The 144,179-nt window shown below is 37.2% G+C and overlaps 1 protein-coding gene across 1 annotated transcript; it reads left to right on the top strand.

Annotated features, from left to right (window-relative positions):
* Window positions 1-89,101: 89,101 nt before the first annotated feature.
* LOC149287415 (hedgehog-interacting protein-like) lies at window positions 89,102-143,912 on the top strand. The gene is made up of 13 exons (XM_089492940.1): window positions 89,102-89,371; window positions 97,971-98,166; window positions 103,732-103,888; window positions 105,018-105,219; window positions 129,290-129,441; window positions 130,293-130,466; window positions 131,349-131,492; window positions 132,043-132,164; window positions 133,917-134,040; window positions 134,377-134,507; window positions 135,211-135,292; window positions 142,409-142,557; window positions 143,719-143,912. Exons 1-13 carry the CDS (start codon window positions 89,102-89,104, stop codon window positions 143,910-143,912), a joined length of 2,097 nt encoding a protein of 698 aa, XP_089349066.1.
* The last annotated feature ends 267 nt before the right edge of the window (window positions 143,913-144,179 follow it).

Raw genomic sequence — 144,179 nt, 5'->3', positions numbered from 1 at the left:
GTGGTGTGCCACCTCCAGCACCTGTCAGATACTTCCTGTGTGAACCTGTGTATGTCCAAAAGGGACCATGTACCCCCTTGGCGATAATTTATAAGACGTTTCCTGATATTGAGCATTTCCGTATTGAGGATGTTCAACTTAATAACGCTTACCCTCCCCAGCCAAGTAAATATCTCCACCTATGCAAATTTGTTTTAATTTACTCAGGAGTTGTGTAAAATGTTAATCTTGCAAATTCTTTAACTCTGCAGTACGGTTTATATTCAAAATGTCTGATTTGCACATGTTAATCTTAAAATATGACACGCTACTGTAGGTCTCCAGCTCCCCCATAATGGCCAGTATAGGCTTCAATTGGTTTGTTACGATTAGCATAAAGTTGTCAGCATACGCTGCCAGCTTAAATTGCTGCGTATCAAGAGATCCTCAGATACTGTATTTTGCCCTAGGGTAGTAGCCAGAGGTTCCAAAGTCAGAATAAATAACAAGGGAGACAAGGAACAGCCTTGCAATTTTGTAAATAGTTTAAAATCTGTGTTCACCGGTGACACTGAGTGGCAGCTAGCACTATGTCAGATTTAAAGTGTTTTAAGTCAGCTCATGGGTCTTTGGGGGATGTTTAAGCCTCTGGCATTAACAGTGGTACATTTAAAAATGTCTACAGACATGGTAAAACACAAAGGCAGTGACCATGCAAAGCTATTCTGGTCTCAAGGAGATATGGGAAAAAAAATATTTTTGTTTATTGATTTATTTATCCCCCCCTTCCATCCCCTTTCATCCAACGCTGGTGATCGAACACCTATTGCTCAGCCAGGTTCCAAACTCCCTTGTTTTGAAGCGTTCCAGAAACCAGGACTTCCTGAACACTTGATATCAACCTATTTCTAGGCACTTATAAGAATAAAACCAAACTAATTTGTAAAAATATTTTTAAATCAGTTTGAAACAGTAATTTTATGTTGTTAGGATAAAGATGCCAGTCAGTCCGCTAGAAGCCTTCTGTGACCTACGATGGATTAATCTTGTAGATGCCGGATTAGCACTCACTCCTGCACAAACTCTCGTTCCTCTCCCAGAGATATTATGATAGATAATGTGTCCCCATTCCTTTAGTATAGCAACACACACTGTAGTGTCACGAAGAGGGTAAGTGCACTGTAATTATCAGCAAAAATCAGATAAAAGAAAAAGAAAAAAAAGAAAACGGTCTTCATCCAACATCAGGAGCAAAAAAAATAGTGTGACAAAAGTGTAATGCAAGTTGCAATCAAGCAGCCTTTATGCAGCTCCAGTGTTTCTGGGATTTTGTATCTCGGACTGTATCGTCAGTGGCGCCTGTCTTTTACAGCTTGGGTTCCCATGAGGTGCTAGTTGTGAGTCTGCTGTAGGGTAACATGGAATTCTTCACCATCCAATCCAGGGACAGGTAGGAAGTCAGGTAGGTCTGCACGGTGTCTCAGTACATTAATTTTGTTGGGCTTCTTTGCTGACAAGCTAATGGGAAAGCCCCATCTGTATGTCAGCCCTGCTAATTGCAGAACCTGTGCAAGTGGTTTCAGAGCCCTTGGAATTTTTATTATTTTATGGTTCAGTATGTTGAGTGGTTCCATATGTGCAGATGATTTCCTCCCCTTCTTAAGTTATTTAGACAACAAATTATATCCTGAGGTGGTGCCTTTGATGTTAATATTTGTGTCCCTCTGGAGAATCCTTTGAAAAGGTGTTGTAATGTTAGAAGTCACTTATCTTGTCCAATTTCCTCTGGGACACCGCAAATCCTCAGGTTACACCTTTGCTCCCTGTTTTGCTTGGTGTTGTATGTGATTCTGCTGGGTAGAGACCTGTATTTCCGTGGCTTCAGCCTCTTCCTCAAATTCAACCACTCTTTCTCCAACATGTCTAATGTGCCTTCTGATATCCTGGAACTCTATTCGTAGGCTTTCACTTGCGACCCCACAGTTGTAGAGATTTCATCTTTAGTCAGTAGTAGGTGTAGGGTATATCCTCCAGCTGGGCAAGGCTGTCTGTTTCCTCGGCTGGTGTGCTCCTTGAGGACTCAGATTCCACCTGAGTGCCTCCATAATGGCGGCAGACCTCGAAGAATATATCTGACCTGACCAGGTCCCAGTATTTTGGGAGTCTGTACTGGTTTGTTTTGTTTGCCCATCTCGTTGAGTTATTATTATTATTTATTGTTTTATGTAGCACCATCATATTCTGCAGCGCTGTAAAATGGGCAAACAGAACATAACTAGTACTATATAACATAACAATTTGACTTACGGAAACAACAGGTAGGAAGGGCCCTGCTGAAACACTTGATTCTGTAGGTGTAAATGAGACCTTGCCAGAGAGCCTTTGTCACTACTTTTGTCACTGCAGTAGAGACTCAGGAGGGCATTCCAGACATTGCTGGGATCAATGATGATTCCCCCTTCTCTCGCTGAAAAAGTACATAGTCATATAGGTATACAAAATAATGCAGTTTTGGTACACATAAGAAACGGTTAAATGCATAATTGTGCTAAATAAAAATATATAGGTAATAAAATACCTTAAAAAAATACAACACTTATTTTATACCCCTGCTGCACCTGCTTTTGTGGGCTACAATTCCAATTGCTCCTTCAGTATTCTGGCTGAGCATTATGAAATTGTATAAATTTGTCTTGCCGTATCTTGTTTTGCTGATTTGTGAATTTTATGTCACTTTTAGAGCAGAGGACTCCCCTCAGACTTCTACAAGATAACTGGCCATCTAAGCCAACTCTGCCAGCTTTGTACCTCCTACATAGCAACTGTAGTTGCCACTGTAGGGATTAAAGTGCCAGGGCCACTTTTCTGTGCCAGTCCTGTCCTGCTTGAAGTATGTTGCTGAGCATAAACTGAAAAGCTTTCTAAATCTACTACTGATCTTGCTATAAATCCCAGGAATACACAATTATTTTTCCATTAAAAGAGCAGAGTAGTGACACAGCACTAACCGTGCAGCAACTACAGAACAGTAAGAGATCTTCTGACCTCCTTATTGCATTTCTTGTATAAAAGGATAACTGAGGTCACATCTGCATCTCAGCCACATGGAAATTGTAAAATAAATCTGTGTTGAGTTTTAAATGAATCACGGAATCTTTATTGTAAACATTTCAAAATTCATATGTAATTTGAAGCAAATGTGCAGATGAGGCAGGTGCAGCGGAACGGAAAGAATTAATTGTGTATCTTGGTGATTTATAGTTGGAAAGATAGTTTGTATATTAATAGGCGGTATATACATTTTGTACACGTTTTAAGGTGGTCTTCTTGGTCAGCACTTTGTGTCTTCTAGAAGGTCAAAAACAAATGTTCAGGGTTGATTTCTTTAAAAAAATACACAGTTTCTTCAAATTTAGACAACTTGGTCAGTTGTCTCAATCAGAAACAGCTTATGTCTTGTAGTTCAAACTACAATTTAGTCTGTCAGTTTATTGGTCTTTTTAGGACACGTTTCATTTTACACCATTCTGTATATACTGAAATGCATATTACAGCATTTTTACAATATGAGCCTACAGGCCACATAAAAATCAAGAAATGCAATGCATTTGCTAAGAAAAAAAAAGTTTAGTGATTCTTCAAATCTGAGAACACCCATGCTTAGTGTTAGACATACAGTATTTATTATGGCACTCAGTGGTGGTCTTAGAATCAAAACGTGTCCTGTAAAAATGGGGATGTTGACATCATAATGTGTGCAGATGTTTGCCCTGCACAGCACATTCAATAATTAGCCTCAAAACAAAAAACCTCTATTCAGAAGAAAAAAACATTCACTATCTTAAACATTTAAGAAAACCTGTACAAGGTCACAGACACCAGCCACCTGGCAGTCTTACAGTAAACACCTAATTAGATAAAATGCAGACCGGCGGGTAGAAGTTATTTTTGAAAAGTTCTGAGGGGTATTACACAAAGTTGAGAAATTACAAATCAAAATAAAATGAATCATATGTCCTCTATTTTTAATCCCAATCGTAGTGAGATTACTTTTTAAGGTTGTTCTCACTTTTTGATTACGTGATTGAGACTCTCCTTGTGTTAATGAATGCAATTGGTTGATTTGCTGTTTTTTATGTGTGTAGGAATTCCAAGGCCTTATTTGCCACTCTGGCACACATATGTGAACACACTTACACAAATTACACACGCTTACTCATACTCGCTAACACACACGTACACATTCATTCTAACACACGCTCCATCTCACACATCCATGCTCACACACACACACCTACACATCCATGCTTACACACACAATTACACATCCTTGCTCACACACAATTACACATCTATGCTTACACACACAATTACACATCTATGCTTACACACACACAATTACATATCCATGCTTACACACACAATTGCAAATCCATGCTTACACACACAATTACACATTCATGCTCACACACAAACAATTACACGTCAATCATCACATACATACATGCATATACAACATATATACATACATCCAAAACCCCCCGCCCGCCCCTGCTTATCTCTCACCACTCATGCAGCTTTCTTTCCGTCTGCTTGCACAAGCAGCCTCAGTTTCACCAGGTTGGAAGGGCCCTTTCTAACAAATTTTGAACCGGTACGAGGAGACAGGAGGGGCCGCAGGGGTTGCACTGGGCTCCCTAGAGGCACGCTGCAACCCCTGTACTTGTGCCAGTGTTCATGGATAGTTGGTGGAATTTAAAGCCATAAGTGCTAAATGGGTCCAAAAATATTAAATAAAAAAATCAAATAATAATTCTAAATAATCTAAATAGTTTTCCTGGCTAACCATGGCAGTATTAGCTCACTATCAAGGAGTAAGGACAGAAAAAAAATCAGTTAATTAGTCTATATAAGTGTTGTTCCTGTACTTTGTACCTGTACAGATCTGTACCTGTACAGATCTTTATTCTTATGACTAGCACTGGTGGATAGAAGGGTAGCCCAAAGTGGATCCTAGACATGCCCCTCCCATACACAGTCTGAGAAGCAAAGGCCATCACAGGGAAAAATCTCTTTCTCTATTGTCTCAAAACAGCCTCTGTAATGCCATCTCTGATTTCTGAAGCATCCAGAACAGGAAGGTGATTTCCCCAAGACCCAGGAGCAAAGACTGGGCATCTGCAGAGGATTTCCAGATGCTCAGACCTCAGGAGGCAAAATGTATTCCTCAGGTAATTAAGGTAGTTACACGTGAATGGTTGGATCACAGATGTATTGAGCATTCAAATCTCCTCATGGTATTTCACAGGAAATTCCATATGTTAAAGCCTCAGGCAGTTTGAGGACCTGCAAAAAGGGAAAATGACCTTCCCTTCAAACAAGGATACTATGGAGACAAAGAGGTTCACACCTAAAAAAGGCCAGAGGAGACCCCTGCAGGCGACCAATAGAATTGCTTGCACGGCCCTTTAACTCCTGACAGGGAACTTGGCCTGTCTCCCCGCTCCAAGAGTTTAAGGTCTTTAACTCCTGGCGGCGAACCTACGGATTTCTGCTCCCGTTATCTACGCAGCATCTCAGGGGTTAACGGAAGCTGAAATCCGTAGGTTCGCCGTCAGGAGTTAAAGGGCCATAAGAACTGGTTGATGCCAGAGAAGGCCCCGCTGGAGACCAATAGAATTGCTTGCACGGCCCTTAAACTCTTGACGGTGAACCTACGGATTTCTGCTCCCGTTAATAGATATGGTAGGCTAGACGGGGAAGGGACCAGAAAGATTCTTCGTATACGTTTTGTCGCCGCCATGTTCGTATGTTCGGTATTCGGGCTGAACAACGAAAAACGCACCCTTTGTGTTCGTTTTCATGTTCGCCTGAATACGGATGCACAAGTCTAGTAATTACAGTACTAGTGAACCAACTTTTGATAGTTTCACAGTTAGGGAAACAAATTAATATATTCTGGGGTAATTTTTCTATAAATTATTAGATGCAAAATTGTGAAATTTGTGTTTTTTGAGGATTTCTTCCATTTCCATGTATTACTTCGAATAAGTTATAGGTTACATACTGTATAAACATCTAATACCAAAAGGTAACCCTACTTTGTCATGAAAAAACAATATATAGTGGCAAGAAAAAGTACCCTTTGGAATTACTAGCATTAATGTATAAATGTGGCACTGTGAATGTCTATTGTGTGTGTGTTCAGTAAAAAAAAGGATTATCATTGTTTGTGTGTTAATAGTATAAGCACACTGTGTTTGTCTATACTTGTGATCACATTTTATGAACAATTAATGCATTCAACTAGGTAATCTGAAAGAGTTCACTTACTTTTTCTTGCCACTGTATGATATGTTTGTAATATACCGTATTTGCTCGATTATAAGACGACCCTGATTATAAGACGACCCCCCAAATCTGAATATTAATTTAGGAAAAAAAGAAAAAGCCTGAATATAAGACGACCCTATAGGAAAAAAGTTTTACCAGTAAATGTTAATTCATCTAAACTATTTTTTTTAAATAAAAGCTATGATTGAGAAAAATATTTTGGTTTTATTTCCTTCTATTTTCCAACCTGCCCCCCAGTTATGCACATCTGCCCCAGAAACGCCTTATACCCCCTATATGCCACTGTGCCCCATGATATGCCTTTTAACCCTCTAAATGCCACTGTGCCCCATGATATGCCTTTTAACCCTATATGCCACTGTGCCCCATGATATGCCTTTTGACCCCCTATGTGCCACTCTGCCTCCAGAAATGCCTTATACCCCTATATGCCACTCTGGCATTTAGAGGGTTAAAAGGCATATTATGGGGAAGAGTTGCATATAGGGAGGTTTAAGGCATTCAGGAGGCAGAGTGGCGTATAGAGGGATAAAAAGGCATTTCTGGAGGCAGAGTGGCATTAAGGGGGTTAAAAGGCATTTCACAGAGCACTCTGCCTCCAGAAATGCCTTATGCCCCCCATTTAACACTCCCCCGCCCCCACCAAACTTACCGGTGCTTCTGACTTCCCTGGGGCAGCGTGTAGATCCCACGCACTTACGCTGCTGCCAGAAGGAGGCGTGGCTAGCAGCGGGGGTTGTCTGCGTCCATCGCGCAGACCTTACCAGACAGTCAGAGATCAGAGTTCCCCGCACCGGTGCAGGACCAGCACAGGCACCGGTGCGGGGAACTCTGATCTCTGACAGCCGGCGAAGGTCTGAGCGATGGACGCAGACAACCCCCGCTGCTAGCCACACCTCCTTCCTGCTGCAGCGGAAGTTGTCTACACGAAGCAGTCTACACGCTGCCCCAGCTACACACTGGGGACTCAGAAGTACCGGTAAGTGGGGCGGGGGGAGACAGGAGGATCCAGGTCCCCTGCAGCTGCGGGGGATCTGGATCTTAGTCGTCTCATAGTCAGACCTATTTGAGGTCTGATTATAGGACGACCCCGATTATAAGACGAGGGATATTTTTCAGAGCATTTGCTCTGAAAAAAGCCTCGTCTTATAATCGAGCAAATACGGTAATACATACCATGCTTTGTACTCTGTCCATGATAAAAAAGGGTTTAAAAGCCTCCAACACTATATTAAAACCTATGTTTTACTGATCAGCAGGGCCGGCCCGACAATGGAGCCGAGTGGGGCGGCACTTTTGAAGGCCTTTTTTTTTTTTCTTTCTTTCTAAAGTGAAAGAGAGAGAAAGGGGCGCCGGGTGGTTTTCGCTTACCAAGCTGTCAGTACCTGCTCGGCGCCCCTCTCTCTCCTCTGCGGCGAGTCTTCCTGTTCAGTCTCGGTGCCGGCTTGTAATGCTGAGTGCCGGAAGATTTAGGCCTGCTGAAAGGTAAGTACAAGGGGGGGGGTAGATAATATGGGGGGGGGTATATAATGGGGGGGGCGGCAGGGACGGAGGGAGAGGAAGGGTAAAAAAGGGGGAGGCGGCATTTTAAAATTCGCCCCCGGCGGCATTTTGCCTTGGGCCGGCCCTGCTGATGAGGTCTGTGAATAATTGAAGAAAGTCTCCGGAGTACTTACATCCAGGATGATCGGGTGCTGGTCTGCACTTTTGCAGCTAAGGGTTGGCCATATTAGGCAATACAATATTAGTTCACATTTTAACATAAAACAATTACAGATATTTCTGTCAGTGCAATCTGGGTAAATGCCTGTGGACTTTCAGGTATTTAGACACCTACATTTATTTTGAAAATAAGTTCAAATATTTGGTATGTAAATAAGATAAGAACTGGCAATAGTTGAGTGATTGCTGAATTAAAATGTTCCTATTTTTATCCAAGAAATCTCTAGAATCTCAGTTTAGTATACAACACATTTTTGTCTATTCTTCTTCTGACATATTTAATTTTTTACCCATTTGCTACATTTTCCTAAACAACAAAAAATCCCCTAACATATTTTCTTCTTGTGTATTTTGATTACACTATTACATAACTATTACATGATTAAATTAATTAGCTTGAGCTCCATATATCACCTTTATGTGATTCTTAGATCTCTCTATCAATTCCACATATCACAGATAGAAGTCAAGTTTCAGGTTTCTAATACCCAAACCCAAAATATTATATTGTGCCTTGTACTTTTTTTAACATTGCTCTTATAAATATATGTAATCCATTAAGTAAAAAATTTATGTAAAGGTACATTGATAATTTGTAGGAAATCAGTCAGTTTGCCATGAACATATTGTGTAATATCTGCCTTGGTAACACCTGAGTCCATAATTGTTGAAGTCAGGGACATGTCTACCAAATGTGAACATATGTGCCTTTATGTCCATAGTCTCTCCGGCACAAATAACAGGGGGATAAAATCAGGCAATATTTCAAACCTAGTATTGTGTACCACACTAGCTTCTTGTTAGTATTTAGCCTGTTCTTTATATTCTCCCTCAAATATCTCCCCAGTTCAGTAGACTTGTGCTCTACAGAGCACCTACAGACCCAACTCCTATTTTTTATATGTAGTTTGAAGCTGTTGATACAGTAGATCTCAGACCTATGGGACTTGTTTAAATGAAATCAAATTTTTCTTAATCTGTGAGACATGAAGGTGGCTCTTTCTTTCAGCATTAAAGTCACATTGCATCATATCATTTTTCATTTTTGTATTTGTTTCCACATTATTCTGTATAGCTGTTCAATAGACTTGTGCTTTTGGATTTGTACAAATCTCCAATCGGGTGAGAGGACGTCACTGAAAGCACCACCATTTTGACGCAAGTACGTGTCAAGTTATGTCTGATTCTCCAACCATATGAGAGGACGTCACCGGAAGCGCCACAATTTTTCCCTAGGGTGAACTTCTGCCAAAATCGCTGCACTTTTGATGACGTCCTCCTACCCGATTGGAGGATCGAGTGAGAAGACACCACAAGCAAAAATGCAATGTATTGTATGTATATAACAGGACAAGCAAATAAGGGTAATACAGTCTGTAAGCAACAAACCAGACGTATGGCAAAAGGCAGAGAGCCCGCTTGGAAGGGCACAAAAGGCAGAAAGCCCGCTTAGAAGGGCAGGAAAGGCACAGAGCCCATTTGGAAGGGCACGAAAGGCACAGAGCCCGCTTGGAAGGGCATGAAAGGCAGGGAATCCACTTGATCAGGAAACAAAACAGGTAACTAGGAACGGTACAGGTGCAGAGCCACAGCAGAAAGGTCCACAGACTGCAATACAAAGGCCCTGACTGAAGGGCAGGTTCATAAAGGCAGGGTAATCCAGGTAACAAGGCCCAGCTGGATGTATTGACTAGGGCTCAACCCAGGTAACAAGGCACACCTGATCCTAGTAATTGAGTTCCGAGTGCTGCAGAGGGCGGATGGTGGCCACTAGTGGTAGCAGACTGATATACCACATGTATGAAAAAGCCATGGTTCAGACAGCGAAAAAGTGGTTCCTGACACTATAGAATCAAGCTCACCAATTGTTGAAGAGCCATGCCTTGAGGGGAAGGCCCTAATATGATGAAACGACATTAGACTGTCTAATAGATGCACTTTTATCTCAAATATTAAGTAACATTGCTGGATGCTGTAGCTTGACAATGGTTTTGTCATACCTGAGTAACCAAATGCTGAATTGTGGTATATTTTGCCCAGTCAATTCTGACTAAAAGTTCACCCATGCCTATAAACAATAACCAAGCTTGAATTCAAGCAAGTTGAGAAGTGTAGTATAGCAGAATGTTAATGAAACCCAGGCCACCTGCCATTCTGAAATATGACGTCTTTCTACTAGACCTGGGCGCCGGCGAAGTCTTCATGTTCGTCTTCGTTTTATCTTCGTTTTCTGCCGGTTGCCATGGACATATCATGAAATGGTGATGAAATCAATAAATAAGCACGCAGAAGAAGTTGAATAGGGAATGTGAGACCAATTTTACATACTTGCCTAACATTTGCAACTTACCTATAGTATCATACTTACCTACCACCCAAATTTGACGGGACAGGACTAAAAAAAACAGGACTGTCCCAGGAAATTTGGAACTGTTAGCAGGCATGCAGATGGAAGAAAGTGGGTCAAAAACACAAAATAAGCTTAGACTTAGAGTTATAGGGTAAATATAAGGTTAAGGATAGTAGTAGTGCACAGGTTTTGTTAAATATCTATCATTAATTTATTGTCTAATTTTAAATTTAATCAATGTCCCTCGTCCTCTTTCAAGAAATGGCGTGAAAACAAAGACGGACACGAAGAAACAAAGATTTGTGTACGTTTATCCATCGCTATATTTGTTTATTCGCACATACAGTACTCCACTTTCACACTACCAGCTTCCATCTGATGATGTTGAACACCAATGTCACCTCACAATGGTCACATTAATGTTTTTATTTTATTTTCCTTCTTTATCTTCCTCGACATTTTTCTTTTTTACCTCTTGCCCCTCTTCTAATCCATCTAATTTTATAAAAATGTGTTATATCTGCCTTGGCAAATATTTAAGTTAATTAAACCTGAGACAATTTAAAAAAATTACGCACACAACTTGAATGACTAAGATACTGTAATTAATTATATTTTCATACATTTAAAGATTGACTAAAAGATTAATTAGCAAAATGTACTTTATTATGAAACTCCATATATTTTTTTGGGAAAAATAAATCCAATAAGCAAAAACCTTTTTCCCAGCCTGACATATTAGAACGAGTGTGATCTGCGATGTAGAGATTAGATTTATTTATTTTTCATGGTTTTAGTTAGAACGATGCCAACAGGTATAAATTCAAAAGGTCGCAAGGGGTTATATATCTGTATATTATTACAGGTCAGCGAGCTAATTGTGCTAATTTAATTCTTCCTAAGCAACTCAATGTTTTTATGATAGAAAGCAGAAACACTATTTGTTTGCAATTAACATTTGCTTCAACAATGTGTTTGTTTTGTTTTATATACGAGGTGTTTGTGATTGCTCCTCTCACGTTAGATGCATAATTAGCTTCGCTAAGACAATCAGACATTCATTCCTTTAAATATTTCTCCTTCATGGCAGACTCATTCTAGCTATTCATCCTACATTAATATGTACCCTCTTTATTCTAGGAAAGCAAGTTTTATTAGATATGTTTCAGAACGAACTGTAGGTTTTTGCAACTGTTTTAACAAGCCAAGGCCAGATTACTGGAAAGTAAAATAACCTACATTTTGTTAATTTATGGAAGTATTTACTTACCTTAACATGAAAAATACAATTTTTCATGTTACAATTTGTTATATTCTTTGCAAGATATGAAAAGCTTTATTGGATCCTGTAATCCATGTTGTTCCAAATTGGAGCATGAAGACAATTTGTGCCACAATTATGATCATATGAGTGAAGGAACAAAATGGTACTGTAATTATGCCATGTAATTATGCCATCATTACCAAATACTATGATCCATCCTGGCTTGATAACATCATTCAAATTGTGGGGGATGTTAGGCTCAAATTTTAGCTATTGTTTTCTTTTAATCATAAATAATACATCACTGATAGTTATTAATAGCTTTAAGTAAAGAGTCTAAGGTCTACAGTTATACATTGTCTTTTTTAATAACAATATTTTATGCTATTGGTAATATTCTGACCTTTGATCTAATTGGTCTATAGGAAGATCAACAGAATTAGCTAAGTATTTAATGTTAGATGTTAGACAATCCATTGTTATCAGGATTCACCACTGTACATGAGCTTAGAAAAATCTTCCTACTTTCTACATTCTTATGTTCAACCATTAGTTCTGAAAGCAGTCATTTATACTGTAAATATACATATTTGTAGCTTGTTCATTATATTAATACAACTCTGCCCAGATATTTCAATTTATAGCAATAGTTTGGTTATTTAAATGACATAAAACAGAATATGTACCACTAGGGGGTACCAAACATAACATCCTTTCTGTTTTCATTCCCGACCAAGTCTACAGAACTAGGTCTAGTGTTATCAAGAGGAACAGTCATATCAACACAGAATACATTTTATGATAAAAAATATTCTTGAAAAATACTGTTGGATATTCGTGACCTTACATGAATGTCTCTGCATGTATATATATTCATATGGGGGTTTTTTTCTAATCATGCATCACTGATTTCCAGGTTTTCAGGTCTCTTTCTCTGGGCAGGGAAACAGTGTTTGGCCCCACTCACTCCTTGCCAACCTCCATGCCTACTTTAGTCTGTCTGTGGCTAGCCCTGCCCCTGTGAATAGCTAGCCTTAGCCCGTGAATGAATAGCCCCACCTTTAAACTTGGCTAGCCCTGCTCCCTCACAAAGCCACTACTTAAGAAGAAGAATTCTTGGTAGTCTACCCTGGGAAGTTCCCGTTTATGCCAAGAATGTATTCAAAGAATCAACCAGTGCTACACTCAACAGTATGACGGGTGCCTATTTCCTGACAGACATCACTGCTGGGTGCATAAGGCACTGGGGACACACTCTTCAAATGCATTTTCCCTGGCACCATGGTTCAGGATTCAACCCTGTTTTCACACAATGGCACACATACCAGCTAAACAGGTCAACAGTCCAAAAACATGGAATGGGTTAGCAATAAAGCTTTACAGAGTGTTCCCCACTCACTGTGAAGAAATAAAAATGTAAAAAAAAAAATGAAATTATTGCTCCCTTACGAACTACATTTAAAATAAAGGACCTATAACATTTGGCTGTGTATATATATATATATATATATATATATATATATACAGTTTATATGTATCAGAATGTGAAAAGGCAAAATAACACAATTATTTAGCACAAAAGTAAGTGCCTGAGCTTTAAAGCACAGGATTCATATGGTGCTATGGGGTGCAGGGACTGATGGGGAGGGCTGGGCGGTAAGTGGCAATGAGTTTGGCAGATGGGGGCACGTGAAAGCCAAATGGTTCTTGAATGCTTCATGGTTTCAGTTGAACAGACTAGGTCAGGAAGATGTGGTCATTTCTGACTGGCAGAGTATAACTGGAAAAGATACCCAGGGGATCCCTGTTGTCTGTTTGGCAGGGCCCCAGATTTGCAGGGGAGATGGTAATGCAGGTCACTTTGCTGCATGTTTTGGGCGATATGTCAGTAGTAGTCTCCTTCTAGGGTAGTGGTAACCAGGTATAGCTTTATTTAAAAAAATGCCATGCTTCCATTTAGAAAAGAAGTTGTGGCGTGGGGTCCTAAGACACAAAGAAAAGCTAATGTATGCACATGTTGTGCAAAGCTGTGCATACAAAACTTAACATTCAAAATGGAAAAATAATATAAAAATTACTTCATAGATTTGATTTAATTTCTTTGATGGTCCAGCATTTTGTCTACTTAAAGCCTTTAGTACATTAGTCCCTCCTCTCTGTTTATTCTACAATTTTATTTAAAATGTTGCAGTCATAAAATTTTAGCAAGAGATTTTGGACACCACGAATTCTGGATTTCTATACACCTCTAAACAACTAAGAATATTTATATGTGCAACTGAACTGTGTCTAGTGTCTCAAGGAACCCACCATATTTCACCAGCTGCATAGATATATTGTATATTTGGAAAAATAGCTCCTCTTTAGTCTTTGTCCAGAACCAGCTTAAGCAAGGAAGCCATGAGATATCCCAAAAGAGAAGGGAGAGATAGCAAATGACATAAAAGGACCTCCTTAGAACATTTGAATAAGATATTTCTTCTAGTTGTAGACCTTTTGATGCCTACTCTGGAACATATTAAATAACCTTAAAAGCATGTTTTAACTGTATGTTGCACAGAACTATTTTTCTGACTTTGTATCAGGAATTCCTTTAGCACAGCTAACATCATGGGTGGCCCTACACATTAGAGAACACTTGTTAGGTGCACTGTTTGTGGATTTCACAAACGCAACAGCTGTGTTGTGTCTGGAGGCTCCATGAGTTGTCCACCTGGTCCCCACCGGCAAAGAAACAGGTTGATTATAAGAATTCATATACACTTCAGCACAAGTATCCTTGTATCCTCTTAACCCTGTTTAGCATCTGGTTAAAAACATTGAAAAATCTTATTAAATGAATAATTTTTTGTAAACAAAGAAATGGGATAAATAATCAATAACAGACTTTGTTAATACATATTTATAAATCAACTATTAATAAGATAAACTGAAGTCATTACGTACCAAACAAAGAAAATGAACCAGTTTCTTGGAATAATAAAACAGTTCTCTACTTAAACTAGCGGTATGTGTAAGATACAGCAAAATATATATAAAACCCAAATGTGCAGCATCTGTTATATATAAAATAATAAAACTTCAATTTCAAGAACTATTGGTGTAACTTTATGTGGAGCTTCCGCAATAAAAGTACTAGTACAATATATGTATAGATTAGAGAAAAAGAAGCAATAAGTTCATCTAAGATGCACAAGCACAATCAGTCTATATTGAGTAAGCCATTCATGAAAATTAAATCAGGGTTGCATAATAGTGCTTAAGGATGTTTTCCAGTTGAAATTGTTATACTACGCTCTAATTTTTCATGATGGCATTTTGATTATGATTTATTAATAGATGTTTATTTAAAATGTTTACACGTTACATTGTGTACAAACAGGGTTATTATGTTAGGAATGGGCAAAGAATGTGTCATATTGAGCAATGAAGCCGCTTTCAGTTAATAAGCAACAATGGTATTTCCAGTGATCCTAATGATGGGGGTATAGTAAAGAGGCCATATAAAAAGCCATATCATCCTCAGATGAACACATATGCAAGTGGGAAAATCACTGGCACAGTATTAAATGCACGGACAGATTTGGGGGTGAAGATTTGGGAGGTTATTTAAGGACAGGTGTCATTAGGTTAGGGGCCATTTTGTGTCTCTCCCTACCTCGTGTAGTTTGTCCCACCCCCCCTTACTGTTATTTGCGATGTTGGTTGGGCGGTTAATTTTGTCACAGTCTGGGGCAGAAGCTTACCTGGCATCTAGGGGGTGAACGCTCCGGAGGAGAGCATTTGGTGGTATTACGGTGGGAGGCGGTGTTTTTTTCCCCTCTAATTCTATTCCTCTTCTCTTTCTCTTTTTGAACTCCCAGCTTTTTTTATACTGTCTCTTTTAACTCCTTTAGGACTAATGATAGTATATATAGTTACTGCAGCATTCTGGACCTTAAAATAATATTCTGACACCAGTCATAACAATAGATTTACTAAGGCTTTGGTAATTAACCCACTCTTCTTTGAACCTTTTCTTCCTTCTGTCTCCTTTTTTTCTTTTTAAAGTGCTGTCCCAGGAATTGAAGGGGTTAAAACTGTCTTCCATGAGTCATTGTCAATAGTGGGATTCCTCTCTCCAGCTCTCTCTGTCTCAGAGGGTCTTTCCTCTAGCAGTCCCAGAAACAGCCTACCTGTCACATCACAGTAATAGAAGACTAAAAGTGTGCCTAGCTGGCACAGCCTCCATTGCATGCTCTTTCCAGGGGGAGCACATCCTAAATAGGAAGAGAACTGGGATATGACATCATATCTCGACGGTCAGCAGTAAGGACAGCAGCCACAGAGGGGGGTGGTTGGGGGAGCTACCCTGGGTTAGGCCTACAGAGGCACCAAAGATAAATCTGTATGTGTATAAGTATTAATTGAGTGCCAATATGATTACCCTTGACATAGATGTAGGGAGTTGAAACACCTGAGTATAGAGTGACCAGAATTTTTATACAAGTATTAGGGGAAACACAAACGTAACCTTAAAGACCACAACAGTCAATAAGTCAGAGTCCAAGAAGATCTCAGGAGAGAGGAAATTCAAAATTATGATCCAAAGTGTGGTTAAGGCACACATCAATCAAAACAGAAGTCATGGAAAGAGTTAGTTAAATAACTTTACACAAAAAACGATGTGTATTTTAAAATTATACTTGTGTGTGGATGCAAATGCCGTGTCTTGAAAGAGTAATATATGGGGGGAATCTTGTGTGCACTTTCAGTTGTAACTTTGAACGTATCCACAAAACTAGTATGAGATGCATGGTCTGTGGTAATAAATGAGCTATGAAACACACAATCGGGATTGTTAAAAGCAAATAATACAAATATATTCGAATAGTAATATATATATTGTTAATAACATTAAACAAGATTGATTTGTCTCAACATCTATATTTTTCGGATCAATTAACAAACACTGGTATAGGATATATAGGACATGATGTCCTATGATTATAATGACGTTTATGTTTTACTGGGTCTATATATGTAACTTTGTAGAATGAAACTGTTGTGAATTTATACAAACTTATTGTTATTACAAAACGTTCATGTTACACACATTTTTTTAAAATGTATTAGACTGTATTTGAAATGGACTGTATATAAAACAGTGAGTTTAAAGTTATGATGGAGATATCAATACATATTTGATCTGTTTAGGAAAAGCACAGTAAACGCTGAAATATCTCTGTATAGCCAGGCCACCCACTCTCTCTGCTAATTTCTTTGTGAACATACCAAGCAAGTGTTTTGGCACACTAGCTAACCTGACAGATTGTTTTCTAGCGAGACCTCCATCCTAAAATGATTTAAAACAAAACCATCATCCACGAACAGTGAGTTATTAAAGAAATATTTATTCATGCACTTGTGCGAGGATTACACAAAGGCCTAGGTCCTTGTTCAGTAATGTTGAGAAAGTAACCAATAGAGAATATACGTGCTTTAGGTACAATTTTACTTTAGGTTAAAATATATAATAATTTTGATTTTAATATAATTGTAATAAAATGTCCTTTCTTAGACATTAATAAAATTACACACATAAATATTTTTAAAAAATATTTAAACAACAAACATGTATTCTGTAGTTAATGTGGAAATGTAGGTTATAAGAACATTTAAAGAATTACTTGACATAGGTATCCTTTCTATTATTACTTATATATATATAGCTCAGACAGCAATAAATATATTAGAGGTGTCTAATACTACGGCAGACATTTGCCATTTTTAAGCTTCAGCCTGTTACTTTAATTCTAATTAACTAATTTATGATTTACTTTTTTAATGTTAGACATTTCCAAATGTACACCCCATTGTCTTCAATGTAGTCAGTCTAGTTAATATATGTTTTAATGTAAAGACAGCAAAGTTTTGTTAAGTTTATAACTTCACTTATCTGTGCATCTTCCAATGAAAGGGGGTAGTAGAAGCATTATTGAACTCTCATCTATAGACACTAGACAAGCCAGAAGGCTTGTTTTTTCCCTCAGAAATATCATGGTGCTGCAACATCCACAAGGGATTCTGGGTAGGTGCATGCAAATAAGGTAAACAATGATCACCCTTTGCCTGTATATCCACTTTATACATGGAACTCTTGAAAGTAATTGCCGGCTTTACAAGACAGCCTTTAGACCAGGGGTGTCCAAGTTTTTTCTGCAGTGGGCCACTTAATCAGAATTGTATGCGTGCGCGGGCCACACTCATTTTTCACTGTGAGAAAATATGGCCTTTAATAACATATGCAGATTAAAATAAAGTAAATGACACAAAACCTTTACTTTTCCTCTCAATGATTTCTGGGCCTAGAAAGTTTTGTGACTGCAAATTCAGGATTCAGGATAATTAAAAATGAAATAGTTCTATGAAATTATTCTAGGGATGCACCAAAATTAAAATTCTGGACCAAAACCAAAAATTCAGGGTTCACTTAGCCGAAACCGAAAATGACCCCCCACCTTTTAAAATAATTTAAAAAAACCCCACACTTTTAATAAAAGTAACACACCACAATTGGACAAAAAATTCAACAATATGACTTGGCATTATAGGAGTGTGATTGCTAACAGCAATCACACTCCTATCATACCCAGGCAACCAGTAAATGCTGGAACCTAGGCAAGATGGGACTGTGATTGCTGTTAGTAATCACACTCCTATCATGCCAAGTCAGCCAGTACATGCTGGTACAGGGTGGCTGTAAGTGATGTGCAGATCCCATACTGCTGGCAGCATCAATACACAAGGGGGGCAGCTAGCCAGGTTTCAGCATGTACTGGCTGACTTGGCATGATAGGAGTGTGATTGCTAACAGCAATCACAGTCCCATCATGCCTAGGTTCCAGCACTTACACATCCATGCTATCACACACACAATTATTCATTCATATACTCATTCATTCACATATTCATTCCCTCAATTACGCATACTCATTCAAACAACCTCCCCCACCCCCTTACTTGCACTGCAGCTCTCTCGATGCCGCCCACAGACTTCAGCAGGGGCGTGGCACCCTCTGCGTTCTCTGGTACTGCACAGAGGAAGCAGGACTGGAGCAGAGTCATGTGATGTCACGTACTTTCACGTGACTCTGCTGGGTTCCGCGTCCTCTGTGAAATACAAAAGACCTTCCCACAGGTAAGCAGCAGGGCTCTCACGCGGGCCGCACCTCGAGGCCGCATCTAAAGCCCCTGCTTTAGACACAACTTGGGTAAGAGGTGAAGTAACCAGATCACCATTCATGGACAGCTGTTTCATCCTTAATTTTAAGTGGAAGGGTTTTCCATCACCTTTACCCACCATAAAGTTTTGTTATTGGTATTCTTCCAAAGAAAGTAATAAAGGTCAAGCAGTAGAAAAGGCACCATAATTTTTCTCCTATTTTCTCTCTCTATTAAGTCAGTCCAATGTCCTCCCTCCACCCTCATCCACCATATTATAAAACCTTTAGGGCAATGCAATGGGCTTCTTCCATACCTCTAAATACTTGGGATATGGGCTTCCAGGATTAACCGATTGTTGAACTAGCTAGGCTGGTAAGAGAGTAAGACATCTGCACCTAAGTCCTTCTTCTCGGCCATACATGTGTTGTAGGAAGAGTGATTTATGCCAGAACCACGGATCTCTCAGCTCCCTACGAGACAACCATGTAAATGAATCACATGCAACCCCTATTGTTATTCAAGTGTCGCCATTTTTCTCCTACCTAACCTTTATCCCATCCATACTAAATAAATGCTCCCCTTCCCTCCTAAATCAATTTTTGTCTGCCTCCAAATCATTTTTTTGCATGTACATGCTGCACTTCTAACATATGTATGCCCTTTTTAACATGATTTGGGGGGGAGAGCACATATGCCTGTAGGGGAACTGGTGATCTAAAACACAATCAAAGACATGTCACTGTGCGAATCTCCAATGATTAAATTTTTCCTATAACAATCCTGTTGCCGAAGCTCAGTCATCAAGATAATTAAGGCAACATTCAACCACAGTGTTCTATTATATGTGAAGGTAAATTAGATGTAGGTGGCCATCTATAATGCAGCAGACCACATTATGTACTCTTTTGGGTGCAATGGGATGTTAACAAGTTGTATTTCTGGAAACACATTTGGAGTATATTTACATTGTGCTATACTTATCATAATTGTGGAGCCTGCAGACCACATGATGATAGCAGCAGTTTCTGTAAGGATTTTCCAGATTCACTGATTCTTGTTTACAGAAAATGTTATATTGTTATAGGTTACATTTTAACCTTTCACCAAAGTTATGAAAACTACAAAATACTAATTAGAGATGGTTTGAATTCAATGCATTTATTAACTGCTCCATTTTTAGGTTGCTCTCTTCACTGATGTAAGAAAAAAGAGAATTTTTGGGGCATGTAAGGATAAATTTTGTATTCAAAATCAATGTGCATAAAATACTTATTTATAAATATCCCTAATTAATTTTATGCATTCCTTGCAGCTCCCAGGTGCTCTTATGAAGCTCTTTCCTCTTACACTATATACAAGATTACATGAACATTAACCTATCTACAATTGTAAACGTTCATATTATAAACTGTCAATGTCACAACTGAGGGTACTGGGTCAGTCGAGAGTCTTTGTGCAAGGTTAACTGCAGTTACCACACAGGCAACCTTACCAAGCCTCTGCTTCTTTATGATGGAATACGTTGAAACTTGCTAGACACTACTAATAAATCTTAATAAACCTAATATGTGACATTATAAAAAGCTGAATATGGAAGTATATAATGCACACCATTTGAAGTTACAGGGGACAGTCACCCACTGGAAAATCTAATCATCTACCATGTACCCACAGTGGTCAGCCAGATGAAAGACACTTCATACTTATTCTCCTTCACAAATGTCAGATGTCCAGTAGTGCCATCAGCTCAGCATTACCAAAAAAACAGTGGAACCCCAGTACACCCATCTACTGTCTGGATAAGTCTGGTCAGAAGTCTTCATGGAAAGCTTGCGGTTGGAAACAAAGCCAAGCCACTCAACTATTCACAAAACACAGGAACTGGGGTGTAGAGAAATGGCAGCAGGTGCTCTGGACTGATGAGTCAAAATTTGAAATATTTGGCTGTAGCAGAAGGCAGATTGCTCACTGAAGGGCTGGAGAGCGGTACAAGTGATGGAATGATCCCCACAGAGCCCTGATCTCAATCACTGAGTCTGCCTAAATCAATACAAAATAACTGTGTGCAGGTGTACCTAGAAGAAGCAATGCTGTTTTGAAGGCAAAGGGTGGTCACACTAAATATTGATTTGATTTACATTTTTCTTCTGTTCACTCCCTTTGCATTCTGTTAAATGGTAAAAATAAACTATTAAAATGTCTATTTGTGTAAACAGTCTTGCTTTACAACATTTCTATATACCTGCCTAAAACTTTTTTAACTAATGGTTCAGCCTGAGAGTGTGAACCATACTGTCAAGAGAAGGCCCTAGGCCAAATGACTCTCCATATCTTTGTAGACCACCCATTTTAGATAGCATTACATTTTTATCTCTGAAGGAAGAACTTCAGTAGATGAAAGAGGAGCAAAGGGATTAAAGTCTCAATAGGATGATCTGCCCCTGGTAAAGTAGCCTAGGGCTGCCACCACTTCAGACCTGTCTACCTAGGAAGAATATGACACTGCCAGCCATCCCCGTGATTCAGTCACCCCGGCATCTGCCTGGGATCCCTGGTGCTAAGATTAGCCGTTAGTCAAGTAGTTTATCACCAATGCAATGTGAGTATTGTCTTGGAATCCAAGTGGGCCTTGCACTGCAAAAACTGAGGTTAGTCACTCCTGTGATATGTTTTATAGTACTCTATGTTAATGTGGCTTAAACAAGATCCCTAAATTTTTAAATATCTCAATAACATAGAACTAAAAAAAATCCACAAAATATTACATACTTTGTTATCCTTTTTTCTCATGTATAAAATCTAAAGTGAGATACAGTAAAAAAAAAAAAAATGGGTATAAAAGAAATTGGTTAATCCGTCACTCATAAACCAGTAATCGTAATGTAAACAAGTACAAAGAACTGCAGGGCAAGCCATTTAATGGATATTTCACAGAGGGTACAATAAATTGCTTTGCTCTTATATTCTGTGCTACTTCCATGCTATTCTTTGAAATTGGGTAGAAACCATTGGCATAGCCCCAGGAGAAAATCTTTAGTAAAGAGTGTACACTTAATGCCTAAGTTTCCTTTTAGCACTAGTCAAGCAGTGACTTCAGCCACACATCTTAGTCATTGCAGTCATTTTTTGTGGTAAGACTATTAAATCCACATGCAGCTCTCTCTTTCTGTGGCCGCTGGGGGTCATGCTCCTTCCTCATTACCCGAATAAATCATAACGTCTGCACAGACCACACAAGTAGCAAGTTTTGCAAGCCACAGGCAGTGCCTAGACTATGTTATTCACTTTTCAGTATAAAACAGAAAAAAAAAGAAAAACACAGCAAAACACAGAGAAAAAAAGGACACCAAACAGCAAGTTGTAGGAAATGTTTAGACATTTTTATTTGATCTCTTGAGGTAATGTGGAGACAACTTTTTTTTTTCTGAAGCCAGGAAATGTAATTAAAATATTTTGAAAATAAATAAATAACTAAATGCTTGTGTAGCGCCTCCATAATGATGTTTTCAGTGGAAAAGTTTTCCTCAAACCTTTGTGATGCTTTTGGCCCTCTGTGTGTGGCAGCATGTTGCTCACCTTAGAAGCGAGACAGTTCCAGAGTGCAAAGAAATATTACAGTCATTCCTATGCCCTTTTTGTCAGATATTTTAGGTTTCCCTTTGCTTCATTTTTTGGTGCAGTATTGTTTATGGATTTTGTTTTACAGAAGCTTTATTACAGAAATATATTTTCCGGGCTGTTTTTGTAGTATACATATATAAAAATCTAGTTCATAAATTAACATTTAGTTTTAATCAAATTTGGGGATTCTTCTTTCCTGCACATCCCACTTGAATTTACCTGTTGGTGGTTTTCTCAGCACAGCTGTTTGTTTTTGCTCTCCTTTCGTCTGTTATGACATCATATCCTAGTACCATTTTCTCAGCACATGGAACAGCAAGAGGCAGAAAAAAGCATCTGTGTTGGCAGAGACATATATCTCCTGTGCTGGATTAAGCGATTTGTGGGTCTGGACAGGAAGATTTTTCTGAGGTGAGTGGATCCACCATATACTTAACAGCCATTTGTGGGGGTGTCACCTAACATACCATTTCCATTCCAATGGCCCCTTCGTTCTTTCAGCAGCCTACTACTTGAAAAAAACATTTGTGTGATTTTTGTAAGTCCAATACATCTTTTAAAGAGAAACATGCCAGGAGCCTCAGTTCTATCACCCCCTATATTAATCCACTAAATAAACTATGTATTATAGTACAAAATTAACTAATAGCTTATCAGGCAAATGCTTCTTATTTTTATGACTGATCATTAAACAGCAATGTCCTAATGACTTGAAAGTGTATGCAGTAAGTTTTTTAGGACATGGAAAGTGTCTTATTTAGAAACATTACTCAGCAGTAGAGCTGTAAAGTGTCTTTCGTGGTGTCTCATAGTTGTGCATGCTAGTGGAATTCATGTAATATCTTTTCCATGAATCTGAACAGAAACCTAGAAAAATATTTCTTCCCAGTCATAGGAACGTTCCCTGAATAGTAACTATTAGTCTGCCTGGCATTACACCTATGCCGCACATATAAATGAATGCCTTCGATCATGGGAAAATATGGGTTTATAAGACATAAAATATTTTTACACAGAGTTTTCTTTTGCAAACATTGAATAAAATTATATATTTTTGAACCAAGATTTAGCAAAATACTTCTTCATCAGATATTTGATGGTCCCTCTTTGGGACCTGAACCCATCTGAGGATTATCCACAAAAGGTGGGATTTGCAGGTGAGTATGCAGTTTCCTCCAAAGAGCGTATAATGCATAGTTAAATCATTGAGAATGCTTGGAAGCCACCTCAACAAATGACCTATGAATGTTGTAGGATCATTTCTGACCCATTAATATCATTATCACACCTGGGAATTCCCAGGGTTGGCTGCCCAATGTTCCCTCTCTTCTGTTGTCACAGTGAAATTTAAGCATGGAGTATGCTGTAGTAGCTGACAAATAGAAGTGGGCAGAACCAGGGCAGGAAGTAGGCAGAAGAAACTGACCCAAAGTCCCTAGGAAGCAGTTCTTCACCTGGAGATGCCAAGTCAAATACAGCAAGTTTCCAGGTATGATTATTATTCTTTTAAATGTCTTACTAAATTCAAAGTCATAAAGTCACAAAAAAAGGATTAGTTGAGCCATGCTTTTAACTACACCTACTAAAAAAGTGTTTCTCTTTGGCAATTCAAAACGTCATAAGGTACTGTATATAGGTATGAATAAGGGCCTCTAGTTGGTATAGCAAATGAGTTAGTATCTTAACTAATTACATCTAAGTAAATTAAGTTGCTTAAATCCCAAAATATACAAGGAAATACAGAGAATCATCAAAAGTGCAATGTGTCTTAGTAACAAAGTAATTTATGTTAAAAAAAGACCTAAGTCCATCAAGTGCAACCCTTCTACCCATTCATCCTGCTTTTGATCCAAAAAAAGGCAAAAAAAACCCTAATTAAGCTATTTTTCAAACGTCCCCACTTTGCCAGACATCCATTGTATTTGATAGCACCACCTCTCTTGGCAGTGAATTCTATACATGTATTGCTCTTACTGTAAAGAAACTCTTCCTTTGTTGTCTACACACTTCCAGTCTCAGTGGATGACCTATTCTTCTTTGTACATTCTTTGTACATTTCTTTAGATTGGCCCTGCACATATTTATACAAGGTTGTAATAAGCCAAAAACATTAACACACATTAAAACATACTAATATAGAAGCAGAAGAGGGCTTGGCCCTTCCAATCTATTGGTAATAAACTTTAAGCAAGCTGTGGCCCATTCTCTTCCAAACACATGTTTAGTAGGTGTTATTGTTTTTTTACCGCTACCACATAGTGGAATGTTCGGGCCTTGGCTAACTATGTCTAGACCTATGGTGGCAGGTCCAGAGGGAGAGCAACACCTCTGCCACAAAACCTAGGGTAGATCAGCCTACTGGGTGATCAGGTTTACCAGCATGCCACTGTTGAATTGGGTGGCTACAAAGGAGATGTCTATACTTCATAGAGTCAAAATAAAGAAGCAGAGGCTCAGCACTCAAATGATAAGGTGAGTTTATTTCACGCAGGCAACGTTTCGACACACAGGTCTTTCTCAAGAAGGCTGTGTCGAAACGTTGCCTGCGTGAAATGAACTCACCTTATCATTTGAGTGCTGAGCCTCTGCTTCTTTATTTTGGATTTATTGAAGGACTTGGTGGTACCCTGGCTCGTGCACCATCTCATTACTGAGTGCTGCATTCCAACCTTTCTTTCTGTGTATACTTCATAGAGGGCTGCTGATTCTGCACAGCCTCCATAGTGTGCTGTACCTGGTGTCACACATCATTTTTTGACTTTTCTTACATTTTGTTGGAGCTGGATGGTTCCCCTGACGGTGACATCACAGAATAATTATTTTTTATTTTTAATAAGAAATATATTCATTCTTCTTTTTTTTCTTTTTTATACATTTTACTAATCACATTATGATAAGTAACCTGGGCTCCATTGACTTGCATGTTTAATGCAGTACCTATATTCAACCTGCAGGGGAAGCTTAGCGTTCTCAGGAGGATCTGGACTTGTTTATTTTTAGTTGGTGCCACCATCTTTTGAGAGGCAACACTCCAGAGCGACTACAGTGCATCCTGGGGTGGGTTTTCAGTGTCGATGAATGGCTTAATCATTGATCATCTCCCAAGCTCTTTTAGAGCAGACAGCCGCCTCTATATTGTATATGGCACATGTTGGCCACACAGGGTCTCTGCAGCACATTCCAGTGTTGCTGAATGCCTCGATATTGAGGCATTACAGCAACACCGTTTAGAAGAAGAAAGCGATCTTGAATAACTTTCTAAACCCACTTAACCCCATGACAGGCAAGTCAATTGTAGCTAAGGGGTTAATGTCACTGGGTTCTAGTACTTTGCGCCTTCTGCATCATTGCTGGTTAAGCCCTGGTGTAAGCTGTCAGTTGCAGTAGAGCAAGGCAAACCCTGGTTCAGTAGAAAAAGCTAAATCCTTTAATTTTGGACTACAACCTTCATCACCATCAGTCCCAAGAGTTTCTAAAGGTTTACAGACCTATTAATACCATTTGTCTAACTTCATCAAGGTATATTTAAAATAAGTTGTGTCAAAAAGAACATGACTGTCTACATTAATGCTACATAATCATAGTGAACGTCAGCTGCCAAAGAGGTCAATTCAAACTGCTTGCACAAACCTGCCTTTCTTCTGGTGTTTATTATATTCCCATGTAGTAGATGTCTAAAACTCTAAAACAGTGCAGCTATATGTCAACTCTTCCCTGGTGGTTATGAATGTTCTAAACAAGAACGAGCGTGCATTGAACCTCCCATGTAAACTTTACACAACAGATTCAACAAAACTGTAATTATTTATAAAATGAAGGCATAAGAATGTCTAGATTTATATCTAACTTTAGCAACAGTGATGGTTTTTGCAAAAATAACTAGAAATTAGGGAATATGAGGGTATTGTTGTTTGTCTTTTTTTAAATTTAATTAGGGTAAGAATGATTTCTTTATTTGCATTGCCCATTGGAAATGGGCCTTTTGTTGTAGCTTTAAGCGCAATTCAGATGGTAATAATGTTGGATATGTTTTCAGATTATATACTTGGCAGTTTGATGACATACACATTTATAATACAACCATGAAATTGGAAGTTACTGAAATGTTGAGGTGTGTGCAAGAGGTACTGTCACCATTTGGCCCACAGGGCAAGTCCAGTAAATTGCCCCAGTAATATTGTTTCCCAAAAACATTTGACGGGCAATATGCACAAAGAAGGACACTATCCTACATACATTCACCAAAAGGGACTGTGCAGAAAACATATACAGGGAACACAGTATGGATCTAAACAGGGTATAAATGCAGCTTTTAGTCCTTATACTTCAAGACTTCCTGGTGGCTATATGTAGAATTGGAATTAAGAAGTGGCCTAAAACCATCAAATCAGAGCAGCCCAGAGGCAGTAGCACCTCTGGCCCACTTGCCAGCTCTCACCTGGGCGTGGGCAGATGTCAGTAAGGGAAATAGTGTAATTAACATAGCAAGGAGGTCAGAGAGGTCAAAGGTTAGTTTAGCTAATTAAACATATCACATAGCAGTAGGTTGTTCTGAGTGATAAGTATATGGTTACAAATGTATGAAGCCTGGGGCCAGCTATTCCTAAGAGACCACACTGCATGCCACACACACGAGAAATACAGTGAGGCAAGTGACTGTACAGTAAATAAAGCAAATTTCTTAAATAAAATACCTTATTGGCAAACTGATCCATAATAGTTTGCAAGCTTTCTTCAGACATGTTGTATTTTATTATAATTTGTCTGAATATGAGACCACGCTCTTATTCAAGCTCTTGAAAGCTTGAAATCTTTTATATTTCTATGATATATTATCTATTATAACAAATAAAGTATTTTCTTTCTGTGGCTAACACAGTACAGCTACTCCACAATACGTTTATGTACAGTAAATACAAACTATAATATTTTTGAATAATGTATGCCACGTACAGAAAGAGAGGCATTTGTATGCTGGGCAAGCATATCAAAGAGTTATAGAAAAGCAGATGAAAGAAGAGTTCCAATAATCAATAATGTTCCCGACTAGAGGAAAATGTATTTCTTTGTTCTAGAACTAAAGTACTGATTGAACTAATTATATTGTTAATGTCACAAAATGTGCATATAACTCTTTGTTTCAAACACTAAGCTATGAACACTAGCAATGTGCACAATTGTGTTAAGCTCTCTAAAATAACACTGTTGTGGGGGTTGTGACTGGATGCCGAATGTAATGAATGCAGTTTAAGCAAGCACCATTCTAGGACCAGTCAAATCGTTTACTAGATGGTGGATTGAACAAATTTTTCCCAAACCTTGTCACGGGTTACAGGGCAATGCGAATGAGCCTATTGGTCGCCTACAGGGACCTCCTCTGGCATCAACCGTAGGTTAAAGGGCCGTGCAAGCGACCAATAGGCTCACTCGCACGGCCCCTTAACCCCTTAAACCAAACCTCAATCGCATAATACGCAAATCAACTAATACGGCAATACCAGAGATTTTTACCTGCAAATCTATCCGACCAGAGTTACCGACCTTGAACCTGAGCAACAGTTTGGATTCTCCCAACTAAAAGTCCTTAGATGCCTGTACCAAACAAGATATTGAAGAGATTAAGCAATTCTTCCTCTCTGTAAAGACAGATCTTCAAAACAGCATCCAACTGAGCCTGTAAGATTTGAGGAAAAAATCTCTCTGAAATTTACAGAAATAATACACAGGAAAATGCACATAGTGGGGCAAACGTATATTTTCAGGGTATCCTGAAATCAATCACGGATCTGACTGCATATCTGGAGCACCTCTTTCAATTGTTGATACCAGATGTTTCATCAGAACAATGTAAGATGGTGAGAGTTCATAGGGCCCTGCGGCCCAAACCTAATGAATGGCCTAGAGACATTGTGGCCAAGAAAGCAGACTGCTCTACAAAACAGAAAACCAGAAAATACAGACCCAAAGAAGACGAGCATACAATGTGGCATACAGATGGATATTGCCCTTCAGCCTTCAAGTTATAAGCGGAGACAAAAGAGGATCAGTGAAATTGTTGTCAGAGGTGGCAAAACTACTGGTGAACCTTGGACTACCACCCTTACAATTGGGCTAGCAACAGAAGAGGTGACATACCCTCACTTCTACTGTGGGTCACCATACAAAGTATACCGCATACTTACTTAGTTGAACTCATATGTTGCTTTATAAGTCACCTCCGCTTTAGTTTTTCACAAAATGAAGAGTCATTAAGAATTTACGCGCATTGCTACCTATCTTTCCTCTCTGCTAGATTAGCTCAGCTATATGCTTGGTCATACCCAGTAGGCATACTACCTTGGATAATATCAAGAGAAACTTTGTAGGCCAGCGTCCACTTTAGCTGCTTATAACCTCTGGAACAAGGTTAGTGTCCTAAAACTCAAAAGGTTCCAAACTCACTCATATCTTGTTCACAGTGGATAGAGGCTAGTCTGACATATATGGGTTCTTTACTACAAAATAACAAAATCTATTACATTATACATCTTGAAGAATCAAAGCAGATACAATTGTCCGAAACCTTTTAATAATACCGTATAAAACATTATGTCACAACTACCTTGAGAAAGTTTGGGTCTCCACACTTCACTCCTGTTAAACATAAACTTATACGCAGCTCTATAACTCCATTATTGAACAACAGTGCTCAAAAAAAATGAAAAACCTGGGAGAGGGCTCAGTACACTCAGATGACAAAGGTGGCAGCAACCTCTTAAGAACATTCACTCTTTGATGACATGTATACTCACCAAAGAAAGCACCGGGAATTAATATTGAACCATCCCCCCATATCGCACTTGTGCCAAACCAACAACAACTGATAGAATATGTACCGTAACAATGCAAGCAATTGTGAAACATTGGAGGGAATCCATACATGGTAGCCATGGTCTTCTAGCTTTATCGCCTTGGATTCCTACTGCACTACATACATCCTGTGAGACATGCGGTGCCTGTGTATGATCATATCTGTCTAGGCAGAAATAGTGATAGAAGCGTTCATTAGACCAGTGAAAAAGGAGAAAATAGGAGAAAGAGAAGCTATATCTGAAAGGACATGACTGCATTTGTTCTAGATCATTGTATGTCTACTAGACCTAGATGGGTATATTGTGAGATATAGACTTATCTTGAGTTACAACCATATATTTTAATATTTACATTTCTCAATTTATTGATTATACAGTTATTAATTTTGGAAATATAATGGTTGTTTGTTTTTTTCCATCACTTATTCAAGACAACATCACCCAAAATATTAGGTTAGGCCTGATAGTTACTGAGTAACACGTCAGAGATTTGTAATTCTGGTAAATAGGTGATAATTTATCCAAGTAATAATTGTATTATCATGTATGTTAGAGCATCCCTAAGCGGTCCAGAGTGACCACTTCATTAATATGTTGATATTGAAAATTAGATTTTACCATTATAACTAGGCCCAAACTTTCCTATTTAAGATTATTATTATTAATATTGTAATTATTATTATTATATTTTTATTTATTAAGCGTAAACAAATTATGCAGTGCTGTACAATGTAAGTGGGGCAGTTATCACACATCACAAATATTAGACTTGAGCATTCGTCTTCGGGCGAACATGAAAACGAACACGAAGAGTGCGTTTTCATGTTCGTTTCGAAGACAGGCCGAAGAGAAGACAGCAGCGGTAAAACGTAGACAAAAAAAAAACACACCACGAAGATCTTCGTGATCGTCTTCGTCTACCAATCTCCCCGGTCCCTTCCCCTTCTAACTTACCGCGGCATCGCGGCAGTTCACGGAAGTGGAAATCCGCAGGTTCGCCGTCACGGGTTACAGGGCAGTGCGAATGAGCCTATTGGTCGCCTACAGGGACCTCCTCTGGCATCAACCGTAGGTTAAAGGGCCGTGCAAGCGACCAATAGGCTCACTCGCATGGCCCCTTAACCCCTTAAGGTGCAACAAGTGCACCAGGAGCCTAAAAGTCTGTACGAGCGACCAACAGAGTCGCTCGTACAGACTTTTAAAACCCTAATGCTGCAACTTACCCGGCACATCCCACTGGTCTCCCTGTTCTATCAGTTAAATGTCCGTACGAACGACCAATAAAGTCGCTTGTACGGACATTTAACTGATAGAACAGGGAGACCAGTGGGATCTGCTGGGTAAGTTGCAGCATTGGGGTTTTAAAAGTCTGTACGAGCGACCAACAGAGTCGCTCGTACAGACTTTTAAAACCCTAATGCGGCAACTTACCCGCCAGATCCCACTGGTCTCCCTGTTCTATCAGTTAATAAATGATAGAACAGGGAGACCAATGGTATCTGCCGTACAAGTTACGGCACCAGGAGTTTAACAGTCTGTACAAGCGACCCTATTGGTCGCCAGCAGGGGGCTTGTCTGCCATCAACCATTGGCAGGCGAGCCCCCTGCTGACGACCAATAGAGTTGCTCGTACGGACATTTAAACTCCTAGCGCCAGAGCTGCTGCGATACGCGTTAACCCCGTATTAACCCCTTAACCGGAAAAAAAAATGAAGAAAAACCGAACACGAAGAATGTCCACGAATATTCGCCCGAAGAGAAGACAGGAACAGGCAAATATTCGCGGAATACGAAGATTATTTTTTTCCTGAAGACGAGCGCGAAGATGAACACGAAGAGCCCCCTGGTGCCCAAGTCTAACAAATATACATTAATACATACAGACACATCAGGAGAAGAGAACCCTGCCCGTGAGCTCGCCATCTAGCCTTATGGTACTTTTACAATCTAAAGGAATAGTATGGGTAATTGAAACCAAATGAGGGGTGAAAAGAGGGACTAATAGCACTCTTGTAGCAGTAATTAGGGCCGAATGGTTTCAGCATGGAAATTATCTATGTATAAATGTTTAAATAAAATGAACAGAGGGTTGGCGAGTGTGGTGGAGAAGGGTAGGTTGGTGTTTGGCGTGACATGTAGTAAGCAAGTTAAAAGGGGAGGAGTAATGGCTGGAGGAGGCAAGGGGGGGGTCAGGACAAAGTAATGTGCAAATAAGTAAATACCAAACTTTGGCCAAAAAGAAACTATGTCCCTAAAATACATATTTGGTACATATACAGGGAAACATATATAATTTTACAAAATATGAATTAAGAAACTTCCTTGCAGATTTGTCAGTCATTTGCATAACTCTTGGAATATCCACAGTTTTTTGTTTATTATTTTCACTAGTATTTGGCCAAGGCACCATAACAGACACTTCTTGTCTGTTAAACTAACAACTTAAAAGAGAACTATTAGAACTCTTTCTGATTAATTCTATAGATGATATCTTTGCTGTTTTACTATCATCCTACAACAAGTGCTGGTAATTAGCGTTATTCCACAAAAAAGAATGAAGCCAGTGACTACAGTTAATGACCAGGAACCCGGAATTGTGCATTGGGGTGGTATAGCATCACCTTATCTAACTTGTATCTTATTCTATCATAGTCTGTGATGAGTTGGCTTGGATTGTGGGAAAAGTATCTTGATGGCCTTCTGGGTCAGAATTTCCATCTCCTTTGACTTTCAGAAGCTAGCCCTGGGGGTTAGATGCCTATTTGTATGGGGATCTGAACCAGGCGTCAGCATGCTAGGAATTATGCATCTTTAGTTATTTGTTACTGATTGCGGTAGAGGGATAAATTATATAGTAAATAAAGTTATTATTCAGTTTATTATTGTTTTGTTTTCTTATCTGGATCAATTAACATATATATATTAAAATTCAGATTCATTCCCATATTTAAGTGATTAGTATGCGTACTGGGTGTTTGTTGACACGGTTCATATAGTAATTTGGATTCATCTTTTTGACTATACATTTGAGTGGTATTAATTATAGCATTATTATATATAATCAATATAATCCTCAGCACAGACAGTTCAAGAGAAACTAACTGTCTATGCCGAGGATTATATTGATTATAGTCTAATTTATCTATATCACATGGTGAAAAATCTTTTCTTTTATTGTTATGCTTTGATTTATACAAATTTGATAAATTATCTTGTTAAATGTTTTGATTATATAAAGTTGTCATTCAAATAGAATATTATGATTGTTGCTGCTCTGCTGCTGTTCTGTGTGTTTATGCTTTCTTTTCAGTATCTACCTGGTCCTTCTGCATCAGCCAGCATCAATATGGCCTACTTCTCCTTGTTTTTTAAGTGCATTTGGACAAAGGCTGTATATTGGAAAGTATTTTAAAGCAATGCTAATAATAAGCATATGATATACAAAACCATTGTAAAGCCCTAAAGCTTAAAAGTTGTTCATTATGGGCATTTTAAGGAACAGATATATATGAAAAAAAATAGATATATTCATGACATGGCTAATAAACAGGAATATCAAAGACCAGTAGAGTAGGGGAATTCTCTAAAATCTAACATAGCATAGAAATGAAATGTTAGGTCAAGAGGACATGATAATAAGCACAGTAGGTGGCTTGGAAACTGTATTTTAAATCATGCTGGTGTTTTAAAACTCTTTGGAAAGCTTAGCGAAAATGTAGGGCAACCTTATAATCAGCATATTTTCCATGTATGTTGTTGTCTTTGGTGTCTTATCTTGGACCATTCTTCAATGTCATCCTAAAATTAGAAAATGGTGATCTTGTTTTGGAAGGAAAACTCAATTTTCAAATGATGGACCATAGCAATTAAATTTGACATTAAGGTGGATGAACCTAGTGGGAAAGATGTAATACACTAAGAATTTGGAATTCAGAATTTTAAAGGCTGGCTAAAGAAAACAAGACAGGATGCAGTTATTTTCCTCTAACAAATATAAAGTTGTATGAATAAATGCTTAATTATTTCAAATGCATGTTGTAAAATTATATATATATATATATTTGAATTTCCTAGAATATATTTAGTATGGTGCTATACAGTAAAGGACTTGTAACATTGTTGACAAACATTCAATACGTATGCTTATACAGGGCAGTGCGAATGAGCCTATTGGTCGCCTACAGGGACCTCCTCTGGCATCAACCGTAGGTTAAAGGGCCGTGCAAGCGACCAATAGGCTCACTCGCATGGCCCCTTAACCCCTTAAGGTGCAACAAGTGCACCAGGAGCCTAAAAGTCTGTACGAGCGACCAACAGAGTCGCTCGTACAGACTTTTAAAACCCTAATGCTGCAACTTACCCGGCACATCCCACTGGTCTCCCTGTTCTATCAGTTAAATGTCCGTACGAACGACCAATAAAGTCGCTTGTACGGACATTTAACTGATAGAACAGGGAGACCAGTGGGATCTGCTGGGTAAGTTGCAGCATTGGGGTTTTAAAAGTCTGTACGAGCGACCAACAGAGTCGCTCGTACAGACTTTTAAAACCCTAATGCGGCAACTTACCCGCCAGATCCCACTGGTCTCCCTGTTCTATCAGTTAATAAATGATAGAACAGGGAGACCAATGGTATCTGCCGTACAAGTTACGGCACCAGGAGTTTAACAGTCTGTACAAGCGACCCTATTGGTCGCCAGCAGGGGGCTTGTCTGCCATCAACCATTGGCAGGCGAGCCCCCTGCTGACGACCAATAGAGTTGCTCGTACGGACATTTAAACTCCTAGCGCCAGAGCTGCTGCGATACGCGTTAACCCCGTATTAACCCCTTAACCGGAAAAAAAAATGAAGAAAAACCGAACACGAAGAATGTCCACGAATATTCGCCCGAAGAGAAGACAGGAACAGGCAAATATTCGCGGAATACGAAGATTATTTTTTTCCTGAAGACGAGCGCGAAGATGAACACGAAGAGCCCCCTGGTGCCCAAGTCTAACAAATATACATTAATACATACAGACACATCAGGAGAAGAGAACCCTGCCCGTGAGCTCGCCATCTAGCCTTATGGTACTTTTACAATCTAAAGGAATAGTATGGGTAATTGAAACCAAATGAGGGGTGAAAAGAGGGACTAATAGCACTCTTGTAGCAGTAATTAGGGCCGAATGGTTTCAGCATGGAAATTATCTATGTATAAATGTTTAAATAAAATGAACAGAGGGTTGGCGAGTGTGGTGGAGAAGGGTAGGTTGGTGTTTGGCGTGACATGTAGTAAGCAAGTTAAAAGGGGAGGAGTAATGGCTGGAGGAGGCAAGGGGGGGGTCAGGACAAAGTAATGTGCAAATAAGTAAATACCAAACTTTGGCCAAAAAGAAACTATGTCCCTAAAATACATATTTGGTACATATACAGGGAAACATATATAATTTTACAAAATATGAATTAAGAAACTTCCTTGCAGATTTGTCAGTCATTTGCATAACTCTTGGAATATCCACAGTTTTTTGTTTATTATTTTCACTAGTATTTGGCCAAGGCACCATAACAGACACTTCTTGTCTGTTAAACTAACAACTTAAAAGAGAACTATTAGAACTCTTTCTGATTAATTCTATAGATGATATCTTTGCTGTTTTACTATCATCCTACAACAAGTGCTGGTAATTAGCGTTATTCCACAAAAAAGAATGAAGCCAGTGACTACAGTTAATGACCAGGAACCCGGAATTGTGCATTGGGGTGGTATAGCATCACCTTATCTAACTTGTATCTTATTCTATCATAGTCTGTGATGAGTTGGCTTGGATTGTGGGAAAAGTATCTTGATGGCCTTCTGGGTCAGAATTTCCATCTCCTTTGACTTTCAGAAGCTAGCCCTGGGGGTTAGATGCCTATTTGTATGGGGATCTGAACCAGGCGTCAGCATGCTAGGAATTATGCATCTTTAGTTATTTGTTACTGATTGCGGTAGAGGGATAAATTATATAGTAAATAAAGTTATTATTCAGTTTATTATTGTTTTGTTTTCTTATCTGGATCAATTAACATATATATATTAAAATTCAGATTCATTCCCATATTTAAGTGATTAGTATGCGTACTGGGTGTTTGTTGACACGGTTCATATAGTAATTTGGATTCATCTTTTTGACTATACATTTGAGTGGTATTAATTATAGCATTATTATATATAATCAATATAATCCTCAGCACAGACAGTTCAAGAGAAACTAACTGTCTATGCCGAGGATTATATTGATTATAGTCTAATTTATCTATATCACATGGTGAAAAATCTTTTCTTTTATTGTTATGCTTTGATTTATACAAATTTGATAAATTATCTTGTTAAATGTTTTGATTATATAAAGTTGTCATTCAAATAGAATATTATGATTGTTGCTGCTCTGCTGCTGTTCTGTGTGTTTATGCTTTCTTTTCAGTATCTACCTGGTCCTTCTGCATCAGCCAGCATCAATATGGCCTACTTCTCCTTGTTTTTTAAGTGCATTTGGACAAAGGCTGTATATTGGAAAGTATTTTAAAGCAATGCTAATAATAAGCATATGATATACAAAACCATTGTAAAGCCCTAAAGCTTAAAAGTTGTTCATTATGGGCATTTTAAGGAACAGATATATATGAAAAAAAATAGATATATTCATGACATGGCTAATAAACAGGAATATCAAAGACCAGTAGAGTAGGGGAATTCTCTAAAATCTAACATAGCATAGAAATGAAATGTTAGGTCAAGAGGACATGATAATAAGCACAGTAGGTGGCTTGGAAACTGTATTTTAAATCATGCTGGTGTTTTAAAACTCTTTGGAAAGCTTAGCGAAAATGTAGGGCAACCTTATAATCAGCATATTTTCCATGTATGTTGTTGTCTTTGGTGTCTTATCTTGGACCATTCTTCAATGTCATCCTAAAATTAGAAAATGGTGATCTTGTTTTGGAAGGAAAACTCAATTTTCAAATGATGGACCATAGCAATTAAATTTGACATTAAGGTGGATGAACCTAGTGGGAAAGATGTAATACACTAAGAATTTGGAATTCAGAATTTTAAAGGCTGGCTAAAGAAAACAAGACAGGATGCAGTTATTTTCCTCTAACAAATATAAAGTTGTATGAATAAATGCTTAATTATTTCAAATGCATGTTGTAAAATTATATATATATATATATTTGAATTTCCTAGAATATATTTAGTATGGTGCTATACAGTAAAGGACTTGTAACATTGTTGACAAACATTCAATACGTATGCTTATATGGTGGATCTATGGTCATTTTGCTATGTATGCTTTCTTATTCTGAATGCAAATTTGCTCATCCACTGACCAATAACAGTTCATCACATGGTTTTCTTTTCTGATAAAGAATGTAATTTTTGTAAGTCTTACTGCTGAAACCAAACTTGCAAGGTCTATATATTTACTGAGTGACCATGCCATCAGGGTCAGTCATAGAGTCAGACATCTCAGGCATCCTATTCTACCTAGTTTATAGATTTTGTTCCAGATATCTATGAATTACAATTTAGAGTATAGTTGGACAGATTCTGGAGATTAACTACAAGTACACTAATATATTTTAAAATGGCAAGCTTGTTGTAGTGCAATGCATGTTTCCATTTCCATCATAACATACAATAACTTAAGTCATAACACCTATGACGTTACTGTATTTGTGATGATTGGTTTCATCTCATGAACTCATACAGACATATGTGTAATTTATTTTGCTTAATATATATTATATATACATATGCGCGCATGCCTATTATAGTATCTAGTTGATGTGTAATCAACAAATGCATTATCCATTAACAGTCTTTGCTTCCTTCCAAAAACTACTTTTGTATTTCCTATGAATACTCTAGTATTTTTTTCCGCAGGTTAATTTTCTGTATGTGTACTCAACCTGTCTTTGGGATGAATATAATGTTTTGTGACACAGCCAGCAAACATTGTTTGAATGTGTTCCAGAAATGTGGCAAATTGAGTTACATGCTGTTCTGAGCTTATATGTCACACATATGGATAGGGGAAAGCACAGAATAATCAACAATACAATAATACTCACACCATGTTAATTGAATTTCATTCTGATATGGAATAAAGTATTCACAGTTGTAACACCTATGACTTTACGATTGGTTTAATCCAGGTCCGGCCCTACTATGGTGCAGAGTGGGGCAATTGCCCCAGGTGGCACTTTTGAAGAGGCGGCACTTTGCCGCCCCAGGAAATGCTTTAGGACGCCGCAGCCAGCAGCAAGCTATTTTTAGCTTGTCTGCGGACGTAATACACGCTGCACAGAGCGTGATTGGAGGTCAGCTCTCGCATGGCAGCATGCGTTTCCCAGAGAGCGCGGTGACGTCAGGCGTCACATCAGCGCTCACGCACCGGAGGGGGGGGGGTTGGTGGCAGCATTTCACACTTCACCCCGAGCAGCACAATGCCTTGGGCCAGCCCTGGTTTAATCTCATGAGCGGTCATTCTGAAACTTCACATATTTGTCTTTTAAAAATATTGTAATATTGGATTCAGAAGGGTCTTGATAATACATTTCTCCTACTGTTAGGGTTTGCTGGGTATCTGTCCGACTACTTTATAATTAAAAAATTCCATACTGATATACGTATACTTTCATTTTCTTGATATATATTTATAATCTCAAAGTATTGAAGCCAGAACTCACGGTCTTCAATAATGCTTCATTTTTCTTTGCAAGATGCCAAGATGTCAATGTTTCAGTCCACCTCGTGGACTTTCCTCAGGACAAGCAATTAAACAAGTGCACAATGAATCCTTAAATACCATATAATAAAGGGAAGGACTTACCCCTATTCCACACCATGTGTATCAGTAACCAAACCCACCAAGTGCATACTTCCTGGTTGTGTAATCATTAACTACTGCTCCGCCTGCCTGCTATCATGTATAAGTGCTTAGTAGTGAATAGTATTACTCTGATACTCATAACAAATTATACTAGAATAGTTATAGACCTGGTGTAAAATATTGTGATACTGCTATCCATACTTGTTTCGTATCAAAAGCTTCTGAAGTGATGAAGTGTTGAACAAAGCCGAAATTTTATTTAGTATTGTCTATACTTAAAGTGACCTGGACGTGGTAAAATATGTGACTGAAAAAGCAAAAATGTAATAAAAAAAATGTGATTGAGAACTCATGGTAAAAATAAAGTGACATTACCGCAATAAAAGTGCTCAAAATACCTTAATAATCCTGGGGCACATGTATACATCAATCAAATATAACTAAATATAACTATTAATATAGAGTAAAAATAAGCATACATTTAAGCCAGTTTATTTATATCAATGTAATATATGGCTATAGAAGTGATGATACTCGTCTAACCGCCACTTTACTGAGCCATACTGGAACGCCACATTTTGCACATATAAATACTAAATTAAAGTACCTACTTATATCTCTACTAGGCTACCATTTATGTCTTATAAATAAAATTACAATCAAAATACAGATTAACCATATGATTTTTTACTACTATCCTCCATTTTTGCATACAAACTTAATTTAAAAAAAAAAAAATGTAAATTTCTATTTTTCAACAGTTGGAATGTGAAGACCCTAAAGGAAATCAGAATAGGTTAATTTCTCATTGAGCCCTGTCGGGGCTAATGTCCCCAATTCAAAAATCCAAAAAGCTTCACATTGAAGCAGCACCCGCCCCCGATCTCCACCTCTAGCCGGAATTGGAATGTGGTCAATCGCTATAAAGCGTGGTTGTGAAAGTTGATGTTTTTTTTCTTTAAAATGTCTGGCTACCGTTTTTTCAGAATCGCCATCGCGGTAAGCCACTCTAATACTGGACCGATGTCCACGTATTCTTTCACCCAATGTTGTTTCTGTCTTTCCCACATATGCCAATCCACATGGGAAGGTAATTTTACAAATTACATGATCGGTTTTACAAGTAATCCGATGTCTGATGTGATAGATTTTCCCTGACAGTGGATGGGCAAACTTATTGCCTAGTATCATATGTCCACATGTTACACACCCAAGACATCTTACGCTGCCACAGTTCTTGAATTGGTTAGTATCCTTGGAGTAGCTTAATCGTGGGTCCGTCTTTACTAGCCAGTCCCGTAGATTTTTATTTCTTTTATGACAAACCATTGGTTGGTTTTTAAATATTTTTGGGATCCAAACTTACAATATCCCAATTTCTCCGTATTCAATTTGTTAAAGCTGGAGTTGCTGCATTGTATTGGGTCACCAACGTTATTCTTGGGGGTTTAACTTCCATTTGCCCATGTAGCCGTTTTGCCTGGATTAATGCGGTTTGAAGTATTTGGTCACTATAACCCCGTGCCCTAAATTTCTGATACATATTTTCCAGCTGTATCCCCTTATTTTTCTCTTCCGAATTATTTCGGATCACTCTTAAAAACTGAGGCCGCGGTGTGGATTTTACCAGGTGGATTGGATGGGCACTCCTGGCATATATATATATATATATATATATATATATATATATATATATATATATATATATATATATAAAATATAGTAAATATATAGTAAATGCATAAATGCATTATATACTATGTAGTTGTTGTGTAGTTGACATATGCAAAGAGTTTTAATTTTTCATTAATATTCTTGTTTGGGTTTTTTTTAGACTAGTTTTGTATTTCATTTTAATTTTTTAATAATCTCGTATTTTGCCTCAGGTTAATTTACTGTATATGTACTCAACCTTTCTTTGGGATAAATATAATGTTATGTGACACAGCCAGCACACATTGTTTAAATGTGTTCCAGAAATGTTGCAAACTTAGTTACATGCTCTTCTGCCTCCATAGCAGTTAAAAGATATTGTAAATGTTAACCAGTCCTCTCAGTAGGTGGCCAATTAATACAGTATATCAAGTCTGGAACAAATCTCTGTACTATATACATGAAGCATATAATCTTTTATCTACTTAGGTATTATCACATTTTTGACAAATCCTAGAAACTTCAAACACTGCTCTAATGGGATGTAGTGCTAAACATGCAAACTAAAGACCAACGTTTTTAAGAACATAATCTTCTAAGTTTCAAAAGGGCTACTTTGAAATGCTCTCTGATATTATCTAACGAGGGTAAGTTCATTCCTTATTACAAAATGACTTTGCACTGATTTGGACCAAAGCTTAGGTCAAAAAACTTTTCTCCTATTTACTCGTGAAGACTGGAAAGAAAACTCTAAAAATCACACAATTAAATGAGACATAAGTCAAGGCATTTCCTTTCACTGGTAGTTGACGTTAACCATTGATGACTAGTTTGACTGTTTGTTGCTGTCAAAATATCCGTTGAATGATTATGTTGTGATCCACTGCATGTCAAGTTTTAACTTTAAATGATTATGTTGTGATCTAATGGAAAATGATTTCTGATCTTGGAGAAATGAAGACATTAGTTTGTGGTATCAATGAAAGCAACTTGCTCAGTATAGGTAATGTAAGACATTTTCTGTCCATAAAGAATTGCACATTTATTACTATGATCAATCCGATGTAACAGAACAATATCCTTGAATCTCTTTGAACAAGGTACACAAATAGCACCACCATGTAGTTAGTACATGGCGTGTTCATTTTAACATTCCTAGATGAAGCAGGGCCTCTTATGGGGTCTTTTCATTAAAGGTCAGTGTGTTAGTTAAGTTAGCAATTTGAGTATTCACTAAAATTAGAGTTGATGTTCCGTTCATTTAATCACTTGCCATTTAAAGTTAAAGCTGCAGTCCAGTTCATGGTAGTAGGCAAATTTGGTTCAGCTTGAATCAAAATTTTTTTATCTACTTGACAGTAGCTGAATTTTACCAAGTACACAGGCTGCTTGTTGACTTGTGGCATGTCAGTATATACAAATTCTGTCAAGTTAAGGCCGTGGGAGGAGTACATTAATGTTTGCACACTCCACTCATGTCTACTAAGTCACAAGTTCTGCTTATTAGGTTACACTTCATTTTAAGCATGCACCACATTACTTTATGTTCCATTAATTAATGTAAAGTTGCTTTTTCAGGTGACAAGTCAGTCTAAAGTTCTGAGATGTTATTGTGAAGATCAGAAGTGTTTTCTAATGCTATTACAATGCCTTGTATATTTTAATAATTTTGTTCCATGAGAGTAGCTGAATGATGATCTGCTATTGTTGGTGCTTAATCTAAAATATTTAATGCTCACACGAATACTGTATGTAAATTGTGTTATTTCAGCTTTGACATAAGACAAAAAACAGAATATCACTGCTAAACAAAAAAGATTAATGTTTTAATATATGTAATGGCAAAACAAACCATAAGGCAATGCAAGGCCCTGTTAAAGAAATGTGTTATTATTCTGTTATAATGGTTATGGATTGATCACCAATGTAAGACTATGCAGCACTTAGTAGCTGCCCAAAATCAGATAAAATGGTATCTTTGAAACATGGGTTATCCTGCCTTAAAAACCTTAATATAAATGTCATGCAAATACAAATCCCATAAATGTATATATTTATGAGCTGTATTATAGTAGAAGTTAAGCAAGCAAATATTTATTACACTATAAAACTTAGTTATCTTTGCCAGTCTATTTAATAATCCTTCATTTCATGTTTACATGCTCAGTGGAGGTACTAATGTTTTTCATACAATGTTTTTTTATCTCTTTTGTTATGATTTCACTTAAATGTTTTGAGATGCTTGGATTGTTGCATTGTCCTGGTGCAATATTGTATTAATACTTCTAGATGTGTTATCACTAAGGTTACACCCTTGTGATCTCTATTCCTTCCCGCCTTTACCTCTTTATGTTTAGTGACTGTGGCCAGGTTATAATATTATCCTAATCTTATTTTACGAAATAAATTCATTACTAACATGAAGAAGAAGTAGAAGAAACAAAAAGAGTAAGCCAACCTTTGTAGACATTTGTCCTAAATTTCATATGATGTATTTTGCTCTAGGTTTTATAGTTTTTATGTGAAATCTCTTTACTAGTTGTAACCCCTTTTTTACCTTGTTCCGCTGTCAGGCTGGTAGTTACATATTTCAGTGACGCTGGCGACAGGAAACCTGAGACTCCGCAATTGCTGGGAGATCGGGACATCTTCTTTCTTTATACAGAGCCTCCACTCAGTGATTTGTACTATGTTGAGTAGGGGAACCCACCCACTGAGAAATGGCCCCTTTCACACAAGAAAATAATACACACAACTAAAATGCAAATTATATATAGAATATATTGAAATAAACAGGTATTATTATATAAGGACCCAGCTGCTGTGCCTATGCAGTTCAGTTCTAGCAGTGGGTGCACAGTCCTGAGAATATATAACACAGATAACTGATTCACTTGCAACACCAGCTCCCCACCCCAAATGTAGGTGTTCTTCCCACCCAGATGTCCCAGTTTTGGTGCACTGTTGGGGCCTTGATGCAGGTAGCGCTACCCGGGGAGATAAGGATATATGTGTTGAAATATATATTAGGGAAGTACCTCTCCTTAGTGTCTTCAGGCAGCTCTGGGATGCTGCCCCTTTAACCTCCTGGCTGAGAGTAATAACTGTCTTCCCACACAGATGTCTGTCTGCAGCTCTGCTTTCACCTCACTGGTACAGGATGCAGGACTGGAACGCTCTGGGTACTTGCAGTCTCTCACACTCACTCAGGAAGCATACAGCACCATGCTGTATTCTCTGCACACTTGTAGTTCAACTTCGGTGTACTGCTTGGATGTCAGCCGTACACACACTAAAGGCAGCAGGATTACTTCAGGCCTGCTTACAGCAGTCTGTCTCACTTCCTTCTTCACTCCCCTGCTTAGCTGTGCTCTTCCAGAAGCTTCTTCCTCTCCTCTGGTAGGCTGAGAAACATTTCCCTAGCTCAAGAAGACTAACATATGTCCCAAAGAGATCCTGATTGGCTCACAGGAGACAAGTGACCTGGAGCTGGAAGGGAAGGTCAGAGAGAGCAGTGTTCATATTTTATTTTACACTTGTATTCAATAAATTACACTGAAATACCCCTAAATATTTAAAATGGCTTCACTTCTTTTGAAGAAAAGGGGTTATTTTAAAATACGCCATAAATTCTGGAAAGAAGATTGTACTTTTAAAGTCTGCATGCGGATAATGATCTTGTTTTAAGCATTGGGCTTTGTTGTGAGTGGCTCACCTCCACCATAGATTGATAGCATGCCTGCTAACCACCTACCCCTAACCTATGGAACATCCCCTCAGCTTACATCCAGCCCCATCCATGGAACTGTTTCATGGGTGGCATAAAGCTCCCAGACTTGACTTTACCTCACAACATTCCAACTACTTCCTCTCCCCATTCATTTTTCACACCATGTGTTTCACCAGCCCCTTGCTGTACTCTGCGACTGGTGTGAAGTGTGACATAGCTTACTGACTCACAGTATGTGAGACAGAGAAGACTGGAGGAGGATTCAGACAGAAAGCTGCCATTACATGGGACCAATCTCCATACTCAATTTAGCATGGACTCGATTGCATTTTACTACAAGCAAATGGATGCATGCATTATTTGGTTATTGGAGTCTCATTTAACTCCTCCCCAGCTGTCTCTAAGCAAAGCATGAAGTATTCCTCAGTAATCCTCTTGCACATGCTCAGTAGCACTACCAATTAAAATTATTGGGATTTCAGTGGAGGCTCAGCTGCCCATGATTTCAATGGGAGACCCACTCCAATGCAGCATGCTTACACTTCTTAGTTTTAATAGGGGCAGTCAGGCAAGGAGTTAAGTGAGACAGAAGTCTATTAACCACCTCTAATAACCACATACAATATAATGAACATACTACAATGAACAAAGAATAACCCATGTGCAGTATAATGCAAAATGGCCTCCATGTATAAAAAATAAAAGTACTTTAAGGAAATATCCTCTAGCGGTCTTGAGTATAAACAAGTTTTTCTCATTACAGGATTTGCTTTTGTGATGTCCTGTCATAGCAGATCAACTAAGAAGAGTCAATACTGCTTACATAGAAGCCAATTCTTTTGTACCGCCCATTTTCTTTCATTTAAATTGGTAAAAAATATTTTCTAAAAAGAAATCGTCACCAGCCCCCTCCAGCATTTAAATGGCTATCCTGTCATCCAAGATGATAATGGTGTGCACCATGTCTATTGCTCCATATAAGCCACCAGAGAGTTTATTAACTCTGTAAGTAATTGCATATACTTTGAACATACTTTGCTAAATAAATATGTTACCATGTGAAGGTATATAGTGCAAATTGTTCATAGTTTGAGGTTAAATTTATTTTAAGGGTGTAAATGCTTGAACACAATTGATCATCAGCCAAGCCATGTTAATTGCATATAGATAAAATACAAAAGTCCTTAAACTCTATAGGAAATTAGCTTGTTAAACTTGTCTGGCTCTTGTCATTAAAATTGTGGAGTAATTTATATTACTTTAATGGAGTTTATATGATATTTTCTAAGAAATCCTTCTACAAAACCTTGTGGATTGCCTCTATCAGGATAGATTCACATACATTATCAATACTATGTTTCACATTGCTGTAACACAGTACGGCATACCATATTATTCACTATTTTTAATAATGTGACCTAACGCCCTAATCTAAAAAAAATGTGAAACAAGAGAAAAAATGTCACTAAGGTCAATGAAGTATCAGGTATTGAAAGATTTTACAAAGTCTTTGATTTTTTTTAACCTTCAATTTTTTTTTTCTTTCTTTCATAGTTTTACACTTGCTCACTCAATCCAGATGCTACTGTTCCCATGTTCAGTAATCAATATAGTGTTAGAAGAAGTCAACTAATTGTGTTAATACTTCACTATGCCTATGTATACGGTGAGGCCAAACCACCCTGACATGACAAGTCCTTTGAAAACAAAGTCAGTCATGCATCATTATACTCTCTGAAATTACTATTTATTTAATATTCCCTAGCCAACTTATGACTTTGATAAATATTAGAAATGTTATCACAAAATGGACACTGGCCAATCTTTGTAATTTGTTAGGAAAATAAATTCTAATAGCTTATAAAAATTCCCTCAATCAAGTTAGAAGAAAAGTAGAGTTAAAATGATACCATGTATTGGCTAACTGAGAGTTTGCAAGCTTTTACGAACGAGTCTTCTTTCTCAGGCAGTAATGAAGCTAAAACAGAATTTCCTAAATACAAATGCACAGTTCACAGGTTTGTAAAAAGAAGGAGTCCACTTTGGGGTCTGCTGGCACCAGACCTTCCACCTGTTGCCTGATGTTAAGCGGCACTCATTTTACTGTTTTCCTGAGTTTGTTGGTGTAGGTGTGTATGGGATCCTCCTAAAGTTGGGCATAATGTCTGTTATCAGAGAGTTGTCTGTGTGCTTCTTTTCTGTGATCCTTAGTGTCCATAATAACCAAAGCACTCTCTTGTCTGCTGGTTGAATTGTAATGTCCTCGTTGTTCTTAAGTGGTTAGGTTGGCAGTCTGTTTAGTTTCTTTCTCTAATACTTCTGAGTTGACTCTGTGTCTGAAGCTCTCCATATATTGGTCAAGCTTGAAGTCATATCCTGGTTTTGGAGTCCAAGTGGATTTATTTCTAGGTATTTTGTTGTATTTTTCATAGTGTCACCGGTTGCCTAGTTTGTTTTATCATGAAATAATTCCTTCTCTCTGATTATTCCTAAGAATTCCTCCAGATGACAGCAAATTTGTCTCCCAGTATAACCTTACAAATTAATAATAATTTCACAAACACTGAATTACTACAACTGTTTCTGTCAACATTTGACACCTACATGGATCTGGCACGTGCCATATGGTTTTATGGCCCCTCTAACCAGGGAGTAGACTGATTAAAGATACTCTGACTGAACTGTATCTATCTATTAGATCTTTGTTTGTCTGGCCTTTTTTCAAACCTGTGAAATGTGCTTTTATATTTAGTATATTCTGTTTTAGTTTCATTAATGCCTATGGAAGGGACTTAACAACTCTATCATGAAATTTTGCAATCACAATCCTGTTTTTCCACAGTTAACACGGTACAAACCTTTTGACTACTCAATCAATGTTTTTTTGATTCGATTGATATCCTGCACTGCATATAAAATGTTACAGTTTAATTTAGATAGTAATATATATATATATATATATATATATATATATAGTAGTAAAATAATATATTTAACAACATTTTACATAGTTACATAGTACATTAGGTTGAAAAAAGACCTAAGTCCATCAAGTTCAACCCTTCTACCTAACCTTCCAAATCTTGATCCAAAAGAAGGCAAAAAAAACCCGAATTAAGCTATTTCGAATTCTACAATCAGGGGAAGAATCCCTTCTTGACTCCAAAAGGCAATCGGATTTCTCCTTGGATCAAGAAGCTCTAAAATATTAATTCTATTTATATCCCTGTATGTCATGCCTTTCTAAGAAAATATCAAGACCCCTTTTGAAGGCATCTAATGTATTGGATAACACCACCTCCCTAGGCAGTGAATTCTATACCTTTATTGTCCTTACTGTAAAGAATCCCTTCACTTGTCATCTATGAAATCTCCGCTCTTCCAGTCTCAGAGGGTGACGTCTTGTTCTTTGTATATTTCTGTTAATGAACAGGTCACTGAAGAGCTCTTTATATTGGCCCTGCATATATTTATATAATGTTATCATATCCCCTCTAAGACCACGTTTTTCCAGTGTATATAATTGTAACTTTTTTAGTCTCTCTTCATAACTAGTATCTCCCAATCCCCTTAATACTTTGTAGCCCTCCTTTTTCTAGTTCCATAATGTCATTTTTAAGGACTGGTGCCCAGAATTGTACCGCATACTCAAGGTGAGGTCTTACGGTTGACCTGTAAAGAGGCAAGATGATATCCGCCTCCCGTGAATCGATACCTCTTTTTATGCATGACAAAACCTTATTGGCCCTTGCAGCTGCTTGCTGGCATTGCGCACTGTTGTCAAGTCTATTGCCTACCATTATTCCTAAATCCTTCTCAATGGTAGTTTTCCCCAAGGATATTCCATTTATAGTATAGTTTGCATTTTTATTATTTTTACCATAATGCATAACTTTGCATTTATCTATGTTGAACCTCATCTGCCACTTGTATGCCCAGTCCCAAACTCCTGCAAAGAAGAAACATCCAGATTAGCCTGAATTACCCTGCCTAATTTTATGTCATCAGCAAAAACTGTGACATGGCTCTCAATGCAGCCTAGGAGATCATTTCTAAATAAATTAAAAAGAAGAGGACCCAGGACAGGCACTCCACTTAATACCTGCGTACAGTCTGAGAACCATCCATTTACAACAACTCTGCATTCTATCTTTTAGCCATATATGATTAAATCATTTGTGGAGCTGGAGTCCTAAAATGTTCTTTACTTTATCTAATAGTTTATATTTGATCATTCTTACAAATCTTGGGACTGTTACAGGTCGATATTTGATGAATTCTAAATTCTGAATTCTTACCCTGTGGAAGTGTTTGCTTGTTTGGTACTTTGCTACTACCTACAATGTTTGTTCTTAAAGATAAAAAAAATATAGGAAACTTACACTTACATTTTCCCAACTTTGAACACCAGATCTGCTCAACAGATACAGTTTTTTGTATCATATGTATCAATATATTAAGTTCAGTCATTCATGTACATATTATTGCAGATGCACCTGTGCTAATCAAAGAGAAATAACATCAAATACTTAGTGTCGCATAATTAATGAATTGCTTATACACTTTTCATAACTTATAAAAATGGAGTATATCTAATTTACTCAAGTGTACTAGACATTGAGGATTTTTGTTCTATGACTTTGCCCCTTGTAAATAGTACACCATTCCTTGGACTTTGCTTATTCACCAGCCCCTGTGACCTTGTTAAAGATTCAGAAAAGTTTTAATTGATCTTTTGGTTTGCTGTTCAGTTGCCTTTTACAATTCTAATTGTCCTTGATTGGCATCTCCGCAACCCTACAATACGTGTGCACTGGAAAATAAAAAATAAAAATATACGAACATAGAATTTGACTTTAGATTCCATGCATCTAGACTGCACGTTTTTAATGAATTCTTATTTGGTACGAACCTTAAGCGTTAATTTAAGCAATTCTTCTGGTAAACTTTCCCTAAAATGCCCCCTGTGGAAACCTTGGAAATATTTAATGAGCTTGGAATAATTAACACCACTGTATCAGTATATATAAATTCATGCATTCCTATGACATTCATCCTACAAAGTTAGACTCATCTTTGGCCAGCACAAAATGTAACACCATTCTCAACATCTTTAGTTAATGACTAATGTTAAATGTTAGTTTATCTTGGCCTCGCTTTACTTGTTTAACAACAGGCTTTGCCAATATAAAACAAATACGCTCATATTTTACAGTGGAGTAATATGCTTTTCTTTTGTAACCATATGCAAGTCTGTTTTTGAAATGAACACTGAAATCCCACCAGTGAAAATATGCCAGTTTAGTATGTTTGCATGACTACCAACTGTGCCAGTTTTAGAATTTTAAAATCTCATCATATTGTAAGACTGACCATTGCTCTATGCCTAATATCTTTGCACTTATTTTTAAAATATTATTTTTTTAAATTCTGCCTCTTCATCTTATTCCCATAAAGAACCTAAACATACAACAAATGCCGATACGGGTTTCAAACTCAAAACATAAACTGAAAATGTATATGATATATGGTAAGATCTATGCTAAAAAAAATGAAAGCATGAAGTATTGAAAGTCTGATATAATTCATGCCTTTACTGTAGGTCTGCAAATAATCCTGAGCTCTATATACTTTATATTCCTTGGAGACTAAAAGGAATGTGGAACTGAAGTCAGGCTCAATGACCTATTCTGATCCCGGTGGACTTTGAGGTTAGAGGTTAAAAAAGCTTCACTCCAACAGAAAAGAAATCAACAGAGACTGTTCATTTTTTCAGCATGTTCACAGGCAGTGTTTAATGGAGAAACATATTTTTGGCAAAAACTGCAACACAGACAACCAAGCCTTTTTTTCTAGATTCTGTTATTTTTCCGATTACAGTGAAAGCAGACTTCCCTAATTGAAAACACAAAGGCCTTGAAACAGCTGATTTGTAAATCTCTTAACCTTGATGGATTCAGTGATTTCGGTTTGACAGTTTCTCTAAATTACTTCAAGACTCTTACTAAATAGAATAAAAACCTTAAAATAAATGTTCACGCTTGCAGAATAATCCTAATGGTGGAGTGCAAGTTTACCTCACAAATACAGTAGTTACTATGTCTAGGATGTAGAGTATATTGTGGATATTGTTTGAATACATTGAATATTAATATAATATCTTAAATTACGTTTGTGGATAGCTACGGGGTTAAAATTGATAAGAACATGCCTACCAAAGTCCATCGGCATCAATAGATGCATTAAGCAAAGCATGAATAGGAAGGTATAGGCTATCAAGTCAAATCCGAAATTAGCTGAGTTTTAGCTAGTTAACTTGATAATATTCAAGGTTGAATATAACTTTAAGTACATTTAGATCAAAAAGTTGCACTTGTGACATACAGACACACAACATATCTGGTAATCTCCAGATGGTACAGTATCTAAAATGTCTGCTTAGTCTTACCATATATTATAGAAATAACTACATACATAAAAGATTATAAAAGAGGAACCCTTATACAGCCCATGTATTTGTAAATACGTTTACAAAAAAATACATCAAGAAGAAATTTGGAATTTACCAATGATAAAAGTAGAAAAATGTGTGCTTGTTACAGAGCACAATGTCATGGTGGTAACATATTTGATGGTACTCACTTTAACTCTCACAGCCGAGACTTCACTAGTTTGTGAACCTATTGAGACTTCAAGGTTATTACAGAAAAATGTAAAAACATCTAGGATTTACTTTAAAAGCCAGATTTGCAGTTCCCCCGAGCCATCCCTAAACCGACCAATATACTGTACTTAATTATATACGAATTCATAGCAATCTCAACCCAACGCCCAATCTCGACACCTGATTCCTAACCCCTCCACTATTTTGAGTTCTACTTTAAACAGTACTATGTCTCAGACCTTAAAAAATTGCGTTTTAGCCCAATTTTATCTCAGCCCACAGTAGAACTAGCCTGTATCATAAATGAAAAACAAATCTCCACATTAGATAGGATTTGGAAAGGTGTATTGTGGGGTGATATGCCATTAATTGTCAAATATGTACACATTTTCTTTTTTGAAGTCTGCACTTAAGGTGACTTTGGTACGCATATGCTTGTCTTGCCCTAAACTACAGCCTTGAGATTAGCCTTGGGGAGCCCCATAAAATAACCCATTTGCCACAAGAACTTAGTTATTAAAAATAGTAGCAGCTCACAAAGTAGTTGTACAAAATGTGTGGCAACCATCCATCCTTACTTTGATTCAGATTAAGAATAATAGTTGATACTAATGGAAATACATTCAAAACGTGTTGTCCTTGTTGGCACCAGTAATTATATTCCCACATGAAAGTTCCACATGGACTTTTACATGTGTGTAGCTATCCTATAGGTGTATAGAAACCCTACCTCTAGCCGTTAAGTTTTTGAGAAATCAGTTTTGTTTTCTAGATTATATTTTTTGTATTCCACCATATAATTACCATGGTATACTGAGTAATTACTGTCAGATAATTTTTTTTACTAACTCTAATGTAAATTATGGTAGATAGCAACTAACTGATATTCCGAAAAAAACGAATTGGCCTGTTACATTACAGCACAGTCCAGGCAAAACCATTAGGGGTATTTTTTATCCTGTCTTTACGTTATAGAAACAACAAAATTACTCTCCGGAGATTTTTTTAAAGGTGGCTTCTGCTCTCATATAATAGCCCCTTGTTAACTAGATTTTTATTTATTTACATTGTTTAATACATTCACCGGATCCAAGATCTGCATTATCAAGTTATTTGTTTATATATATTTAAGGCAGCTTTCAGAGAGTTTAGATGTTTTTAAACCAGTCCCAGTCTTGCTGTTTTTTCAGTCACTTCAACCACTGCATTTATGCATTTTTAGCCTTCCAGTAATCTAACCACAAAGTATTCACTCTGCCAACTGCAGCAGAATTTTTAACAGTTAGTTCACTGAAAGAAGGGCCCGCACAAGGAAAGCACATCTGAGAGACCGTCTTGGCACCTGCCTTCAGTGACTCTATGTCTTGCTCATTGTGGTCACAGCTGCACACTCTGCAGGCATGTGCTGCTTGAGGAGGGGAAAAAAGGAGGGGAAAACAAAGATTTCCACTTAATCACTATTTCCGAAAGCTTGTTTTGGAAAACAAAGCTTGAGGAAGCCATCGAAGAAGAAAATTGTGAAGAAGAACACATTGTTCAGTAAGGTACAAATCAAGACAGTCCTGCCTATTGTAGAATGGTTAATGATCTTTTTTTCCTGGCTTGTTATACTTAATGAATTAAGTAAAATTGTTGCATGAGAATAATGTCTAATGTCAACCTGACTATCTCATTACTGTTCTTCTCTCCAAATGAACGCAGAACGTAGATCACCAGTTTTTTTCTTTCAGATTGGTGCTAACCAAAGAGCAACATGGAAGTGACATTAAAACATTGTCTGTAGGCATCTCAAACCCAGCTCCACTGACGCTATTCTATATTTCATGCTAGGGCTAGAAATAAAAACCTCAACAAAATTGGATCTGGAATCTTAAAAATGGTTTGTTACAGGGTAAGAACATATCAATGTGGGGTTCAAGTTTCACCAGGAAGCTCATAGAAGACAACTAACCTGCTAAAATATATATAGCTACCTGACTTGTGTAATATATTTATGCAGAATGATCTAATTATGATGGGACATGTCTCATATGGCAGACAGGCCTCAATTAAGGAAAAACTAGTAATTCATTTTAAATAACAAATTATCTATTTTTGCGCAAGATGACCCCCTATTTAAAACAAAAATCTTGTTTTATAAACATTTGAAATGTAAAACATTTTCAGATTCTCCTAAAGATGTGCAGATTTAAACAGATGCATTAACATTTTCTTGTCACCAAAATAACCTTTGAGTACTCAATGATATGAATCACCTTCCCAATCTGCCATCTGTCTCAATAGCCTTTACCATTTATTTGGTAAACTGCATTGGTGAAATAAGATATGTCTTAGAAGGAAACAAGGGAAGTAATTTCAGGAATCTGGGAAATTATGCAGAATTTTTAACAAAAGACATGTGCTGAAGCTCTGCAGATAGTACATAGTTCTAACAATAACTAATATGTTCTTCAATTATTTTCTATGGGTCTAGACATAAAAATATAGAAGCTTCTTGAAGTAAATTTACTTAAAACATATCATCTTTGACAGGCCTAATTTAAGATTGCATCCACTAGATGGCATAGACTTCCGTTTTCTGAATTTAAAAAAAAAAAAAAAAAACATTGCCTCCATAAAATGAAGTCTCATTTGGGCAATAGGTAGCATATAATGGAAATAATAATTACACCTAATTATACCAAATCTATCTAATTAAATTATATAAATTCCAAAATCTGAACACAATGCAAATTAGTATACATATTGATGGCTTATGCTGTTATACATTGTGTTATGTCAAGAAATCTCTTATTTTGTCTTAATCCATGAGCTGATACTTAATACATAGCATACCGATTATTTGGTATTCATTATTGACACCACATGTAATAAATTGCAGTTACGAACATTTTCTTCTATGTGCTCCTCAATATAAAAAAAAACACCCGCCAACTGATCCCCAGATGTCATATTTATCTATATCCCGCTGCTGTACTCTGCAGACAGTCCCAATAAGAAAATGCTAACCAAACTTCCAGTGTTATATTTGTAATGTTTGAGTTCTCATATATTGTATTTTTAGAAAAGTAGACCATAGAAGGATATAAATGATAGAATAAACATTATTATTGTAGAGCATCTTGATCCAAGGAGAAATCTGAATGCCTTTTGAAGTCACAAAGGACTTTTTCCCCCTAAGTGGCAAAATCCGAAAAATAGCTTAATTGAGGGATTTTTTCCCCCGAAAACAAGGAAGGATAGGTAGAAGGGTTGAACGTAATGGACTTAGGCTTTTTTTTCACCTAAATTACTATGATTCTATGTAAATCAGACATGATTAATATTTTAATACATATTTATACAATTAATGTATACTCTGCAAAATTGGACAAACATTGTAAAGTACTAAATTACCCAATGTTTTTTTTTGTAGTGGTAAAGCCTGTGGGGGTTGCCTGGGTCTGCTTACTTGTCTACCTGCAACCAAAACTGTGTTTCAAATACATCACACAGGTCGTAGTGTTCCTATCTTATTTTTTTACCTTGCAGTTGAGATCCGCTAGCTTTGGGGAACTAGACTATTTTACGAAAAAAAAGCTTAATGAAAATACAGAATTCACTGTTTACTCAAAAAAGAGCATTCATTGTTTAATGAGAAAAGTAAAGACTACTTACAATACGCGAGCAATTCTAAATGTAACCATAGAATATATAAGTAAGCAAAAGAATTTATTATACGATATGTGTATAGTATGTATTTTTTTTCTTTGTTGTGTACTATTAATACTTTACAGATGGATGTGTTTTGTGAAAATGCAGCTCTATTTAAAACAGAAATAAAAAATTACAGTGCTTTATCTCCACATGTTGTGTTTGACTGTGTGGTCTTTGAACTTCTGCTTCTGCTCCTACATATTTTCATTTACCCGCATTCCTTACAACGCTTATAAATGCTGGGTGACTTGCTTGGAGTTTGTCAGTAGGCTTTTATGTCTATGATCTTAATCTTAATCTTACATCAATCAATAAAATGGTTTCACTCAACTATAGCAAGTCTCAAAAGCAATACGTATTTAGTCTGGTTCCTGTTTTAACCGTAATCTTTGCCATATTACCACACACATTGCAGTTTTTGTAATATAATGCACAGAAGAGGGGGACTGACTACATTCAACAAATGCTTGCTTGAAAGGGCCTTTCCCAAGAATTTTAAGTATTAAATCAAGATATGTCCCATGTGAAAAAGGTAATTAAATGAATTTAAATGATGATGAAATGTGTGAGCCAAATGGCCATCAGTATAGATCTGTAGAACAAAATACTTTTTATGCCTTCAGTGTATTATAGGTTTTACAAAGAAGCAAAGAGTTCTGAATACCAGAACTAAGTAGTAGTTCAAGGTAAGTATATAAAATATTTTCCATATTTTTCATATGAAAAATCATGCGCCTAATATTAATTTCAGTTTTGATTACATTATAACTATGCTTTCACTAAAAACCATTAAAAACTTGCTCCAAATAAAAATAGGGGTTTGTAGAACAAAATATATACATATGTAGTATTATGTAGTATTTTCTGCACTTCTTGATATTAATGAAATATGATACTTTTGTTGTTTAATGTCAATAATCTCATCAGAGACTTCTTTGACAGAACCATCTCATCCACTCTGTGATTCTTCTCACTGTCCCTGAGGCAGAGGAGCATGGACCACAAAATCTGCATGTTATTCAGTAACCCAAAAGGGCAAATACGATTATGGCATAAAAAGCCTTGTTTCACACCCAACAAAACCAATATCTTATGTCATATGAAAGGGATGCAATGATACCACCACAAAGTACCATGATGGAAACCGCAACAGATTTTTATGTTTGATATAGTACAGTCCCAGAAACAATAATTCTTCATCAAAGAAGGTCCTCTTGTTTTTGTACTGTCAAAAACGACACAAAGACTGAATTCCAATGCGAGGCACATTTGTATGACCTAAAAGATGTGACGAATTGGTATAATAAAAGAATGAGAATTACTAAAAAGAGATATCATATGGAAGTAAAACAAGAGGGTTTATTCACACACACACATGACACCTCTAGGCATAAAGTTCTTGTTTCACATGATTTACAGTTCACTTTCACAGTAATGCACTAATGCATCGTGGGAATCACAGATGTCCAGCAGAAGAAAACTCTTTTCACTTCGTAAGGTTAATTCCTTGCCCTGGAACCTTAAGATTATTGACACTATCACATTACTGGGAATAGTTTACTGAATTACTTAACATTGCTGTGTATATGTGCCAAACTGACCATCTTTAGGCACCAATGTGGCTTCAAACATACTACATCTTCTAATTTCAAAACAAGTATTGCCCTTCTGCTGTCCCAGACCAGGTCCTTAAATAAATGTTCTTCTAAAATGTAGATGATGTGCAATCTACAGCCAAACAGCATTGATCACAACATATAAGAAAATTAGGTAAAATATTGTTTTCTCATTTGAAGAGCTAGAAATATTTTACTTGCTCTTAAAGGAGGGTTGGCAAGGGATGTCCCTGGGCTGCTCTAGTTTAATGACTTAGTCCCATTATGTGATATTCCAAATATAGCTACTAAGTGTAACAAGGACATTGGACAGAATTTATATTTGGACAGAACTGGGGAATGCATATTGTATATTGCTTTGTGATCCTCTTGATTGATTGAGTAAACTGTAGAGATATAGATATCACCACATGTCCCCTCTATTCACCATAAATTAGTGAATAATACATCACATTTCTAATGCAGGTTAGGTGAAGCTCATGGTCTGCTTTACAAGGTTAATTTGGGGTTTGTCCAAGGCCCACAAGCCTAAGCATGTCCCCTTGTACTCATATCATCATTGCCAAAACAACTTTAAAGGAAGTAGGGTTGGATAGCTGACCTCTTCTAACTCAAAATCAATCATAAAAGAGTGAGTTTTACAAAGTAACAATTATCAGCTAATAATAATAATAATAAACAAAATCCCAGTAGTTTTTTTTTTATTTTTTTAAGAATTGTATTTTTTTTTATTTTTTTAAGAATATGTGTATTTTTCAATGTTTTACAAGTACTTTACAAAGACATGCTATTTTGTAATTGAGGACAGAGACAGAATTGCTGTGAGGTGTCCTAGCAGAATGACTTGTTAAGCAGACATCAGTGTTTAACATTAATAAAAAATAAGGTAAACGGTATTTTTTCAGAACCAGATTTTGTGACTTTGTGCCAAAGCATTTAAATGTTTCTTTTTAATGGATACCACAATGTGGGTGGCATATGCAAAAAAGATCACAACCATGTGGTATTTGAAGATATGTGAGAGAGGAAACTATATTTCCATTACACAAGCTTCTAAAATAAATATTACATCCACCGTAAATATGTAAGGGCAATAAATGCTATAATGTCACAAACATATTACAGAAACCGAGCTGTTATATATTGTGCTACTGTTATAATTACAATGCTATTTTTATCAGGAATTTAAAAAACATGTTATCCTATTGATATGAAGTTTGCAGTCAGTTGTGTAAAAAGACATCTGGTGCCACAAGAATTCCAACCCCATTTATATTACTATTTGTACTAAATAAATAACTCTGTGTTTTAAACATATGTACACATTATATAAATCTATTTTAGAAATCTAACTAGAGATGGAAATAACCCAAGGCTGTCTGGATAGTCCAGGATACATCAGAGGCAATTAACAAATATTGTAAGATGCCTTAAGACCAGTTTTAGCAAGAAGCATATGACATCACAAGTGCAGGTTGAATTTTTTCCCCATTAAAGGGGATATAGGATATGCTGAAACATCACTGTTCTAATCCAAAATTTAGCCTGGAATCATTAATAATTAACATCGTTGTGGACTATGCTATTGTATGTATTTCAGTTCTGGAATTATAGTAACAGAGACTTTGTATCTAGGAGTTGTTACCGGTTTGATGGGACAGGTGCCCACAGGATATATGTTGTTGAATGACAGATCAGGAGTCTAAAACGGAAATTCACTTAATTAAGGTTCACTACTGATTTTTCTCAAGTAATTAATATAAACAATGTATGAAATTTCAGACCACCCTTTAAAGCTAATAATTAAAAACGTAACTTTTACTCAGTCTTAATATAAAAATATCATTGACTTTAAAAAAAACCAAAAAAACGAAAAGTCTGCCCTTTCGTGTATCATAAACAGGATACCTAACATACCACAGTACCAGACCCTTTTACTATGGACAGATGGATATCACGATTACTTAAACATTCTATACCTGAATACAGTTGTGCCCAAACGTTTGCATATCCTTGGAGAATTGTTAATATATAAAACATTTTAAATAAAACAGGAGTGAGCAGGTAAAACACATTTCTTTTATTTCTTATGGGATTCACATTCAACTGTAGATTATAACAGAATGGCACAATCATAAAACAAAACTTGGCAACAAAGAAAAAAATTAAAGACCCCTGTTCAAAAGTCTGCATACCCTTAGTTCTTAATACTGTGTATTGCCCCCGGTAGCATCAATGACAGCGTGCAGTGTCTCTTCTAATAGTTGTCTATGAGGCCTCAAATTCTTGCAGGTGGTATAGCTGCCCATTCGTCATGGCAAAAGGTCTCCAGGTCATGCAAAGTCTTTGGTCTTCTTTCATGAACCACACATTTGAGATCTCCCCAGATTGACTTGATGATATTAAGGCCAGGAGACTGTGATGGTTATTCCAGAACCTTCACCTTTTTCTGCTGTAACCACTGGAGGGTCAACCTGACCTTGTGCTTAGGGTCATTGTCGTGCTGGAAAGTCCAAGAGCGTCCCATGCGCAGTTTTCATACTGAAGAATGCAAATTGTCTGCCAGTATTTTCTGATTACATGCTGCATTCATCTTCCCATCAATTTTCACAATATTCCCTGTGCTTTTAGAGCTCACACCCCCCAAAACATCAGTGAGCCACCACAATGCTTCACAGTAGGGATGGTATTTGTTTTGCTATAGGCCTTGTTGACCCCTCTCCAAACAAAGCGCTTGTGGTTGTGACCATAAAGCTCTATTTTGGTCTTGTCACTCCAAATTACAGTGTGCCAGACCTGTGAGGTGTGCCAAGGTGTTGACTGGTATATTGTAACCGGGCTTTTTTGTGGCATTGGCACAGTAAAAGCTTCTTTCAGGCAACGCAACCATGCAACTCAATTATGTTCAAGTATCATAATAATGTGCTCCTTGAAACAACCACAGCATCTTTTTCCAAAGCAGCCTGCATTTTTCCTGAGGTTATCTGTGGGTTTTTCTTTATATCCCAAACAATTCTTGTGACTGAAATCTTTCTTGGTCTACCTGACCTTGGTTTGGTATCAAGAGATCCCAAAACCTTCTACTTCTTAATAAGTGATGGAACAGTACTGACTGGCATTTCAAGGCTTTGGATATCTTTTTATATGCTTTTCCATCTTTATAAAGAACATTTGACACTTCTTTTCTGCTCCCCATTGCTCAGTATCTAGCCTGCTCAGTGCATCCACGTGAGAGCTAACAAACTCATTGACTATTTATACGCAGACAATAATTGCAATTCAAAAAGTCACTGGTGTGTGAAATTAACCTTTAGTTTTCATTTGAACCTGTGTGTGTCAACTTGTGTGTCTGTAACAAGGCCAAACATTCAAGGGCCATTTGGGTGATATCTGTTATCATTATGATTAATAAAGGAGCCGAACAACTATGTGATCATAAATGGCTTCATATAACCACTAGCCTTAAATAAAAGACTGGGTTTTTTTGCATGATCAGTCATGTTTTCAAAATCAATGCCAACATTTCACAATCTCTGCCAGGGTATGCAAACTGTTGGGCAGAACTGTGCCTGGAAGAATCTATATGTTCCTGATTCAATGTTATCATGATATACAATAGGACATCTACCTCATATCATGTCATTCAGATGTGAACAGGAGCCCTGTGGCGATGATGCTTTGAACCAAACATTGTTCCATACCAAACTACTTTACCTTATTTTAGAAATACATCTCTTGCCTTATCAGTCTTTCTGTTTTTCTCACTTCTCATCTATTCTCAAGGTCAGAATTCAAACATTCCTGGCAACAGAATAACAGCAGAACTGTAAAAATCAGTTATACAGTTTTTTTTGTTTTTTTTTAAAAACCTATACAATTATGTTTAATAAGAAATTATTAGTCAGCCTATTTTGATTAAAAGAAAAAAACACATACAACTTAAATACTTAGAATGAAATTGTTTTTGATATTGAATAAAATCTATCAATATGGCATTACCTTGACTTTTGTGAATGTAAGTGTTTGAATTCTTCAAATAAATAGGTCTTCAAACATGTCCGTGATAAGATCAACAACATAGCTTTTGTACCCATTGTATATGCCGTATTAGAAAAAGTCTACAATATTTATATCAAATAATTTGAACTGACACACTCGAACTTGGAAAGAGTTTCACATATACTGTATATATGAAGTGATGGATGTTTTGTTTCTTGTGTAAACAGAACTGTATGGGTTCAATTGCTATTAATTTTAGTTCTCATCAAATTAAAATAGAAACCAGTGGATTAAAGCATGGAAGAAATATATTCATGCAGCACGAAAGGGGTTTTCAACGAAAATGTGCCTGCTGTTGATAGAAAACATTTTTGAATTTCATTATTGAACATACTGTTCAAAAACAGTTGATTTCATTGAAGACAATGTTCCATATTATTGGCACAGAGTGTAATTGTCAACAAAAGGTTTCCACTGTGGAAGGAATTAGTAATGATGTGCATTTTAAACTCTTCTCTGCTAATAATTAGTTATATTGTGACAAATTAATCAAATTAACATGTTCAGTGAACACATGGTAAAACATATGATGCCTCATGTTTGTTAACATTAACCCAAATGTAGTTTTTTGTTTGATACATTTCTATATGTAGGTTACACTTGGTTCCATGCCAATCGCCTGAAACCAGCTAATGGCCAAACTCTGTATCTCTGTATCATGCAGAACATAAACTATATGAACAAAAATATTAGGACACCTGACCATTACACCAATAGGGACTTTTATCACATCACATTCTAAATACATAGACATTAATATGTAGTTGGTCCCCCTTTTGTAGCTAAATCAGCTACCACTCTTCTGGGAAGGGTTTCTACAAGGTTTTGGAGTTTGGGAATTTTGCCCATTCATCCAGTAGAGTATTTGTGAGGTCAGGCACTGATGTTGGATGAGAAGGTCTGGCTCACAATCTTCATTCTAGTTCATCCCAAATGTTTCGGGGTTGAGGTAAGGGCTCTGTGTGGGCCAGTCAAGTTTTTCCACACCAAACTCATCCAACCATGTATTTAAGGACCTTACTTTGTGCACTGGGGCACAGTCATGCGGAAATAGAAAAAGGCCTTCCCCAAACTGTTCCCACCAAGTTGAAAGCATAGCATTGTCCAAAATGTCTTGATATGTGGAAGGGGACATACCAAGGCATTTTGGACAATGCTATGCTTCCAAATCTTATAGAAAGTCTTCCCAGAAAAGTGCAAGCTGTTACAGCTGCACTGGGGGACCTACTAAATATTGATGTGTACGCATTTAGAATGTATTGTCATAAAAGTCGCTGTTGTTGTAATGGTCCGATGTCACAAGTCTAAACTCAATGATTGTTGTGTAAGGAAAGGGATTCTAGTGCAAAGTCTGAAACTGTTCTCCAGCAACCAGTTACCTTTTCCAGCTGATTGGACTATTCTATTAGTTGTTTTCATTCTCCTTTAGTTTGCACCATAATCACTTTTTAAATACAACACTTAGTGTGTCCTGAATAATGATGAATGTTTTGTAACACTATGAAGTATAAATATATTAGTAGAACTAAGCAAGAAATTCTTGTGATCTGGATATATCCTTGCCTTTGCATACTCAAGAATGAGTGGAATGAGGTCCTTTTATAGAAACCTCTTGTATTCTTTATCATGTTAAGGTATCTTTTATTCATTCAATATTTAGACCACATAAATAACTTTTGTTTCAATACTTCTGTAAAAAAAACAGTTACACAAAGGAGACCTGATGGACATTCTCCTGTTGGTTTAGGCAGTTTCATCAGAGGTATTAGTTTTGTAGAATGGGCTGAGTTTGTAGTCCATTGTTCAGTTTCCCGGTCACAGCTAAGGCTGGGTGTATCCCTTCACTTCTCTGCATCCCCAGTTCACAGTTAAATAGATTTAAAGACAATATCGGTTAAACTGTCACACTCTATCTGCATTTTGTCATATCAGTGTTTTGCTAAAAATAAAAGTAGTGTGGCAAAGGATTTTGAACTTTATTATAAATATATTAGAACGATGACCTATGAATCTCCATTAATGTTGTTTAGTCAATTACTCTGTGTAAAATACACACTGATAAGTAAATAGCGTACTAGTGTGTCAGGACCCAGGTAAGCAGGTCGGGTAGGAGCCCAGTAGCAGGGGACACAAGGGGTTCCGTTTGTACCCCACGATGCATGACGGTAAGTGGGATGGTACGGACAGGCGCAATGAAACACAGCACAAACAGAATACTTGGAAAGGGACTGTATTGATGAAGGTGATAGGACCAGCAAGTAAAGGCAGTAAGTCTCTAGGCAGGATGCCCACTGGCAGGGCTGACGGATATGGAGGCCCACGGGATGGGCTGACGGCAGGAAGCCCACTGGCAGGGCAGACGGGTACGGAGGCCCACGGGATGGGCTGACGGCAGGAAGCCCACTGGCAGGGCAGGCGGCAGGAATGCAGGTACAGGCAGGTAGTTCAGGTACAGGCAGGTAGTCCAGGTACAGGCAGGTAGTCCAGGTTCAGGTTCAAGGCCAAAACAGAGCGGTCTAAACACTCCAATGCAAAGGCCCTGACTAAAGGGCAGGGTAGGTTAATAAAGGCAGGTTCTACTCAGGTGATCAGACTCAGCTGACCTGGTAATCTGATCCTGAGCACTCCAGAGGGAGGGGGACGGTGGCCACTAGTGGTAGCAGCAGGACTACAGCACAATAAATCTTCCATGGTCTGGGCTAGTAGGGTGGAATCCTGACATAGTGTCAATGAGGTTCATACTTTTACATGTAGTTACACTTTTTTTGCAATATAAATTGTATTCCACAAAGCCAGATGTCTTAAGAGGGAAATCATCCTCTTCATTTTGGAAACCAATCAATAGTTCTGGAGGGAAAATAATCAAAGATTATTATTTTGTATGTAAAAAATGTGCTAACTAAGCAAGAAGATATTGTTATCATCATGGGTGGCCTGATAATTGTTTGATTATATTGATATGTGTAGTTTTACGTGAACTTTAGTGTGAATGTGGTTTCTTGCTTTGTACTTTTTTAGATCCAAGAACCTGTGGTTAGTCAAGCTAGCTTACGTCTGCCATAAAATTCTAGAATTTGGTTTAAACTTGCAGTACTATTCTGTTTGTGGTTCATCTCTTTCAACCTATTGTATTTATTTTACATTTGAAAAATTTGAATCAACCTATATTTTGCCATAGCAATGTCTGATTATTTCTATTCATTTGTTGACAAGTATACATTACATGGTTAATAATAACTAAGCGCATCTCTCTTTACTAGAAGTTTGATAAGTAATTAGCTTCATCAATTACTTTTTAACTTGTGTAAGCTTATTTTAGTACATTTATGTACTGTACATTCCTCAGTAACAATTTTGCAATGTCTTTCTACAGTAGACGCTGTTGTTAGCCATGCATAACTCCTCTGCTCATTGTAGTCATTTAACTTGCCATCTCACTTAATGGTTGACATTAACCTCATTAGCTTCCAACCTATTTATTATGGTAGCATGTGATGCTATGACAAATTAACCTAATTTCAAAAATATGGCAACACTTATCTAACCCAAATTAATTCTAAGCTGAACCAGTTACCTTTTTCTATTCCTCAAATAATCATGTTCTCATTAACATTTCTCATAATATAAAAAGCACTGAACTGCAAAAAAATACACTTACATATTACAACTATTTTAATGGTCAACTATTCTTTATAGAAAATATATATTTTTACCAATGTCAAGGTTTGATAGAATGTAAAGACAATTATTTCATTCTATTAAGTTAAATATATATATATATATATATATATATATATATATATAGGTTTATATATATTTACCACTTATAGATGCTTCAAGGAGAGGTTCAATAAGTGCAATGATAAGTACCGTAGGTAAAAATATATTAGCAAAGAAGGTCACTGTCCTGAAGAGTTTGCAGGAGTAATAAGGAGTGTGTGGACATATGCAGGTAGTGATGTATTTACCTTTGGCACTGCCCTAGGCCTAACCCAGGGCATATGATATGACATATTATCCCAGCATCCCACTTTTTAAAGAAACTGTGGTGCAAAAGGAAACTATGGAGGACTGTGTCGACTCAAGTTATTGCAGGGCTACAAATTCTTAGTTTGCTTTGTTAGTTGTATAGTTTTAAGTTGAGGGTTGGCAAATGTCCGGCAAAAACAAGAGAAGCAATGAAGGAATGAGGTGAAATGGTACAAACAAAGTAAGTACTTATATTTTTCTGTAGATGTTTAATTTAATAGCTGGAGGTGAACTACATTCAAAATACATGTTTTTCATAACTGACTAGTTCCTTCTATGTGTGATCTTATTTACATCATACAAGTTTTGCTCATTCCAAAATGATAATTATTATTGGATGAAAAATCTATGTCAAATGAAAACAGAGAGCCAAACACCACTCATGCCAAAAACACTTAGAAACAGTTCATTGTGTGGAAAGTACACTATTAACAGAACCAAGCAAGTAACTTAAATATTTCCTTTTATATAATTACTGCTTTGTGCATCTGTCAACAATTCTGCACATAGATACAGGTAGCATGATGAGCTAAAACAAAACTTTTAAAAAGCACGAGTCTAAATTTAGGCTATGTGAAAGGCAAAACTAGTACAATGGCTTAAAATGCATAAATTTGATCTTGTTGTCATTAATAACATGCGGCTCCCATCCTTTGGAAAGCTTTTAAAACCAAGGACAATTTTAGGCATGCTGAAGAGGGCACTTAAACAAAATATTATACCCCAAAAACATACTTCTCACACATTTCACACACATCTCCAGTTAAAGGATTGACTGAAAATCTCCAGTTGAAGCACTGCTTCCCTGGGACTCACTTCTTTTGGCAGTATTTAGCCATTTCTACTATCTTCCCAGTTCTTCTCCCATTCACATTCAATGTTATTTGGGGCTAGCCCTTCCGCTCCCACAGCTAACTACTGTACTTTGGGAGAACAAAATTAAACTATCCTCACTTATTACCAATGCTATTATGTATAATACAATGTGTTTGTACCTGATGGAAAAAAAGTTATTTGGTGAGCCAAAGTATGGAGTGAGAGCCATCTATTATTTTATTATATAATTATGAAATTATTTATTACATGTTATAATCATTATAAGATTATTATATTATTTTATATACATTATTTATAAATTAAAACTTTAATTGAAAGAACATATTAAGCCATTTTCAAAATCAATCAACCAAGTCCTAAAGGTCATCAAATCATCACTGCAGTATATGTACATTTTTAAATTCGTTCTCTTCTCCAATTGTCTACATGTCACATTTAGATCTTTTTTGTGAAAATAAAAATAAATAAAACTGTGGCATGTGGTTACTATAAACTAAAAGTATTTCCATCAAATGGGATCAGATAACAGACGCAAATAATAGTGTATCAAACAAATAATAAGTATATTTCTATTGAAATATGTCAGGTAATAGCAAAAAAGATTGCACCAGAAGTATTAAATATTTATTTAATACTATTTGTTAGTCTGATAACTTAAGGTGAGAAAACATCAATGTATAAAATTCCTGTTTTGAAGTTAGTAGCAAATATTTTCAAAAAAATCATTTTAAAGTAGTGGATATACTGTATGTTTTCAGACATACACTTTAAACATAAACAACCCAAAAAAATGTTATCAGTTTTGCATAACACTCATTCTCCTGCTAAATTTATTTTCCCTTCAGAGTATACTAAAATAGATTCTATTGTTTAATATAATATATATAACATTTTATTGTTTGATATATATTTATAGCCAAATCTGTCATTTTCTACATAAAGTACGTTATACTATTTATATATTTTTATATATATATATATATATATATATATAATTATTAGTGTTAATTAATGTCAGACTTTTTTCTTAAAAAAAAAGATTAAATCTATTTGCAATCAAAGTACATTGTTTTCCATTCCTAATCTCAAACCAAATTTAAATGACTGCAATACATGTAGGGGAAATGCATTTAAGTATTTTTTATTCCCAAAAAATAATCTAAGAAACGTTCACATTCCAAAGTGCTGTAACATAGTAACAAAAAAACAATATACTGGTTTGAAGCACATGATACGTTTATAAGCCAAATTCCCCAAACAATATCCTTAGTCCTTAGACTGTTCATAGAAGATGTTTTGGAAAGGAATTATCAATTGTTAGAGACCACCCCTGAAGATTAGTTAATTAAAACAAATCCCCAGAGAGGCTCTATTTATCATTTGGTACTATGTTTGGCAGAAAACTAGCCATAACAAAAGTATGTAAATGAAACTTAGGCTGATGATTAAGAGATCACAACATGTTTCTTCTAAGATTTTAAAAGTGATAATATCCTATCAGGACCAATGACATTTAAAATATATTATAGATGTGCACACAGCAAAGGAAAACAAGATAAACATCAGAAAATACGATTATAGCATCAATAATTAGGTAATTATGTCAATAAATGGAATTTTCCTCAATCTTTAATCATTTCAAATCAAGCAATCCATGATACCTAGCTATGTGCATATTTATATTAGTATTTCAATAACCATGCACAAATGAGGTCAATCTTAATGAAGTCGTATTGACAATAATAATTAAGACTGATTGTTCTAGATAATCAAGTTGATTTATAATGCATACCTCCCAACAAGTCCTGTTTCTGAACTACAGTCCTTATTCTTGGGCACTATTGCTGAGACTAATGTCTTAAAATGTCTTTAATGTATAGAAGTACTTATACAGAACTTTTTATGACCATTTCTTGGCATATATGTTTTTGTAGTGAATTTTGAAATACATTACTCCATTCTCAATAAAAATTAAATTAACAAAAATATTTCTTAAAACTGCATTAAATCATTGTTGATACACGTTTAGAAAAATAAAACTAATTGACCTTTTTTATATATAACTCTATCATGCAATATGTCAAATGTTATTCCATATGTCTTAAATTATGCCTAAAATACTTTGACAGGTTGCTAGAGTAAAATAATTTCATTTTTTTATATGCATCTTTAAGGTCTCTACATAGCCATACGACAAGTATTGTTTATTCAGTGATGAATAATATGAGGTCTATTCACAAAGTGTCGAGTAGAGACTTGAGTTTAGTGGCTCTGTTGGCTGTTGAGCAAAGTGAACTTGACTTTTTGCTCGACCACAGTTCAAGTTGACTCAAGTCTACTCAAATGCCAACTCACAGCAAGGTGCCATGAAAAACAAAACAACTTGCTATTCACAGTAACTCAACTTTACCTATGTTGTCATTCGAGTTGTAAATAGCTCCAACTCGACTAACATCAACTCCTTCGGAGTCGAGTTGACCCAGAACTCGATTCAACTACCAAACTCAACAACCTACTGTTGTGAGGATATAATCCAAAGGAAATAATTTGTGTTATAACAAATATGAAATCCAAATATTTGCACAACCTTGAATCTTCAGTGCTACATTTTTTAAAATTTCCAGATACAGTATATTCCCTCATCTGGCATCCAATAGATTAAGCTATCCTCTTGCTGATATCACACACATGTCCTATGAAAACAAATGAGTTCTACTGTTGAACACAACAAACAAAATGGTTAGCAGATGCATCGTTCAGACTAAATTGCTAGTCAGCATTAACGATCTGCTTGTTTGTATGCACAGCAATTGGTGTAATTAAAACATTATGTTTTCGTTGTTCATCCTGTGCATAAAGAATGTCAGGAAATGTTCAGACCAGGGTATTCCTAGAGAGTAGAATCCCTTTAAAAATGGGAGAATCTTGTGAAGTCTTTGGGTGATTCCTACATGATCATAGTTAATCTAAAAACTAACATACAATCAGAAATGTAGTATTTAGTACTATACCGATGTGCATTACCTTACAGTTGGTGAATCTTAGTTCACCTCTCACTATAAACTTAATTATTTAATCATGTCTGGTTAAGTTGATTAGCGATAAAGAAGTAGCAATGAGGAGACTTGTTTTCAGCTTGAATTGTGCTTTCAGTTTTTGACATTGAAATACATCCACTTTCTCCACTGGCCTCTGTGTCAGTTCACTTCTCTGTTCCCTAAACTCAGTTTGACTACATCCTTTACCATTAAAATACAACCACACAGAAGAATAACAAACAATTGTATAAGGTGTTGTACTAAATGCTGTTTCAAACACAGGGTCACTTTAAAGTCAATTATAATGAGGTCAAAAATAGTTTTTTATTAAATGTAATGAAAAACTGCATGATCTGGTGTTTAAAGTAAGGCATGAATACGGAGTAGTTTTCTTATGTGCACCATTACATTATTGTGTTATTCAATAAATGCCAGATTAGCCCAAATTCAAAATGAAGTTATCTTGGATGTAGACAGATAAAATAGTGTATAATGTTTCATCCAGTACTAGGAAACTCCAGAAACACTATAAAGTCTTTATTAGAAAAAAAGACCATTACCAAGACAGCTCTGATCAGTTACTATTGACCAGATTAATTGCAGTAATGTTCCAAAAGGAATATTCATATGATTGGCAGTTTACTGTATATCCTTCTGTAGCATTTGTCACTTACACATTAGTATAATCATGCTTCAGTTTTGATATTCCTTGAGCATTTCTTACTGCGTCATGCTCCAACATTCTCATTAATTCTTCAATAATGATTACCCAGAAAAATATAGCATTCTAAAATCCTGTGTTTAGCCTGCAGCATCAGCTGGGTTTACTACCTCAGGAATCTGAATAAGTTTACATATTTACAGTCCTAACCCATTAACAAACAGTTATCTTTGTAACTGTCATCACCTTGGCCTCCCAGTGCTACACATTCTTAAGCCCATCTGTTGTTCCTTCCTCGCTTTAATGTACCATTCCCTGAAAGTCTCAGTTACATATGCACTTCTGAGACCCCCAGGTGATGTAGAGATCTGGTTTCAGCTGAACAAAGAACTTTGATTTTACATTTCTAATGTTACGTTGTAATACAGGTCTACAATAAATGGGGTCTACATGACTGCGATGAACACAAACATGTCTTTTCACAGATATCTAGAGCAGTACATTTTCCAAACGTTTGCGTTATTTAGGATATTTTCTTCTTCAAACATCAACTGGTTTCTTTCTTGAAAACTGTGTTGAAAAATGCTCCAATATTTATCCAAAGAATAGTATCCCAAGTCATTGAATGAATTTAGTCTTTCCTTTTTTTATTGATAAGCACTGACACTGATCTGGCTTTACAACAAGGTGTATTAAACAGTATTCATGATATCATAATCATTTTTAAGACATGAAATTAATTATTTTTTGCAATTATAAGAGATGCGAAAGATGTTGCAAGAAAATTATTGATAATTTATACTTGACTGCTTAGGTCTATAACTTGAGTCCACCAATTTAAGCCCCCACACAAACCCAAAGAACTACAGAAACTTGTGGGTAAGGGAATTGGCCACAGCTTTATCAAACATTTGAACATCTGATAACCTGCTCTCTGTAAGGGTCAAACCCAACAGGCAGATGTTCACATAAGTTAACCAATAGCCCCAGGTGCCATCAACCATGATCCTTCGCTGGAATGGTTAATCACATGAACAACATTCATATTGTCCATCTTAAAATAGATGTCCCTTAAAATAGGTACCAACTGAACCCAACAGATCTAGCATCACATTACTGTCGTGCCAGCATGTTTTCTCCTATAAGTATCAAGGTGCACCTAACTATATAATTCTTGATAATTACAATATATGAAATGTATTAATACAGCTCAAGCATGATTACATAGCATTATTAAAATAGCAATTGAAAATTAACAATAACATTGAAATTCACAATATGCTATTTGACAATATGATCAACAATTCATGTTGGTATACAAAAAAAAAAGCTTTGGGGAGCCTTTTATTCTGTTCAAACTCAGTGCCTCCAGCATGGCCTGGTGCAAGTAGAAGTCCATGGCTTTGGTGTCAATCTCAATGTCCAAAAAGACAGCACAAAGCATAATGCCTCCATCTTGTCCTCTGCCAGTGAAACCATGAAGTCCTGGTCTGCATCCTGATTGCCAATAGACATGCACTTCAGTACCCACTAGTCCCAGTAAAATATTGTTGTTAATGTATTGGAGCTGGGGCACAGTGCCAGCCATCTGAACAACCACCTATTTAAAGAACAAAGCAAAAATGTTAAAATAATAGCATGGAATAGCACATCCCATAGAAACCCAACAAACGGAAGCGGTCTGGGTAGATGGAAAGCAGACAAAAGCAGATTCAATGTCTGACATAGCTAGGAGACATACTTACATCGCCACACAGACCAACTCCAGCATTCTATCTGAGATAGATTTGGAGTCAGTGATATCTTTTTCTGGTTAAAGGGATATATTGCAGATAGACTGGGTAACACCCTTAGGTAGCTTACTTGCACATATAATAAAGAAAAAAACCCTGTGAGCACGAACCACTCCCCAAAAAGCAGCAAAAACAGCAATTCCCTGTAAGAAAACAACACTAAATTTTAAGTTTAGGATGTTGGTTTATGAGCTGTAAACCCCTACTTATTCAATAATAAAACTCTTACTCTACTACAATAACACTATTCAAATTAACAATATCTGTAGCTTTAAATGCCACTCATAAATAAAATGATTATGGCATGCATTATATATACACACACAGTATATGACCAAAAGTATGTGGGCACCACACTTAATTATTGAGTTTAGATGTTTCAGCCATATTGCTAACATGTTTAAAAAATCCATCACATAGAAAGCCATTTCCATAGACAAACACTGACAGTAGAATGGGTGGTACTGAAAAGTGACTTTAAACATGGCAATGTCATAGGATGCCACCCTTGGTGAAATGTCTGCCTTGCTAGATCTACACAGATCCACTGTGCTATCATTGTGAAGTAGAGGCATCTAGAAGGAACAACTGCTCGGTCAGGAAGGAGTAGACCACGCACACTCACAGAATGGAGCTGCTAAGTGATAAAGTGAGTAGCCTGTCCTCTGGAGGCACCATCAGCACAAGACATGGATTTCCACGGCCCAGCACTTGAGTCACTGTTCAGTATGCACAATGCCAGGCATTAGCTGGAGTGGTGTAAAACACAACACCACTGGACTCTGGAGCAGTGGAAATGTGTGCTCTGAAGTGATAGATCATACTTCATGATCTGGAATTCAGGTAAACGCTACCTACCGGAATGCAAAGTGCCTACTGTAAACTTTGTTCGAGGAGAGGTCATACTCTGGGGCTGGTGTTCAGAGTTTGAGGTAGGTCCCTTAGTTCCAGTTAAGGGTAATGTTAACGTTACAGCATACAAAGTACTACCAACTTGGTAGCACCAGTTTGGGGAAGGCCCTTTCCCCCGTGTACAAATCAAGGTCCATAAAAAATATGGTTTGACAAGTTTGGTGTGGCCTGCACAGAGCCCTGTTGGATGGATTGGAATGCTGATTATCAGCCAGATCTTCTACTCTGTGTCTGACCTCACAAATGCTCTTTTGGCTCAATGGGCAGAAATTCCCACAGACACACTCCACAATCTCGTGAAAGTCCTTGTTTTTAAAAGAGTGGAGGATATTATCGCCACATGCGGGGGCAGGGCAACTCCATATTAATTCCCATGGAATTCTTTTTGTTATAAAGTATATATATATATATATATATATATATATATATATATATACTAAAATCTTTATCCCATGTTAATTTGAAACAAATTAATGCTTGATGACCTTTCTTTTGCTGTTGTCAAGAGAAAAAAAATATGGTGGTAAAAAAAGTATGTTTTTCCATCATATCAGATGGAAGGTTTGTGCTTATTTGATAATGATATAATTTTTAATAATCTTCACCACACACATTGTTCTGTGTCTGCGTTCTCACAAGTAAAATAAATAGCACAACTGTTAACTAACTGTTTATTGTACTGAGCATTGTAATTTTTGCTTACTGTGTAATCTGTAATATAACTGGGGCATACATTATAGTCCCAAAGAGCTTGCAACTTGATATCCAAGACCCATTTTTGTGTGTTTATTTGTTACCTATCCGGTACAGATTTACTGGAGAATTGATTCAGCTGACCTCCCACTTGGATAGGCTCCCTCTAGTGTGAAACAGAGAGAACCAAATAAAACACTAATAAAATTTTTGATAAACAATATAAAATATATATAACACAATGGTGTATTTTAACTTATGTTAAAAAATATATGTGTGTAATCATATGTAATCATAATGATGTTTAATCTTAAAATGGAATTACTATATATATAATTAAAAGAAAAAAATAATATATATAGATAAATGTAAAGTAAAATAGATATTTTCGCACTGCCTTCATAGCGAATATATCCATGTAATTATTTTATTGCAATATTTAGTTTTTTCCAGGATAATATATAACACATTACTCAGTGACACATAACGTTAACTGCTTGATAAGATGAAAAATTATAACCCTATCAGGATTTTGGCACTGGAGAGCTAAGTGGGACATAACAGCTATGGAGATCAAAGATAAAGGTTCCAATCGAGCCCTAGCTGCTCTTTCACACTGAGAGCCAATTAGGTGCATATTCACTAATGTTTCCTCAAAATTTAAACTGATTTGTGAATACATAAAAATGCAGACAGTTTTACACTCAGATAGTGTGCTTTATTAACTTGCTTAGTAAGTATGGCCTATTATGATCGCAGGAAAAAAGCTAGAGGTATACATTTTGCAAACACTGCTGAAAGGGATTAATTTAACTGGGTTTTTTTTAACATTCTAAATTATCTTTCAAACTGCACCTTTGAAAAATAGATTCCAAGCATTTATGTGTACAGTATGTAGTCACATGATAACACTTTCAAACGTTAACACTATCATTAGATTAATTACATTGAGTTGCATACTCATTTGGGATTAAATAAAGTGCAATATACAGTATACTTCTTAGTAACCCGTGATACCTTTGTTATATCATTTAGTTTTTTCCCCAAAACATGCGTAGAGAAATATAATAAATACTGTAAAAGGGAAAACCAAGGAGTGGAGGCTTGTTTCAGCCAGGTGTTCAGCATGACCCTTTTCACATATATTAACTCTGCATCTTAGAAAACATCTTGCAAGTGCTCACCCAACCCAGCCTCTGTGGTTATGAGAAAAAACAAAGGGTTTTACCTGCATATGTGCACCCAGTTTCTAAGTATTTGTCTATTGTCACTCTAAAAATATACACCTTTGTAACCACCATTTCCTCAACTTGTTCTGTTTTACCTCGTCAACAAACAGAAAGTGCATTATGACCCCCTGCCTAATATTGTGTAGGTTTTGACGCCAAAACAGCCCTGACCCGTCGAGACATGGACTGAAGGTGTGCTATGGTATCTGGTACCAAGAAGTTAGCAGCAGATCCTTTATGTCCTGTAAGTTGTGAGTTGGGGCCTCCATGGATGCATCCTGCTACCATGTGTTCTCCAAGTAAGCAACATACACGCACCTGGACATCCACGTGATGTAAAAAAAAAATGATTTATCAGACCAGGCCGCCTTCTTCCATTGCTCCTTGGTCCAGTTTTGTTTCCCATTGTAGGCGCTTTCGGCAGTGGACAGGGGTCACCATGGGCACCCTGTTGGCCCCATACGCAACAACCTGCGATGCACTTCTATCAGGACCAGCATTAACTTTTTAACCAATTTGAGCTACAGTAGCTCATCTGTTGGATCTGACCACGTGGACCAGCCTTCTTCCCCCACGCCTTGGCCACCCATGATCCTGTCTCTGGTTCAATGTTTACTTCCTTAAAAAAAAAATTAAAAAAAAATAAATAAAAAAAAATTAAAATATATATATATATATATATATATATATATATATATATATATATATATATATTAAGCATCACTGGGTTCATTACCAGGTCCATAGTTATATAATAAAGTGGTGGGAGGTGAGTGCTATAAATATTTTTGGTCTTAATGTCATTGTTCATTCATCTCCTCATTTAAATTTCTAGGGGTGTCCCGTGACCACAGCCACTGGTGCCTATAACATAGGTACAAGGAAAGATCTTGTATGTCACTCTTGAGGCTAGGACACTGGTCCATGGTCGAGATCTGAGGTAAATACACAGAGGGGGTACAGTGCCCATCCCTCTTTGACTCATAGCCTGGCTGCATTCCCAGTGACCACTGGATTTCTAGTTTTTTAGTCAAGGCAATGTTAGTTGCAACACAAATTTTACTTTGTTGAATTTGCAAAAAATAATATATTCCTCTATGTCCTAAATTGATTAATTTAGGACCTCCAAATCTACTTTGTTGTCTACTTGCTAAATGCTCATTCTGTTCTGATTCTATGTCTATTGTTTCTCGTTGTTAAACAAAACAAGCAATCTAAGTAGTATTTCTAGCAATGAATCAGTAGCTTATACTCATTTTCTACCAATATGGTACACCGACTTAGACAAAAGCTTATACAATATTTAAGCTATTATTTCAATTAACTATCAATTTCAGATATGCTTGTTTTCATTATGATAAAATAATATATTTCTCAATAAAATCTTTACTTTTGATCGTTAAATTGAATATATTGTGACTTATATAAAATGTATTCTCAACTCTATAATTATAATTTGCTCCTATTTTGCTTGACTATATCAAATTGGTCTACTTTAGGTGAATTAGCAATTTAAATCAATTTTTCCTCATTATAAAGAAGGAAATTCCCTATTAACAAAAATATTTTAACATAACATTATTATTTGCATTCATCACATTTAAAAGCAAAAAGGAAATACCTAATCATGGTTCAGTGACAAACACTCAAGGGTCACTTGCTGTCATAATTTCCTCTGCCTATTATTCACCATTTCGCCATACGAGTACTGTTTTGTTGTAAAATTATCAAAACAAGAAGGTGGAGGGTTGGAATAGGAAGCAGCTATAGCAGGAAAGTCATTGAACCATAACTAACAGCAACTGTGAACCATTATTAAAACCAATGTTAACCCCCTTCCTTATTATCCTAGGCTTAACTATTTTCCTTTACATTAGAAGTCGGACAAAAAGGTAACAAATAAGTATATATGAATGAGGGAGTATCTGAACAACATTTCAATATTGATCACAGAAATTTCAGGCAATATAAAATCAGATCAAGATCGACATGAAAAAACTTTTTCATGAAAGAGCCCATGTTCATTATTCATGGCCATGTGAGCTTTATGCTAATAAAAAGCATTGGAGATAAATCCATATATTTTTGCTAATTTCATGTGTTTGTGGAAATCTCTGATAACAAGGAGGGCCCCCCCCCCCAAAAAAAAACAAATTAAAATGAATGGTAAAACCTTCAAAATTTGTTTGACTACTGGAGTCATCTCTCCCCCTTCTTCTCACACATTTTCTGGGAGGGTTGAAGATGTTACTTTTGTTGGGGGGCGGGCATGCTTAAACAAGCTGTGTTTGGCATCTTGTCAATGTTCCCAGAAAATGTGGTTGGGATTCAAAGTGGGTAAGGTGTTAAGCATTCATGATTCCAATAAATCTAACAGGTGTTCCTTATTAAGTACTAGCGAATGCTAGATTTTACCCCAGTTATACATTTATTTTTTTACTGTTCCATTTTCACATAGACCACTATTAAACAATATAACCCAAAGCAACTGATAGGCTGATAAAGAACACATTTAGGTTAAATGTGGTCAGAGACACTTTTTAAGTGTTATATTCCAATGTTTCTGGTCATGAACCAATGTTGATACCAGTACTGGGCTTTCCTTTAGGGTAGCCTCGAAAATGCAAAGTGGGTTGAAACTGACAGCTACCATTACTGTCACTCTTGTGGTAGGTCATGTCCTTCAATGTTTGGCGATCTGCCATACCGTCTATAGACGGCCACAAACTGCATATCATGGAGCCACACATACATTGTTTAGTGGCTGTTGGACACTTTGCTCCCATATATTCTGCAATTACTATGTCTCAGTTTGGCAGGACTGACCAATATTTTATAGACTTCTGACCTGCCCAAAACATAATAAGTCATGTTCAAAAAGCCACTGAATAGATAACTCATGTCAATTGACTGATGTTAATTAAGCTCAGACCATGGGGTGGGGGGCAGCTGCACTAGTGCTTTATTTTTTCCATTTTTTTCAAGTTTGAATATTAACCCCTTTTTTTTAAGGTTTGTTTTTTTTACACTTAAGGAACCTAGGCTTTTTACCACTTTTGTTATCTTGTTTGGAAGCATAATTTCCATCTCTCTGATTTAGTTTAACCACATATTATATTTTTTCATACATACATTTATACATACAGATAATATATAGATAGATAGATGTTTGTGGACAAGAAATGTTTAAAACTAGATCATGTACATCCAAATGTATTTTTTAAATGTTTTTTCACTTGAGACAGAGAGGGGCAGCGATGCTTTAAACGGTCCCTTTAAGATATATATTAAGACCCAATAGGGTTGAAACTATGGTACTTCTTTGGACCTCCAATTACAGTGGATTTCTTACAGTAAGGATTTCTTACATTTCTTACAGGTCAAAAAGGCACATAAAAAATTATTGGTAAAGCCCTGCCATGATGCCCACGTAGTCTGAATGGAATGGAGGGGGCCCTGACAGGGGTGCAGAGCAGGGCTAGGTCAGGGGGTCAAAGAAAGTTCAACGGGGAGGGGGAGGAAGTGAAGGGGGTATATAAGGTTGGTGCATAAGAATGTTCTGGGCTTTTTGTTGTGCCAGCCTACCTGGTGTGTTTGTCTTCCCTCCTTGTGTGCGCTGGTTTTTTCTCCTTTTTGTCTCCTCTGCAGGTACGGTGATGGATCCTGCCGTGGAACGTTTGCTGGAAGGTGTGCGTGCGGCGGTGGAACAGAGAGGAGTGGCTTGGCTGGAGGGTCAGCTGGGACCGATCCTGGGCTTGCCCAGTGCTGCGGGTCATCCGGTTCGTCGGTCCAGGCCTCCTCAGCGGCTGAGTCCCAGTGCCCCGGATGGACGGAGGGGTGAAGGTGCGGGAACTGCTGGCAGCAGGAAAGAGCGGAGGGACGGCCCGGCTGCATCGGCAGCAGAAGTTGTCCAGACAGGGAGCGGCGTCCCGAGTGGCAGAGGCCCGCGGCCTACGCATTCCCCGCAGCAGGCTGGTTCCAGTGCCCCTGTGGACGGTAGGGGTGAAGTACTGGTGCTGGTCAGGAGTAGGAGGAGCGGTCGGGCTGGGCCAACAGCTGACATCCACCGGGCTGGGAGCGGCGTCCCGGACAAGAGAGGCCCGCTGGCCGGCGCGACGCGGGAGCCGGGACTTACCTGCGGGCTCTGCGCCTGGTGATGGAGCGACACGTGGCCGTGGGAGCAGCCCCGGGAGCTTGTCTTCCAGGTCTCCGGTCCAGAAGAGGCCCAGGAGCGGAGAGGAGAGACGGCTTATGTTTCTTTTGCGGGGCCTCTTGGTGTTCATCTGAAGTCTGAGGTGAAAGAGAGTATTTGGAAAGGGGAATACGTGGAGTTGTTTTCTTTGCTTCCTCTGGAGGAGTCGCTGGACTCCAAGGAGGATGACAAGAAGGAGGATAAGAAAAAGGAGGAGGAGGAAAAGAAACGGCGGTATCGTAAGTTGCCTAAGACGTTTGGGAATTGGCTGCAGGCTTTTTGCATACTGGCTAGTGTTATCGGGGAAAAAACTCCTGATAAGTGCTCTGCCCTGTTCTGCTATTTGGATGGGATTTGGGAGGCGTATCGGTTGTATGGTGGACTGGCTTGGTGGCGATATGACGAGCAATTTCGTCACCGTTTGGCGGCTAACCCAGGCATGCGGTTGGACCAGATGGACCTGCCGCTCTGGTTGAAGCTGATGATGGCCCAAAAGGCGTCGCCCTTTCAAGGGGGGGCCGGCGGAGGACAGGGGACTTCGTCGGCCGCTGGACGAAAGGGTACTTGTTGGTTGTTCAACGACAGCCAATGCAAGTGGGGGGCCTCTTGCAAATTCCAACATGAGTGTTCCGGGTGCGGTGGGTCTCATGCTCTGTCCAAGTGTTTCAAGAGAGGCCAGGGTGGTGCTGGAGGGGGCAGCGGAGGGGGCGCTACTGGGGCGAAAGGGGTCGACTCCGGTGAATCGCGCCGCGATGCTGCCGTGGCTAAACCGCTACGGTAATAGGGCCGATGCTGCTTTTTTGGATGTAGGGTTTGGGGAAGGTTTTCGGATTCCGTTTGTGCCCAGGGGGGAGCGTGTGTTGCGGCGTAACTTGAAGTCGGTAGCGCTATATCCGGATGTGGTACACGATAAGTTGGGTAAGGAGGTTGGTTTGGGGCGTATGGCAGGTCCTTTCGCGGAGGCGCAACTTGCGGGATTTCGGGTTTCCCCGCTGGGGGTGGTTCCCAAGCGGGAGGCTGGCAAGTTCAGGCTTATCCATCATTTGTCTTATCCGAAAGGGTGTTCGGTTAATGACGATATTGCCAAGGGCTTGTGCTCGGTGTCTTATACCTCTTTCGATAAGGCCGTTGATTTGGTGTGGGATGCTGGTCCGGGGGCATTGATGACGAAGGCGGATGTGGAGTCCGCTTTCCGGCTGCTGCCGATTCACCCTGAGTGCCAGCATCTTTTAGGATGCTGGTTTGATGGGGAGCTTTATGTTGACTTGTGCCTTCCCATGGGTTGTTCAATTTCGTGTGCTTATTTCGAGAAGTTTGGCTCCTTTTTGGAATGGGTCGTTCGGGAGGAGGCCGGTTGTCGGTCCCTGGTTCATTACTTGGATGACTTCTTGTGTGTGGGACCTGGGGATTCAGGGCGATGCTTGCATTTGCTACGTACTCTGCAGTTGGTGTTGCGGTCATTTGGGGTGCCGTTAGCGGAGGACAAGACTGAGGGACCGACTACCTGCCTCAGTTTTCTTGGCTTGGAGATAGATTCCGTGGCTGGGATGTGTCGTCTTCCGGAGGATAAGCTGCGGACGTTGAGGGATGCGGTGGCTGAGGTGTGGTCGGCCCGGAAGGCGACTTTGCGTCAACTGCAATCGTTGATTGGGCGTCTCAATTTTGCGTGCTGGATTATTCCTGCGGGTAAGGTTTTTTGTCTCGGGCCACGGCTGGGGTTCGGGTGGCGCATCACCGCGTGCGGGTCTCGGCGGCAATGAAGGCGGATTTAGCAGTTTGGGAGGTTTTCCTTGCTCGTTTTAATGGGAAGGTGTTTTTCCAGTCTGCCGCAGTCACGACTGGGGCGCTGGAGTTGTTTACGGATGCGTCAGGGAGTGTGGGTTTTGGGGCCTATTTTCGGGGCCATTGGTGTGCGGCCGGGTGGCTTGCAGTGTGGTTGTCGAGCCCCGGAATTTGGCTTTCTTGGAACTGTTCCCGCTGGTGGTGGCTTTGACGTTGTGGGGTTGGGGGATGCGGGATCGAAGGGTCATTTTTCATACCGACAACTTGGAGGTAGTGCATTCGGTAAACTCGTTGTCGGCCTCCTCCCCTGCGGTGGTGCGCTTGTTGCGCTGGTTTGTGTTGTTGTGCATGGAGCTGAATGTTTCCTTTAGGGCTCGGCATGTTCCCGGGTATCTGAATGTGATTGCGGATTCCCTTTCTCAGTTTCAGTGGGAGCGTTTTCGGCGGGTGGCGCCAGCAGCGGATGCGGAGGGCTTGCCTTGCCCGGAGGTGATGTGGAGACTCGGGACCGCGTGCTTGCAGGATGGGTGAGGTCTTCGTTGGCCCCGGCTACGTGGTCTGCTTATGAGAAGGTTTGGGGGGAATGGGATGATTTGGTGGTTGCCGCGGGTGGAGTGGTGGAAGAAAGGGATCGGCTGGATGTACTGTTGTGGTTCTTGGTGCGCTTGGCGGTGTCGGGTGCCTCCCCTGCACGGGTTGATAGGTACATGACGGCTTTGGCGTTTCATTTTAAGTTGATGGGCTGGTCGGATTTGACTAAACACTTTGTGGTGCGGCAGGTTGTGCGTGGGATCAGGAAGGGTCGTAGGGCTCCGGATTCCAGGCGTCCTTTGTCGGCGGCGATTTTGGGGCGGTTGTGTGGGGTCTTGGGCGATGTGTGCAGGGATGAGTTTGAGGTGTTATTATTCCGGGCTGCGTTCGTTTTGGCTTTTTTCGGTGCCTTTCGGGTGTCGGAGTTGGTTATCCCGCGTAAGTCGGTGGAAGGGGGTCTGGCCGTTCAGGATGTGGTGTGTGGTGAAGGGGAGGTGTTGGTTTGGTTGCGGAGATCGAAGACGGATGTTTTTGGTAGAGGAAAACCAATCCGTCTGCATGCGCTGGTTGAGGATGAGATCTGTCCGGTGAACTGTGTGCGGGCGTTTTTGGAGGTGAGACCGCTGGGTGTCTTTGTTGGTGCACAGGGATCTGTCCTCATTGTCGCGTTTTCAGTTTTTGACGGTTATGCGTCTTGGTTTGGCGCGCTTAGGTTTTCGGGAGTCGGAATTTGGGACTCATTCGTTCCGGATAGGAGCTGCTACGGAAGCAGCGCAGCTGGGTCTTAGCGAGGAGGTGGTGCGGCGTATTGGCCGCTGGGAATCGGCCTGTTTTCGGAGGTATGTTCGCCCTCACAGGTCGGTTTGTTGATGGGGTTGCTTATGGCAGGTTTGTTTTGGTTGGGTGTGCTCTCCCTACACTTTCGTTCCGTTTACTTTGTTGCAGGTTCTCCGTTGGTGGTGTGGATCGTCGGCCATTCGCATGGGCCCGAAGGAGAGCCGCAGTTCAGAAGAATGGTTTTCTCTGCTGACCAGGTGCATGTGAAGTGGTTTGGTGTGAGGGGTATGTTGTGGGACGGTGTTCTGTTGACTGTGGTGAAGTACCTTCGGTTGGGAGTTCGGCAGGATATTTTAGTCATTCATGCCGGGGGTAATGACATGGGGGTTTTGCCACAGCGTGAATTGGTTTGGAATATGAGACAGGATGTGTTGAGGTTGCTGAATCTGCTTCCTGGTGTTAAGTTGGTGTGGTCTGAGATGCTTCCCAGGGGGGCTTGGCGCTGGGCACGGGATGCGGCAGCGATGGAGCGAAGCCGGGGGAAGATTAACAAACTAAAGGCAGGGTTTGTTAGGAAGCAGCAGGGCGTGGTGGTGCGGCATGTGGATTTGGAGGGTGAGCGGACAGGATTGTTTACTGCGGATGGGGTGCATTTGACGGATGTAGGGTCCGATTTGTCCAACGGTTGCTGGTGGGATTGAGAAGGCCGTTTTCTTGTTGTGTGGGGAGCCCATCCGGCTTGAGGGTTCAAGGGATGGGCTTGTGGCGGTAGCTTGCCAGGTTGCCGGGGGGTGTTATGTGGTTATTGCCACTGGTGTTAAAGTGTCGGTGGGAGGTTCCTGGCTGGGCAGTTGCTGGAACCTCAGGTGGGGGAGGGGCATCATGGTATGCCCTCCCATAAGGTGATGCTTACGGTTTGGCCCCGGTTGGTCCTGGCAAGCTTTCGGGTGTTTTATTGTATTTGGGTCATAGCCGTGTTAATGCACCTTCTTTATGTTTACAGGTTGCGTGGGAATGACGTTAATAAATCGGCTGTGGCCTTTATTCATCCCACATTTGGTGTCTGTGTTTTTATTGGGGGGTTAACTAGGATGACATAGCCCGAGAGTCGAGGTTACCCCTGTCTTTGAGATACACCTCCAATCATACCTCTTTGAGGTGTCCCTTTTTGCCCATTTAAAACTCATTTAGCGCTGTTTGGCATGTCCTTGAGCTTCTAGAAGTAAGCATATTTGTTGTGTGTTTTGTCTGATCAGTCATAAGATCATCTTTATGATTTAAGAGTTTCAGTAAATGAACACTTACAGAATGTAAATTGTTTCCTTTTATTCATTTTGTAAGACCTTACATTCTACAGCTGGTATATATATATATATATATATATATATATACCGTATTTGCCCGATTATAAGACAAGATTTTTTCCAGAGCAAATGCTCTGAAAAAAACCCCTCGTCTTATAATCGGGGTCATCTTATAATCAGACCTCAAATAGGTCTGACTATGAGACTAAGATCCAGATCCCCCGCACCGATGCAGGGGACCTGGATCTTCCTCCTGTGTTATGCCCCCCCCCAACTTACCGGTGCTTCTGAGTCCCCGGTGCTTAGTGCGGGCAGCGTGTAGAGCTAAGCACCGGGGACTCAGATGCAGGGGACCCGGATCCACCTGTGTTATGCCCCCCCCCCACTTACCGGTGCTTCTGAGTCCCTGGTGCTTAGTCCGGGCAGCGTGTAGACAACTTCTGCTCAAGCGCGTAGAGCTCTACATGCTGCCCGGACTAAGCACCGGGGACTCAGATGCAGGGGACCTGGATCCTCCTGTTTTATGCCCCCCCCAACTTACCGGTGCTTCTCAGTCCCCGGTGCTTAGTTCGTGCAGCGTATAGAGCTCTATGCGATTCACGTAGACAACTTCCGCTCAAGCGCGTAGAGCTCTACACGCTGCCCGGACTAAGCACCGGGGACTCAGAAGCACCGGTAAGTTTTGAGGAGGGAGGGAGTGTTAAATGGGGGGGCATAAGGCATTTCTGGAGGCAGAGTGCTCCGTGGAATGCCTTTTAACCCCCTTAATGCCACTCTGCCTCCAGAAATGCCTTTTAACCCTCTATGCGCCACTCTGCCTCCTGAAATGCCTTATACCTCCCTATATGCCACTCTGCCCCATAATATGCCTTTTAACCCCCTAAATGCCAGAGTGGCACTTAGGGGGGTCCAAAGGCATATCATGGGGCACAGTGGCATATAGAGGGTTAAAAGGCGTATCATGGGGCACAGTGGCATTTAGAGGGTATAAGGCATTTCTGGGGCAGGTTGGGGGGCAGGTTGAAAAAAAAGGAAATAAAAACAAAAACAAAATATTTTTCTCAATCATAGCTTTTATTAACAAACAAATTCACATAGTTTACATGAATTAACATTTACTGTTAAAACTTTTTTCCTATAGGGTCGTCTTATATTCAGGCTTTTTCTTTTTTTCATAAATTAATATTCAGATTTTGGGGGGTTGTCTTATAATCAGGGTCGTCTTATAATCGAGCAAAACGGTATATATATATATATATATATATATATATATATATATATATATATATATATATATAAACGGTATATATATATCCATATATATTAACATAGCCATCATCAATAATTGGCCTTCATCAGAACTATATATCACATTTAACACACCCAACTTTTCCAGGTCGGACTTGAAACTTTTTGCTTTGATACCATAAGCCACTGTTTACTACTGCCCAAGTGTTGATTGGAGGTCGGAAGTAATGGGCTTATTTTACTGTAATAGTAGGGAACAGGAGTGCTTTAGGTGAATATAGGGAGCTTTTCTTTATAATACAATAGTATTTTTAATGCCCGGAAGGATTAGAGTAGTGCTCATATATACAAATGGATGGAATTCCATTCATTTTGTAGGAAGTAGTTGAATAGTCTCATCAACAATAACTGGAAACCACAGAATGAACACCTGAAGGGAGAAGGGGTAAGGAGGAAGAGGTATTGAATGTTACAGGTTAAGTGGTGTGAGTCATTAAAAATGCATTATGAAAGGAACTACTGGAAACTTGAATGGAGATCCTTGAGGCAAGTAATTTCTCCCCCCCACCTGTGGTTTATAAACCATATGCAGGGCCACAATTGAGGAGAAGGCATTTGTGTGCTCATAATATTTTAGTAGGCAAGTGTTAAAAGTTGTGCAGATGTACAAACATAGGATTGCACTATATAACTGTTTACATGTGACCCTAGCCACAGTGAAGAAATGCCCCACGGGCAAAGAAGATCCGATTGATATGATTTTCTTGACATTAAACAATGATTGATCAAAAATTTAACTTATCCATATATGAATACAAATGTGTGATTGTAAAACTATCTTCCCTAAATATGTTATTCATTGGCAAGCTGTAAAGCCACCCTAGTGACTGGGTTATTTATATATTACCAATCATTATAAAGAAATATATGCTGGTATTTAACTATTTCATGTGTATTTGCAAGTAGTCTGAATTTACTAGAGCATTATATATACAATGCAAGGTTAGATTAAGAGCTTTGGCCCCAGGAACACTTATACAAAAGTATAGTTGGTCCCCTATTTTCTTGGGTCCAATCTACGAGAATAGTCCTTCTTCTCCCCTTCTTTCTACATTGTTTAGACTGCAAGTTTTCAGGCTATGGCCTGCTTGGCTTGTCTGTGTCTCTAGGACTGAGCCTTCCAATATCCTAACTCACCATGTAAAGCACAGTGAAACTGTATAAATACATTGTAAGTTTATATATATATATCTTTATATATATATATATATATATATATATATATATACACCTCCTATGTATTTATTGTACCTGCTTTCCTCTGAATGTATAATATATTTAATATACCTTAATCCCGATTAAGGTATATGAAATATATTTAATGATAGTGATAAGATAGGGCAGCAGTAATCATATTAAATGTTAAATATGATTGTGCAAGAAAAAGGTGAATGGTTTGGAACTGCAGTGATTTTGTTTTTTGCTCTTTTGCCATAATAGCCATTATTATTTGTAGAGTGCAGCTAAATTGAGTAATAAAGGGGTTGAAAGGGTGATAGTTTCATGCATGTTGACTAATTCTCACCAATGCAGACAGCTCAAGCAGTTTTATGTCTTATAATGTTCTGGTACATGCTGTTTATTTAATTCTTTGGATAGGTTTGATGACTTAACTTTGAGTTATCGTAGGTTTTATTTTTCCTCCTTCCATAAAAGACGTGGTTGTATAGATGTACTTTTTGAATTTGACTGTACTAAACTCTGCATAAGGTCATACTGGGGTACTTGGACACGGTGAGTGTCTAAGCTCCAGTGTACTTCTGTTTCTCATTGCAAGTGCAGTCACAGATATATAAATGAAATGCCAAGTGCGTCTGCAAAGCCTAGGACAAAACAATGCCTTTTTATGCCACATTTATGCTGTCATCACAAGAGCAAACTCAGGATAGGTTGTTACTGTTTAATATAACAGTGAATTCCCTATTGCACACTAGTTTTTTCTTGCTTAACAAGGTACTGTTTATGTATGCATTTATTACTCATTAATTTCTGTGCTGCTGACATATATATTCCTAACAATGTATCACTGATTCATTCTACTAAGTGATAAGACTACGTTATCGTAATTACTTCTTTATATTTACAACTTTAAAAACAGTATACTGATATTTTACACTATTGTGTAATGTTACTAGTATTGCTGCCGGTACATACTGTAAGGACAGATCCTGGTACGGACATTGAGATCACATATGTCTTCAAATGGTGGAATAGATACACGTAGATCACGTTTTAAACTGAGGTCACAAACCAGGAGCAGAGCTAACCAATATGCAATACCCAAGGATGATGCAAAATTGAGACCAGGAAAACAATATTCCTTGAAAATGATATAAAAAGTATAGTGAACTCTAATAAGTGATAATTAAATAGTGAAAGGACACACATTCTTGGGTCACTAGGTTAGCACTTATTATATATTCTCTTGTGGAAAATTATCTAATTATCTTTGAGGGGCTTGATTGGTACCACGTTGTTGTGAGATAGTATCTAATTATTTTTGTGGGATCTGTTTGAGAACTTGAAAAATGAAAAATGGACTGTCTGTAGTGACCAATCAGAGCCCTAATGAAGCCTCTCATTATGTAGTCTTTCACAGGGTACCTCTTATCAGCATATGCTGGTATTTACTAGTAGATCAGCTGTGTTTCACTTATAATACTCCAATTATATGTAACAGAGGGAATGACTTCTGTGAGAGCGGTAGATTAGGGCATGATTTATTTATATATATATATATATATATATATATATATAATTTATTTATTCGTATGTCAATTATTTATACAGTAGCTTACTGTTTCTAGTACCTCTTATGGTGTGATGGTTCTTATCTGTCATCAGTTTCTATGTTTCTGTTTCATTGTTGAAAAGTTATGGAAAAAGGCATAAAGAATGGTTTACCGGTCAATGAACAGTGGATAGTGATGGGATGATTGATCTCTTTCTTTATGTTCCGTGGAGAATTTGTAAAAAAAAAAAAAAACATTCTATACCTTAAATTGTAATATGGAATGTCATATATAAAACCTATACATCCATACAAATAGCTAAGTAATGCAAAAATTGCATCCACGAGTTGTATAGTTCCAACTTCTGCAGCATAGTGTAATGGTATATGGATATATCTTGTGATATTTGTGATCAGCTTTAGGGGATCAGCACTGGGACCCATACTTTTAACAGTTTTATTACCAATATTGCAAAAGGTTTCCATCAAGGTAAATACTCCTGGTGGGACAAGCCAAATGGCAAATGGTTCAAGTAACTTTTTACTTAAAAAATCCTAACAGTCTAAGCCATTATTAGTGTGAATTCAGACATGGAATTCCGTGCAAATAATTTATTTATCAAGTCTGCTCAATTCTACTTTCTATTAATCATTTAAAAATTGAATATTTTCTTTCACAACTTGCGCAAAAACGTAAAGTATAAATAGAGGGGTATAATTTAATCCACGACAAACATCAATTTAAAAGAAAACCAATGTCTTCATACAATATTCTTCTTCCAAATTTAGGATTCAGTGAACGTGTAGTCTCATTGTATAAAGCCAAGTGTTCTTCAAATGTTATGAGGCAAACACAGTACCATTTGCTGAGAATTATATACCGCAATCCTCTAGGTGACTTTGTCCAAGATTTCACTTCATGAGTCAGATAAGACATATTGGTGTCTAAAGCTTAAAGAAAAAAATGAGTTAACTAAATCAACAAAAAAAAAAAGTTGCATATTTTAACTCTTACCTCTCCAGCAGTTGCCTGGTTTACATGGCCACATTTGGAAACATGGTTTTATTTATATATATATATATATATATATATATATATATATATATATATATATATATATATATATATATATATCACCTATACATTCATTATTTTATAAAGCTTCTTGGTTGCCATTTTTCTTAATTTTTCATTTACGTAAGAAACTAATATTACAGAGGTTTAAAAACTAATATTTCAAAATCCTATATAGTCTTGTGATTAGATTTATGTATATTTGGAAAAATATGTGAATTAAGGTAAAGGGAAAAACAATGTAATTTGTAAGATATGTTAAAATAATGGTTTTTTATGAAGTTGTGCAGGACTTAAATCAATTCCTTATTTCATGTATCTCATTATTTTAATATAATAACTTTATATTATTTTCTTCAAGACAGTTTCAAAGCTTGTCTACTTCAGTTTAATTTGAAACTGAGCAAATACGGATCAAAATAACATCTTTCAAAATACTATTTAGAATTCATTTTCTATTCATGTGGCAAAACATAATGGCCACTTGTATTACTGTTTGAAGTGCAAATAAAACTATATTCCAATAGCTCTAATACAGTGATATCAAACACTATACATTTTGGTATCTGATAAGCAGCATAAATGCTCAGTACATTGTAAAATACTTATTTAAGCCGACTAATTTGACAACATTAGTAGAATATATGTAATGTTAGATGCTTTATACTTTTTTATATTCTGCAACTTAAAACATTTTTTGTAATGTCTAATTGATAAACAAAGGTGGACCATTTGACGTAGGTTATGCTCACGTGTTCAAAATGTTCAAAATTATTAGTATCAGAGAAAACACCCAGTCCTTTAGGTGCATATACGGTCTATTCAGTCATAATAATCTAAGATTTAAAGCCCTTATGTCAGTAAAGAATGTTGTGTTTACCTCCAATTGCCTCCTGGAGCTTTGCTGACTTAAAAGACCACATTCCTTCATCATATTCCACCTTTAAAGACCAAAATAATATAGACATTAATAAAGGCGGAAAACATAAGCAAGACAAACAGAGAGAGGGAGCAGAAATGAGACAGAGAAATGAAGTGAGACAGCGTGACACAGACACAGTGGAGAAAGCATGAGCGAGAAAGAGACACAGTGGGGAATCGTGAGGCAGACACACAGATGCAGTAGGAAAGCATGACCAAGAAAGAGACACAGTAGGGAAGTGTGAGACAGACAGTGAGAAAATACAAGAGAGCCAGACAGAGTAGGGAAGCATGAGTGAGACTGCCAGATATAGTGGAAATAGGTGTCACAGATAGAGTGGGAAGGCATAAGTGGGGCAGACAGACACAGTGTGGCAGTGTGTGACAGACAGACACAGTGTGGCAGTGTGTGACAGACAGACACAGTGTGGCAGTGTGTGACAGACAGACACAGTGGGGAATCTCGAGGCATACAGAGTAGGAAAGTGTAGGTGGGACAAACACTGGAAGAATGTGACACAGACGGAGTGCAGAAGCATGAGTGAGACAGACACAGTGGACAAGTTTAAGCGAGTCTAACAGAAACAGTGAAGGAAGACAGATACGAAAGGGGGGGGCATGAGTGAAAAAGGCAAAGTGAGAAAGTATGAGTGAGACAGACAGATACCGTCGAGAGGTACTCACAGACAGACCAGAAAAGCAAGATGAGAAAGATAGACCATGGGAAAGTTAGATGGACAAACAATGTGGAAAACAGACAGACAGAGGAATGCGAGAGTGAGATATACACGGTGAAATTAGAGCAATGTAAAAGAAACGACTTTCAGACTAGGTAGGGTAGGAGGGTACTTCATTTTTGAGAAGGTGATGACGATTAAGTTTGCTAGCGATGTCTGTTCTCAGAATAGTGCCACATAAAAGGCAAAATAAGAATAAAATGTTTCATGCGCTTTGCTCTATCTCTCATCCCCAACACCCACGATTCAAGAAGTCATACAGGTTCTGCAAAGAAAAATAGAAATAGAAATAGACTTATCTTAATGTATCATCTGCACAGATCTTCCACGTTCAACAGCAATATTTTTTTTCAGAAAATAACGAAAACATATCAGTTCTCTTCTTATCCGCATGGTGGATTTAAGTGATCATCTTTGTTAATATTTAAAACTAAAGTTACCGACCGTGACCGTGCTGTATATCTATTGCCTGTCATATGCAGGATTCCAGCAGCCCTGCACTGTCTGCTCTGTCCCACTGATTTGAGTCTCCCGCTCTGCTGCTTTCTACAGCTCTGTACCATGTGACCACGGGAGTCACATTACCTGCTGACGTCACAGAGGTCCATCTGCAGGATTGGAACTAGCTGCTACCCAAGCAGAAATCCCAAGCAGCAGCATCCACAGGCAGCATTAAAAAGGGAGAGCGAGAACATCTCTGTGCCACTGCTCAGCAGCAACATCCAGCGGCAGATAACTCTGAACAGGTTCAAAACTCACCTGTGCCACTAGTCGTCCTCATAGTAATACTTCACCAAACTTTTTACAGCCTTGCATCTTTTTTTCGGAGATTTTCTTTCAAACATTGTGGCATCCCAGAAGAGATTTCTGTTAAATCTCGAGAAGCTCTCGACTGTCTAATACTTGTTATTGGACCTTTGAGAGGCAATGCAAAAGATGCTGGTGCTTCAATGGTTGCTGATTTGGGGAATAGCACTTCTGGTCCTTGAGTGTGATGCTAAGTTTGGAGAGAAGAGTGAAGCAGGTACAAGAAGAAGAAGGTGTCTGAATGGGAGCCCCCCAAAACGTGTGAAGAAAAAGCACAGGAAGTTGCAGACTCTAGATCTTGGGGTAGCTGGAGATGGATGTATAGGTTTGTACCCCCGTCTATCCTGTTGCACCAAACCTGACAATACGGGACTGCAGATTGACCCAAAGGTAAGAAGCATGCGTCTTTAGGTGTATTATCACAAAGTGTAGGTGTATTATCACAAAGTAGGGTTCACCCTTCTCAGGCATTCAAATTGTTTAACTATAGATAACATTATTTCAGTATGTACGTGAAACAAACCTATATCAGACGCAGAGATTCTTCTATAGCTCATGTGCACTCCCTCTCCTGTTGTTTATAGCAAGCAAATCTCTACACGTGGGTACTGTTGAATGGAGAGACAACCTGTCCAGCACCTCTGGACTTCAACTCTCAGCATGCTCAGCGCCTGTTGGATAAACATAAGAAACTGAAAATCGAACTCCAAAGATTGAGCACCATGAGCTGTCAATCTTTTTATTAGGTGTGCTTGTTATTGAATACTATGAATTTTCCTGTTCAAACGAAAGCACAAAATGCGTATTCCAGAGGTGTACAAAACATTAAGTTACTGGAAAATATGGTAGACCCCAGAACTATTAGCAACAGTTTATAACACAATGTATACAGAGTTCCCCGCTAACAACTTCTAGAATTTTGTACACACCTCCATAACGAAAAGTTGCTAGTCTTGTGGGACAAATATGACTATTATAATATTGCTGGAGCCTTTCCGCGAGTACCTTATTGTAAAAGCAGCATTTTGCATGTTACTAATGTCACTCGGTGGTATAGGTTGTAATGCACAAGTTCTGCGACAACAGCTTTTGGCTCTGAAATGTTGTACGTCTCTGGCTCTGACTGTGTTTGTGTGTGGTGTGTAGACTGGAATCATTCATTTCCTCACACAGCATCTATCCGCACTTGCCATTTTAAAGTGCTTTTGAAGATTTGCACAAATGACTATAAAATCACAACTTGCAACAGTTCCCAATGCTGGTATTTGTATAGCTAAAGAAACCAACCAGGCTAGGTCACTAACCTCAAACACTTTAGCTGCCAGGACTCAAACATTTGTATCTGATCTGCTGGAAAAAAAGTTCTGTGCCTTGTGGTTTTCAATTCATTACTTTTTTCACCAAATCAACAGGTGCCCTCAAAGATAAACCATCCATGTGCTGTTATTGTACCATGTTAATACATATCATACAGAGATACCAGGGCACAACCTAAGGTCCCCTTTCTGTGGACTACAACTCCCATCATGCTTAGCTGATATTAGGAGGGTCATTGAGGGTGTTGAATGCTATGTTTGGGATGTTTTTGGTACAAATAGTTAATGATGTGCTGGCATGTCTAAGTTTGTCCACATCTGTGATACTTGTGTTAACATGTGTGTACCTTTAACTAAATGTAAAAATATTTGGGAGAGGATGCGTTGTGCATGTTTATTTACGGTTTATGTACACATGCTGATGTTCCCCATGTATGTATACATCAGTATATACACACTAAATTGTATAGATAGGTAAACACAATTATGTTTGTGTAATCTGTGGGCTAATTTCTAAAATATAGGGTTATTTGCGGAAAGATGAGTGGTATGATATATACACTAAAGGCATTATTTATGGGTGCCCTCACATACACCAATATATGTATATATATGTGTTTGTGCAGACATCTATAAATACTGTTTTTAGTGTGTAAGGAAGTAAACCTGTGTTTATGAAAATGATACACAAATATTTGTGGACACCAACATTGCAGTCCTCAAGGACTGACAACAGTTTAACTGAAACTCATACTGCAGCATACACACCAGAGTTAAACGGGACAATGACACTGCATTATGTGATCCTCAGTCTAAGAAACTGAACGTATGGCCAAGTTTGGGAGTGGTGGATCAGTGTGCAGTCTGAGTGTTGTCAGGGCTGGACATCATTGTATATATTGGAAGCCACAAGCTGGATGGTTACTTTGGGCTTAGCTGTTGTCATGGTGATTACATCCGATGCTGTACTTCAACTTCTCTGTGTCTATATACCATGAACAGAAACATCCTTGCAAACAAGTCTCATGTTACAGACCACACAGAAAACTGAAAGGCTTCTTAACCCAATGCCAGATTTTAAAGTCAAAAAAGATGCCGGTGGACATGTTTATCTTGACACCTTCATGACTTCCTTCACCTTCTGCAAAGTTTGCAACACCTTGGCTGCTGGGACGAGGAGCTTTAACACAATGAGCAAAGTTATTTAAGCAGCATGATACTGTCTCCAAGGGCAATAAAAACAAGTTTAATTCCCCAACCTCCTGTATTAACAGCTCAGTGTTTAAGGCTGTTTATAATAATTTGATTCCACTAGATATATGGGTTACATAGCCTGGTGATATAAATGCTCTGCATTTATATTATTAAATGTGACATATTAAAACTGAATGTAGTTTTTTTTTCTGGGATATGGCCACGCCACCCCAATCTTTGTTGTTGGTCTACAAGCACTATTACCTTAAGCCAGAGAGACTGATCAACGTTGAAGGTACAGGTTGCGTATCCCTTATTTGAAAACCCCTTATCCGAAATTATCCAAAATCTGATTTTTTTTTCTGGATAAGTGCAGTTCACATAAGGGATACTCATGCCTAGGGGGGGTGACTGGAAAGCTCCTGTTGCTGGTGTCTGACCTCTCCTGTAGTCCCGTCAGCTCCACTGTCATGACACTGTGTGCCGCGCAACTGGCCAGAGGGTGGAGAACAGTGTTCCCTCTAAGCTGTGCGCTTGTGCGCGCGCACATAGCTTTTTAAGAGAGCGCACACATCCATAAATTGTGCGCACAACAGTTTTTCCCCAAAAAAGAAAAAAATAATACTTTTTTTGAAACTTTATGCAGCGCGGATATTGTGCGCACAAAATTTTTGCTCTGTGAACATTTTTGCACAAGAGAAATTTTCTGCGCACGCCAACTAAGAAAAATTAGATGGAACATTGGTGGAGAACAGGGATAATATATCCCCACCCACCATACAATGGCACCACCACACCAGATCTGTTACCCAAAATAACTCATTTTCCGAAATACTTCTGGTCCCAAGCATTTTGGATACGGGATACTCAACCTGTCCCACTTCAAAACCAGCTAAAATGCTACAGGTAGATAACCAACATTGAATGGAAAGTTATGTAGTTATTGCTGAACGCAAATACCCATGAAAGAAATGCCTTACATGCAGTTAAGCGGGATCATTGGATACATAATGCAACAATGCAACAATTTTTGTGATGGAGACCTAATATTTAATGATAACTTAGAGTGACCCACAAACTTTAATTGTACCAGAATCCCATGTTCATGAAAGAGGTTGAAGAGTTTTGTTCTTCACAATCTGATATTCAAGGTCCTTGAAGGCACCTCAAACATAACATATTAAGGAAAATGGTTATATGTACTTATGGCAATACTTTAGTGTATTGTATAACTGTTTGTTGATGAACATCTTTTTTGTGACCGAAGAAGTATGAAATATAACCTTCAAGATTATCATTGTGAAGTACAAAATATATAATTTTAGTCTACATGGCATTTCTATATATACACTCTCAAAGTGTCAAAGTAAAGGAGAACATTTCCAGAACTATTCTTGATATATTTTAAAAGCTGTTTAATACTGTGACTGACCGGTACCAGAAGGACCTTGAATGCTGAATGTGTTAGTGTATTGTACATTTATCTAGACACCCTGAAATGGGCTTAACAAATCTTATAATTAAGAGTCAGTGCACGCAAAATAAACCATCAGGTGTCCTTTTTTTTAACACTGGTTATAGTTTAATTAAGAGTTTCTTGGTGGCAAATGTGTTGTTGTCAAGTTCCGAGAGATTCTTGGAAAACTCATGTTTTAGCCTTTCTAGGCCAGGCATAGTAATGAAAAATGCCCATTGCTTGAATAGAATTTTTATGCTTGGTTCATGGTAGATTTCATTCTATTCTCATGTAAACAACTTCTACAAATCAACATATGTGTCTGGGTGGTATCTCTCACTTTGTTTTGTAACAAAAAGCCATATTGCATCATTTAATTTGCTCAAGTCATGCAAATAGGACAAAATCAATAGGACAAAAAGGGGTCGACTTCTCCTCCTCCCCACTAAACTGCCTGCCCACACACAGAGTCTTGTTGCTTATGGCAAAAGAATAACAACACCATTGTGTTTGTTAGTTGGTTCCCTAATGGGTGAAACTGGAGAACATCATTCTCCTTCAGTCTCTGCACTCTCTCCAAATGCTCTTGCCTTTTCAGGGAGTATTGCTTTAGCCCCATTTCTCATCCCAGATGAGTGAGAACTATCCTGCTGCAGGTTTTTAGTGGGTTTAGATCCTTTATTTGTCTTGTGAACGAGAGTAGTTTACCATTCCAGGCATGGATGTTTATAGTGTTCCAAAACTCCGAGGGTTAGCCAGTAATCTGATTAACACAGATGGTTTTATCCGTAGTGTTAGGATTGATTTGTTTTAAATTTTAAAAATGTTCTTTTTTATTATTTGAATAATCTCTTGACAAATTTGCAGCATTTAAGTGTATATTTTCTTTGCAAATGGTTTAAGATTCCAAAGGAGTACTTAGCACTGGTAGTATTATTCTATACCTAAAAGCATATTGTAACTGAGCAGATACACCCACCTCCAAAACTGCCTTTTTGTAGGTCTTTAGATAAAAAAAACAGTAACCACCAGAAATTTATTTGGAAAAATTGGAAGTTGGCAGAATTACCTTGCCATTAATTGGTGAAATATATATCAGCTTTCTTACGTGTAGTCTTTTTAAAATCACACTAAATATTTTTTGTTCTGTAGTTATATTAAAAGAACGTGAGATTTTGTCATCTAGTCAAGACAATCAGAGCCTGATTTAAACAAATTCAGCAAACTTTACAGCTCAAAGGTGTAACAGCACTGTTTCTACACAGATGGAAACAGCATCTTGCAAACTCAGAATATGGACCATTTTATCCACACGTTTATCAATTTACACACAGGGGAGCATATCGATAAAGCCAGAGTTACTTCTCTGTGTGCTCAACGTCTTAAAATGTCATGTATGTCTAATTATATGTATTATCCTATAATTAAATCTTTCTAGTTCAAAATAGTATAGTAACTTGGGTGACATACCAAGATGATGTAAGGGAGGAGATATATGTCTTAGCTCAATGGTCAAAAAAAGATGGATTGCCTGCTTCCCAAAGACGATATGCTCTACCAGTCTCGAAAAGCACTATATACCTTACGAGGATTCACAACCAAGGATCTGAAGAACAAGGCCCGTAGATATAGTTCTCAAGTGTGTCCTTGTTTGCTTTTCTAATTTAGATACAAAAGCTTTTGTAAATCTCTTCCAACAAAACAAATAGTGTCCCCCAGGGTTCTTTGTAACAACTGCCTTGGTATTATGATATAGATACATACCAAATTAAAACTGAACGCTTTAATGACTTAAATGGCAAGCCCATGTTTAAGAGAAATTGCAACATAACATATACTTATTAAAGAGTTTTATGATCACACTACATCGCTTAGATATTTCTGCCTTAATAATTATTTAAAGGGACATCCTTTTCCTTCTCTATTTAAAGAAAATGCGTAATGACTTTCCATGTTTGTGGAAAAGGATGCAGAAAGTAGCATCGCTTAAGAATTTCTTAGAGGATATTGGCTCTTAATTGGATCCAAACTATCCAGTTTAATTGTTTGGAGCTACATGGAGGAGACATGTTAGATATTTTCCTTAGATGAATGGTTGTAATATTATAGCTGCCATGGGTTATATATTTTATGGTACTCTTTTTTGTCTTGTGGGCAGCATTCAACCTACGGGCAAATGCAGCAAAGTGGCTCAGCAGTATAGCAACTAAAAACACAATTGGTAGCTCACATACTCAGTGTGTTCTGTTCCATACTCTCCAGTGCACAGTCATCAAAAAGGGATTGCATTGCTAGCGCATAGGAGGCGCAAATATACTGTAATATTCACTCCAGATTTCAATTCTTTAAATCAGAGCAATACAGGTGCTTCCTCCCCCAATTGTAATCATTTAGTGCTGCGGGAATTCCATCCTTCCTCGTTCACAAGTAGCTCGGCAGTGGCACATTATGGCCTAGGCCAATTAGGCCTTGGCCTAGGTTGGGAGGTCCAGAGAGCGGTAGCCTCTCTGCCGCATAGCAGGGAGGCACAGCCTCCATAGTTCTATTCTACCCTGCCTTGCATGCTCTTAAAAGGCAGAGCTGCAGTTACAACATCATATTCTGGTGATCAGAAGTAAGAACGATGACACGAAGGGGCAGCTGGTGATACTGCATTGGGTTTGGCCTAGGGCAGTGCCAAAGGTAAATACGGCACTGTAGTAGGGATATCCATAGATTGTGGCGTGTTTGCCCTCGAGCACTCAAGGTATGATCTATGTAAATGTGTAATTGAGCAGACTATGGACTGAATGGTTCTTATCTGCTGTCACTTTCTGTGTTTCTATGTTTATTTTATCTCTTGATGATCTTAATGAGCAATATGTGGTTTAGGGGGCAAGGCTAAATGTATAAACACTAGCTGGAATACATTGCATACAGTTTCAACTGATTAACAGAAAAAACTGTTATTAGAAACTAAAATATCAATATTTAGCTAGAACATGCGCTTACACACTTTACTAAGGATAAACCTTTAAACCTTACAAAATACTATATTTAATAGGTATCAAGTTAATCCACTGGATTAACAATATACCTTTTAGTAATGAATACTCATTAAACACTAACCATGCAAGCTACGACGTGTGGGTCCTTGATATAGTTTTCATAGAATAGTTTGGTTAACCGAACTGTTGTTGGTTTCTGCAAATTCAGGCTAACACAGGAAATAACTTTCAATTTACACATCAGATTACAGAGTTTGTCAAAAATAACGGTTATTTTATAGCAATGATGTGCCAAGTACTATATATATATATATATATATATATATATATATATATATATATATATATATATAATGAGAGATTTTGGATGAACTAAAACCATATGGACTTTGCAAAGTATAATCCTTTAAGCATTTTTCGTGCTATATATGCCCTCTCAAACATCATTTTCCAGAGCGCAATCAAAATTATTAAAACATTGACGTCACTGATCTTTCAATAAACGCCTCCTTTGGGAATGGCTGCAATCAGATTAGTGGATATTTTGAAATGAAGTGAGAAATACAGATACATCCTAGTCCCCATGGAGAAAACACACATTTTCAAGTGCAGTCCAGCAATTCACATGTTAAGTAGAGCCCTAAGGCGTTATAATTGACTTCACAAAGAGTATTAGTTTATTGAAACCAAACCTGGAATGATGACTCTATCAATCTTCCAGAAAGGTAATTCCACCACAGACCTCACACAGAACAAAATGTTTGACTCCTGCTGTGTTGGAACAGCATGAGACACGCACGAAAAAAGAATACTGCAGTTGAATGTAGACAATTTATTGAACCCCATTCCAGATCTCACATTCATACAGTATTTTTTATCTGCCCGCAACACCCATTAATAATATTTCTTGACAGTTCAATAGAATGTATTGTAGTCTGCCAAGAACTGAGGTATCTATATCAATTAGATTTTCTTTTCCACTGTGTGCATTTTGAGTGCTTCTTGTTACTACTAAGGATGCAGTTCTGGCTACTTCACATTTCTTTTACATGATGTTAAATGAAACCACCCAGAGGTCTACCAAATAAAAAACAACCCTTTGCTTCTTTGTAATAGAGTCTTGCCAGCCCCAGCATCCCGGTATACACCAGAGTGGTTGTTATCAAGTTAACTGTTTGGAGAACTTGTCAAACTGTTCTTAGTTCATGCTATCATTTTTTTTTGTATGAATAATAAGAGTACTCTCTTTAACTGAAATAAAATATTAACTTGTGATTGTGATATGCTAACCTGAAATATCACATATTTTATCTCGCAACTAGAAAGTCACAAATGCTGAAATGTCCTAGTTGTTAGAATAGTTCATATATATGTCTGTGTGTGTGTGTGTGGTGGTGTTGCATTGAGAAGGCTTTAATGTTATGTTTTAAGTACCTATATAAAGTTTGTGTTTATTGGTAAAAGACTAGTTATTATTAGAAGAGACAATGTTATATCCTGTTGGGGAAAACTTAATAAAAAGGCACAGCAAGAGTTAAGTCGTCCACCCAGCAGCACTTCGCCAAGCAGAACAAGGTGGTTAGGCAAAACTAACTCCCGTTGGCACTAGAAGAACCCCTATTGAGAAAATTCCACAGTAGGAATTTCAGGAATAGGATTGAACACTAATCTAAACCATGCATATTTCCCCACCTGCATATTGTTTCTACTAATACTTTTTGACATTAGAATTTTGTAGCCCAAGTATGCATGTTGTGTTAGGCCAACCCAGATATATACCAAGGTATAGCAAAAAGTGAACCTTACCTACTTGGATAATTGTACGAAATCCTGGCTGAGCATTGTAAGGTTTAAAGTGCCAGATGTTTCTTCTTTACTACATACCAGATATAGCGGTCCGGTGAAACGGATGGATGCAGTCAACACACAGTTTTACAAGGTGTCTTATTTGTTTAGCCATGCTCAAGATTTCTGTTTTTGTTCGGTGTATGCAGCATCAGTCATATGTTTATTTATCTCTGGTTTGTGACCTGCAGATATTTTCGGTTACCAACAACACTGAGTGTGCAAAGCTTCTGGAAGAAATCAGATGTGCGTACTGTTCACCACATGCTCAGCATCTCTTCCATCCATCAGAGAGAACCAACACATCCGAGAGGCAGCTTGTACTTCCGACCTTGTGTAAAGACTATTGCAAAGAATTCTATTACACTTGCAGAGGACAGATACCAGGTATTGTAAATGACTGTGGTAGGAAAATTCCGCAGTGCTGCAAGTTTTCAATAGTTTATTACATATACTATTATTATACTATGGCAAGATATGGATATTTGTCATCAGTATCTATTTTGTTTTCCAGACACACATAAATCTGTGTTTCAAGCCACATACAATTTGGTTTTGAATGTATGTGTGTCATCTATTTGAAAAAACACAACTTTATATATCAAAGGTGTCCGATGCTCAACTTGCATATATTGTGATTACCCTAAGAATTCATATTTCTTCATTAGGCATATATGGCTGTGTTCTAGAGATAACTCTTATCACAAATAATTGATTTTAAAAATAAGGTAAAAGCAGAGATATATTGGCCCATATTTATCTCTGGCATTGAATTCCACTAATAAGCCATTGTATGGGTACATCCAAGTACTGATATACACACACCAGGCCAAATTGTATTTCACATCTATTGTGACATAAAGCAATTCAATTGACTTTGCATTTGTGTCTGATTTTGTGTCTGGGGACTGGTCGTGGGTGAGACCATGGGCATGGTTTCCAGGCAATAACTAAAATTAAGATAAAGAGGAGAGAGAAAGGAAAGATAAGAAAGGATCATAGAAAGGAGAAAGAAAGGAGAGGAGAGAGGGTAGAGAGAGTGGGGAGTAGAGAAAGGAGAGAGAAATGACATGTCAGAAAACGGAAGAGAAAGAAGGGGAAGTAAAGAAAGGAGAGAGAAATGACATGACAGAAAAAGGAAGAGAGAGAAGAGGAAATAAAGATTACTGAAGGAGGGACAATTGATAGAGGAGAAATAGGAGACAAAAAAGAGAGAAAGAAAAATAGACAAGAGAGATGGATGGAGAGCTAAAAGCTAAAGGATAAAAAAGTACTTTCTCATTGGTAATTTAGATGGGCCAAACCTTTAATTAAACAGACTTGCCAATTGTTTAATATGTTTTATTAGGAAATCCCTGCATTCTCCTTGTGCCCAACAGAATATTTCCATGAAAACCGGTCTAAAGTCCTTTATGACAATTGTGATCAATGTAGAAGCATGTTGCTACAATGAAGCAATTATTTCCATATTTAAAAACATGACTTGAAAGGCAGTGTATGATTGATTACACTTAAACCAAACCTAGACTGCCCTACGGACCCATCAAATTAAGCCCGGTAGCCTTTTATACCTCACACTTACCAAAATTGCAGATCAAGCAGCCGATCCAATGCTTTAGTTGATGGCCACATGCTGCAGTAGTCTAGGGGAAAATGAAGGATTGTAGCGTGTGGCGCCTTGCACCATGCTGACCCGTGCACACATGTCATTTCTTGGCTGTTGGTCTTAAAGTGCCAGCGCAATTTTTTACACCAGTACATTGTTGGGGAAACTAGCAATCATTTCTACTTAAATGCCCTCATACCTTCAGTATGTAGTTCCATTCCTGCTTAAATATAAATGCATGTCAGATTCAGGCCTATATACAATATTGCATAACATCACTAAGATGTTTTTCTTCCCCTACAAAGTTCCATGTGTTTCTATTGTTGTTTGTATTTTGTAGGCCAAGTTGTTCGTATCTGCATATGTTTTTCTTTCAAAACATTTTAATGAAGTAATTGCTTTGTGGGCATTTGACCATGCTGAGTTGCCATGTACATTACCGCTATTTACATATGTAAATATTATTACTGTCTTTATAAACTGTAGTTCACAAGGTTTTTAAAACCAGCGGGTTTAGCACATTCCTAAAAGCTAAGAAAAATATGTCAGACTTGTCATGGTTGCTTTAGTGTTGATCACAGATTTGTCATTGTAGATGTTTGACCTATCTGCTTAAAACATCAGGACATAATCAGGAAGGCATCATACTACTTATGGCTTTGTGTGGTTCTTCGGTGTGCAGCAAATTCATAGGTCTTCTACACAGCAAAAAAAAAGGGAAAAAAACGCAGAAAAAGGGTCCATGCATCCTACTGCCTGTAGGATGCATGTGGAAAGTACTATCATCAACAGGGCTGAACCAGGACCAAAAATAGACCCTGAATTTTTATTTTTTTAGAACTAGGGCTAATTTACACTACAGGGCCAAAATGTTTTAATGTTTTTGCTATGTATGTTTTCAACTCTAATTTTGAAGGACCAAAAACCAATGTTTTCATACTTTTGGATTTGTATGCGCAATGGGGTTTTTTATATAAATTTCTACTTGAATTACATTTTTCACTTTTCAAATGATTTTTTCAACCTATTTCTGTACTGCTCTTTATAAGACATTGGTGCTAGACATATAATACTCTGTAGACCCCAGCAATCTCTGTTGTAACCAGAGGGGACTCCTGATGATGTCATGTTAACATCAATTGAGTCTATTTCTTATTTTTAATAATAATAAAAAATATGATTATTAGTGATATTATTACATTTATTTATTTATGAAGGAGGAACTTTATTTCCTCTTCTTATTTTGATCTTTCTGCTTGCTGATCACACAGAACACTCTCTACTACGTCGACCAATGCTTCACCACATAATCCATTGAGGAGTTAAAGATTAGCTGCCTACAAATTAGATAACAATGCGATTTATGCGATTGAAAAATACTCTAGTAGACCACTGCGCATTTGATTCATGTGGCCTGTGGTCAAGGGCTTGCTCATCAAGGGACATAAAAAAAATTATATGTAATGTTGTGTTTACACAGCTCTTCATTTATGAATCATTTTTAAAAAATAATAATATTACTGGACAATTCTATCTATTTGCATAAAAATGTTGGGTAGAAAAACACTCTACATTCAGCTATAATAGTGTTTTCCTGATATTAAAAAAAAACTAACTTTTATTAAGTCTGCTGTATTGACATAATAATTCCAAATAGCAATACTGCGACTCAAACGAACAAGGATGGTTCTGTGCAGCGAATTATCAATTTAGTAATGCACAGCAGTTTGCTTAGGAAAATTGTATTGACAGTTTGACTTTGTTTTCAATAATAATATTAACTTTGTTTAGATTTCTACCAAAATAAATAAGAATTCCCAAGAGTACCTAACAAATTTGGTTAACCAGAGAGTACAAGCAGCAAATTCTTTCTCTCAACAATATGTTAACACTTTGAGTTGGCCTTTTAAAAATGATAATGCAATTAATTGGCTACACACACCACTGTACTTTTGTGTAACTTTGAAGGGATTAGAGACTGTTCCATGGTTTTAGTGAAAAGAAGATCAAAGGTAAAATAATGACCCAAGCTTAGTTTAAAAGTTGTGTAATCAGCCAGAGAATCTTTATAACTGAATTCTTCTACTATTTCAGCACCCAGGGGTTTTAGACATGTCGTAGGCGTGCATGACAGAACTCTTGTCTACTAAATGATCTCATAAATCTGCATGGAGAAAACAATATTGTTTATGGTCTTTTACCTAAATTGCTTAATATCCAGAAGCAACCATGCATTTGGTAACATTAATCAGATATTTAATAATGAGTGCCAGATGGGTGTGCTACAGTACTGTGCCCAAACACCATATCACATCGTGCCACTGTATTTTTAAAAATCTTTAAAAAGAGTAAACACAAAAGAGACTCATAAATGGATGCACATTGACAAATTTAATTATTAGACCCACTTTCAACTGGACATTCATCAGAGAGTAGCAAGCACATTGGTTACATTGGTATTTATTGAACTCTGGTGCTATAGGAAAATGGCAGGCCCCCATATATGTATCCTGTTTTGGATCACAATGGCCGTGCTTGTGGTACCTTAATAAATCACCTACATTGTGCCAGGAATATGCCAATGACAAACAATTTGAATATGGCTCATTAAATAAAGAGTTCATTAGCCAATGTCATAAGTGTGAGCTTCAAAGGATTCTACTTTTTAGGAGAGAAGCTTTAAGGGCCTTGTGGCCTCATACATGCAGGGGGTGCAAAGGCCTATGTTATGCATTGAAATGACTATATTGAACTAGTTTGGGTAACGCCCTGCAGAATTTTGATCATTATAGAGGGGAATTGTGCCACATGGCATCAATGTGATTAATGTGGGCTTAAGGAATCATTTAAAAGAAATACTTTTTCTATTTAAAAGAATATTCTATGAGTATTCTGCGTTCTAGCAAGGGTTAAGAAGAAAGGGTATCAGAGAGGAGTGCCTGAGTGTAGTGTGGAGGAACACAGGAGCCAGAGCTGCTGGAACCTCACTCCCCTGATCAACATATGTGATGACGAATGACAAATTTATTTTTCTACAAAGGCTGTGTATATGTAAAACTGCAGAAGTGCATCAAGATGTCAAGTGCTTTTTGTGACCACCCAAGCTGCTTTGAAAGATAACCAGATGAAAGCATAACTTTAGCACTGGACAGAGCCATGCTGTTCTACAGAAAAGGCGAAAAAAGAATGATCACTAGAATAATGGAGTCAGACACTAATAATTATTGTTAACATTGGTTATGAAAAAATGACAATGCCAGAGGCATGTCATATTGGGATACTTGCTTTTTAGGGTCAACAAATAAATGAAATTGATATTTTACTTATATTTTATTATACATCAGTGCTTTTCTAATAGACATATACCACAAAAACTTTCACAATGTAATAACCAACGTGCGTGTGTGTTATTGTACAGTTTCATGGGGGGGGGTTAAAGACGGGATCTTACTGCTATAAAAGAAGATATGTTTCTTTATATGTATATATGTTCAATGTTTAAATGTCTACCATTCTACCCAGCCATGTGACTTTCTAGCTCAGGTTATATCCTACCCTTAGCTATGAGTGATTTGGTAAATGAAGATACTCGTACAGGGTTAGGGTGACACATCCTAATTAGAAACAACTCCAGTGTTTGTTAAAATGGTAAACAGTATCACCTTTGAAGTAGATTGGTAGGATGCTTCTTGCATGGATCATTTACTAAGTGAGAAGTAGAGGATGACCTGTTCTAGTGAACCACGATATGATTGGACGGCAACCCGCAAGTGACCCACACAACAAGTAGAAAACGTACTGTGATTCACATTTTAGAGGGCTTTACTTAAATTTGAAACATCCATTTTATTTGTGTAGAAGTGTGTGTGTGTGTGTGTGTGTGTGCAGGTGAGACACGTTAATAGCTATGCAACAGAAACACTTGGTATGAAGCATTAAGATTTCCCTTCACTGAAAGTAAGGGGCCTAGCCCAACCCCTGAAAACCCCTTTTCAATAATACAATTTACAGATGACCATAGAATAACTAGCAGGGATGAAATTTCATGGACTGACTTATTGCAAAGGTGCGGACTTCGATTATTACAATTCTAGAATTATAAAAAAAAAAAACAGTGACAAACATTTTTCTTTTTTTTAGGATGACAACTGGGCTAGGGAATGGCTTTGCGTTAATAACATTTGGATAATATTAATTCCTAGTAGTTAATTAAGTAATTGTTTTGCAAATAACACCAATTATAATTGATTTTAATTAAGTTTCTTTACCTGTAAATATGTTAAATTATAAATATGGAGATAACTTCATGCTCCTAAATGTGTCGTGTATTTTTGTATCTCACTCAGGTTTACTACAAACAACAGCAGATGAATTTTGTTTTTATTACGGCACAAGAGACAACAGATTATGCTTCCCGGATTTCCCAAGGAAACAAATAAGAGGTCCAGCATCAAACTACTTGGACCAGATGGAAGAATATGACAAAGTGGAAGAGATCAGCAGGTTCATAATGATAAATGCTATTTAATCTTAAAGAAAAAAGCCTTTCACAACTTTTTGTGGTTTGGACAGTGAATTAACTCGGTCTGTCCTTATGTTCAGCAGCTGCGCCCTCCAGATGCTTTGCTCATCTGCTGTTTATATGATTCCTTGGGAACAAATGCCTCTTTAATATTTCGGATGCTTGTCATGCTTTCCCGTTTGTCATTACGGACTTACTTCCGACTTGTGTGGCTCACCCACATTTTTGTTTCTACATTCTTTTTTTTTTTTTTTTTTTTTTTTTTTTTTTTTACAAATAATCATTGCTGATATTTAAGGAATAGAGAAACTAAATGTGATCACATATTTAAATTCTGAATGCTGTAAAATAATTTCACAGAAATAAGTATAGTTCATGGGCTTTGTGATTAACGGGACAGTAGTACCCAATTTATTCTTTTAGACATCCGTGTGACACTAGTATTTGCCTCACTGCTGCCCGTTTAGTTTATCAGCGGCTGCTGTATGGCTTCTGGAACCACCTTCTGTATTGTGGACATAATCTCAATGCACAAATATTGAAGAGCACATTACCAAAGCTTTCTGCCTTACCAAAGGCCTAGAAATTAATGAATTAATAGTAATAATAATATTAATAATTAATTGAACGGTGCTTGGCTGAAACCTAGTAGCAGACATAAATACATATATATATATATATATATATATATATATATATATATATATATATGAAGTTCTTAACCAAGTGCAGCTGAAATCTTTACATCATTGAGTCAAGGGATTCTGGCATGTTCAATTGCCAAAATGCCTTATTTGACAATTAGCAATGTTTTACTCATCAGTGATCAGATTAGGTACTAAGTGAATAAGCCTCAGTAGTTTAAAAACATAAACTTTTGGTACACTGAAAAACATTATAAACTCAGAATGAATATTTAAATATGGAACATGCTTATAAAATTATAACTTGATTTACTTTGGCAACCATTTAACCTTTTGCAAAAATCTCTATGGAACCTGCTTATTCTTATGTATTTATGTCTGTATGTATATTTATATTTACACAGCACCTAAATTGTAGTTCAGTTTGACAAAGATTATATAATAGATCCTTTTTTTCTTTTTGTAGAAAACACAAACACAACTGTCACTGCATTCAAGAGGTTGTGAGAGGGTTAAGACAACCTGTTGGAGCAATGCATAGTGGAGATGGATCTTATCGACTATTTATCCTTGAAAAGGAGGGCTATGTGAAGATCCTGAGTCCTGAAGGAGATCTCATAAAGGAACCTTTCCTGGATGTACATAAAGTAGTTCAAAGTGGAATAAAGGTCAGATATTTTTATATTTGTGCGTATGTATTTGATGATTTAACAAAAAAAAAATCTATAGTGACTTTAAAATAAGAACAACTTTGTTCGACCCTCCTGATATTTACTAAACATCATAAAATAGTAATGTGATAAAAAGGCAACTGTAATTATTGATAATCGTAAATACTTTGTTGACATCATAAAACGGGACCACTGCTGCACCTAGTTCACCTAAATCAGGGATCAAAAGCTGTAGTGAGTCATAAATTCTGTATATGACCTGTGATTTAGCTGTCCTACTTCATTTGAAGGTTGTCTTCTTCTGGTGGTCCAGACCTTAAAAAAAAAAAAAAAATATATATATATATATATATATATATATATATATATATGTTTTTTTTAAAGTCATATGAAAGTCATATGAAAAAAAACCTCATGTGCTCACAGAAGTGGGAACCAGAGATACTTTGGGTCACCAACATCTCTCCCACCACTCCTATTGTTATAAATGTGAAATATATTATGAGAGGGTTCTATGATAAGGGAACCCAAAGTGTGTTCAAAATTTATACAAGAAAGTTTAAAGCAGATCTCACTGTTTAATGTATGTGCCTAGAGCTGCTTAATATGTATATCATGTTAAAAAGGCGTGTAACAATAGAACATATAGAATTGTTACAATCATTCAAATAAAACATGAGGCGTTGACCATATAATTCAAATTATGTTGATTATCAAAGGCTGACTTTATAGACATTAGACACAGTAAGGTCGGAACTTTAAGGAACTCATGCTTTGCATTATATATTTTGACTGTCAGCGACAGTTGTGTATCCCAAGGTAATGCACTTATAATAATGTGTCGGGTGTATTATATCTGTCAGCAGCCTTCAGCATTAAGATCTATGGAACTTAGAAAGTGTGTTTATGATCCCTTGCCAGGACATTTGGTTTGGCTTCAGCTGTGGTCATTTCATTCCTCATGGGTAGCTTTGAACTAGTTATGTTTGGATAACTCCTATTGCTGCTGTGAACTCATGTGTTGCGGGGATCAATATTATATTTTATTTGTGTCTTACAACAATGTTGTTTGAAAGGAAAGCCAGTCTCACAGTGAGGATTCAAGTGTCAAGACTCCAGCGTAACAGATGTTGTAATAACAGAAAACACTGTTACGTCTCTTAGGATGCAGATAGACAGATAGTCATAGCATAAAAATGACCATAAAATGAGATATTATTTTTACTCATTATGTGTACCAGAGAAATGCTGAAAACCTTTAACCTGGGGGCAAGACCAGCCAATAGGGAGTAGCTTAAAATAACATTTGCACTTTAATGGTTACCCTAAAATTACATTTTAGAAACCATGCTTTCAAAAGACAATTGGTATAATATACCTTTCATCCTCTTGTGACCATTAATGAAATTCATTGAGTATATGAATATCTTTCAACTTTTTAACATTTTTTTTAATGAGTGCAGCTGGTCTCAAATACTACCTACTACTAAATCCCATCATGTCTTTATTATTATGTAATAATGGTCAACATGGATAAAACATCATCATTTGTAGCGTAGGTGACAACTAGAAGAGAATTCATTTTTTAAAGGACCTCGGATTATGATTAGGTTTCATGAATAAACAGAAACAAAAGAAGTTGAGGGTACTGATTGCCGGACTTTTCAATCGAAAAGGAAATGGGGACAGTAAATGTGAGATTCGGCCTTAAAGTGCCAGGGACAATTTTTATACCCAGTCCGTCCCTGTATATGGCTAAGAACTGGCTATATGAAAGGCTTCCCTGAAAATGTGTGTTTTTATAGGAACCTTTAAAGGCTTATGAGATTCCAATGAAATGGGAGGGTGCAATAATAAGGCCTGGTAGAAATTATTAGCTGACTTAATAGAACAATCTGAGTCTAGGTATAGTATTTTCTATAGGTGGGCAAGCTGAAAAAAGGGAGCCACTGGGGCATACGTTTAATGCCTTGATTGTACACAGGATACATATAACAAAATATATTGGCATGCATGTTTTTATGACTTTATACCTGATTTATAAAACTATGTATCATGCTTTCTAAGAATAATGAGGAATTACTTTAGTTAGAATCATCCTGGCATTGTATAATAGGAATTTGGATGATATAAAAATAGTCGGATCTTGGATTGGTTCCCTGTGAAGCATGACAGTTCAAGACCAGCGCAGTTCACATATAAAAGCAGTAGCAAAACCCTACATTTCCAATTTTTGGACGATGTTGAAAATGAATACACAAAACACATGTAATCTAGTAATATGAGGACCAATTCAGAGGCGATAGAAATATTTTTCACATATATTTTATTTAGCTTAGATAATTGCGTGCTTGAAACAAAACTATAGGTTGCGGGTACACCCAAGCATAGGTGTCAATTATTATTAAAGAATTGACAATAGGGGAGATATATGCACATTAAATAAAATAAGATGGTATCTAATTACTAAATGTAATTGCTTTTAAATTTGAAAGCTGAAGCCATGTGTACAAGGCATATTATTGTCTGTGACATTGCGACACACTGTATTTTTAAATTTATAAGGAAAGAAATGCAGTCTGTCATAACTACATATGCATTAATTACTGTTATTACTGGGAGGGGTGGTATTGTCAACCCAGGTGTTGTCTCCATCTTTATTACTCCATAAATCTGGTTTGATAATGTAAGTTTCTCTGACCAACCGCATACCACATCTACACTCACACGGCAATCCGGGTGGAGGCAGTCAATTCTTCTGCAATGAAATACCATGAATACAATGAATTTACCAGATGGGTATAAGGAGCTCCAACTTGCATCCCATTTCTGGCCTGGAATGAAAACAAGTGGTGAGAGTAAGAGAGGATCACTTGAGCTGTAGCTGATTATCGGCATAAAAAAATAGAGGAATTTATGTATAAATGTGAATCACTTAAAAAGTGGTCCCTGTCTCTATTGTAACAAGTGAACTGTTTTTGCTGATTTGGCCATTTCACTGTTTCTGCACCAGAGTCACTTTCTAATACATAATGCTAATCCCCAGAAGGCCCTGAGTAGAAACCAATTACAATGCGGTTAATGAGTGTGGAGATAAACTGGTAGACCGGTATGGTCTTAAGCAGGACAGTATTTTTTTAGAATTGATCACCAAGAAGCTACTTTCCAAAGACAGAAACAAGTGCATTTAAGGAAGGGATGCAGAAACTAGACAAAAGTATGATTCTGTGCACACTATCCTTCCGTGTCACATCCAGGTGATAATCAATTCTTCTCACTTGATATCCCTCTCCAGTGTTTTTGCTGGAAATCATGACTATGAACGAGTAAAGGCACATCCTGCTTGAAACGCTAGCATTTTTGTGGGGATGCCCCTTCTCCTTGGAAGCAAAGAATGCCAAGGGAAAGGCCATTAGAAATCAAGATGAACAAAACATGCTCCCTTCTTTTGGGTTTCTGTTTTTGTCCTTTTGTCTTAGATTTCAGGATCTGGAAAAGACGATAATACTTCATTGGTTTACATACACATGTGTGCATTTCACCGTTCTCTGTTTCCTTGAGAGGAGTCCCAAGGAGCCAATTAACCTAACGTGTTCCCAAACAATTCTCTGTTTGGAAAGAATAATTTTCAGTGTGGGTGTTCCTTGAAATTGTATGCCTCATACCCTGTTATTACTGAAATGTGCTCACTGCACTTCAGAGTGCCAGTGTCTCTCATGCACTGTATAGATTATGGCTGTATCCCACACACAGTGCAAGATAATCCCTATTTTGATTTTGTTAGGAGTACAAATCCTTTTTAAACGTTTAGTAATTTAAAAAATGTAGAAATCCCATCTGTATCTATAACGACATAGTGTAAACAGAAATTGCTTAATTTAAATGTTTTAATTAGTGATTTATTTGGTTAAAACAGTAGTGTGGCATGTTTAAAGAACATTTTTTTTTAATGTTATTTTTTCTAAAAATCAATGCTATATTTCTTCTTCATAATGCCAGACTAAAAATTGTTTTTCTTCCTCTGAGGCTTGTCTATTTAAGCACAATAAATACAAGCTCTCTCTAATTGCATTTGCAAAATCCTTGGTTATCATTCTGCTGATTTGTTTTTCTTGGCAGTTTGCTGCATTTCAAGAGTTTGCAAACTTTGAAGACTGGAATAATATGTAAATGATATGTTTAATGAAATCATTGCAGATCTGCATGTCTCTTTTCAGTGCTAACTGCTTGTTGATTCGGAAACACACCAAGTTGGTATGAGGCCAGACAAGTATATTATTTGAGGATTGTCGGGTTTCACTAAACCATGCATGCTCAAGAAAAATGACAATCCACCAAATAACAGCAAAACCATTTATTTTTGTATACTGGGCTTCGTGGATACATTGTCCTAAAGGGAACACCTCAGTAAATGTATACAGTATAATTTGTATGTATAATAAAATAACTTTATGAGACAGTTTCCATTATAGGCTGTCTTAAATTGCAACTTTCGTAAATATACATGTAAAAGTTTTAATACCAGGTCGGTCTGTAGTTTATTTGAACGTATTCTGGAAGAAGGGGAGAAATTTTCCTTTGCACCGTATTTGCTCGATTATAAGACGACCCCCCAAAATCTGAATATTAACTTAGGAAAAAAAGAAAAAGCCTGAATATAAGACGACCCTAACAACCCATAGTTATTCAGAAAGTAAATGTATGGAGTAAATGTTAATTCATGTGAACTATTTTTTTAAATAAAAGCTATGATTGAGAAAAATATTTTTTTTGTTTTTATTTTTTCTTGTATTTTCCAACCTGTCCCCCAGTTACGTACATCTGCCCCCAAGCTTGCCACACCAATATGGCACTGTGGCCCATGATATACCTTTTAACCCTCTATATGCCACTGTGCCCCATGGTATGCCTTTTGACCCCCTATATCCCATTCTGGCATTTAGGGGGTTAAAATGCATATTATGGGGCAGAGTGGCATATAGGGAGGTATAAGGCGTTCCAGGAGGCAGAGTGGCATTAAGGGAGTTAAAAGGCATTGTATAGAGCACTCTGCTTCCAGAAATGCCTTATACCCCTATATGCCACTCTGGCATTTAGGGGGTTAAAATGCATATTATGGGGCAGAGTGGCATATAGGGAGGTATAAGGCATTTCAGGAGGCAGAGTGCTCTATTAAATGCCCCCTTAACGCCACTCTGCCTCCTGAAATGCCTTATACCTCCCTATATGCCACTCTGCCCCATAATATGCCTTTTAACCCCCTAAGTGCCAGAGTGGCATATAGGGGTATAAGGCATTCCAGAAATGCCCTATGCCCCCATTTAACACACGCACGCACACACACACACACACACACACTTACCTGTGCTTCCAATTTCCTGCTGTATTGCCGGGGCAGCGGGTTGATGTCTCCTTCCGCTGCAGCCGGAAGGAGGGGGAGTTGGCAGCAGGGGTTTGTCTGCGTCCGTCGCGCATACCTTCCCCGGCTGCCGAACTCTGATCTCTGACAGTCGGGGAAGGTATGCGCGACGGACGCAGACAACCCCCGCTGCTAGCCACACCTCCTTCCGGCTGCAGCGGACGTTGTCTACGCGGATCGCGTAGACGTCAACCCGCTGCCCCGACAATACAGCAGGAAGCACCGGTAAGTGTGTGTGGGGGGGTGTTAAGTGGGGGGGAGACAGGAAGATCCAGGTCCCCTGCAGCGGTGCGGGGGATCTGGATCTTAGTCTCATAATCAGACCTCTATTTGAGGTCTGATTAGAAGACGACCCCGATTAGAAGTCGAGGGGTATTTTTCAGAGCATTTGCTCTGAAAAAAACCTCGTCTTATAATCGAGCAAATACGGTATTTGCACGTAAGTGCTCCTTTGACCACATACTCAAAAGCTAATATACAGCACAGCAGGGAGTGAAAAGTGACAAGGAAAATATTATTATTATTATTATTAATATTATTATTTTTGTTGTTTTATGTGTGTTTATATCAGGATTAGGGTGTCAGCTGACAGGAGTGTAATGCTGGCTTGCAGAAAATTGCTTCTTTTTTTTTGCTATTACTACTAATATACACTAGCTAATACTCAAACATATGCATATATTTATTTGATTAATTTCGACTAATTTCAAAAGACCTTTCACGGATAAACTGAATTAAAACAGAACAGTGTTTTGTTTTTAGGAAACATGCGCTTTACATGTTTTAAAGTAAATAAAGAGCCAGTGGCAAGAGAGAGAGGCACTTTCTTTTTATGGGAGTCGTTGGGGACCTTGACATTAAGTCAAATGGCTTTGTGACTTATTGATATGTATTTAGGCAACTACGTCAGTAATTTAAAATAACAGCACAGTATTTTGTTTATACAAGCCAATGTATACACATATCAACTGCAGGTTAAACACATTATTGTGAGCAGAACTTTTATGGTCACGATAGAAAACGTTCCGAGCATTAGAAAAGAGGGGCTGAGGAGTGAGGAATGCCACTCCAAAAGAGGAACATTTTAAACGCAGAACAGTATTTTTTTAAAAAAACAATGTACATCCAATAAACACTGATAAACAAATCATTTAAGATAGCAGATTGTGCCAGGCAAAGAATGGGGACCTCGCTTTTTCAGGGATGAGCTTCCACATCATTTCCAAGCAGCATTTCAGAAACATAAAGTTTGATTTTCTGTCCTTTTTGTTTAATTATGAAATGCTACTGAACAAAGCAGTACCCTTTCCAAGGCATGAGCACATAAGTCTTCTAGATAAGTCTTCATTTTAAGTAAACTGTAGGTTCTTTGGCACCTACAATGCAATGCTTTCCAGTAAGGTAGGGTGAAGTTGAGGTGCAAGCCATGCACAAACTCAAATGTGTACCTGTCCGCCACATGAGGGAAGTCCTCACACATGTCTATATGGACACTGGTGAGGACAATAATACCGATTGGAAGCCGGAGTTTGTGCTATTTTTGTACATGTCCACACTTGACAAGAAAGGCTGAGTCAGGAGTTAAGCTTAAGCCTGGCAGAAGCTCACACTCACACAGCCAGCTATAGGTTCAATATTTTATCAAATAAACAATAAGTAAATCAAATTGGCATGTATGTACCTTTAAGGCAAGGCTGCACAACCCCAGTCTTTGAGGGCCACAAACAGGCCACAACTCTTAGATATCCCAGCTTGAGCACAGACATCGGAGTTGAACATTAATTAAACCACATGATTCAAGACTTTGAATCTATGCAGCTTTGCTTTACAGCACTGCAATGGAGGTAACAACCAAATTAAACATGAATAAAACAAAATGAGATGGAGAATTATGTTTAAACAAATTAAACAGCTAAAGTAAAATAAATGTGTACATTTACTGGGAACACGCCACCCCATGTTGCTCAATACACATCTTCAGCCTTTCACATTTCATAGTATACGCAATACTTTGTCAGAGTGCTGCTGAATTTTCCATGTCATAGTTATTCAGAAAGAAAATGTATGGAGAAAAGAATGTAAAATGAAGTTGTAAATACTTATTACTTATTCTGAGGAGCACACTTAATCTGCTTATACAGATGGGGATATTACTTGCTTTCGAGAAATGGTACATCCACAGTGAGGTCTTCACAATTTGTTTATTTAGAACATATTTTATTTTATAAGTAGATAGGGATTCATAGATACAAAGTTTACATTTATTAAAAAGGGATTTGGAGGCCACTAGCAGTGTGAGTTATGGGATACAGCCAGGAAATGTTGCTTCAAAAGTTATTAATTGTTATTTAACACTGTGACTGAAATGCTTTACAGTTTTATGAGCTCATAATAGCTCGTTATGTGCTCATAATAGTTGTTATATATATATTGGTTAATAACAATAACATAATTGGCGAATAATAATAACAGGGAAAAACAGGGACAAAATAATACTTGTTCTAGGGCACGATTGATGTGTTCTTCAAGTAAAGAAAAACATCAGGGGAGGAATGAGAGGGTTTCCAAAGAGGGACTATCTCTACGGGAAGAAGGACGCCTACGAAGATTGTAGTTTGTGTGTATGAGGTGAAATATCATTATTAAAAGATTAGACCTGTGTATAAAAAGGGCATATTTTATCAAGAAAAAGAAACCACAATGAATGTTTTGTGTATATTTTAAAGTAAATTAAATAGTTTACAGTCAAAAAAAATACTTAAACCGAAAATAAAAATAGTATTAACTCCACACTGCAACTACAAAGTTAGGAACATTTTGGGCCAAGTGTGTTACCAAGAGTATAATTCCTCTAAAAAGCTGCATCTTAAATTGTTTAAGAATATTATTAGAACCTGGACCATTTGTTGAAATCCCTAACCAATTAATGATCATGATGACATTTTTACTATGCTGCTCAAATAATTTATATGATTGCTAGAGGAGACAGGTTTAAGAAACACGTAATAATTGTTCCAATTAACAATGATTTGTTGTTAACACATATTAGTAACTTAGAATAGACCCAAGCGCCATGAAATTGAATTCACTTGTGTAAGGACACTCATATTAAATTATTAGTTTTATTACTATTGCAATAATGAATCAGTTATAGCGCATGAAGTAAGTGTTTGTTTAATTATATACATGTTTTAGCTGATTTTGGTTTTCATTTAACACGTGTCATGCAAAGGCTTTACAATAGAAATATAGTTAGACATTAGTAATATAAGTGAAACAGACAATCTCAGCTTCCTGGCTGCATAGTAACCAACCATAACAAGCAATAATGGAGCACCCATCATTAAAATAAGCAATAATGGGCAGTTACGACAATAAGGTCAGCATCATTTTAGAACTGTTAGTTAGCATATGTGAAATGCATTACTTCAGAATCTTTTTTTTGAGAGGTAATTAGTATTATTATTATTATTATTTAGTACTCAGTCCTTTGTGCTAAATGATTTAGCCAACTTTGGATCATGGTTGTGGGAATTAAAAAAAAACCCATCTATATGGCCTTTTAAAAGTAAGGGTATTTAAGTTTACATTAAAAAGTGTAATATACACCCTATTTGTCAGTGTCCATGCATTCGGAATACCAGAAACTCCATAACCGATGCAGTAAAGCTGAGATCATGATGATCTTATATTATTCTCTTATGTTTATTCTTTGATAGTAAAATGGAACAAATTGAGCAGAAAAGAGATTTACTCTTTTACGTTTCATAATTTTTACATTAACTTACTTTTAAAGGGCTTACTTCAGTGGAATAATAATTCTTGCTAGACTCATTGGCAAAGTTGGGTTGCAATAAGAGGTTTTTCATTAACTGCGAAATTAGAATTAGGATTTTACAGCTTTATGAGAAATCAGTTGGCGTAGTTGATGTGAAGTCCCTGATATGTGTAAAGCACAGCTGTGCCGATTCATTTTGTTACTTTCTGTCTAATTAAGTGCTAGGCACTGGGCTAAAAAACATGCTTTCCACACATCATTATTAAAGTGTAGACATCTGTTTTGGCACATTCCCTGGTCTGTTCCATTCTGAACCCTGACCTAAAAGGGGCAAAGGTTACTTGCCTCCGGAAGGTGAAGCAATATGGCCTATCATGCCCATCAGTCCTGTTACCTTTCACACAGAGTAAACCTTGTTGTATAGGCTGAAAGGGATATCCACCCGAGCTTATTTAACCCTTTTAAGGAAAGGTGATGCTCCAGTGCTCTTAGTGCACGTTTTTCTGACCTGCCATATCTGTTTGCAAGACCTTAATTTGACGTATCAAATGTGAGAGCGGTAAAGGGTATAGTATATAACTTTCAATGGTATGAAAAATAATAATACTGTCAACAAACAATAATGTTATTCACTCCAATGAATATACTGCTGCATAATATGTTTCAGCTTAATTAATAAACTCATAATCACATTATTCATTTTCAGTGTGCTCTGCAGATAACTTACAGTTGAGTGGAAAAATCCACCAAAGCAGAGCAGCCCCTAGGCCACGTTTCTGAGGACTATCAGTCCCCAGATAAGCTGTGGCTTTCAAGGGGCTAGTTATGGACATCAAGGAGCACCTTGATAGTCTTATATCTTGGAGCTCTGTACAAGGAAGATGGGTCTGAAATCCCCATGTCCCTCTTTCCTCCTATAATATCCCTTTTTTCTAGGAGCCCAAAAAATCTGAATACAAAATAGCAAGGCAAAGCTGGAAATATGTTTATAAATGGAATATATAAATATACAAAACCATATCGCCAGGCACAAAATTCACAAAAAGGACACTATCAGGGAGGAGTATATATATATATATATATATATATATATATAAACAAGAAAGCATGTGTCCGATCAGTTAAATGTTCATGAAAAAATATTGTATATTTGAGTTATCCATGGACTTATTAATATCTGTCTAAAAGCCAACCAAGTACAAAAACATCAAACTTAAGCTTTTAGCTTTTTGTATCATCACAGAAGCAGAAATAAGTTACTTGAATACTTAGCGGGCAAGTTAAAACAAAGCAGTTTGTAATTATTTTTTTGTCCTGAATGGATACACACTATTTGCATACACAGACAAAACCCTTACATTATGTGCGATCTTGTATCCTCTTGGACAACAAAAAATCCCTCAACATTTTATTTTAATTATTCATCGAAGATCTGATTATACATCTCTGACAGTTCTCACTGTTCGCAGGCTATGTATAGACATACTTAGACTAAACTTTGAATGTGCTAGTTAAAATAAATCTAATGAACATTAAAATGCAGATCTTTGCAGCAAAGCTGTCCTAGTCAAAAGTTATCATATTAACCCTAGGTTGAATTAAGGTTAAAGCAGAAAAATGCTTGATTTTTCTTGCCTTATTTACAGAATAGAAAACTATTGTTTATTTATATATATATATAGAGGAGAGATATACTCATTTACGATGATAATAATTCTAATAATAATAATTTGTATGACTTTGATATAAAAGCTGTATTGTATTGTAGTGTTGACAGCAAACTGCCAGGTGTAACATTTTAGACACCAGAAAATAGTAGTATTCTCTATGGAAATGAATAAACGGTAAAGCCTCAACGAAAACTATTATGTAATGAGATAAAACTTAACTTGTATTGTATAAATAATACTATGAATAAATAAGAGTGGGAAAGAAAATCCAACAAAATAGAAATGAAAAGGTGAAAAGATGAGAGGAGCAACAGTCCCTTCTATAGGGATTCTCTATTGTCTTTTCCTACACTTTTTATTTTATGGTGTTTTATCAGACAATAAATGAAAGTTAAGTTTTATCTCATGAAATAAGAGGATTTACCACAGTTTATTCATTTTCCATTTTCTAGAAGGTTCTGCCCTCAGGCCTGTCTTGAATTGGTCATTTCTCACTAGTTTAGTGCATCTATAAGAAACGTTATATTGTGTGCCAAATGTCTGCACCAGAAATCCAGAAACAGGTACCAGTGGCAAGGACGATTGCAGATTGCTAAGCCAACACGCATGGGTGAATTGTAAAGAAAAAAAACATTCTATACCTTCCAACATTTCAAAAGGACAAAAAAACACTAGTGTTCTGCCCTCAGGACAGAGCTTTACCAAGACTTTTTAGTTGACAGCATGATTAGTTCAAAGATATTTACTGACGTGCATAAAGTACTTTTGAACAAGGTCTCGTATTGAGACAAATTATTTTATAAACGAGTATCGCGTGGTTTAGGTACATTATTGAGGCAGAGGACTGTGATTCACTCATGTAGACCACGCATTTTGAGCTCCTCAGTAAGAGGAACGTAGGGTTGCAAAGAGAGAATTGAGAGGTAAAGAAAACTTTTCTTTAAATAGTTCTAAAATGTATGGATACATATAGAGATTTGTGCAGTTTTTACAGATTTGTAGAACATTGGGTTGCAAGACAGACCTATACATTTAAATTAAGTTTATTTTGACAATTGTTGGTCAATTCTAAAAACATAAAAGTGGGAGAAGAGGTTGCATATCCTAGGCAGCATTTATCTACTTTCAAATATGGCATACCATCCTTTCCAGGTCTGCACAGAACTATTTTGCAAAGAATCTGTATCATGGATGTTCATGATGGCTCTCTAAGGTTTCTTATCCATGCTGCACTAGAATGATTGAGTTGGGGTTGGGGTTAGTACAAACATCATTTTATCCAGAATCCCTGCTTGAAAATAGGGTACCATATCTTCTATGCTTAATCCAATTCTGTGTTCCAGAGGATTGAGGAGTACACATTTATCATTCCTTTGGCATGCAGAAGGTAAACATATTGTTTCTGGTTGATCCATTCTAGAATGAATCAGTTTGGAACATTCAGTAGGTGAAAAAGAAACATGTGGCTAATATTATTGACACGATGAGTGAAGGTTTTTTCCACTAACTTGCTATAAAAACATAGGATCAGAGTTTACAGTTGGCATTCCCACTAGTGTGTATAATTTGCAAGTGAAATTTATACATGTTGAACAACATTAGCAAAGAACTGTCATATAAATCTAGCAGTTGGTGGATACAACCTGTGTGGTACACAACTTTACCTAATATGCACAGACATGTTTGACATCTCGTGTTATAAGGCACTCACATTGTTATTGCTTAAACATTCATATTAAAAGCTCCATCAGTTATGTTAAAATGATTCTCACAGTTCCTTGGTATCAAAATATTATGATGAAATTACATATAGCATTAGAATCTCAGTAGTTGATGAGGTGATTCTTTACTGCAAATGAAGCATTTGTTAAACCTCCTTCTCAAATCATATTTCAAGACCTTTAAAACTTGGCTGACCTGAGACACCTCAACTAAAATATTTCCATCACACATATTCCACATCTTGAGATTCCATATATACATTCTAAAACTACCAGGAACTCTAGTAAGACAATGACATGATTAGTATACATGTGTTCGGTGGGCCTTTTCCTATAACTGTTAGTAAGGACTTTCATATGATATATGTCATTGAACCTAAGCTAAAGTTGAAGGATACAGTTTTGGATTTTATATATCAAAGTAATGCATAAGATTGAGGGACACTCATTGAGGGATACACCTTGAGAACAGTTTGTTTATCCTGTAGTATTATATTTGGATACCTAAAAGCAAAATAGAATGAACCTTGAGCTGGGGAACTGCTAGGACTAGAACGTTTTATGTAGTTAGTTAGAAGAATGAGTGTGTGACCACTCAACAAAGACCCAAGGGTCTTTAATTTGATTTTCAGTAGGTGGAGAGGAAATATATAAGTCATGAGTTTTAGAAACAGGTGATGAAAATTATGCCAGGCACTAACAAAGGTGTCTAACAATTAGATCTGAAACAGTCATTTAAGGTCCATTCCATAGGCTGGAACAACATTACCTCTGGTTGGAAGTAAAATTCTGCTTTGCAAATGTAGCAATCGTGCCTGCATTTTTGGCACGCATTTTGCTGTGGCAGCTTAGTGTAGTCCATAGGATAAGCTGCATTACACATCTATATTCTAAATAAAACATATTGTCTGAATGTAATTCCAAAATGTTTATGTGTTTGTGTGTGTGTAAAAGCACACAAAAATTTGCACTTGGCATGAATTCATATAGCTGCGAACACATACACAGTACTATAAAACATCTTCTAAAGACCTCCGCCACATGTTAAACTCAAGAAAGCAGTGGAGCATAATGCTTTGTATAATATAATGTCACAGCAGGAGGATTTTCAAAGTTTAACTGCTTTCACTGTTTCCCTACTAAGGGGGTAAATAAATACACCTGCAGCCCATAATTTCTGTGTATACTCTAGCCAGAGGGTATTAACACTTAATTATCATACCCAATAAGCATGCTGTCACGTGGTTAGAATGCCGAAGAAGGAGCCGGAGAAGGAATCCCCAGTTTTGATTGGTTGAGTTTGTGGACTCAGTGTTAATAGCCAGGTAATTCCTCTCACCTCCAGCAATTCACCTTTCAGTAATTTAAACAAGCATTAAATCATTCGTTTTAAATTAAAAATTGCCTTATGTGATGATCACAAGAGAAAAAGCATTTACTGCTGGGCTTCACTTTTAAATAATTTTTCCATCTCCTACTGTGGCTCACTACAGTAAATATATTGTCAGATAATTGCATTTATATTCAATAAAGCCTATAACCATCTACATGACTTTACATTTATTATTATATTATTGGGGGGGGTTGCAGGCTACAATGATGCATGGTGTAGCATTCAAAGGGTTAAATTCCAAATATTGCTACTGTTCATAAAACATTACAGCATTTTTTAGCCTACTTTTTCCCCCCAGATACATTCATGCTTTCAGCGGTGATGTTTGTAATGTGTTTTTCTTTAGTTGTATTCTCTAATTCCAAGGCCTGTGTGCAATAAAAAAACTACTTGGCCACCAGAAATAAAAAAGGTGTGACTCAGTCATGATTTAATTGACAAAATTATTGCCGCAGTATGTAATGCTTCTCTGAAGATTACCCTATTTTCGTAGCTGGTTTTTATTAGTTGTAGGAGCCTGTATGTGATTTGTGATTGTATGTGTTGAAGCATAGGGAGGAGGGTGCAAACAATGATGGAAATTGTTGGAAAGGGTTGATTATGTAATCCACGGGCCATGGAAAGAATGAACAGTGGACCTTCTGGAAAACTGCTGGGCAACTTGGCTGGATTTGGAACCTTCATAATCATACCTGGAACCTCTCAGTGGTTGACCTTCTTGTCTCATGGTCTGGTCTTTAGTCCAGGGTCACACAGTCATTCATACTTTACATTAATCTGATGATATCTAAGACTCTTAATTAGTTCTTTAGCTACCAGTAGGTCATGGTTGATAGTCCTGTTTCAATGCATGTTAATCAATTAAGTGTATCTTAAAATTATGACAAGTCAAGTTTTCCATGGGAGCAGGTATTAGAGTCATTTGGTTAACACAACTGAGGATTTACTGCATTACAGCTGCATGATGGGCTAGTAAAGGGTTAATATTTAAAGAGTCTCAGGGTCAGCTCATTTAAAGAGTTCCCAGCGGTGTCTGTAATCGGCAGTCTTTGGCTACACTAAAATTTGAGTTCTAGTCCAACTATTGCCACCAAAATACCTACCAAAGTAAAAAATCAAACAAAGCATCTGTTGGCATAGCATAATAGGAGTTATAGTTCACACAAACTGCTGTGCAATACTTTGTCTATCATGGAAAACGAGCAGACTATTTTACTGATGTACAAAACTGCTACATTATATATAAATCTCACTAATGGAATTCTTTTCAACCTAGAAGTTGTCCATTTAACAAACAGGAAATATTATCCAAGAATGAGGAATGGAAATCTCCATGGATGAAGTCGTATATTACAAATATTATTTGTACTGGTAGATTTTTTTTATTTTTTGAAAGACGTTATGAGAATGACATCATGAATATGGCTAGCTTTTATAAGCGTTTTCTTTAATACTGTAGACTGAAGCTGTTAAAACCAACGTTCCAAGATATGCACACCATGTCCATATTCCACCCATGTTCTAGACAAATTTTCGTAATAAATGTTTGAGTATAGTTCTGCATAAACATTTAAATGGCCTTCATCTGCCTGTACAGTAAAATGCAAGGTTGGATGATGACCCTTTTATTTTAACCTAGTAAAAAGAGGGAAATGAGGACATTTTATTTCCCCTAGTTTTATGTTTGCTTGGATTGGCTGAGAAATTGCGTTTATTAGGGATTGGACAATGATTATACAAAAGACTTGAGTGAAAGCATACACAGGAGCTGCTAGAGGGAATTCTTTAGTTTCCCGTAGAATGATGGGAATTATGATCCATGCATCTGGACTCTTACTGGTTTCCTATTTTTTGGCTCCATGTCATATATCTGAAAAACATTAAATAGCCCCTGCAAATGTGACGGGTAAAGCTAGCTGGTAGTCACACAATTTAGATTATGCATACATGAGTATGGTGACCATGAGTGCCACTAGGCTTGTGAAGGAGCCAGGAACTGATCTATTACTATCTTAAACAGAGCTTTTACAGATATTATTGTACACACACACACAGGCATTCGCTATAATTCATTATATATGCACTCTACACAAACACACAATACAAATAAAAATACAGTGTAGATTTTCCTTTCTACCTTATATTTACTGCAAGCCCGACTCTCTTAACCAGTGTATCGATTTGCCTAAGTCTGTCAGTTCTGATTTTGTCATAACCCTGGAATGTATGTACTGTATGAAGCTCAAGAGCACAATATAAATAAAACATAATAATAAAAAAATGTAATCCCATAGCTGCTAAGATTCACTTGATTTAAGTAGTAACAAGTGAAATTTATGTTTTGTCTAAGTGGAACAGCACTTTTAAAGGTTGAACATATAAATATTTGTTATCCAGAAGTATACTGTTTTCAGTAATCATATTCAGTGACTTAGAAAGCAATGAGTTCCCAGCCCCAGGGCTGGCAAACTATAGAACAAAAAGTAGTAGTTTAGGGGAGTCAGTCAGTGTTATTACTTGACACTAAGGTGACCTGACCTCCCATCTCATGCAGGAAACGTAGGAGAAACTCATTCTGCAGAATTTCAAGGAATGCAGCCCTCCGGATAGATGCATTTTTCAGAAGTACCTTGCGTTTAAAGAGAGGTCATGTCACCTCACTTAATTTGTTGTGCTTGTTTTAGCTAACATTTCACATTTAGGTAGCGTAATATTAAAGTGACCAAACTCAAAGAGTATTTTCATGTGGAACCTCCAAGCACCATGAAATTAGAGTCAATTTAGCTGTTTTTTGATCATGCTAAAGACATCAGTATTAAATAAATTACATTACCAACTTGTTGTTGTCAATATTGATTGTTTCATGCTTTGGCCAATCAGGTTAGTATATGAACTGACATACCCCAACTTCAGGCAAAATACAGTGGCATCTATCGGGTGGCATTATGGCAGCTGTCTTTTATTACCTTAAAAGATTTCACTTACAAAACAGATTTTCTTCCTCCTGCTGTTCTCAAAAATGAATCACTCTTTTCTCCCTTTTTTCTCTTATTTCTTTTTCCTTCATCCATATCGCAGTGGACATGGCCTTCGGGCAAATGCTCTCCAAAAAGCTCCACCATTTTGCCCTAATATAATCCTGTGTGAATTTCCACTGAAATGGTTGAGCTTCTGGTGATGTCCTCTCTCCTGATTGGATTATCAGGGGAGAGGACGTCACCGGATGCTGCACCATTTTGGTGAAAGTTCACCGAGAGGTTATATCCCTGGAGATGCTGATGAAGAAAGAAGAGATAAAAGAGGAGAGAGTAGAACAAGATGTAGAACAAGAAGATGCAAGACACGGAAGAGGTCGGCAGAAAAGTTAGGGAGACATTCACAGAGCATAAGAGAGAAAGTGAACGAAAATAAGATTGTGAGAGAGTACATAGGTGGGAGTCTCAGGGAGCATGAGAGAATTTAAAATGCAATCCCCTCTACCTCCATTTTCCTCTGAAATGAATGGGCAGGAAACAGAATTCGTTGTCCAAAAACGAATGGGCCAAAAACAAAGAGCAGGAAGCTCTTTAGCTGTTGCGTATCCAAAACACTCATGGACCTTAGTCATCATTCAACTGGCACAAGATAGACAAGGCTTGCTAAAGTTCTAGTCTTGTGCAATAGCAATTAAGTCTTCTTCAAGTTATGTGTTCTGTTTTGTTGTTTTTTCTTATATTGGGCATATTTTTCTTATAGTTGGCATATGTATATGCCACCAACAACTTGTGTTGAAACCACAGAAAATAATGTTGCCATGGGGGGGTCAGATTGCTGTTAATTTAGTGTGCAGCCATTAGCACCAGCCAATGAGGGAATAATTAGCCAGTGTGGTTAAGAGCTGCCAAGATAAATGGAGACCATGAGAATAGTAAATAGTCACAATGAGCCCAAGAGAATTTTTATATGAAAAGATTTTGGCCAAAAAGTATGTAACCAGCAGTCTCTGTACCAAAGTTCATGCTTCAGTGCAAGATTCTACTTTACTTTTCAACTGGAATCATTACCAAGAAACTGTGCCTGTAATGAATGCCTTCAGAAGCAACTGCAGGTATACTACCCAGATTATCATCTTTTAATCTAGCACGTCAAACCACAGCCACCACAACGCCCTTAAAGTCTCTTGACACTTTGCAAGACTTGCTACATCTGCTTTACATCATTCTGGGTAATTCTTTGTAAACAGACACCACAGCACACTTCTGGCTTTAGAATATGGATGATACACTTAGTCCATAAACTTACACCAGTATAAAGCCACAGACACATGCTGACTGGTGTGAAAATGCAAACAGCTGCTTTGTAACATAAATTAGCGGAATTCTGTCAGCCATTACCATATATACAGTATTTTACTGCTATTTCTATATTCATAATAATAGTCAACGAGCTACATGCCAACAATCCTCCAGTGTGTCCCGTCAGCAACCACACACCCACGTATACTCCCAGGGAACGGGTGCCGAAGACCCACAACACCTCCACAAAGCACCCTCAACTCGAATTAATAAATATTCAGGCTTCGCACTCCAAGAAAAAATATAAAGTGCTAATTTCTTCTTCAAGTGTGAAGCTTGACTATTTATTTATTATAATTTTCACCTTTATATGTTGCTCATATGCCAACCATGACAAGCTATGGGGTGTGTACCTAAGTCAGGCACTATTAAACCAGTTCGTGTGTGCTATTTTATGAGATCTCCCTATTCTGTTTCAGGAAAAGCTTAAAATGTAGTACTAATCAAATAATGACACACACAGGGATACTGGTACCTCACTTCTAAAAGTAAATGCTTAAAAGAAACACATTCTACAAGGCAGCTGACCCAAAGTATACATTTTCCATAAGTGTCTCCCATTGAGAGCTGGTGTTTTGACCTGGTGTTTTGGTAGGGAGTACTAGTTCTAAACCTGGCATGGCTACATTTTTCAGCTATTATATAGAAGATTTATTAAGAAATGAAGTGTCTAATATTATTCTACATGAATGAATAGCCCCATAAAGGTTCTTCTCTTTTCATGGCCTTATAACTCCTATTGCAAGTCTGTTATTCCTGACTGTCCCTTTAAATAGTTGTCATGTATGTTACTGAAAAGGAACCTTATTTTTATTGTTATTTTTAGTGGCAGCTCTTAAAGAAATATGCAGTAGATTTCTTGGTTTGACCTTGGAGTCAAAGTAATCTATTGCAAAACTCCGCAGGGGCAGTAACGTGATAGAAACCTCATATTTCTTAAAATTTATGACCACTTCTTTGGTGGTCTGCAAGTCTTGCAGAGAAGGAGTACTTAGCCTGTTAAATTGTTTAATGTTTGTTCTCGATGAAGGTCAGTGTAAGTTCCAATTTAGATTTATTGTAACAAATATAGGATGTCAGTAGCAAATCCAAGGACGAAGCATGCTGCAAGTCAGGGTTAGTGGATTTATGTTTCATTATAATGATGTGAGGATAATGCTTCAGCTGCATGACCATTCCATTAGTCACAGTTAGTCGAAACAAATCTTTATACAAACAAACGTTTTGGGTTAAAACAAGAACAGAAAGAAAAACAAATGAAGTCACATATAACCCGGTCTTCTGTTTGGCAATAAGAATGCACTATTCCTATTCATATTATAAATAGTTATTATATTAGGATACAAAATATTTTTTTAATATGGGATGCAAAATAACTACAGCCGCTAAAAGTAGACTGGAACAGGTACAAATAAAGAGTATCATTTTGGAGCATGCAGTATATGGAGAGTCCTGGTTTGCCTTCTTGCATGGAGACTGGGATATTATATGTACTTTGTGCAGCTTACAAAGGCAACATTTATGGGAGCCGTGCATTCTCTGCAGTGTATGGAACCGTGTACTTTGTGGGCTGTGAGTATAGAGGCTCACTGCAGTGTAGTGATCCATCTGGTCTGGCAAATATGCACAGTGCTAGCAATTTAAGGAGACTTTTGATTGTTATATCGAAGCATGAAGTGCTGGTTCTTCTATGGCCAAGTGATGAATCTGGCATATCTATAGGTGCTCCATGAAGAGCCACAGTTGATTATCGAATCACAAAATCTGCATATGCGGCCATTTCCTTCCCTCCTTGGCTGAAGCCTGCATAGGACTGTATCTTCTTGGAACAACAGAGAGTGCAAACAAATCACTGAAGTCTTCAAGAAGAGGTGGGATCCAAATGGCATAAATCATCTCTCCCACCCAAAAAGCTTCATGGAAAAAAAAATATCCATTTTCTATGTTATGTCACACTCTGTACTGCATCTAATTACAAGAAAATCCCCAGAAATACGAAAAATAAAAAAGTGCTATTCAAAGCCTCAGCCCAAAGGCTGGTATTATGAAAATGTTAATTTACCTGTCATCCGGGCTGACAAAAAAGTGTAGTCAAGGGTTCATTGGTGGCTCAAGAAGCACTTCAGAGGATCAAGTGTCTCTACCTCACACAGTGTATAAAATCATCTGGTTTGAACACCATGCCATGTGGTGGGGAATGCATGGAGAGTAATGGTTTGGGTTCTGTGTATGCTGTGGTCTAGTGCACTAACAATGCATGGGATCCACAGAATAAACATTAGGGTGTAAATCTGTATATATGTTACACCTTTTAGGTTTTTTAAACAAAATAGGTGGTTTGCAGTGGAAAAGAACGAGTAAAATGTAAAAAATTCCATTCTTGAAAAAATGTGTGCTCTTAATAATAATTAATAATTTATCTTTAAGTCTGTCTGCTTCAGGACTTCACTATGACACAAGCCCAAAATATTTTTCCAGACAAAAAGGTAACTCAATCACACAGTTTCATTACAAATAAATCATCTGCATTGTAAACAAAAGTAGTGTTGGTTAAATATTGTTATCTAAATACATTTTTCCATCCAATAGTGTATATATCATGTTAAATGGTAAATATCCAGGATGTCATCTTCCTATAGTACTCGAATGCTGCAGTCTTGGGTCACATACAGAGTCACCTACTTATTTCCACTAGATCACCTGCAGGGAGCGTGCAGCAGTTGCCACCTGAGCCTTATGGTTCCTTTATTTCTCCCAAACTAAAACAATTCTTCTCCTTTTCCAGTCTGCCAGATCATAAGCATCAGCACAACACTCTTGGAAAAAATCAGGGTTTCTGATCCTGGTCCAAGAGTCACCTGGCCCTCCAGCAGTTATCAAATGTTTAACACCAATTACACTTGGCTAGCAAGAAGATGGCTGGGTTGGTGGGAGTTTTAGTTTAAAACCATCTGGCCTTCCCCCTGTTTTTCCTAGCATTATATACAAGAATTTGCAAGTGTAATCTGAAAATCTCCAGGCGTGTCCAAAACACGTGTCACAATCTCAGGGTGAGATCAAAATTGAAATGCCTTTTTCAGTTTTTCAATATTGGAGATTTTATTCAAATAAATATTTTCGTTTTTTGAGTTAAACATGTTTGTCTGAGATGTTTTATGAACTATCCCAGATAAATCTCATCATATTCATCTGTGAAGATCTATGAGATATTTCAGTTCTAATAGAAATTTTAGGATTTGTCAGATGTTTCCTTTGTGAATTTATTAGCTGGAACGTGTCATAGTAATCTGTAATGAGATATGCTGCCAGATACTTATCAAACTATGCATTACATTATTGGCTGGTATTCTGGAATAGCACAGGATAGAATATCAAGAATTCTAGAAATGCTACTCCACAAATGCTTGTGTAGGACATATTTCCATTATCACTGATCACAAGGAGAGCCATGCTGGTAAGTATCCATGGTTAATGATGGATTAAAACATTTGCTTTAATCCCTTTTTGGAACATACAGTAGTTTGTTCCTTTGAATTACATGATGCTTAGATGTCATTTCTGTTCCCATACGGGGCCTGATGCCTGTAAGATGGTTGTCTACAGCTTTAGCATTTATGGCTACCACAAAAGATATACATTCAGTCACAGCCATAGCTCGTGTGCTTTGCCTATTCACATATTGCAACAATAATTTATTCACTATAACACAGAAAGTTTTGTGTATTGTGAGTGGGGATGGACATCTACCATTAATACCATATATTGATCTTTTATGATCTAGAAGTTAAGCAACCAGTGCATGTTTCTTAGGCATGCTATGGATTATGAGTGGGTATTACACTTTTGCAGACCGGTCCACTCCTATCATTCTTTGTACAATACCCTCTCATTCTACTCATGCTCCATCCCCCTCCCTACTACAATTAGAGAAGCGCTGGCTGGCAAGGGCACATTGTCTGCCTAATGCGTCTGGGACACAGTATTACTGGATGGGGCACTGTTTTACAGGGACACTTGGCTGAATTTGTGCCCCAGGTCAAATGCTGCCAGTCCTCTATGCATTGAAACCCTAAGCCCACCCTGGAACCCAGATGCCACACCTAGGCCTTGGGACCCAAATTGCATCCACAGGACCCAGACTGGATGCATATGACTTGCCATCTTTTTCCCTAAACAGCATGCCTACCTGTGCTATCTTTGCCTCAAACAGCATGCTTGTGGCATCTTTGCTCATTCACACATACTCATACATACAGTTGCGACCCCTACAACCGTGGGCCCCCGGAAATGTCTGGACCCAGGGCAGCTGCCCTTTTTTTTGCCCCACGTTAAAGATATCCCTGGCTTGCATTATGCTAACTAGATTTTTACTGAAGATTACAGTCAAGTGAATAATTGGGTACAAGCTGTGTAACTCTGTGACTGTTGGTTGACAACAACTCACTTGATGTGCAACTTTGTCTACCTGAAAATGAAAAGCGGTTGTAATGCTTCAGATGAACTCAAACTGTTGTGTGTATCTGATCTATATTCGCCTATTTTTTTATTATGATAGCCAAGGGTATAGACTTACAGAGAGGTTAAAGTTTGGAAAGTGAACCTCTTGGTAAATATTATTCTGTGGGGCCTCAAGTCAAAGCTGCACAAAATAATACAAGCATTTTCATTATTCCGTGTTTCATCTTGTATTATATCTACAAGATGAAAATGATGCTTGTACATTAATATTATCCATATACAGTAAGGCTATGTATGGGAGATGTGTAGGGTTCTGAAACCAGGTGAAGCATTGCCAGTCAACGATAAATGTGGACTTTTTTCATTTATATATATGTGTGTGTGTGTGTATTTTTTTCTTAATTTAAAACTATATCAAATGGCCATGTTGCTACAGGCTGTTTACAAGCTCTGTAATAATAACAAGTTATTCATCTAACTGTTTACATAAGGAATTGTTATTGTGTAAAAATAAAAGTGTCACTCATTGTTAAAACAGGACATTGACTGAGTAAAATACCCTTTGCTCTCTGAATGTGAATATTGCATGCCATTTATATTATTTAAAGTAACAGTCGCCGAACGAATCTCTGTTTCTGGTTATATAAGAAAAAAAGTCTCTCCTGGTGAGCTGACCATATGTACGGCTATGAACTAAGATCAGGATTCCAAGATAGCAGATTATTAGATACGCTAAGCTGTAGGGAACAGACCACCAGAGTTGTGACAAGTGATGTAGCTACCCCCTGGGTAAAACAAAGGTTTACATATTACACAAGCAATTTGAATGTTTTCTAAACATATTGCCAAGACAGTGGGATTTGGCAGTGAGCACTGTGTTTTTAAGTTTTGCATAGCTGGATTAAAAGTTACTGCTGATTATTTAACCTTTTTTTTTAATTCGTCTACAATGAACTACAAGCATCCTAGTAACCCATCTAAGAATTCTCCACAGCACTTAAACTTGTCTTCATGGCTACCGAAAGATTACACACACAAATCACTTCACAAAAGTACTATAAGTGCCTAGCACATAGATAACTGCACAAGACAATTGTCTTGTCCAAACTCTTAAATACTCCCCCTAAGTGAAATGTTTTATAATCCTTTTTGTGCAGTAGTTAGGAAATAAAGAAAGGAGTTTGGGCACAGATTATCCGGTAGAAAGAAAGAGACTTTTTTGTGGGTTCCAACTGAAACACAATAGGGCACATAATTAACTTCACGATTCTTTGTGTTTTTTATTTGACCGCAGGGAGGAGATGAAAGAGGACTTCTAGGACTTGCATTCCATCCCAATTATAAGAAAAATGGAAAGCTCTATGTGTCGTACACCACCAACCAAGAGCGCTGGGCCAGCGGACCTCACGACCACATTCTTAGAGTTGTCGAATACACAGTGTCTAGGTACCTTTGATCTTGTAACAGCTGCATGGTTTAGATTATTGCCTAAACACATTATATATATATATATATATATATACACACACAGATCAATGCATTGTATATTAGCATTATCACATTATCACATTATCATTTTACTTTATCATCAAAACTTGCTGCCCTGTACTCTGAGCAGCATACCACCAAAGAGCTATTCACTTAATTATGTTAGTCCCCAATTGTTTAGTTACTTTCAACTCCAGAAGGTATCTGCCTAATAGTTTAAAATTATAAAAAAAACTATTAAACCTCTGAGTATCACTGGCAGGACAACTAATGCAAACTAGTATGTTTTTTCTGTGCTCTTTACACTCAATGGAATCAAATAATCCACTGAATTATATTCATTATTATTTAGTAATGGTTTTACCACTCATTGGACAAGGACTACATTTTGATTCATAAGGGTATTGGTATTGAAAGGGTCATATGATACATCATTTTAAGCATATCCAATTTTAAGTAGTGATCCTTTTGCTGCATTTTATTAATCTTTACGCTGGGATAACGTAAGGAAATATGCCATTAAGGTAAGGGATTTCGATCATCGTGCCTAAATGTTACAGTTTAGTTGAGTCTATGGGGAATTGTTAATGAAATCTCCCCCACCAATATCTTATGAAGAGGTGATATAGTAATTAATGCTTTGCATGAGAAAGTCTGGTCCCTCAAAACACGATTATCATTAAATATTATTAAAAAGTTAAAATAAGATAATTGTCATTATTATTGTCAATATTTTGTATCATTGTGTTGGTGTATACATCTATTGCTGTGAGACAATGTAAGTAGAGTTAATTCTTTATTTGAAACAGGAAAAATCCCAGTCAGGTCGACGTAAGGACAGAAAAAATATTTCTTGAAGTGGCAGAGTTACACAGGAAGCACTTGGGAGGACAGCTTTTGTTTGGTCCTGATGGCTTCCTGTATATTTTCCTTGGCGATGGAATGATAACTATTGATGATATGGAAGAGATGGATGGTCTGAGGTAAAATCCTTGCATGAATTTCACAGTTTCTGTTTGAAGTACAAAATAAACCAAATACTTGCCTGACGACTTTAAAACCTGTAGTTCAATGAAACAGAAAAATTAGACGAGAGGTCCGATAAAAATAGCATCGTACATCCTGCTTCCATTGACCACTGCCTTGATAGGGAAGGTTAAAGGCAGATGTTCTCCTTTAATTATTTTTTTTTAAAGATTTAAATATCAAATTTGGTGAGAATGACAATTGGTGAGAATGTTAGCAGCAACAATGTAACTTCATATTCTCAAGAATTCAAAACTCACCAAAGTCTGGAGAGTGAGTTAGCAGGAAAAGTGTTTGCTACTGGTTTCTAATGTCGTGCATTAATGTCTTGTGTCTTATTAAGGCTGCACATGGGAAAAAAACGAACCCTTGAGGCCTGGAGCCCAGTAACAATGGAGCACAGACCTGGAGAGTTTTAGAAGCTCTTATGTAAACTAGGGTTTTTGAAGCCTGTCTCAAAAACGCCTTACAGTACTATAGAACATAGGGGATTAGACTAATTGACAAAATGATCCTCCTTTTATGGATGTTTATAGAAATCACACCTGTTGATACCATTGTATAATACTTATATTCTTGCAATCAAATAGTGCATACCCAATAGTGCAATCAAAAAGTACAAGCCCTCCATCCATTTCTTTGTCTTGTTGCTTTCGCTTGTGTGGAAATATTATGCATGTTGTCCATTGTTATTAATCAGAAGCTGCTGAAAGGCGACCACTCTTGTTGCTGTGACTCAAGCATAAAATGTAATTGTGCATACCAAGTTTATCCATCTGAGAAAGTTGGGGAACGTTGGTTACCATTTTCTGGACTTATTCTTTGTTTTTGTTTTCTAGTGATTTTACAGGTTCAGTACTGCGATTGGATGTTGACATAGATATGTGTGGTGCTTTATATTCCATTCCCAAAAGCAATCCACATTTTAACAGTACCAACCAACCCCCTGAAATATTTGCGCATGGACTACATAACCCAGGCAGGTAAGCCATGTCCACAGTCTCATCTGTGCTTCTACAATGGTAGTCTGTGGAACAGGTTGGAGGCCAGAACCATGCAAGACTGCTACTTGACAATGATATGAAATATGATGTGAAATATACAAGTATTCATATGTGTCCCTAAAGCAACAGTCTAGGCTCCAAAATGGGGGGGGGGTGGAATTCATATGTGTGTCCATATTGCATATTATACTGCATATAAATTAGTGTATGCATTCTTTAGTTATTAGTAAGTGTAGGCAGGAAGTATACTTAAGTACACTTCCTGTGCATGCTTTGTACCACCCCAATTAGTTGGGTGCCACAGACATCAGTGGAAGAAGCAGAAGCCAATGTAATACATGCTAGCTTAACATCAATAGTACTGAGCGTGTGCAAAATAGTCTTTTTAGAAACTTTTTAATAGTTTTCTTATTAGTTATAAAGTTATGGTTTTTTACACATTTGTTCTCCAATGAAAGGTGAAATAATGCTTGTTTGCATTACACCATTTTTTTAATCAGTGCTTCTTAATTTTCCTCCTCTTATATAGATGTGCAGTTGACCATCATTCCAAAGATTTCAATACAAATTTGACAATTATTTGCTCAGATTCAAGCACTAAGAACAGGTCGTCCACTAGGATACTACAAATTATAAAGGGCAAAGACTATGGTAAGTTAACAACAATCAAACGTTTGTTTATCTGTTCTGTTTCATGATGTTTAAAAATTGAAAATAAAATAAGGAAAAATTATAATGCTTAAATACACTAAATATTGTCATAGAAGCTGTTAACCAGTCATTGCCAAACACCTGAGGTGGAAATTTGCTACCTATGAGTATTTTGGTATTTTCCATAAGGAGCTTGGTTTAATCAGTTGAGTTGTTACTTTCTTGCTCCCAGGGTTCATAACTATATACATTGCTGCTTGTGACCTACCAATACCTGTAACGTCTATAATCTCCTTGTTTTTGCCTAGCTGCACCTGGCATCGGGGTCAGTGTGTGGCACTGTCCTCCTGGAGCCTGCCTGGCTCTCTGGCATTGTGTATCTAGATCTGTTTATGGATACTACATAATCACGTGTGAAACCCATTATTGTACCTCTGGCTATTATTACAATATTAACAAGTTTATGCATAGGTTATAGTGTGTGTAACATAAGTTGGCAAAAGGCAAATGGTAAATTTAACATGTTTTCTAATATTTCAGGAAATAGCTCATTCTAAGATGTGTCATTAAACTAATGCAAGTCAATTAATTAAGCTCTCTTTGCCTGTTATGACTTTAACACCCCAATCCAACTTACACCATTTAAAAATATTTTCTTTAGGAAATTGGTCCTTTTTTGTTTTCACATCTTAATAGCACGTGTCATGATGGAATATGCCATTAATTTTCATTTCCAGTAGTTAATTATGATTGATTAAACTACTTTTAGCTAGTTTTTTAGGGATATGTTAAAAAGGCTAAAGCAACCTGTAAAGTGCTACCATTGCATCTTTAGGGTTGTAGGCCCCCATCAAATGGATGTTGATGCAAAAGACACCTTTTGAAAGGCTTTGTAGATATGAAGATAAGCACTGAAAATTATTATTGTTATATATTGTCTTGTAGACCATTGTTTTCTTAATTGTGCCAATGAAGGTTGTCCCAAAAAACCCAAATTAGTTTTTTTGTGTGTGCTGAATACATAATAGCTATGAATCCTGTATATGTAAAGCAAATGATATTTAGGAAATATCAAGTTTAATATACTTTATTAAGATACAAGAACCATTTACCTTTTATTGGATCAACATAGATGTAGAGTGATAGGAGCTTAAAGGTTTCAGAGGTCTCGTCTTTAGATAAAAAATAAGAGATCTCATCTTTTTTCAATATTGGCCCAATGAGAGTATAAACTTTGACTAAGGACTCCATTTTCTTCTTTTGTAACTTTTTGTAGCAGTAGAAGTAATTTCAGCTTCATGGATACTTGCCACATATTTTTGTTGATTTAAAACAAATATTCTTATTGCCCCACTCACTCACAACACTTCATAATAGAGAACCCTTTGCAAATCCAGTTTCCAACGGGCTAGGAAGCATCGTTCAATGGATATTGGCTTGTCTAGTCTCTTCATTATATATATATATATATGTATATATATATATATATACCAATGAAGGGGCATCTGGACAACTGTAGAAACTGTGGTGTGTGAAATAATAGTCTCCAGTCTTTAGGGGTTTAGCTGACTTGTTGCTTCTAGACATCAAACCCTAAAATGAACATGGTATTATACTAGGCTAAGTAACTTTAGTATATGTTATCTGGTATCTGTTGGTTACACTAATATATACATTTTCATGTGATAATGGTCTATAAAGCTCTTATATTATTTTTGTCCTAACACTGTGGTAGTTCCTCTTCTTTTTTAGAAAGTGAGCTTTCACTTCTAGAATTCAAGCCAATGAGCAGTGGCCCTATGGTCGGTGGATTTATATACAGAGGCTGTCAATCCGAGCGGCTGTATGGCAGTTATGTATTTGGCGACCGCTATGGGTGAGTTATTTCACATAAGTCCATAAAAAAAAGTTTTTATTTTGAAAAATTTGTCAATGACATCTAAGTACAGTGAGAAAAAAGTAAAACAATTTTTGAAAACACTTAAAAGCATAACAGTGGCTAGATGAACTTATGTTATGTATCTGTTGTTTTGTGCATGTCATAATTAAAATGATGTAAACAAAAAAAAAATCACTAAGCATTCCAAATTGTATTGTATCTCATTATATATGCAGGCAGAACATGATATATATATATATATATATATATATATATATATATATATATATATATATATATAAAATTAGTTTGTCTTGATTTGTGTAATTTCAGAAACTTTATAACACTCAATCAGAACCCCACAACAAAGCAGTGGCAAGAAAAGCCATTCTGTCTTGGCAGTGGAACTTCTTGTAGAGGACCTTTCACAGGACACATACTAGGATTTGGTGAAGATGAGCAAGGTAAGGCAAATTAATTTGTATTAACTGTTATAGTTATATATGTGCTGGCTGATTTACCATCCACAAAATGGTTTAGCCGTATAATACATTGTACATACAAGTAAGATGCAGTACATTAGCATACCTGGGCCGGTTATCAGAAGGTTGGAAGCCCAGAGCTCCCCATCTTCTGGGGTTAGGATGTCCATCATTTTCTGAGGTGTCACAGCTGACACTGTGGTCAACATAAAACAATATAAAAGAGGGCCTGCAGATTATGTACAGACCCCACTGTGGTATCTGATGACACCAATTGTGATTAGACATGCAGGACTGGAGAGCCCTTCTTTCTGATTACTGTGTGACAGTAACATCACACAAACAAGAATGAGAAGAGGGAGATCTTAGGGAAAGATGGTACCCTTTTATTCTGCTAACATAAAAATAGTTTTGTGCCAATATACTGCTCTCAGATGAAGGCAGTTTCCCACACTTGTGTGTAAGGGAGAGTTTTAGATTTAAGAAACATAGAAAGCCTATGCATGTTAAAACGTAGCCTCAAGATATTTGGAGGCAATGATATGTTAAACTTCCAAACAGGGTACTGTTCCTTTAATGGATGATATGACTCATACAAAGTGTTAAATATGAATTCTGACAAATGCCTGAGCTATGCTATAAAATAATGTACATAACCCCCATGCTGTATTGGTATTTCTAACAGGTGAAGTCTACATACTCTCCAGCAGTAAAAGTATGACTCAGTCGCACAGTGGGAAACTATACAAGATCATTGACCCTAAAAGGTAAGGACACTCGTTAACATTAAATAAAAAAAAATACTAGAATGTTCTACTAGCAACTATTAATACAAAGTTTCAAGTGAAAACTTAAAAAAATGTCAAACTAATTTGATAAAGAAAACAAAAAAAAGATGTAAAAGTTCATAAATTTATATTGCTCTTAGAAACATTTGTAATGTTTTGGCAATGAGTCTTATTTTCTATGTTTAATTAAAGGTACCTGTTCCAATTTCTGTCCAGAATTTAACAAAACTGTAACTAAATAGAGCATTACAAACATCACTCCTAGTAATGTTAAATGACCAAACCCATCCAGGTAATAGTTATTTAGTTAAGTAAACTTTTGTTCGTTCATATATTTTTGAAGGGAACACCTTTAAACATTTTCAGTAGGTCACTTTTAAAGTAAAAAAAAAACCAAACATTTAAAACTATTCCAAAATACATACTTTTGTACCTGTAAAACTTAAAGAATTAAAGAATTTACAAAATAAAAAGCTATTCTTGTAACCTATAGCATAATGAAACGTATCAAACCACAAATGTATTTATCTGAATTTATATTTAAGACATTTCACTTTTAGAGGGTCACTCCAGCTATCATATGCACTTTAATGCACTTAGCATGGTCCCTTTAAATTCCTTACATTTGTCACCCAGCTATTTTTCATGCAGGATATTTGTTCTCTATGCCAGTCAGCTCCAGCACTGGATCGACAAACTGTGAGGGTGGGGGTCTGTTTAGAAATCCATGAACATGCGCACTAAGAGCACCCACTGATTTCAATGGTAGATCTTTCCTGCTACTGCTTTAAGCTGTCAATCAGTGTCAGGAAAAGTCAGACCATGGTCGAGGGCAGCTCCAAAGCTGCAACTTCTATATTCCTTATTTTCCTTTTTCCGTTTTGGAGAATGCATACTCAGAGTACTTTAATAGGCATTCTTCTTTAGTGAGGCTGTCAGGGGCAGCAAACTATCCCTTTCAATTCTCATGAAATAAACATTTTACCTTTCCTAACTTTAAAAGAAATAAGTAAAAGAAACCCTGCAACTGCCTTAAGATAATAGGATTTGTAGTCAAGCTATAGTCACAGGTACAGTATGCTCTGTCTGTATATATTTTATGTAATTTTCATTGATTATTTTTTTGTAGAATTACTATAAACTATGATTTTAGCTCCCAGCCAACTAAATCAGAGTAACTGACAAAAGGCCAGCAGCAGCACAGATATAAGACATGAGGACATAATATATAGACTACAGTGACAGAAATCTGCTATGTGTCAAGAGGTTCCCTGACGTAAATATGTTGATATTTCAAACACCAAGAAATGTATTCAATCCAATTACAATAGCATTCATTGTATGTATATAAAAAAAAATGTTGAGTTAAAATTTAACGATATCTGGTTTTCTCCTGATTCTTCCATGCTGGAAGATATATCATCACCTTCTTTATTTAGATTTTCCTGCAATGCTATTTGAGTCACAGGAATGCCATGTTCTGAAGAGAATAGTTAAACACCTTGTGTATATAAACACGGTTTAGGTCCTCTCTGATTATAATGGCCAACAGACAAGCAGGTCCCAAGATGGCTGTGTTTACACCCAGAGTAAACGTTTAGAAATAAACGGACAGCGTTGCATTCTTTCAGAAAAGAACGTAAACATAAAGAAATGTCTTAAAATGAATTTGAAAACCTGTGCCAGACGTGTGTGTTAACCTTTTAAGCACCATGGGAAGCAACATTTAGCAAAAGGAAAGCATTTGTTGCTGCATAAAGAGATGGCACGTAAAATGATTGAAGGAGGGGGTATGACACGTTCGCATAGTTTGTCATATGTCGTGAGTTTCTGCAATCTCACTATGAAACCAGCAAAAAAAAAATGTGCAGAACAAGACATAATTGGATAAAGGCAGTAACTTGCTGAGTGTTGCTGGAGCTTTAAGCACATTCTGTCAACCACTGGGATCTGATTACAAAAAAGCATCTAAATTGACCTTGACTCTGTGCTTGTATTCAGTCAACTAGTAGGGTGGTCTCTGAATATCATACCTGAAAGGCTAGACCTCCCATTGCAATGTTCTTGCTAGGGCTATTTTGTGTGTGGGCGAGAAAGATGTTTTGTATTGAGTATCTGAGAAGATCTGGAGGAGGTGAACTTCAAGAATGCTAAACCCATTGACCCCATAGTGGCGATGGATACATTGGAAACGTGATTAGTAGTGACATAGAAAAGTTAGTTTTAAATACATTATTTCTAAACCACTAACCATTTTTCCAAACATCTTGGAAAGTTTTAGTTTTTGGGGGGTTTTTTTTACAAACACTGTCTTGAATGCAGGTGAAACATGACTTTTTTTGTGAGTACAAAATATACAATATAATTTATCATGAACCCACGATACTTTTAAGTAGTTAGCAGTGATACTATGCAGAACCAGTTTGGTATTAGAATGTTAGAAAATTATTACATGAGCCACAAAGGTATCATTAAAGCTAACAAATTACAACTACCAAGATCCTCAGAGAGCGTTTGGCTAAGGATCATCTGCAGCTTTGAGTTTTGGAGCTCCAAGATATCTGTTTTATATCTTATATATTTCAGGTACATTGCAAATAAAGGGATATGAGCTGTGTAAACTATACTGCATAAAACTGTTTGTCAGGCTGACAGGGAGTGAAATTAACATCATAATTTACATTTACAGTACACCTGTCATTGAATAATGACAAGATCTCGCTTTTCAGGGGTACCGTTTCAACTATACATTGGACAATCCAATTGGCTATGAAATTTAAAATCAGCCTCTCCGCCTATTATCTCAATGCTGACGCTAAAACAGCAAAAGGAATACAAACTACAAATATGCCGCCTGAGTGGGGTTGTATGCGCAAACCCATGTACCCGAAATCCTCTCTGCTATGTCACAGGATGCTGTGTGATGTCACTAGTACAATGTGCTATACTTACCGGAGGTGGACCCTGTCATACACACTTTTTTTGTGTCTAACAACATAAAATATGAAAAGGTACTGAGTCTTCAAGAGCCAAATAAATGTAACAATTTGTATGTCCTTTTAAAATTCATGCTACAACTTCTTGGACAAAAACATATTCATACCTTGCCAGCACAAGTATTAACGTAAGCAAGATTCCAGAATGTAGACAAGCATATGAATACAACATACATTGGGGGTTATTTATAAAGAACAATTCTGCTACAAAGTGGTAAAGTGGTCTTACTACCATAGCAACCAATGGAATGTTCCAGCACATTGATCCACTTTAACCACTTTATACCAGAATCACTAAATAATCCCCAGAAAGCCTGAAGAAAAAAAAAACAATAACAAAATTCTGGTGGGTTGTTTTGTTTTTAATAGTATTGCCTTACTTTGTGATATTTTCTGCTGTCATTGTGAATGCTTATATAAAAGTATTTTTGTCTTTTCTTTTGAGCTATCAGTTAGCAGGCTATTCAGTTTGCCACCCTTAACAAAAGTGTGCATAATAAAGCAACCCAATAAGCCTGCTCTCAGCAGATCTCCAGGAGCAGTTCTATGCAAGTGAACCCTTCAGTTGATAAACTCCAAGAGCGCCAGTTGACCCAGCTGCCAAGTGCTTATGAAGCAGGTGTTGTTTTTGTGACCACCCTGGAAGCGGTGAAAGCTGTTTAGCAGTTACACTAACCTTTGAGCCGTTAACCGTCTCAGTGCAAGTTGGTGGGGTGTGAGCAATGCTTTCATTATCCTCTCTGGTAGTGTAATGGGTTCACAAATGACCCACATTGGTTCCAGAAGGGTTAACTTTCTAGCTTCACCAGGATCTTTAAACATGACATAAGTCTTTAGGAATAAAGGTCAAGAACAAATGTGGCATGGCTAATCCATTCGATACAGGGCTATTTAGGGAACTAAATATAAAATGGTGTGACATTTCTCTCTTTTAGCAAATCTAGTCAATGGGAAATAAAGAGTTATGAAAAAAACGCAAGAATTTTTAAAGTTTATACAAATAACCAAATTAAATGTTTTAATTAAGATCATGTTAGCAGTAGTTCATGTTTTGACGAATCAGATAATCTCTGGATTGTCGTATTGACCATTCAATATAATAAACTGAATTAAATAAATGGCTTAAATGATATGAAAAGATAAAACTTGTACTCTTGTCTTGCATAAACCTATGTATGTTAAGCAAAACTGGGTATGTCCATTCAATTTCTTTTACCGCTTTTGCTTATTCTTAAAATTTGTTTTTGATATTTTTTTTTTACTTTTTCATCTGGGATCTCTCTAGATCTAAATAATAGAAAGCCCTGATGAGATATATATATATATATATATATATATATATATATATATATATATATATATGACACACAGTGAGAACTGAAGGGAATGTTGTAGAATGTTCCATAAGAGTATTTAAAATAGCACTCAGTACACAAGCTGTCAATGGACAACCTTCTCTCCTTCAATCAAAGAGTGTTTTTAAAGAAATAAATGGCTCTATGGGCTGCTTTAGCACTGGTGGACCCACTACCTTGCATGTCCCGTGCTTATATATCTTGTCTTTTCAATAGTACTTCCGGGCCCCAGTGATTAATCTGGCTTTCTATGGTGATTATTATTTATTGTTTTTACACTTACTTGTATAACTTATCTCCCCAGACTATAGGTAACATTTTACCTTGGAGAAGCCATTTCTCAGTATGCCATTACGACAGATAAATGAACAGATATACCCAACACAGTTATATGAGAAATTCAAGCTTATCTCATAGGGTTGGAAAACTTCTATGAAGAGTATAACATTTAAAAGATAAGATGAGTTTAAAATCAGGATGACTGAAACTCGAAGTTTTTTTTTCTAAAATATGGGACAACTAGCAGTTATGCACCAGTATTTTTTATCGTAACATTTTTATGGCATGTTTCTTTACTTTTGCTGTGCAGAAGGCATAGAAGAAATCCTGTTAAATAATAATAACTCAATATAAAGTAATATAAAAGTAAACTCAACAGTGTGGTATCAAATATTTTCATATCTGTGAAGCCATAAACAAACGCATTAAGCATTCTTTGGTTACAATACATCATGTAGAATATATTGGTGTTAACGGAATTAAAGACTGAACCAGTTTTATTTAATGGAATATTGGTAGTTAGCTAGGCAATTTTATGATGTGATACAATTTTCTCAATGTGTGCCCAAAATCTGGTCATTGTAAAGGAATTAGGGGAGTCATGTTTATGGAAAAGCTATAGCTATATATTTAAGTTCTAACTGATCTGGATCACAGGTGGAATAATTTATTGGCCCTATTAAAGTATGTGATTGTATGCGAGGCAATATATATTTATTGAAATAGCAATAAAACATGTACACTTAGAAAATAACTTTCTATTTCAATATGTTTGTTCTAGAAGAGTGTGTTTACTTTGGCTGAATTACTTTCAGGTTATGGAAATATTTTCTTTAGGCAGCTTAGTTCCTTCAAGAAGACATTTTGAGCCTAAAATATGCTCACAGTTTCATATATTGAACGGTGATATAATAAAAATAATAATAATTATAATAATAATTGGAGTAAGTGATCGGCATGGCACAAAGTCAGAAAGCTATACATCAGATTTATAGTTCAAATGATTAATTATCTCATACTGCCATGGTATGGTTCCCATTCATTAATATGATTTAGTTTATTAAAGTTTTTAGCTAACAAAGGTTATACTTCATGATCAGAGTAGTGTTCACGACTAGGATGGCCAAGGTGACGTCTCCCCAGACAACAGTCTATTAACATTGCTAATGATACAGAATACAGATTTATTTTTAGTACCCTCCATACAATGTTTTGCAGGGGCTATAACTTAGTGCTTCCTTTTGTTCTTTTATTGAGATATTTCAAAATGATTATTTTTAGAATCATCTATTTCCCACAAAATTGTCCTAATTTAAATTAATTTATCTTACCCCAGCTGGCAGTAAAAATGTTATAATGTGTGATATTGCTTTATTTAATATTTTAGTACATAGTTTTGCATACAACTCAGCTTCTATACAGACCATTTATTGGCCTTTTGCAGTTTCTTTACTGTCACTGGATTTATTATACATTTAACTGCTTGCACCTGGAACTAAATAGTTTTTTTGTGCCAGTTTCAGTAATGAGCTTATGGTTATAACTAAGGACTGGTATTTATTTTGATTTTTTATACTTTTGGGGCCCTTGGATTACAAATTTAAACATTGAGAGATTTACATTTTTTAACTTTTTCCCAGCTCAAATGCTTACCATCTTTGCTCTTTATGGTCTAAGTGGCATAACAACACAATTACATTTATTATAACTTGTGGATCAAGCAGCACATTTATGTTGTTAGTCAATGCAGTAATGCATTATTTTAATAAACATACACATAATATTAATTATATCATGTCCTTTTGTTTAACATATATACTGGTATGTTGTAGGTACTTTAATTCTACAGTGCTTTCTAAAAGCCGGGTAACAAACATACATAGTCAAGATTTAGAGACTCATGGCCCAACAACCTCTTTCCCCTAATTATTAGATATATTAGAAAGTTTGTGTGGTTTGGACAAAATACAATACCGAAGCCTCATATTTTTAATGCATATAGTTGCATCTTGGGATTTGGCCTATAGTCAAATTACTGGTTTTCTTTATTTTTCAAATGCAAATATACATTTGGCCACAGGGGGCATACTTTCCTCTCAGTCATCCAGGTGTTAAGGTAGCACTTCTGATCTCTCAAATCAACTCTCTGCTGTTTTGTGAATGCAAGTGGGTTTTGGCTGACACTGACCAGTGTATTGAACTTGTTGCAGTATACCTTGTGGCAGATGCATTTGTGCAGCCTTTTTTCATAAAAGTTAGTTGCCGTATTTTTTGGGGTTTGTTTAATTTAGCAACCTGACAAAAGACAAGTGTGTGTATATATATACATATATATGTATGTATGTATATATGTATATGTATATATATATATATATACATACATACATATGCATACATACATACTTACATAATTTCAACCTTTCGACTACAAATAATACATTGTATTTTTTTTCTATTTGCTCCAGACCAATGATGCCTGAAGAGTGTAAACGGCCTGTGCTCCCAGTCCAGCCTCTGTCCTCTGAGTGCTCCCGACACTGTAAAAATGGCCCCTGCACCCCCACAGGGAAATGCTGCTGCAATCAAGGATGGGAAGGGGAGTTCTGCAGAATCGGTCAGTAATATCATTATTACAAATGGCCATATTTGTGCAGACAAAACTATTATTCTGACAATGTTGTTTTTTCCCTTTAATTTGTCATCATTGCTAGCCTTTTGAGCAATAACCATTTCCAGATTCATGGAACCGAAAAGAAAATGTATGGAAGGGTATTGTTAGCATTGCCAAACAAAAAGATATTTAAAACTTCTGTAGGGTTTAGGGTATCTTGAAAATATATTATAAGTCTCTGCTACCTTTGTAGTTTATTTTTTTTTTGTGGTAGAGCCATTTTTAAAAGGAATGTCATTTTTCTGTAATTACGGCTTACTGATTACTTGGGTGAACTAAATTATATTCCAGCTACATTCTTAAATCTTCCCTAAGAGGCTGATCTGTATATAGTACTATTTAGTCTCCTTATACAACATTTTTGGTTTCTTCCATGTACTTAATCTTTGCTAACAAAATCTACCCCTCGATAGTATATACTTTTTAACTTAATAAATGATGCCATATTTACTGACTTAATGCCGCGTCTTGTACATAGGCTTACACACAGTATATTATCTATTTATGAGAGCTGATGCAGACACAGAGATTGAGATGGCAATTAGGATAAGAGTTGATTGTGGATAAGAACCATCAGCTGTTACAACCTTTGGCTAAGTCAGGCTGATGAATATGAGACATGGGAGAAATTTGCTGTAAATATCAGATTTCAGACAGACTTCCTTAGGTGGCCTCAGAAAGGAATTAGTGTGATGAATTCTGCATGTTGTAAGTAATCAATGCGTTCATTACAAGTTCTGCGCTAAATTAGAGCTACACAAAAGCCTTTAGATCATCACATTTTCTGCTCCACCAACTAGAACTGCATCCCAGAAAACAAAATCAGTTTGGTTTCAGCATGGTAAATTCTGCTGTTTCCCACAATGTCCTTAGAATTTAAATTTTCACTTATAATCATAAACAATAATGTCAGAGCTGTACCTGCCTACATTATAGAGAAGAAAGCCACCCTGTGGCATCAAGCGGCAAAAGCCACGCACTTTGGACCGCAGCTAAATAAAATTAATAAGGGCAGTTGAGTGTTGGGGTATCGCCGTGTCACAGTTCAAGTTTGTAAAATGCATATAGCATGCTCGAATAATAAATTGCTTGTGTTTTTAACAGCAAAATGTGAACCAGCATGTCGGCATGGAGGTGTCTGTGTGAGGCCAAACAAGTGTCTATGTAAAAAAGGCTTCCTGGGCCCACAGTGTGAAATAGTGGATAGAAACATCCGGAGAGTGGCTCGGGCAGGTATTCTTGACCAGATCATTGATGTGACGTCATATTTGCTGGATCTCACCAGCTACATTGTATAGTTCTCTCGGACTGCTTAAATACATCATTCTAAACGGGCATTTATTTTTCATGTAAATTAAAAAAAAAAAGGACTTTGTAATACTGCTCTAAATCCCTGTGTTTTAAAATATTTTATTAATTTAAATATATTGTCCATAAAAGTGAGTTTGTGTGTGTAATTTATGAATATTTGAGTGTACATGTATGTGTAAAGATAAAGACATCCATTTATTGAACATTCTGATATCGTAACTATTGGCTGCAACATGTCATATAAAAAAAAAATC

The sequence above is a fragment of the Sceloporus occidentalis genome, unplaced genomic scaffold (assembly GCF_023333645.1).
Source record: "Sceloporus occidentalis isolate IW3139 unplaced genomic scaffold, rSceOcc1.0.p SCAF_61, whole genome shotgun sequence".
NCBI classification, from domain to species: domain Eukaryota; kingdom Metazoa; phylum Chordata; class Lepidosauria; order Squamata; family Phrynosomatidae; genus Sceloporus; species Sceloporus occidentalis.
Note: the sequence above shows the minus strand (reverse complement) of the source record. Positions and strands in the feature narration are given on the sequence as shown.

Excerpts from the sequence above, each read along its gene's own strand:
- LOC149287415 (XM_089492940.1), top strand. The coding sequence starts at position 89,102 with ATGCAAAAGATGCTGGTGCTTCAATGGTTGCTGATTTGGGGAATAGCA. Across the intron at positions 135,293-142,408 it reads AAGATCATTGACCCTAAAAG|ACCAATGATGCCTGAAGAGT; the intron begins GTAAGGACACTC and ends TATTTGCTCCAG. Across the intron at positions 142,558-143,718 it reads AGGGGAGTTCTGCAGAATCG|CAAAATGTGAACCAGCATGT; the intron begins GTCAGTAATATC and ends TGTTTTTAACAG.